This window comes from Mobula birostris, chromosome 7 (genome assembly GCF_030028105.1).
Source record: "Mobula birostris isolate sMobBir1 chromosome 7, sMobBir1.hap1, whole genome shotgun sequence".
Classification (NCBI taxonomy): Eukaryota; Metazoa; Chordata; class Chondrichthyes; order Myliobatiformes; family Myliobatidae; genus Mobula; species Mobula birostris.
Genome location: NC_092376.1, coordinates 51,104,956 through 51,208,213, shown reverse-complemented (window position 1 = coordinate 51,208,213; position 103,258 = coordinate 51,104,956). Strand labels below are relative to the sequence as shown.

General features: G+C 40.3%; 3 protein-coding genes across 7 annotated transcripts in view; 2 read left to right on the top strand and 1 right to left on the bottom strand.

The window, feature by feature from the left end:
• LOC140200739 (glutamate receptor 4) overlaps nucleotides 1–484 on the top strand; it is a 242,521-nt gene extending 242,037 nt beyond the window's left edge. For all 3 annotated transcript variants that reach the window (XM_072264330.1, XM_072264329.1, XM_072264328.1), the window contains exon 16: nucleotides 1–484. This exon is cut by the window's left edge and continues 205 nt beyond it. The gene's annotated coding sequence lies outside the window, so the exon portion shown is untranslated.
• A 7,779-nt stretch (nucleotides 485–8,263) lies between these two features.
• Nucleotides 8,264–17,266, bottom strand: msantd4 (Myb/SANT-like DNA-binding domain containing 4 with coiled-coils). Of its 2 annotated transcripts, none has more exons than XM_072264326.1 (3): nucleotides 17,205–17,266; nucleotides 14,714–15,179; nucleotides 8,264–12,858 (listed from the first exon to the last, which is right to left on the bottom strand). In XM_072264326.1, exons 2-3 carry the CDS (start codon nucleotides 15,176–15,178, stop codon nucleotides 12,250–12,252), a joined length of 1,074 nt encoding a protein of 357 aa, XP_072120427.1. In that variant the 5' UTR covers nucleotide 15,179; nucleotides 17,205–17,266; the 3' UTR covers nucleotides 8,264–12,249. The 2 variants fall into 2 exon arrangements, with proteins under 2 accessions (XP_072120427.1, XP_072120428.1); XM_072264327.1 differs by lacking the exon at nucleotides 17,205–17,266 and adding an exon at nucleotides 16,049–16,100.
• Nucleotides 17,267–17,408: 142 nt separating this feature from the next.
• Nucleotides 17,409–68,767, top strand: aasdhppt (aminoadipate-semialdehyde dehydrogenase-phosphopantetheinyl transferase). Of its 2 annotated transcripts, XM_072263124.1 has the most exons (6): nucleotides 17,409–17,700; nucleotides 26,799–27,024; nucleotides 47,322–47,443; nucleotides 52,700–52,861; nucleotides 67,109–67,186; nucleotides 68,429–68,767. In XM_072263124.1, exons 1-6 carry the CDS (start codon nucleotides 17,509–17,511, stop codon nucleotides 68,585–68,587), a joined length of 939 nt encoding a protein of 312 aa, XP_072119225.1. In that variant the 5' UTR covers nucleotides 17,409–17,508; the 3' UTR covers nucleotides 68,588–68,767. The 2 variants fall into 2 exon arrangements, with proteins under 2 accessions (XP_072119225.1, XP_072119226.1); XM_072263125.1 differs by lacking the exon at nucleotides 52,700–52,861.
• Nucleotides 68,768–103,258: the final 34,491 nt, after the last annotated feature.

The following is a 103,258-nucleotide window of genomic DNA, read 5'->3' as shown; positions in this document are numbered from 1 at the left end:
CAACAGTCTCTGTGACTAACGCGAAAGCAGCACAGATTGTGACAACATTGCAAGGATCCTCACATAGAGTGAAGGCTAAAAGCAGGATGGGAGAGAACTTGCTTGAAACAGATTACTAGGAAAAAGTGTGCATGAGCTATGGTTAAAACAGCCCAACACCGACCTGACATCAGGAAAATTCCATCAAGGTTGCAGAACAAGGAAACTAAAAATGTGAAGAAATATATGCCACTAAGGAAACAAAATCATTACCAGTAGAAATCCAGATGTGAAGGTCCCATTGCTAGAAGAAATCACACTTGGCTTTTGTCTTGAGACACATTATGAAAATAGCAATTAATGAACATATTAGCCTGTGTCTAAGTTTCAGATTATCCATAGAGTAAGGAGGAGTGAACCACTTATCCTGGAAAACAAACAATGGAAACGTGAAGGGAAATAATAAATATGTAAAATTTGTGAAAATTTTACTGCAAATGTTAATCTTTTTTCTTTAAAAAGGGAAGTTTTTTTTTGAAAGGAACAAAATGCTTGCTTTTTAATGAAAGTATGTTAATGAGAAAAAGAAATCAGTAGTGGAAATAAAAAATCTTTTTTTAACCATTTAGGGAAGATTCTGTTGCAATATAGAAAAATAATGCCACACCTTATTAACGTATAAAATAATTTTGTAATGAAGAAAACACATTGTCTTCTTGTTTGATGTTTCCATTTCATTCACTACAAATATTGCATAATTCAAACTGCCATATGTTTAACTTGAAAGGGAATGTTAGTTTACACCTCAGTCTACAATGTATAGTCAAAACAAAATATTGTACTGTGTAATAAATTGTGTTTTTGTACCCACTAAAATGAATAAAACTGAATAATTCTTATATTTCCCTGAATATCAGAATGTTGGTAAAATCCACACCTCATTGTGCTACATGGAGTATTTTATTTCATATTTACATACAAACTTAACGCATGAATGCATGATGGTTTGGAATCCACTGCCTGAAATGGGTTGTGGAATCAAATTCAACAGTGACTTTCCAAAGGGATTTGAATAAATTTATGATGGTGAGGGAAATGAGCGACAAGGGGAAATGAGGGAAGTGCACTTACCAAGAATTGACATAAACAAGCGGAGTGAATGGTCTTGTTCTGAGCTGCAGGGATCTATTATTCGTGATGAAGTTTTTGAGAACCAATAATTTATACACAACAGAATGACATCTGTTCCAGCGAATCCAGTAAATTTCAAGGGAATATTGGAAACCGAACCAGGTGGGTTTCAAGGGAGCATGAAAATCAAGGCAATTGGAAGACAAAAGACTTAACATGAACCCAGGTGAGTAAAAAGGAGTGCAGGAATCATCCTGGCTAGTGTGACAAACATCACCTGGTGAGCCAAATGCTGAACAATTCAGATTTTGAAACAGTGGATTATCAAAATTTACAGTGTCGAGGCTCCCTGGTTTACAATCCCAAGGGCAGTCTGTTAACTGAATTTTCCGTAAATCAGAAGGAAATAGTTCCCTCCACCCACCCCAGACCCGAATCATACAGTGAAATCCTTAGTGTCAACAGCACTCAGGATTGATTTGGAAGAGTAGACTGGGGAAGAACAACATTGGGGGTGGGAGTTGTCAACTGTGACAAACGTGTCTGAATGCAGCCCTGGTGAAGAGGTAGCAGGGGGAGGAGGTTGGGAGCTGATCCATCAGTCAAACTATCAGCAGTTTAATAAGCAGTTCTGCTAATGAGATGTGGCTTGGTGTTTGTAACATTTGGCCTTACCTGAAGGACAGAATGGAAATGGCATTGGGTTCTCCCAAGGGTGATTTCTGCTCTGTTTCCCAGAGGTTCAAGTGTTATTCCTGAGGGCAGAATCTGAGAGAATCTGCATAAGGTTGGATTTTCACAAGTAAGGCCTTCTGTGACCTAGGGACTCCATGAACTCTGAATTCTAATGACTTGTTTCTCAGTAGTTGTAAGGGTGAGTACAGAGTTCATAACCATTTTTTAAAAATTGAGTTGCATTTCTGTTTTCATGCAAACTGATCAGGAACCAACAGAATTAATAATAGTGTAATATTTTCACTTGTAACATACATAAAACACTCTAAAGCAAATTAAGCACTGTTGTTGAAAATGAGGGTGGCCGACACGGTCAGCAGGAGGAATACACTGTTGAAAGATGGAAGGGTTAAAGCTAACACGTTTTTCTTGGCCACTACCTTGAGAATCAGATGACCACCTTTCAGTTCTGTTGTGTGGGTTCTGAGCTGATTGGTGGGGTCAATGAGAGACCTACAGACCTTTCCAGAGGATGGATGGATAGTTTAGAGGTGGTATGCTCCTTCCTCCAGTTCTGCTGAGCAATGGTTTCACGGTTCCTGATGCCATCCCAAATGTTCTTTAGAAGCAACTGGTAACTACCTGGAGACAGAACCAAGAGTCTGTTTGAGGAGTCTAGTGATAAGCGTGTAAGTACCATAGCTTACTCACCAGAGCTCAGTGAGTAATAATGACCTCAGTGACATGGATGTTGGTTTCCTAATCTGCCAAGGGACTTGGAGGATATTGCGAGGACAGAATCACTTGTTATCTCGCCAGTACTTTGAGGTACCTTCTGCTGCCCAGTACAATGTAAGCTTTGTACGGAGTTTGATCTTCAAAGTCTTTTTCCTTATGGTGACATCTATGCTAGTACACTTAATATTATTGAATTTCATTTTCAATATCAACCTCTGTTGAGGGATGGTCCTCAGATGTGGAAGTGTTATATATTTTCCAAAACCATATGATTGATCTTTATTGTTAGAGGGCGTGACTGTACACCATGCATATGTTGGTTGAGAATCAGTGCCTTGTTGATACTTTGTGTAAGACCCAATCTCTCATATGGCTTCAGTGAATGTATCAACAATAACTTGGAAATTGGCCTTTTACTTTGAAGATATGCAAACATCATCTGAGTTGTATAGCTCAATGAATAATATTCGGGCGACCTTGGTTCTGGGCTGGAGGTTACATAGGTTGAATAGTTTCCCATTTCTGCAGGTTAGCTGCATTCCAGCAGGACACTTGTTGAAGGTCAGACACAGTGAGAAAGATTGAGAAAAGCCTTTTGAGGTGCCCGTCAACACTGGCACCGATTCTGTCGTGGGATGCAGTTCACTTTCATGGCAGAGATGTTCAGAAGCAAAGTACGGACATAGCCAAGTCACCAGAAGATGCATTGGGATGGTAGTTAAGATCATTCTTAACTAGAACTTAATAAACCTGTGTTTAGCAGAAGAATACAAAAGGTGTACGTCAATTGGAAATTCAATAACGTGCCCTGAACGTGAAGGTTACACATTATTCCTGGACTGGGCTGCTCATTTCCTTTCGCATCCCAAAGTCATCTCTATCACCCTTCCCTCCCCCAACTGACTCCACCTCCCGATCACCTACACACTCCTCCACGGAGTCCCCTATTCCCTTTTCTATATTTGGTTTTTCCACATCTTTCCTTTATCAAATTCCATTATATAAAGCCCTTTATTTCCTCCACCAATCACCGTCCAGCTTCCATCACTATCTCCACCCTCCCCCTTGACTTTGACTTTATTTGCCAATTAATCCTCTCTCACTCCCTTATACTGACTATCTCCTCTCCTTCAATTCAGATGAAGGGTCTTCATCCAAAACATCAACCATTCCTTTCCAAATGCATATGCTGCCTGGCCCGTTGAGTTCCTCCAATAATTTTTGTTTGGTCCAGATTGCAACACCTGTAGTCTATGTCTCCAAAGGCATACTGGATCAAATGGTTGCATTTATTATCAGAGAATGTAAACAGTACACAACCTGAAATTCTTCCTCTTCACAGACATCCACGAAAACAGAAGAACCCAGTAGAATGAACAATAGAAAAATGTTAGAACCCCAAAGCAAAGCAAGCAGCAGCAAAGCATCAACCCCACCACCCCCGCCCCAACCGTTTCAGCAGAAAGCATCAGCACCCACCACACAGCGCAAAGCCCCCAAAGAGAGACCACAATCAGCAGTCCACAGAAACTATAGTTTACCCGACAGTTCAACATGCGACAGGCTCTCTCTCTAACAAGGGGCAGAGAGATGGCCCCCATTTAGTGGGCAAATCGGCAACTGTAAATTACTGATTAGATAATGGACATGAAATTAAAGGGAAGTTTGTGGGCACATGAAACATAATAGGTTACACAATAAATGGGAGAAATGAGGCTGCTCTGAGTACCAGCATAGAATCAATAGGAATGACTAACCTACTTCTGTGATTTGAGAAATGGCCCAGTGACGTTCAGACAGCCATGCAAAATTGATGCTCATCATTATCCTGGCATAGTGTCATAGAGAAATACAGCACAGATATAGGCCCTTCGGCCCAATCAGTCCATGCTGACCACAGTGCATATTCATGTAGTCTAAACTTTCTATATTGAGCTCATATCCTTCAAAGCTCCACCTCTCCATGGACCTATTCCTAAATGGTACTGTGGTAAGTGCCACCACCTCTTCCTCTGGCAGCTCGTTCCATGTACTCACCACCCTCTGTGACAAAGTTGCCTTTCAGGTGCAGAATCAGGACGAACTGCATTGTCTATTGCCCTGGCACACATTCACAGACCAATATTTAGCTTAGAGTGAATTTCACAGGCCCACTGACACCACAGGTCACGAGCAACTCTGCCACAAACCTATTCATTAGCAGATCTCTTTTCCCTTCAAGCTGCTGGTCTAGGCACAAAGGCTGAAAGTAACAATAACCAAAGGTTTTAGTTAAACTTACCTATCAAGTTATTTTTATACTAGAAACTGAATTTATAAAATATCATAAACAAGAGAAGATCTGCAGATGTTGGCAATCCAAGCAACACACACAAACTGCTGGAGGAACTCAGCAGGCCAGGCAGCCTAGTCTGCTGAGTTCCTCCAGAATTGTGTGTGTTGCTTATAAAATATCAGTGGATTTTCATTGGATCCATCAAGTGGAGTTTCAGCTAATTTAAGCTGACAGCCACAATTCTTTAAATTCCTTTTTATTAGTATAAACTTTTCATTGATCAACTTTATTAAGTCAAATGATAACAAACACAATGTTTGTTTTTAACATTAGAGATTGGTAAAGTCCGGATGACAAGGCCAAAGGTCAACCCGGAGGTCCAAGACTGAAGTGGGCAAGTCTGGAGGTAGAGAACCACAGGTCGAAGTTCCTGGGCCAGCTTAACTGGAGGTCAAAGGCCCAATGTCTGCATCCAGGCCAGGGAATGGAGGGCGGAGGCCCAATGCCTGTGGATCTGAGGCCAAGGAGGCAGCCTGTCCTAGGGTTGGAGGCCTGTCTGTGTGAGTGGGTGGCTGGGAAAGGGTAGGGCTGCCAACTGTCCCGTATTAGCCGGGACATCCCGTATATTGAGCTAACTTGGTTTGTGCCATACGGGACCGCCTTGTCCCATATTTGACTGCTTCTACTCTCTAATCACCAGAGGGCACACTTACAGACAGATCCTAGATCTGATACAACAGCGGGCCTGCATGTTGCATGTGCTGTTGACGCCACGCACGAGTGATTCACCTGTCATCCAATCCCAGGCCCCCTTATGCGCATCAGTTGTGTGCTATATTTTGTCAACTCCTGCCAAAACAAAAAGTTTCAGTAACGTCTGGTGTTGTTTGGTCGGTTTGGCATGTGCAGATATGGATAAACCTGCAAAAAAGAAAAGACTGTGCAGCTTCAACAAGCAATGGGAAGCAAAAAAGACGTGGGTTAAGCCTGTCAGCCCGACAGGAGAAGGTGAACCCGCGGAGTCCACATATTTCTCAGTTGCCACTGATGCCTCAAACAAGGGAGATAGAAAGATGTTTCCAGTGTGCGTGAGATATTTCTCTGTGTCTGATGGAGTGCAGTGCAAGTTACTTGTCTTTTATGAAGACAGTGATGAAACTGCAAATGGCCTACATCAAGCTCTGATGAGCTGTCTGGAAAAGTATGAACTGGATATTAGACACGTCACAGCCTATGCAGCAGATAATGCCAATGTAAACTTTGGTAAACACCACTCAGTTTACCAGTTATTGAGCAGTGCCAACAATCACATTCTGAAAGCTAATTGCCCAGCTCACATAGCTCCCAACGCCTGCAAGCACGCCTGTGATCAGCTGTCAGTGGATATTGAGACAATTGTTCTAAAGGTCTACAGCCAATTCTCAATATCTGCTTCCCGAAGAGAGGAACTGCATTCATTTTTTGCCTTTGTTGACATTGAGTGGCGTGAAATTCTGCATCATATTTGCACACAATGGCTCTCTCTTCATCCAGCTGTCGAACGTCTCCTGCAAAGCTGGCCAGCTCTTACGTCATACTTCAGGTCACTTGAGACCTGTACTGTGGCACTGAAGAGGATTTTTGAGGATGAAGAAAAAACTGGAGCTACTGAAACTTATCTCTGCTTTTTCCACAACATGGGGTGTGTTTTTTACCAACTCGTAAAAAAGCTGGAGGGAACAAAGCTCTGGATCACAGATGTTTACGAGGAAGTCCGAAAGTTCAAAATGAAGATGCTTCAGCGGAAATAGGACAGCTTTTTTGGATACAAGACCAAGCGGCTGATGGAAAAACAAGTGCCAGCACAAAACTCCAAGCAGCAACAGGACTCTGTGAAGTTCTATGACTCTGTCATTACATACATTGACAAGTGGTTTGATTTCTCACCAGAAAATATGAAACTGAAACTAATCGGCCTCTATGAGGAGTCTCCTTCGCTGACCTGGAGCAGGTGGTGGCTGCCCTCAAAATGACAGAGACAGTCAATATGGACCAACTCTATGAAGAGTTTTGTGCCAGCCGGGAGGAAATACAGAAAGCCAGACAGGATACCACAAAATCCACCAGTGAGAAGTGGGTGGCAGTTTTCCAAAGCGTAGGGAAAGCCAACTTGATCCACATGTTCAGGATTGTCTCATTTGTCCTCAGTGTGCCAGGCTCAAATGCCTTTGTAGAGAGGATCTTCTCTCTGATGACCATGAGTCTGACTATTTAATAAGAAACAGATGCAGCACAGAGCTGATCAAAAATGAACTTCTCATATCTGTGAACTGTGACTTGTCATGTAAGGACTTCTCTCTGGCTGTGCAAAAGGACAAAGGACTGCTTGAACCAGTCAAGAGCAGCAAGAAATATCATCCATGGAAATAGTAGACTTGGTGAGTCCCCCCCCCCCCCCCCCCGCCACTTTTCTCTTTTGCAGTGATTATACTTCTGCTCTATGGGCACATACAGATAGGGTTATTTGGTGTTAGATTATGCTCTGTATTGTGCTTGAATTTGGTGTTACATTTCATATATAGCACTGAAGATATGTATACATGGTTCATATATTAGATTTGTTTACCTATTCAGGATCGTTGTTTTTTTTTCTCTCTCTCTTTTGAAAAAGGTCTCTGTTACCATCTGCCAGCTGCCAGCCCCCTCAGTCACTTCATCCCAGGCCTGCACCATACCCACACCGCCGCAGCACGCCACCTTTTGCCCCTTATTTGGGGGTGAGAAAGTTGGCAACCCTAGGAAAGGGGCTTGTTTTGCTGTTGTCATCTTATTTTATTTTGTTGTTGCTGCTGCTGCTGCTTGTTCTGCTGAACACTACAGGCTACATTGGCGCAGGAATGTGGAAACACTTGTAATCTCAGCAGATCCTTGGGTGTGTTGGTTGTTAACACAAATGACGTAGTTCACTGCATGCTTTGATGTACAGGTGAGAAATAAATCTGAACCCGAATCTTGATCCACTCTCTTCATTAGAGCACCAATTAATGAAAATACACAAAATATTGTGTTGACAAATGAAATAAAAATGTTCTTAATACCTAAATTCAGGCTTTGAGAATACACCAATTGCTTTAATTCCAACATTCAAACACTTAATCTTCATTTCTGACTGGGAAGTCTGGAGAGATGTTTCAATATTACAATTGAAATTTTAATGTAAAAAATTTACTTCAGAATGTCCTACAGGTTCATTTGTTTTCTTTTAAATTAATATGTTTTGAGTAAGTTTCCTTAAAACAGTAAAGTTCTTACATTTTCTGATAGGAATTCAATATAAAATAACTGATAACCATTTAAAAAGCAAAGTACAGCACCAACCAGATAATCTTAGCTTAACAACAATATCCATGCAAACAAAATCATGGCTCCAAGGACAAGTTGGTTGAAAATTCCTTTTATTTTGATTTAAATATTACAAATTTTACCACTAGTCGTAACTAAATTTCCAAATGTTGTGTTCTTACAGTTATAGAACCACTTTAATAAGAAACACATTCAGAAGATATTTTTTTCTCTCAGAAACTATTTTCTTACAAAATACCAGCTTTATTTTTGGTAAGCTAGCCAACAGAAACATTTTTCCTTACAATAATATTTATCTTATGGATAACAGTCATCATGAAAAATGTGACTCAAATGTATCTGTGTGATTTAGTAGCTAAGGTGATCATAAAAGATTATTTCCTGAATAAATTGTGATTGCAGGTTCCACTACTGTCAAAATTACCAACCAGTGCACTGTTGTTGGGCCAAACATTGAAGTTTACAGAAAAAAATATTTGATACAAGATTATTATAATTCGACATTGTTTGTAATTTGAGAATTTATTAGAATTAAAATGTACAAATTTCAGTGGTACATTTTTTAAAAATTTATTTGATTTTAGAATATATATAATGAGGCAAATTACTCTGGTCCAGTGCCCCAACCAGAAACAGTGCATGTACTTGGCTGGATGTGGAGAACTATGTCACTCTCTCTCAGCAGATTGGATCCCAGCGGCATGGTGATGGCGGGTGGGCTTAAGGAGGCCGGGTCTGCAAAATGCACGAGACAGACTGCAAAGCTGGTGCCATATCAGCAGTAAAACCTAAGTTAGTCTTAATTCCGTTTAGCTTTGCTACCTACATCTGGAGACTTCCACACTTGATTGCGCATGCACTGAAGTCTAGGCAATTCTAACAACTTAAAACTAGCAATTCTAATTGGAACTGTTGGTAAAAGACAACGCAATCCAGGCCAATATTTTTTTCTCTACTCCCCAGTCAGACTATAACTAGGATAATATTCTGCATATTTTGGAAGCAAATAGCACCTGATAATTGAAAGCTATTCTGACCATAGGGGAATAACCAAGAAGTCCATCAAAACTCCGCAAACATTTCATTGCAGGGGATTTTGACTGGTAACCAGGAAAAAAAAAGCAGGAACAGTTCTAGTTTTCAAGTGATGAAATCAAAATAATGACCCATCTGTTAATTCAGTTAATATCACAGAATGGGAATTTAACCTGAATGGTATTTTTTGGACTTAATGGCTTTGTGCAACACCAGACTAGCTTTTTGGCTGGAAATATTCAGAAACCGTTTTAGGATGATCTGGCACTGTATATAAAAGCCATTTTAAAAAAACTCTTATAATCAAGTTATGAACCCATTTTAAGATTTGTTCACCAATGGGATAACATTGTGCAACAATATCTCTTTCTAAATCTACGGATGTACAGAATTTGAACAATTAAAACGTGTAAATAACAACTATAACCACTAATAGAACTGCCTGAGTTTCGGCATTCATTGCTTACTGGATATCTTTTGAGACCATTGGTAGAAAATTATACTCAATATTTAGTATTTTAATTAGGTCATAAAACTTTTCAGTTCCAAGCATATAATTAAGGCTACAGTCACCACTACAATCACTTATTTGTACTTTAAAGTAACTTGTATTTAAAAAGCAAAGTAAGTATATTGGTCTGTCAGTATAATAAATTGAAATGTACTGATTATTTTTTCCCTAAATAGTTTCCCTTTTCTATTGGAAGTCTAAACATATCCTTAGGTCCTTAACGTTGTTTGATCTTTTGAACCAATGCCTCACTGCAGTGGCCATTTTTCACATAAGAAACTGAACTGTGAGATGAAACCAAATTCTGTACTCAATGAACAGCTCTATGAGATGCAAGTTTATGTGATTGAGTAACATGGCAATTGCATTTTCTTGATTAGCATCCAGGGCCAAGGATCCTAACGAATAAACTTTCCTGCTTAAGAAAACTGAAGAGTCTAGGATAAATTAACTTAACCATTTGATTTATGCAACCTATTTCCATGCATTACAAAAGACATGAAGGTTATTTGAAAAACCATTTTAAACTCTTTGACCTAGAAACTTGTCCTTGGTTGCTCACACTAAATATGAAATACAGCAATATTCAAACACACAGCCAACACTATTTGGCCCATTGAGTGCAAGTAACAAAAAAATGAAATTTTATCCATTTGTTGGTAAAGTAAAACATTAGTGCAGGTTCATTGATACATCATACAAGTGTTATCTTAGTTCTCCCTTTGGTACCCAACAAGTACTTCTGATATTTTCCTTATTTTTTTATTTGGATTAGAAGGTATGCCTGCAGAAAACTAGAAGTTTAATTTAATTCACAGTATTCTTAAAACTATGTACATTAGCCATATCTTATCATCTCATTTTCATTCAAATACTATTCAGATAGAACAAAAATATTTACTTCAGATTTGCAAAAACAGGATTATTGAATTTCTTGCATTGGCATATAAATTGGGAGGATACAGATATAATTATCATTAATCCTACTTGTAAACTTGCCTCCTTCCAGAAAATATATCTAAGGAGTTGGGTGAAAATGGTTAAAACTGAACAACAGTTTATTGAAGCCAGCACTTGAAATCTCAAATCAAGAAAATTTCCAGCACACTTTTTGTTATTCTGAACGCTGGATTATAATTTAAACAAATGAGATATAATAGAAGAGGTCAGTAGTCTATTTATCACAATGCCTCAACTTACTAAAGGCACAGTGCAAATTTTCTAATAATATGCAGCTTTGGTTTTCTATCTACTGTGCAAATATATTGTACTAAAACTTATAAACTACTAATAATGAGTTAATCAAATGAACTCATACTTAGAAACTGAAATGCTATGATACTTGAACCACAAAATAAAAGGATTTTTCTTTTACCAGTTTAACTTCCAAGTAAACAGAGGTAAATGTCAAAACCACAGCTAAAGGTAGCTTTTACTAACTGTAAAGTTGCAGTCACATGAAAAACATTTTTCAATGGAAATAACATAACATGAAATCTAGCCAATTCTTTCTCTCCCTAACTCTAAGTTACCATGACCCTATTATCTTTTTAAAAGAACATGATTACTTGTTTAACACAGTTTAAGAACAATAATACAATAAGGTCATGCACAGAAAGCCTCTTACTAGTGTTTTGAAAGATCAAACCTAAATTTTCCAACTTCCTTTGGCCGGACTGGTGACGAGGATAGATTGTTGCCATTGTCATATTAATGTAGTTTGAGGAATCACAGTGCAGCATTTCACATTTTTCATTTCTGTGTCCTGACATTGAATCCAAGCAGGGTAGATGAGAAAGGAATCCATCTAAAATCTGTTGAGCTGTATCAGTGAAATTGTATTTGAATATGGCAAGCACAGATAAAATCTCAGAACTTCCAATGAATTAATTTCACTGAAGTAATCAATATAATTGAATGTAATAAAAGCTCACTGTTACAATAAGGACAAAAAGGAGCAGCAACATCAAGGATACCATAAAAATATTTCACATCTATGGTACATCATCTCTTCCCCTCCTTGTAGACATGGCCAGCAGTTGTTACAGGCATAATTTCAGGCACTAGCTGAAAAGCTTACATCAATCAACAAAAATACATGTGAGCCAAAATATTTAGGTTTTAGAGGTAGTGTAAAATAAACCAGCAGTGTACAAGTAGCTTGATTGCAATTCCTTTGAAGAGTTATTAACGTCAAGACCAGTGTTTTATGGAGATCAATTATAAGAAAAAATTATTAGACTAAAAGGATCCTTCCATTAAACACTAATTCATACATCAATACAAATTAAGCAAATGCAATCAAAATTTAAGTCCAAATTTAACACTTTATATTGTGTGCCTTTGCTACATGTTAAGGTTTGGCCTGACTGGAAGAGGTCACAAAATTAGAGATAAAATTTTTAACCATATACATGTTATTTCTTCATAAATGTACAGATAAAAATAGACTGCGGGATGGCATTTGTATGGAACTTTCTATAACACAATGCAAAAAGTAACTTAAATAGGATGCAAAATTCAATTTAGATTAGATTTAGGTTGAAAAACAATATGCTAATAATTAAATGGAATTACTTTTTTGGCAATGTTTTTGCAACTGCAAGTGTTCTCTTTCAATTTGCAGACGCTCTTTCTCTAGCTGCAGCTTTTCAGTCTCAATATTCAATAACTGTAGTCTTTCTTTTTTCATCTGTAATCTTTCTCTTTCCAGTTTTAATTTTTCTGCATCCATATCCATGGGCTTTAAAGTTGTATTTTCAGTCAGTGAGTTACATTCATTCTCTTGTGATAACTTATTGGCCTGCATGGTTAATAGCTTCAATTTCTCTCTCTTGAGATGCAAACGCTCCTTCTCCAGCTGCAACCGAACTTTCTCCAACTGCAGCCTTTCATTTGCAATATCCAGGTATCGTAACTTTTCCTTTTCAATCTGCAAACGCTCTTTCTCCACCTGCAGTCTTTCGGATTCTAGTACCACACGTTGCTTCTCCAGTTCTAACCGCTGTTTCTCCATAAGGAAAAGTGATTCGGAGCTGCAATTCCATGCAGCAGGGTGATCAGAGTGTGAAGAATGTCCCTCCACTTCAGAAAGGTTCTCAATTTCTTCCAGTCCCCGAGTGGTAGGGATTGAACTTGCAATGACACCAGATTCTTCTTCCATGTTTCTAATCTGCAAAAGAAAAGAAATACTTTTAAAAATATACATGACAGGCAGATCCAAAAGATTAAGACACACGGGATCCACGGAGACGAAGGTGGATTGGGTTCAAAATTAGCTTGCCTATAGAAGAGGATTGTGGTGAAGGTACGTTATTCTGAATGGAGCTTTGAGATTAGTGGTTTTCCATATAGATCAGTGCTGGGACATCTGCTGTTTATGATAGGTATGATGAAAACATGGACAGGATGATTAGTTAAAACAAAAGTGGTGGAGTTGTGGCTAGTGAGGAAGGTTGTAAAAGGGTTCAGCAGGATATTGACCTGTTGGAAATGTGGGCAGAGAAACAGGACTCGGAGTTTGACCTGAACAAGTGTGAGGTGTTGCAGCTTGGAAGGGCAAATGTAAGAGTAAAGTATACAATTTACAGAGGATCCTTAGGAGCATTAATGTATAAAGGATCTTGGAATGCTCCCTGAAAGTGGTAACACAAGTAGGTGGGGGGGGGGGGAATGGATAAAGAAAGCACATAGCATACTTGTGTTCATTAGTCAAGGGTATTAAATATATAACTTTTCTTAGGTAACATTTGGAATATCGTGTGTAGTTCTGGTTGACATATTACAGGAAGGACATGGAGGGTTTGGAGAAAGTGCAGAACAGGTTCACCAGGATGTGGACTAGATTACACAGCATCAGCTATAAGAGGAAGTTGGACAAACTTGGATTATTTTCTTTGGGTGCTAGAGACTGTGGGGTGACCTAAAAGAAGTATTGTGAAATCATGGGAGGCATTGTCAGAGTAGACATTTTCTCCAGTGCAGAAATAACAAATTGCAACCTGCCCTTTAGTATGCATCCCAATGTGATAGTGTGAAGGTGAAATATTTCCTCATCATCAATGGATCTAAATCTGAAGCCTCCTACCCAGAAGAGCTGTGGGAGTACCTGTGCAGGCAGGCCTGCAATGTCCAAGGCAGCAGCTTACTAGCATCCTATCACAGATAATTAATGATGGACAATAAATGTTGTCTTTGCTAGATTCATCCAGACATCATTTTCCTTTAAAGAATTCATTTAGATCAGTGGTTTTCAGTTTTTCAGACAACTTACTTTAACCAAACGGTTTACCCAAACAAGCTAATAATAACTCCTTCTACAGTCCATGTACCAGACTGTACAAAAACGGATATAGTAACCTACCCCAGAGTCAGGTCTCCACTTTGAAAACCAATGATTTAAGTTATCCCAAACAAGTGAATCTACATAGCTTGTACATGTAAAATATAACATTTTAAACAATGATTAAGTTAAATACAGAACATTTGTCAATGGTACTGCTTTCTAAATATTTACAGCAGTTGTATTTGGTATTAAATGCTTAGAACTCAAAATGTAAACTTGTAGCAATTTATGGAAGCACAGCCTGCTATTCAAAGTTAAAAGAATCAGAGTTACAGCATGAAAACTGGCTCTTCAGCTCTACTAGCTGTGCCACCATGTTGTAGAGGATAATTCTAAACTTAAAGTTATTGCAAAGTACGTTATCCGGCTGGTTTTCCTCGTAAAAGCATTAGACTTGTCTAAGGTCATAAAAATGAAGGAATGCAAGTGATTGATAACTTATGGACCTCTGGTTAATACTTTCATGCTTCCTTCTTGTTGATGAGTACATGGGCAGTTCAGAAATAAATGGACGCTTCTAGGTTTCTAAATTAATGTTATTTCAATTGTGTTCAGATCTCTCAATTACAGAGATGCTCCTCAAATGGTTCTTAGCAATAAACTTCCCAAATGCACATATTTGTCAGAAACCAAGCCCTTCACACTCTCTCTTTGAACATGCCGTAATAAGTAATAGACAAACCTCTGTATTTTGTGGCTCCTGCTCTTCCTCCTCCTCTTCTACATCACCTGCATCTTCCACTTTTATTACACAAACAGATCTATTGGGTTCGTTGACCAATAGAGAATCTTCAAAATGACAAGATGTTCCGCCATTGAAAACATTGTCATTAAAGCCATGTAGTGAAGTAGGGCTACAGTCAGTCATTATTTCTTCCATCCTGTCTAAGCATTTCCCTCTTTTCTTTAAATAACACTTCAAATCAGTATATTTCTTCTTCACTTCATATGCAGTACGTTGTTCGCTGCAACTTGCAGCACTGACTTTTTCTGCTATTTCCTTCCAAGCCATCCACTTTAACTCATTGGTTACTGCATCATGTTGCTGTGTATATATTATATCTTTCTTATCCCTCACTTCCTTCAGTAAGATTTCAGTTTCTTTCAATGTAAAGTTGCTTTTCCTCTTCCTCTTGAACTGTTTCATTCTAAAATAATATTTTAAAGAAAGTGGTGATTTCTTTGGACAAATTGGTATTTTAAATTCATATATCACATTAGAAGATGTGCAATTGAAACAAGCTCATAAATGCAGAAACAGGTTTATATAAACATTCATCAAATTATGAAATTATGAACATCAATACATATTTCCAGTAAGCATGCCATTTCTCTGTCAGGAGCGCTGTATCAAGGCAGTCATTATCTCCACATCCTGGGCATCTAGATGAATACAAGCTCAGATTTAACATCAAAGGATACTTCTTGCACCTCGGTTTGGCATCTCTTGTGATATATTAACGGGTAATGAAAAACTGCTATGTTGTACTTCAGTTCCCATTCAAATCAATGCAGTAACTCACCCGTTCCTTGTCCAATAACTGCAGCCATCCCTATGTAAGCACTTGGAACCAACTCAGCTAGGTTATCACATCATTGAACAGAAAATTGAGATTGAACAGTATTTGTTTCAGACTGAGCAGATGAATAAGATTAATAAACACAAGAGATTCTGCAGGTGCTAGAAATTTTGAGCAACATACATGAAATGCTGGAAAATCTCAGCAAGTCAGGCAGCATCTATGGAGGGAATAAGCAGTTGACGTTTCACGTCAAGACCCTTCATCAGGAGGAAATCTTGATGAAGATTCTTGGCTTGCAATTTTGTTTGTTTATTCCCCTTCATAGATGTTGCCTGACTTGCTGAGTTCCTCCAGCATTAGCATTTTGTGTGTCTTGAATAAGAATGGTGAAGCACGGGTCAAAAACCAATGACAGTAAGACTGTCTTAAGCTTGGCCAGTGTGGAGTGGGTACTCCTTACACTTAAACAAATTATGATTCAACACAGCAATAACCTTGAGTTGATATGTGGAGGTACTTTACAGTTGCCTTCTTCAATGTTATCAAAGCAAGTTTAAAAAACACTGTAAATAAGTTAGCATCCCTCATAATCACAAAATCAGACGATGCCAAAAGCCACTGGTGCTCTGCTTATTGGGTTATGTAAGCAGGCTATAGAGACTAGAGTCTTATAATTAGGGTAAAATGGAGAACAAAGGGTAAAAGTACTTTTTTATCTGATGAATGCCTATGTGGTTTGTCTATATCAGGTTCTTAAACATCTTAGCATAGATTATGTGCTGCATTTCCTAGATTCCTAGACTTGAAGTTAGTGTTCTGAACTGGAAAAAATGAGTGGATTCACTAAGCCTAAAAATATGTGGGTTCAAACCCTACTGTGTGCATAATCCAGCATGGCTATATACATTAAGGTTGTACCGTACTGTCCTAAGAGAGATCTCTTCAAGCATCAACAGAAGTCTTCTCTCGGCTCCTAGTTTAATCACTTTACCCCGATTTACCTCTAAATTATGGATCAGCCTGAAGTTGTGAAAAATGGTACGTGTTCTATTTCCTCCTTTCACTCCCATAAAACGATAAAACATAACGTGTAGGCGAATCAGCTCCCGCCCCCCAAGCTTGCCTAACCCAAAGCCTCTTCACCTCTACTGCAACAGTTCCAGAAACCTTCAGTTTCCTTCCAGAACCCTAAACTTAATAAACTCACTCTGATTTAATAAAATGACATTAATCTGAAGTATTAACTTTTTCCTCCAGCAAGCATCTTGTTTACTATTTCACTCAATGAGTATAACAATTGAAAATCATCCAACCTAAATGATCCAACCTGCAACACATGGGAAAATGGCTTTAAAGTTATAACTTATCATTCTCTTTCAGATTATTTATGAACAACTCTTGTATTTCCACTTTATCTGCACTGGAACATTTGGAGTTTTACCAAAAATCAATTCTCACGCTTCAGAACAAGCAGAACAGGCCACTATGCCATTAAAACACAACAATAGGTGAAATCTCTAAACTATCTCGAGGCAAATCCTCAGAGAAAGTAATAGGAAACTGTTTAAACCTGCACACAATCAATCCAATATACACAAAATCACACATAAAAATAGCTGGTGGCTAAACTACAAGACGTTCAAAGTAAACCTGAGGGGATGACGGCGGCGTCCACGTTCCCAATACAAAGAACCTAACAACGGAGGTGAACCTGTCCACGCTCACTGCAGGCTAGCCACAGCCCCGCGCCCATTGGTTGTTATTCCCCGTCAATCAAACAGCATTGCCCCGCTTTAGAACCCGCTTCCACTTTCTTATTGGCCAGCTCTCCCTTGAACGCTCCTTCCGGAACAAAGGTCGGAGGGTGAGAATGGAGCGGTGCTGAAGGGGTTGTTTCGGAGCATTTGGGCAATGGCCGGCCTGCTTTCCTGGCGGGGTGGTGGCCCTAGAGGGCATGAGATTGTGTAAGGAGGCGGCAGCGGCGGCCTGGCTCAGCTCGAAGATGGAGCGGGTGCGCTGGGCTTTCAGCTTTGGCTCCTGGCAGCCGCGCTGCTCCGAGTGGTTGCTGGCAGCCCGCAGTGTACCAGAGGAGGAGAGAGAGCGCATCGACAAGTTTGTCTTCGCCAAAGACGCCAAGGCCGCCATGGTAACTGCAGCAGCCGCGAAGCCGGTGGTAGTGGGGGCTCTGTAAGGGGTTGCTGGCACAGGCAGAATCTGCATTGATGCGCCGGTAATCCAGGATGATGAGGGTGTTGTTTTAATCCGGCACATGCTGGGGTTGAGAGTTAAATCCACATTTTATTATCTGGGATGTTTGCACCGATGGGTATACCGTGAAAATAAACCATAGTCTACGTATATGGATCCTAACTGTGCCTGTCAGCACAAAGCAGTTCTGATTTTTAATCCAATTCCCAATAAACACTTTACCAAGCAACCTCACTTCTCGGGCAACCCTTATACGTTATAAAGCATCGGCTAGACTTTTGTTCTCAAACTTGAATCTCTCCATGCAGTTGTAGATGCTGGTAATCTAAAATAAATCGGAAGAGGCTGTAAATACTCAACAGGTTGTCTGGGAGGAGAAACAGTTAATGTTTAAAGTTGAAGATATGTCGTCAGAAATGATAGCACAGAAGTGACGAGAGTTTTGATTGTTATGGAAACAAGACAAGTGACTGAAAAGTGTCATCTCCCCATTAGAGTTCACTGAAGAGCTGCAGAGCATTCTCAAGGGGAAGAATGAAGAAACAAAAGTCGAGGGTGACATTGCTTACTATTAAAGGAAGGGTGGTGATGTCCTCCAGCGTGTAGATTTTAGGGAGCAAGGGAAAGGGTAAAAAGCACGGCCTTAAGGGCAACATTTACTAATAACTATGGAAGAGCAGAGCAGAACAAAGTGACAAGATGGTGGAAAAGGGATGACTTTAGATTTCTGGTCAAATGGGATCTATTATACATAACTAATACCGTCATGGCAGATTGTTAGCCTTTAACCTCTGATGTTGTCAATATGATAATATACATGTATGGGGATTGACAACTCTAGTTTCAGTTACTTACTGTAAGTCAGTACTGGCAGCACTTAATGTGCCAGTTTCAGAGGAATCAGCAATGTATATAAAAAAAATCTCATAATCTAATCAAGTTAATGTAGGATATAGGCAGCCAAGACCTGAAGGGAATAAAGTAAAGTTGTGGAGTGTAGAACTTGGCAGATATTTGAAATGACAAGGCTGGGATCAGGTGATCTGCCATCCTGGCAATATTTACCAGTCACTGAAAATTTCAGTTGTACAGAGGGTACAATGTTGGCTCATTGAAGTCCCCTGACCTTGGACAAAAGGTTGTAAGAGTATTTGTCAATAAGTTGCACTCATCCTGTTACTCAAATTACTTTGATTGATCTACTAGGTTCTCCACTCCAATAAGTTTTTAATTTCCTTCAGAACTTGACTGCATATTATGCTGTCTCGTAGTAACCTGCTCACGTATTACTTCTGGCCTAAAACTTTTGCACAGTACTATATATTGGTTAAAATAGGAAAGTGGTTTGGAACAGAAATAAGAGCTTTGTATTAGATCAGTAGTATTAAGTGTTACTTGGTAACTGGAAAGGCATAATACACAGTATATAACTTTAAAAGAAGGAGCTTTCTTGAAATAGAAAAAAAGATTGATGGGTTCTTAATTAGTAGGGTGGTAAAAAGTTGTGAGAAGAAGGTAGGATAATGGGATTGAGAGGGAAAATGAATTAGCCATGATCAAATGGCAGTGTAGGCTCAATAGGCCTATGTCTTATGGAAATGTGTACAGGATAAAATGTATAGAGGGCCCTACTTGGGAGGTGCAATACCGGACCTCGTCTGTAGGAATGAGGCAGAATAAGTATCTGAAGTAGCAGTCAGGGAGCCTTTATCACTACTGAACATAATTCTACTAGTTTTAAGATAGTAATGGAAAAAGATCATACAGGTCCACGGGTTAGGATCCTAAACTGATGCAAGTCTAGTTTGAGGAAATTAGGGAAGATCTATCAGGGGTCAATTCGGAGAACCTATTTGAAGGGGCAGGAACAAATATTAAGTGGGAGGCTTTCACTAGTGTGATATCAAGAGACCAGGGGCAACAATTCCTGTTGGGGTGAAGGCTAAACCTGGTGATTTTTGGGAACCCTGGCTAATGGGTTATTGAAGCTCTAATCAAAAAACACGAAAGCCTGCATTGAGTTTAGGATGTCAGGGATGAGTGAATCCCTTGGTGGCTATAAAATGATTAAGAATATAACTGAGAATGAAATCAGGTGGGCAGAAAGAAAATATGCAATGGATTTGGCAGGCAAGGTTAAGGCAAACCCCTCAAGAGTAAAGGGGTGGCTATGGAAAGACTAAGTCCCCTTAGAGATTATTAGGGCTGCCTACATCTCAAGCCATAGGAGATGGGTGGAAATATTAATGAATATTTTGTTTTGGAGTTTACTAGGGAGAAAATCTTGGTTGCTCAAGGAAACAAGTAGAGATGTTTTGGAGAACATTCATATTACCAGGGAGGATGTACTTGAGCTTGCAGCTCATTACGGTGGATAAATCCCCAGGGCCTGACTGACTGCATCCTTGGACTTTGTGAGAAGATAGAGAAGCAAGAACGGAAGCGCTTATGAAGATGTATGTTTCATTTTTAGCTTCTGGTGAAGTTCTTGAAGGCTGAAAGGTGACTAATGCATTCTGCTGTTTAAGAAGGGTAAGGTGGACAACCCAGAGAACTACAGGCTTGTCGTCCTGACATTAGTGATGGGAAAGTTACTTGAGAGAATCGTGAGGGGTAGGATCTGCCAAGATTTGGATAGTGAGAGTTTAATTAAGAGAAATCAGTGTTGCTTTGTGCATAGCAAATCATGTTTGACAAATTGTTTAGAATTTTTTTGAAGAGGTAACCAGAAAGGTAGATGAAGGTAAGTTAATGGATATTGGATTTAACAAGACCTTTGACAAGGTCCTGCATGGTAAATTGGTCTGAAAGGTTAGGTCCCATTATGTTCTATTCTAGTTGGGTAGATTGGAATTTGGAGGTAGGAAGCAGAGTGCTGGTTGAAGGTTGTTTCTCAGTATGAAGACTAATAACTAGTGGTGTGCTGCAGGGTCAGTGTTGGCACCCTTGCTATCGGCAATTTATAAAAGTGCATCATTGAAATAGCACTTGGATAGGTACATGAGGGTTGTAGCCCTAATACAGGAAATTGGGCTAGATTGTGAGGGTTGAACCCATGCTGTATTGCTCTCTGACTCTTTTGTTATCATCTGGTAAAGAATAGGGAAGAGTTATATTCAATGAATCATTTAGCTAAAGAGAAGGTCATTGCTAAGTAGCCAATTTTGTTAATGGTCAAGAATATAATTGGCAGTGGGAAGCTAGTAAGAGACCGTCTTTCAGTGTAGTTGCAGAAGCCCATCACCTCCTCTATGTAACATTGTCATTAACCAAGAAATTTGACTGCTCTCACAAGAGAGTCCAGTAATCATTACTCGCTTCTCTTGAGGGATTGTGAATCTTCAGGATTCACTACCCCCCAAAGAGCTTTAGAGACTGAATTATTGAATATATTTACAGCTGAAGTAAATTATTATTCTAAATGGGAGTCAAAAGTTATGGGGAATAAGCAAGAAAGTGGAGCTGAGATCGGATCCGCCATGGTCTTATTGCACAGTGGACTAATTAAACATTGAATATTTATTTTCTATTTCAAGAAAGAGCCTTCTTTTATGTTACAGTATTGTAATGTCTACCCAGTGACCAAATAACACTTAATCCTGCTGAGCTCTTATTTCTGTTTCCAAACCACCTTCCTATTTTAACCAATATATAGTACTGTGCAAAAGTCTTTGGCACCCTAGCTCTATATAATTACACTTTAAAATTACACTTTACACTGACAAATTTTGCACAAAAGTTGCTAGCTCAGTCATGTTAGATGACTGATAGATAAAAATCTGTGTTTCTATGGAGAGAAACAAATACATGTTGGTGATCTTTCATCCTGATTAGTCTAATGCCAGGTTATCACATTTCATTTCGTTTCTGCTCCTAGGAATGCTGCTTGACCTGTTGGGTATTTCACAGCATATTCTGTTTTTGAGATGTACAGTATCTTTGTTCTGTCTTCTTGACAGTATCTTTTTCTGATAACATGACAAAAACGGGAAAAAGATAGCACAGATATTTAAACCTATTTTCTTTATAATAAATGCTCTAGACATCAAAACTAAAATCTCAATTCTTATTGAGAATTCTGTGTGAAAATGGAATTGTCATGTTAAGTGATACAGTACAATTCTAATGGTTTTGAATTACTGTGTTTGGATAATTGCATTCTATTGTAAGAAACCACTTAGATATTGGCAGGTGAGATGCTTCTCCATAAAATTATATTTCTCTTTAAAATCAGTACCTTTTGTTGAATAAAATGAAGTATTTTGCTGCAGTAGTCTTATCCTTGGTAATTTGTGCTTTAGATCTGATAGACTGTCTTTGCTTGTCTCGTTAATAGGTGAAATGCAGTTGATAGCTGCCCATCTCTAGCAATTAGTTAACCAGAACTTCACACTGCTTGTAAGAAAAAGGAATCCATGGTTTCGTTTCTGAAATACAGTACAGATGTTGTATAAACCCAAAATTCTATCAGTGCTGAAAGTTTGAAAAAAGAATGAAAATAATATTATTCAGCTGATTGGAAACAGGATCAGACAAAGCACAAAGTTCATTAGGTCATGGTTTGAGTACTGCATGCAGTTCTGATAGTCATTCTACAGGAAGGATGTGTATGCATTAGAGAGGGTGCAGAGGGAACCATTTGGGATGTTGCCAAAACTGGGTAGTTTTCTTTGGAATGGCAGAGACTGAGGAGAAATCTAATTAAGGTATATAAAGTTCTAAGGGGTCTATGGAGAGTAAATGGGACGAACTGAATTTCAAATAGAAATGACCAATTTTCCTTTGCAGAGGGCTCAAAGGCCAGGAGGCATATATGTAAACTAATTGCTGAAAGGATTCCAGGGACATTTTTTTCTCATCCAGTAATGATTAGAAGACTGAAATTCACTGCCTGAAAGGATGGCAGAAACCCTTGTTACATTTAAAAGATACTCAATGTGCACTTGAAAACCCATGACCATTCCAAAACAGTTCTATGTTAGAAAATGGGATTAGGTTAGGTAGCTCTGGTTTAGCAAATTTCGGGCATTCAACCTTTTCTATCAATGTCTGTATATTTTTGTAGACTCTGTGATTCAACAGTGGAAAATTTGGAGGCAAATCCTGCTGGACCAATCAGTGTCAGAACCTCCCTGCTGTGCCTACTCACCTGGCCTGCATTTTTTTCAATATGAAGGATGGAATGAGGTAAAAAACCACCCCTGAGCTGTAAGTAGGTCTTGGGTAGCTCCAACCCCACAGCCATCCTACTAGTCGGAGATATTTTAAATAATCGATAAATTTAACTAATTCAAATAATATTTAGAAAATTAAATCAAACATATTAGAGTAATTTATGTTTTAAGCTAAAATAGCTTAAACACTCTGCAGTTTTCACAGGATCATTGACTTGGTTCTGCACATCATTACTGTGCTGTTGGACTTGGTAGTCCAGCAGTTGGGTGTGAGTGCAGATGCGTAGGATTCAAACTTAAAAGGATATTTTAGACTTCAATGTTTTAATGCACACCTGGAATTCCGAGATGTCCTGGACATGGAATGCCAGATAGCCAGCATTCTCCTGCAGAACCGCTGAATGCGGAGAGCATAATTCAACTCAGTGTTTCAAGTTGAATAACTTTCATTTGTTCTCATGGAAACTCTAAAACTCAACGTTAGCTGACACACCTGCATGATTTATTGACTATTTCCAGTTTTTTTTTCTGATTCTGTTGTAATAACTTGGCTTTTTGCCTTTAAGAACATAAAAAGCATAAGGCTTTACAGCTTTTCCAGTTTGCACTGCCATTCAGTAAGATTTTGGCTGACCTCATCTCTTTTCCTGCTTATTCTCCATAACCCCTGACTCCTCTAAAAGCCTAAGATCTATCTCCAACTTGAATATAATCCTATAATTCAATCTCCACAATTCTCTGCAACAGAGAATTCCTAGATTCATAACACTTGTAAAGAAGACATTTCCTGTGAGCTCCACCATGAAACAGCAACACATTATTGTCAAACTGTCCCGTAGGTGTAAGTTGAACCAAGATAGTGTAGAAAGATGGCGCTGATAAGTGGTGACTGAGTGCAACTCCTGTGGGATTGTCAAATATTCCCATTTATATCTACTGCAGCTGAAATCCACAATCACAACCGTGGGTACTTCAGAAAGCAATATTGTTTTAAGACCATTTAAAAAATCTATTGATTCTCAAAATTGGCACACTCAGGACGCAAGTATGGTTTCCATTTTACAAAAAGGAAGTGTGCAGGGCATGCTGGGTTTACAGGTACGATTGAAATGCAGAGGCCTTAGACCCACTCCTACTATCCTGATGGCGAATGTATGGTCTCTAAAAAATGAAATTGAAGACCTCAGAGCAAGATTGCAGTATCAGAGACCGCTGTCTGCTTTGCTTCATAAAAACCTAGTTCACCACCGCCATTTCGAATGGAGTGGTACTGCCCAAAGGTTTCCTCATTCACCACAAAGACAGAACAGCTGGATCTTTTAAAGGTAGAGGAGGTGCAGTATGCTTTACGATTAACACATGGTGCACAGACGTAGAGGTTCTTTCTCAATCCTGCTCCCTAACTTGGAACATCTAGCAGTCAAGTGCCACCCATTTTACCTGCCAAGGGAGTTTTCCACTGATATCCAGGTAGCAGTGTACATTCCACCTCAGGCCAACATCAGGTAGGCACTGGAGGAGTTGAGCACCAGGATCATTCGTTATGAAACGGCACACCCTGATGCCTTCCTATCATTGAGGAGGATTTCAAACAGGCCAGCTTGAAGAAACCTCTGAACAACTACCACCAACCCTTCACCCGTGGAACCAGAAGAGCCAACACCCTTGACCACTATTATACCACTATAAAGAATGCTTACCATACCATCCCACACCTACACTAAGGAAGGTCTGATCACCTGGCTGTACTTCTACCCCTGGCATACAGGCAGGCACTAAAGTCCACAGCACCAGTGGTGAGGATCATGAAGGTATAGTCAAGGGAGGAGAAGTAGTGGTTACAGGACTGCTTTGAGTCAGTGGACTGGACAATATTCAGGGATTCACCTTCAAATCTGAATGAACACTGACATCAAGACCTGTGGATGAATGTGTGCCTTCGAGACCATACTGGACATGCACACCAAAGGCCATGAATGAAGCAGGAGATATATAGCCAACTGAGGGCTAGATCTGTGGCATTCAAGACCAGTAATCCAGAACTATACAGGAAGTCCAGATATGAATTATAGAAGGCTATTTTAAGAGTGAAAAAACAATTCCATTTGAAGTTAGAGATGAAATTGGATGCACATCACCTCTGGCAGGGTTTGCAAGCTATTACTTCATATATATTTCTTATTGTAATTTATAGTTATGTATTGCAACATAGTACTGCTGCAAAACAACATATTTCACAACACAAACACGAGACAATCTAGATGCTGGAAATAAGAGGGAAAAGGGAATGGGGAATGATGGGGGGAGGGGTCCTGGGTAATTATTTCTGGTAGTTCTTCCCTCCCCCACCCCCTTCTCCTTCACCATTCCTCATTCCCATTTCCCTCTTTTAACTTGTCTTCTTGCCTGCCCATCACCACCCTCTGGTACTCCTCCCCCTTTCTTTTCTTCCAAGGCCTTCCGTCCTCTCCTATCAGAGTCTCCTTTCTTCACCAGTCTCTCTTTATCTCTTTCACCGATCGACTTCCCAGCTCTTTAATTCACCACTCTACCCCTCTTCCTCTCCTGGTTTCACCTGCTACCTTGTACTACTTCCTCCCCTCTCCCTACTATTTTACTGTGACTCTCATCCCTTTTTCCCCAGTCCTGATGTAGGGTCTCAGCCCAGAAGGTCAACTGTTTACTCTTTTCGATATTTCACGACATGCCAGTGATAGTAAACATGATTCTGATTCTGAAATATAGCCTTAGCATTCACCCTGACAAGTCCTTCAGATTCCTGTATACTGTATTTCAATTAATTCATCTTCCTTTGGCCCAATCTCCTCCATCATTTCATCCTAAGAATCACCTGGGAAATTTGAGCTACCTCTAATTTAAGTATATCCCACCTTCAATGATAAAACCAGGATTATTTTATGGAGTACCGCAGAGTGCTGTACTGGTGTATAATGGAGATAGTTAATAATATGCTGGCTATTTTCCCCTGCACAACGAAAGCTTCCTATGTCTTAATAAGTATACCTAAGCAATTAAAAGGTGCTTCTGATTCTCCAAGCAAGTTAGCAAATATGAATTTTAGCATTATTTTGTGTAGTTTTTTCTTAAAAGAAATGGGTTCAAACAAATGGGTAAAAGAATGTCTGTGAATATCTTACGCTATTTTCTTTGTTTTTATATGATGTAGATCGCCATATCATTAATTAACCTATGTAATCAGCACAACAGCAACGTCTGTATTTTAAATAAACAATAATTTTGATTGCCCTGGCGCTCATTTAGAACTGAAAATGGAATTCTGTAGTTGAACAATGGATTATAAATATGCTTTGTCTTAATAAAAGCTAGCCTTTTTTATATATTTTAAATCCCTTAAGCGTATCTTATGAATGCACTCATTGCTCATCATGCAGAAATATTTCAATCGCTGTGCTGAGAAGTACCTTTTCAGGGAATAAAATCATTGAAATATAACTGTACTGCTTTATTACAACATCCAGGAATATTCTCATTCCAGTGGAGCAATCATTACTGATAGAAGTATTGATGTAACATTTAGAACCAGTATCTGGAATGAAAAGGAAAGATGTGATCGTTCAGAATATTTTTCCAGGTATTATTCCATAGATGTTGATAGTTTTCTAGTAAATTGCTCATATTGTCACTTTCAGCTGAATATCAGAAGATAGTTGTAACTTCAAAGCTGGACCAGGTGCTGTCCCGACTAGATTTATTCAGTATAATGTGAAATAAGCACCGTTCTGCTAAAATCTGTACAGTTGAACAGTTCCTGCTCCTCCATCATCAGCATTGTCACCATTACCACATCACTTACACAGCTTCTCTTCACTTATTTTCTTAGAGTGGACATCTCCTGATCAGGAAATTAATTGCTGAAAAGCTGAAGATACCTTGGAATGAAATCCAATTAAAACGGACAGCCAAAGGAAAACCATTTCTAGCCCATCCTATCCTTGACGCAATCCCAAATTTTAACTTCAATATTTCACATCAAGGAGATTACTCTGTTCTGGCAGCGGAGTCTGCTTTTCAGGTCGGTGTAGATATCATGAAGACTGAATTTCCAGGTAAGAAACTTTGGGATATTTTCTCAAGGCAAGTTATTTGTCAGATAATGGTGCTTAAGAGTGGATAAGTGAAATTTACTTTACAGGAGGAATGTCACCAATTTAAAGTCATATTGGCTCAGGAAATTTTCCATGTTCTCTTCATTTCCTAGTAGGCAGTAAACATTTACTTCTGTTCTTCTGGCAGCCCTACTTGTCTTTTCCACTTTATATAGCATTTGCTCTACGATCTTACCATCCCAAAAAACCCTTCCCTTTTATATTTGTACTTTAATATTAATTGGAAATTTTCAGTTCTAGTTGGCCTATGCTGAATAATGACTGCTTTTTAAATCAAATTTGCTTTAAGTTGGGAAGTTCCTGGAAAAAGTTCAGGAATTTTGTTGTCAAAATTGTAATGTAACTAATTGTATTTGTTGTGATTTGTACAGAAAATGACGTGTGAGGAACAAAGAAGTAGTTATGTGACAGTATCCATGTTGATAAATGTGATGTGGTGCTCTAACTTTGCTTTTGCAAAAACATCATTTTCTTTGAGACCCTTAAATCCTCGTTCTGCCTGATCTGCATTTGAATTTGCAGCATTTTATTCACCATCCTTTTTTTTCCCCATTCTTCAGTTACTTCGTGTTTCATGTTCTGATATTTAGTGTTCATACCTTTTAAATAGTAAATAAATTAGCAAAGACTGAGGGCCTTGCATCCATTCACTAGGATGTGAACCATACTGATGTATTTATTTAGAATTAATATAAAGAGTTCATTGGGGAATAAGATCTCGAATTTAGTAATTCTATTTTATTTCAATAGTATAGCATTTCACAGCACTCCATAGGGCTCAGGCCCCCAACCTGTTTGACACAACACTATATAACATTTAACACTTATCTGAATGGAAAACTATTTACTATTCTTTGGCCCAATAACTTAGCTGATCAATATCCTCCTGTAATTTTTGAAAACCCATCTACAATACCATGCAAACAACAGGAATTCTGCAGATGCTGGAAATTCAAGCAACACACATCAAAGTTGCTGGTGAATGCAGCAGGTCAGGCAGCATCTCTAGGAAGATGTACAGTCGACGTTTCAGGCCGAGACCCTTCGTCAGGACTAACTGAAGGAAGAGTTAGTAAGAGATTTGAAAGTGGGAGGGGGACGGGGAGATCCAAAATGATAGGAGAAGACAGAAGGGAGAGGGACGGAGCCAAAAGCTGGACAGGTGATTGGCAAAGGGGATATGAGAGGATCACTGGCCCATGATCCTCTCATATCCCCTTTGCCAATCACCTGTCCAGCTCTTGGCTCCATCCCCCTCCCTCCTGTCTTCTCCTATCATTTTGGATCTCCCCCTCCCACTTTCAAATCTCTTACTAGCTCTTCCTTCAGTTAGTCCTGACGAAGGGTCTCGGCCTGAAACGTCGACTGTACCTCTTCCTAGAGATGCTGCCTGGCCTGCTGCGTTCACCAGCAACTTTGATGTGTGTTACAATACCATGCATTTTAGTATCATTCACAAACTTACTAGCCATGTTTTGTACACACCTCCACATGGTTTGTATAAATAATGAACAACTAAGGTCCCAGCACTGACCCTTGTGGTCAAGCCGCCCAGACCTTTGATAATCACTCTCTGCATTCTACCATCAAGCCATTATAAATCCAATTAGCTATCACTCTTTCGATTCCATGCAATGTAGACATCAGACTAGCCTGAAGGTGAATAATAATTGAGGGTAGCACAGTACACATGTACACAGCAATTTGCTTAAAGTTTTTAACAAGGTCTATCAGGGAAGGCTGATTCAAAAGATTAAGTCCATGGATTCAAAACTGTCTTGCCTATGGAAGACAGGCTAGTGGTGAAGAGGTGTTATTCTGACTGGGGGGCGGGGGGGGGCAGATCTGTAACCAGTTATTTTTCTGCAAAGATGAGTGCCGGACATCTTGATAAATGATTTGAGTGGAGTTCTTTTTGCTGCATTACGGGAATGTTGTGACAGCCATCGAAGTTCTGACAAAAGGTTCCCCAGGAGGTGGGCTGGATTAGAGGGCATTAGCTAGTGGGAGAAGTTAGACAAATTGTTTGTTTCTCTTGGAGCTTTGGAGGCTGAGGGGCAACCTATTGGGTAGATAGTCTTTTTTTTCCTAGGGTGGAAATCTCAAAAATACTGGAGAATGTAGCTTTAAGATGAGAGGGAGAAAGTTCAAAGAAGATTTGAGCAAGTCTTTTTTAACACAGTGGTAGATGCCTGAAATATACTGCAAAAGGAAGTAGTGCAGGCTGATTTGATAGCAACGTTTAAGTGGTATTTGGGTAAGAAGATGAACAAGCAAGGCATGGAGTGATTTTAGATCACCTGCAACCGAATGGGATTAGTTTGGATTGGCATCATTGTTGACACAAGCATCGAGCTGGAGGGTCTGTTCCTGTGTTGTACTGTTCTATAGTCTGTTTTATATTTTATGTATTATAAAACTTTTATATTTTGTGTAGTTTACTTGTAGCTTGGTGTAAAGAGTAATGCAAAAGGAAGAAGAAAATTGCTTGAAAGTAGCATCATGCATTCAATTAAATGAAATTTGAATCTTAAAAGATTGTTATCATTGCCATTAAAATTTTAAAATATTCCCTCAGTAATTATGAACAGATTCCACAAGGTGGTGCTTCTGAGCTATAATTACGTTTGCGCCCAAAAAGTGCAGAATACAGTAATAGGTAAAGTTTGCCAGTTTGCAGAACACGGTTCTTTTACTATGTAGTTTATACAGTGAAGTAAAACAAAATTGAAATGCATAAAAACAAACTGGTTTAATTTGAGAGATCTGACAATTGGCAATTCTAATTGGTGCACAGCAGCAACCAACAAAGTTGCTAGAATGTTAAATGATGTATCCAAAGCAATGGACAGAAGATCTGAGACAGGTGCAAATAAAATGTAGGGTGATCCGACCTTACTTTGGCAATGGTGTCTAATTCTGGTTGTTGAGGAAAAAACAACCAATGAGGCATTCAAGCACAGGACATAGTGATGAGTAGACCAAAGCTGATCTCTTGTACTAAAGGAATATAGTGGAGCTGTTGAGTGCTTTTAAATAATGAACATGGCAAGATTTTTTTAAGCTATTAAGCTTTAATTGCACTTTGCCAATAATAGAATACAGGTTTCCCCCGCCATCCGAAGGTAGAGCGTTCCTATGAGCTGGAATGTCGTAAAGCGAAGAAGCAATTACCATTTATTTATATGGGAAAATTTTATGAGCGTTCGCAGACCCAAAAATAACCTACCAAATCATGCCAAATAACACATAAAACCTAAAATAACAGTAACATATAGTAAAAGCAGGAATGATGTGATAAATACACAGTCTATATAAGGTAGAAATACTTTTCCACAATCACTGCCTGCACTGTTCTCCGTAGTGAAAATCTCACGCAAGCGCTCACAGCAGAAAATCTCACGCAAGCGTTGTTGGCGAAAACACTCTCTCCAGTAACCTTTAAACTATGAAGCTGCCAAATCATACCAAATAACACGTAAAAATACACAGCCTATATAAAGTAAAAATAATGTATGTACAGTGTAGTATCACTTACCGGAATTGGGACAGCCCCGAGCACACCGATGGTGTGTTAGGCTGAGTCGTCGCAGGTTGGGGTGGTACCGTGGCCCCCACCCTCCAGGCTGCTGACTGATAGATTGCCGCGAAGCATGCAGGGGTACAGCGGTAGCGGGGAGGCACACAGCACATCTTTAAGAAAAAAGCCGAAATAAACATGCTAATTAATTAGGTGCTGCCCGGCACGTAATTGGCAGCCCAGATCAGAGGCAATTGCCGATTGCGTCGCCTCTGATCTGGGCCGACAATTACATGTCGAGCGGCACCTAATTAATTAGCATCTTTATTTTGGCTTTCTTCTTAAAGATGTGCTGTGTGCCTCCCAGCTACTGCTGCATCGGTATCTGTCCGTGGCTTGGGTGTTGGGGTGATGGGACACTGGGGTCTCATCTCATCGTCGTCTGTTTCCATTAGGGCAGGCAGCTCATCTTCTCCTATGACTGCCGGCCTCGATGTCAAAGGTTGAGGTTCGTTGTCTGCTGTGGCTGATGTGGAAGGCTTGCTTGACTGCTGAGCCTCGCGCACTTTTCTATCATACAGTTCTTTGTAAGCACTCAAACCATCTTGCAAATATCCCCTAAACCGACGTATCCTTTCAAAATTAAAGTCGTACTTTATCATTGCAGCGAAAATCTCATGCAGTTGCTTCACATTCAGTTCGCTACTTCATTCGGTTTCGATTGTTATCCTTTCTTCTTCCAATTGCATCAGCTCTTCATCTATCAGTACTTGGTCATGGGATGCCAAAACTTCTTCAACATCATCTTCGTCAACTTCCACAAGCCAAACTCACTTTGTCCTTATATCGTTCACCACAATCGAAACGCTTAATTATGTCTAGTTTTACGCTAAGTGCAGCACCCTTACGAGCTCTTTCAGGCTTTTCCGATACCTTAGAACTCATCTTGCTGACGCCTGCTCTCAGGCACGTGTTTATGTGCTATGCCAGCTAGAATGCCGTTCCGAATCCGGGAGAGCGGCTGCTCGGGGCACGTGCTGATTTTTATCGCACGCTGCTTTTTTTTTTCGTAACAGTGAAAACATCTTCTGAAAGTGAAAACAGGGAACTAATGTAGGTCTTTGGTAATAGTGAGGTTTCGTAAAGTGAACGTTCGAAAAGCGGGGAACACCTGTACCGAGATTTTGAATGGTTTATTGGAATTTTTTTCAGTGTGGTTGAATCCCACTTGAGGCCTCCTCTCAATTTCTGTTGCATCTTGCAGTCGGTCCTGAAACATCAGCTCTCAAGTAATTCATTTTCAACCTCCTCTGCATCACAAATTTCCTTTGCTCATTCATTATGCCGATTATTAGCAACACACCCAAAACACTGGAAGAACTCGGCAGGCCAAGCAGCATGTATGGAGAAAAAGTAAACAGTTGACATTTCAGGCTGAGCCCTTTCATCAGGGCGGTTTGCTCTTTTCCATAGACGCTTCTTGGGCTGCTGAGTTCCTCCAGCACTTTTTGTGTGTATTGCTTTGCCTTTCTGGCCTCTGCAGATTTTCTTGTTTGTGATACCAGTTATTTAGATTGGTTATACTCAATTTACCAAGTGAAGAGGAATAACAATTCTGGTAAATGAGCAAGGTGAATCCGGTCCACGCCACATTTGACTTTGCTTTGTACTTCAATTGTGCTGACAGATGGAGAGCAAGGTTGACTGAACAATCAGATAAAATTTCAAGATAATTCAAAAAATCCAAGTCATAGGAGCTGGCTCTAGATCAAAGCAACAGCTGCAGAATCAAGTAGTGAGTTCACGTGCTCAAGGCTACTTTTTTTTGTTATATCTTTACAAGCAGGCTATCCTATTGTATCATTACCTTTCAGGACCTTGGTTTTACACCAGGTCTTTTCTTCATGTCCTTTGGTTGGAATTGAATATATTTCAGATACTTCATGCACATTGACATTCAACAATTTTGTCATTTATCGTATCATTACTTTGGAGCAAGTTAATTGCTCAATTTAAGATTATGGTACCAATCTGATACCCTTGAGGGAAGAACCTATCATAACAATATTCCCATCTCACAAGTGAAAAGGACATTGTGTAAAATTCAGTCAGGTCTAGTAGAGTCTCTTTTTCCATTGGTAAATTGAAGGCCACAGTGACTAAGCCCTATTTTGAATCTGATCCATGGTTATTCTTGGAAGACCTAAATCAGATGTTTTCACTCTGTTCACTTGACTATTGGTCTTCGGAGTTATTTATCAGAGATGGTAATGTAAAGTCAGGTACAAATAGTATTCAACATGTGATTGGTTGATGAGTTGGATTTGTAAAATCTGTGTTAAAATGTGTTAGTATGAGGATATGAGAGCCCACATGGCTGAAATTTCCAGGATAGTTCACAAGGTGCAGGATAAATATGTCCCACAGAGGAAGAAGTTCTCAAATGGCAGGGGTAGACAACTATGGCTGAAAAAGGAAGTTGAGGACTGCATAAAAGCCAAGGAAAGGGCATATAAGGTAGCAAAAGTGAGTGGGAAGTTGGATGATTGTTTTAAAGTACCAACAGAAGGCAGCTAAGAAGATATTAGAAGGGAAAAGATGAAATATGAAGGCAAACTAGCCAACAAAATAAAGCAGGATACGAAAAGTTTTTTTTAGTTATATAAAGAGTAAAACGGAGGTAAGAGTTGATATTGGACAACTGAAAAGTGATGCTGGTGAAGTAGTAATGGGGGATAAAGAAATTGCAGATGAATTTAATGGGTACTTTACATCAGTCTTCACTGTTGAAGAAACTAGCAGTGTGCTAGAGGTCATTGAGTGTATGGAAGCAGGGGTGAGTACCATTGCTATTGGAAAGGTAGGCAAGCTGAAAGGTCTTAAGGTGGATAAGTCACCTGGACCAGGTGGACTACATTCCAGAGTCCTGAGAGAGGTTGCTGAAGAGATAATGTATGCATTGGTCATGATCTTTCAAGAATCACTTGATTCTGGCATGGTCCCGGAAGACTGGAAGATTGCAAATGTCACTCACTCTTTAAGAAGAGAAGAAGGCAAAAGAAAGGAAAATTATAGGCAAGTTAACCTAATTTCAGTGGTTGGGAAAGTGTTGGAGTCTATTATTAAGGATGGGGTTTTGGGGTACTTGGAGACATGATAAAATAAGTCAAAGTCAGCATGATTTCTGTAAAGGGAGATCTTGCCTGACAAATCTATTAAAGTGCTTCAAGGACGTAACAAGCAGGGTGGACAAAGGAGAGGCAGTGGATGTCATTTACTTGGATTATCAGAAGACATTTGATAAGGTGCCACACATGAGGCTGCTTAACGACATAAAATGCTATGGTATTACAAGAAAGGTACTGGCATGGATAGAGGAATGGCTGACAGGCAGGAGACAATGAGTGGAAATAAAAGGGGCCTTTGCTTGTTGCTTGCCAGTGATTAGTGATCACTGGGTCAGTATTGGGACCGCTACTTTTCGCATTGTTTGTCAGTGATTTGGATAATGAAATTGATGGCTTTGTGACAGCATTTGTGGATGATACGAAGATAGGTGGAGGGGTAGGTAGTGCTGAGGAAGCAAGATGATTGCAGCAGGACCTGGACAAATTGGAAGAATGGGCAAAAAAAGTGGCGAATGGAATACAGTGTTGGGAAATGTATAATAATGTGTTTTGGTAGAAGGAGCAATAGTGCAGACTACTATCTAAGTGGGGAGAAGGTTCAAAGGTTAGAGGTGCAGAGGGACTTGGGAATCCTCGTGCAAGACTCTGGGAAGGTTAATTTACAGGTTGAGTCTGTGGTAGTCATAGTCATACTTTATTGATCCCGGGGGAAATTGGTTTTATATTGGTTTAATAAATAGTAATAGAACCATAAGTAGTTAAATAGTAATATGTAAATCATGCCAGTAAATTATGAAATAAGTCCAGGACCAGCCTGTTGGCTCAGGGTGTCTGACCCCCCCCCCCCAAGGGAGAAGTTGTAAAGTTTGATGGCCACAGGCAGGAATGACTTCCTATGACGCTCTGTGCTGCATCTCGGTGGAATGAGTCTCTGGCTGAATGTACTCCTGTGCCCACCCAGTACATTATGTAGTGGATGGGAGACATTGACCAAGATGGCATGCAACTTAGACAGCATCCTCTGTTCACACACCACCGTAAGAGAGTTCAGTTCCATCCCCACAACATCACTGGCCTTACGAATGAGTTTGTTGATTCTCTTGGTGTCTGCTACCCTCAGCCTGCTGCCCCAGCACACAACAGCAAACATGATAGCACTGGCCACCACAGACTCGTAGAACATCCTCAGCATTGTCCGGCAGATATTAAAGGACCTCAGTCTCCTCAGGAAATAGAGACACCTCTGACCCTTCTTGTAGATAGCCTCAGTGTTCTTTGACCAGTCCAGTTTATTGTCAATTCGTATCCCCAGGTATTTGTAATCCTCCACCATGTCCACACTGACCCCCTGGATGGAAACAGGGGTCATCGGTACCTTAGCTCTCCTCAGGTCTACCACCAGCTCCTTAGTCTTTTTCACATTAAGCTGCAGATAATTCTGCTCACACCATGTGACAAAGTTTCCTACCGTAGCCTTGTACTCAGCCTCATCTCCCTTGCTGATGCATCCAACTATGGCAGAGTCATCAGAAAACTTCTGAAGATGACAAGACTCCGTGCAGTAGTTGAAGTCGGATGTGTAAGTGGTGAAGAGAAAGGGAGACAAGACAGTCCCCTGTGGAGCCCCAGTGCTGCTGATCACTCTGTCGGACACACAGTGTTGCAAGCACACGTACTGTGGTCTGCCAGTCAGGTAATCAAGAATCCATGACACCAGGGAAGCATCTACCTGCATCGCTGTCAGCTTCTTCCCCAGCAGAGCAGGGCGGATGGTGTTGAACGCACTGGAGAAGTCAAAAAACATGACCCTCACAGAACAGAGATGATGAGGATTTGTTTTTAGCCAGAGAATAGTAAATCTGTGGAATGCTCTGCCACAGTCTGCAGTGGAGACCAAGTCCTTGGGTATATTTAAAGTGGAAGTTTATTATTTCCTGATCGGTCAGAGCAACAGAATATGGCAAGAAGGCAGGTGTTTGAGGTTGAGTGGGATCTGGGATCAGCCATGATGGAATGGTGGAACAGACTTGATGGGCTGAATGGCCTAATACTGCTCCTGTATCTTATGGATATTTTCTTAAGAAAGGATGAAAATGATCCTTTGATCCATCTCATCTGTGTCAGCTAACATGCCCATTTAAACAAATAACATTCGCCCAGTTTTGACCCATACCCCTCTCAACCTTTCATATCCATTTACCTGTCCAAATAGATGTTGTTATTATACCTGCCTTAACCACTTCCATTGGCAGCTTGTTCCATAAGCTATATGGACCACCTTCTGTGTGGAAAATGTTGTCTCTCAGGTTCTTATTAATGTTCCTCCCTCTTACTTTATTCAGATGTTTACCTTGTCTTAGAGGAATATGTGCATGTATTCCTCAAAAATACCCACAGGTTGTTCAGTAGCTTGGCGCACAGTTGTGGGCAAAACAGTGTTGGTGTCAAGCTATTCTTCCAAAGAATATTTTATGCTGGTCAGTAAGTACATTGTTAGCTACTTGGAGGGCAATAAATCTTGGCGAGGTTTAATTGCAGGATGTAGTAATTTATTCAGTTCTTTATTGCCTGACTGAGTTATAGACAGCAGAGCTACAGTCAAACTGTTTCTTATTAGAATATACTGAAGCTGATGCAATCATGGAAGGCAGCTTCAATTAGTCTGCAGAATAAATCAGGATCCTGATTAAACAGCGTGAACTGAAATTGGTCCAAAAGTGACACGTCTGTTTTAAAGTTGAATTGTGGATTGAATTCTACAATATTTCCTCTGAAGTGGCATTTCAAATATGTAGGTAATTGAAATAAAAATATAACTGATTTTTTTCTTCTTGCAGACTTTTCTTCATGTGATACTTTTTGAGGTACCATGGGGGCCTCACAACTGAAGTATCTTTGAAAAGTAATGACTGATAGAATGTGAGAAAGCAAAGCAGATAGCTCACAATTAGCATTGTTCCATGTGACATCAAGGGAGAGGAAAACCACTTTTGGTGCAGATAGTTGAGAAGTGACACACTGTATAAACCCTTCTGCTCCCCATTTTGAGCCTTTAAGAGTCCAATGTCAAATGGGTCTGATACTTATTATCTTAATTTCCAATTATCTCAATGCCACACAAAAATCTACTATTGTTCAACGCAAAACTGGTGCTTTCGTTCAGTCTGTAGAAATTTCTGGTATGATGAATAGTTCACTTAACAGTGAATATGTAATAGCGATTATGTGGCATCAAACATGCAGAAAGAGAAGTAAGAATCTGCTCCACCGTTCTTTATGATGATGGCTGGTCCATACTGTATATGGTCTCCAAACTACTTTTCTCTCGACTCCATTTTAATTCAAATTCCTGCCACCCACTAGGCATTCTATTCATCAAGAGCAAGGAGGAGGCAACATTTGTGTGGAGGCAGATGTTTTGAGGATGGTCCAAAATGAGTACATTTCTTTGTAGTTTACTAAGCAGAAGGATGTGGAAGATAGTGGGATCAGTGTGAAATGTGCTAATATGCTTGGGCATTTTGAGATAAAGGGGATAGTGTAGGATGTTAAAGTGGATTAGTCCTTCAAGCCTGAGGGTATATACCCCAGGTTATTGAGAGGTATGAGATTTACTGAGACTTTACTAAGATAATTTTGTCCCTCTAGCCACATATGAGGTCCCAGAGGACTGGTGAGTAGTCAATGTGGTTGCATTGTTCAAGAGGAGAAATTGGGATAACCCTGGAAATTATAGACCAATGAGTTTCATATCAATGGTAGGAAAGCTTTTGGAGAGGATTTGTGAAGATATGATTTAATTAGGGACAGTCAGCATGGCTTTGTGCAGAGGATATTTTACTAACAAGTTTTTTTAGGAGGTGATTAATGAAGGTAAGGTTGAGAATGTTGTCTGCATGGGCTTTGGTAAAGCATTTGACAGGGTCCCCCATGGAAGACTCATGTAGAAGATTAAGATGCAAGGGATGCAGAAACAGCTTTCTCATTGAAGACAAAGGGTAGCAGTTGATAGGATTTATTGTGGCTAGAGATAAGTGATTAGTAGTGTTCTGCAGGGATGCTATTCGGACCTTTGCCTTATATATATATATATATATATATAAAAATAAATATGTATGTGTATATATGTATGTATGTAGAGACAGACAGGCAGACCCCCCCCCCCCCCCGTAAGTATCTAATCACAAATCATGTGGCAGCAACTCAATGTATAAAAGCATGCAGGCATGGTCAAGAGCTTGAATGGTTCAGGACAGACATCAGAATGGGGAAGAAATGTGTGACAGGGTCAGCATCTTTAAGTTCCTCAGTATTATCGTTTCAGAGGATCTGTCCTGGGTCTATCACTTAGTGCCATTATGAAAAAACATGACATTGTCTCTACTTAAAAGTTTGTGCAGATTTGGCATGTTAGCTAAAATTTTGACAAACTTTTATAGATGTGAGGTGGAGAGTATATTGACTGGTTGCATCACAGCCTGGCATGTGCCAATGCCCTTGAACAGAAAAGCCTGCAAGAAGTTGTGGATACAACCGGGTCCATCACGAGCAAAGCTCTCCTCAGCACTGAGCACATGTGCAAGGAGTTCTGTCACAGGAAAGCAGCATTCGTCATCGAGGACCTCACCATCCAGGCCATGCCCTCTGCTCAGGATGAAGGTACAGGAGCCTCAGAACCCACATCACCAGGTTCAGAAATAGTCATTACCCCTCCGCTATCAGGCACTTGAACCAGAGGGGATAACTTCACTCAAATTTACTCACCCCATCATTGAACTGTTCCCACAATCTATGGACTCTCTATCCAATGGTCTCTATTTGTTATTTTTTTTATTATTATTTAACTTTTTTTCATTTTGTATTTGCAGAGTTTGTTGTCTTTACACATTGATTGTCTGCCCTGTGGGATGCTGTCTTTCATTCTATTGTGTTTCTTGTATTTACTGTGAATGCCCACAAGAAAATGAATCACAGAGTTATATATGGTGACGTATGTATTTTGATAATAAATTTACTTTGAACTTTGATCTAAGTGACTTTGACCATGGAATAATTGTTGGTGCCATACAGGGTTGTTTGAGTATCTCAGAAACTGCTGATCTCCTGGGATTTTCACGCAATAGTCTCTAGAGTTTACAGAGAATTGCGCAAAAAAAAACCGAAAACCAGTGAGTGAGAGTTCTGTGAGCAAAAACTCATTGTTGGTGAATGGTCAGAGGAGAGTAGCCAGATTAACTCAAGCTGACAGGAAGGCAACAGCAACTCAAATAACCATTGGTTACAGCAGTAGTGTGCAGAAGAGCTTCTCTGAATGCTGTGACGAGAATACACATAGATAAGATGTTAGCTGTCCTGGGTGATCAGCAGTTGGTCTGCCACCTGTCTTCAAGAGAGAGATAAGGAACACAATGAAACAGCATCTGGAGATGTGTAATGAAGGGACGGGAGAGAGAGAGCTGTCTGGAGCGGCTCCCCCTTTGAATCCTGAACTGTTTGAAGTGATGGACAGGCGATACCCCAGCAGGGGGATAAAAAGGGACAGGTTCGCTAAGGCAGGGGACACGACACCCAAGGTAACGAGACCCTGGAAGCGGTGCGCCTCTCACGAGTCAGTGGGAAGTACCGGACCTTAAACGCACAGGGTAGAAAGGTACGATCAGCGGGAACCCGGTGTGTGTCCACCCTCGCTTGGGTGCCGGGTTCACTGCAGAGTATCGACCGCATCTGGAGGAGGGGTCACAGTCGGTGACCTCAGGTGACATCACCAAGGACCTGCCCGAAAGCTGCTTGTGAGCAATATCGCCGGTCTGTGAGTGGAAGCCGTGTCTGAGTGATCAGTCGTTCCCGTTCTCTCTCTCCCTCCCCCCACGTTGTCCATCGCCATGGCAACGATTACTGCGAACTGAACTAAATTGGACTGAACTTTTGTGTCACTTTGAAATTTGGTCATTTACCCCAGACAACGATAGAGCTTGATTGATGCTTGGTGTAAAAGTGCGTATGACATGCTTGCCATTATCAGTAGAGGTTCTGAGGTTGAGCTGGGAAGTTTTGTTGCCCCTTTATCAGATTAATGTTAGGCTGTATCTAGAGTATTGAATTCAATTTGATTAAATTTCAGTCACCCTATTATAGGAAAAATGTCAAGGATTTGGAGAGGGTGCAGATGAGATTTGTGAGATGTTGCCTGGGTTAGAGGAGAGGCTGAGCAAACTCAGGTTGTTTTTTCTGCGCAGTGAAGGCGGAGGGCTGGTCTGATAGAAGTTATAAGATTGAGAGGTATCTGTACGTAATGAAGTGGCCCCTGAGTGTATGTTCATGGTCCTTTGCTGCAATCCATCTGCCTCGGGGTTCGGTGTGGTGTCCATTCAGATGCTGTCCTGTACACTGCTGTTATTTAAGTTACTGTCGCCCTCCTGTCAGCTTGAACCAGTCTGGCCATTCTCCTCTGACTGCTTTCATTAACAAGGCATTTTTGCCCAGGGAACTGTCTCTCACCAAATGTTTTTTTGTTGCTTGTTTTGTGCACCGTTCTCCGTTAACTCCTGAAGCTGTTGTGCTTGAAAATCCCGGATCAGTTTGAGATATTCAAACCTACCTGTCTGGCACCAACAATAATTCCACAGCAACGTCACTTATGTCACATTTCTTCCCCGTTCTGATATTTGATCTGAACGACAACTGAAACTCTTGAACACGTCTGCATCCTTTTATGCGTTGAGTTGCTGCCATGTGATTGGCTGATGAATATGCAGAGAATGAAGGGATATAATTAATTCAGCAGAGTATCGTGCACTGAAGGGCTGCACTGTCCTGTGTTCTGTCTCCTCCACATTTCCTTTAGTAAGGGCATTAAAGGTTATGGGGTGAAGGCAGCAGAATCAGGTCAAGTGGGAAAATAAATCAGTAGGACTGAATGGTGGAGCAGGGCAGTAGGCTGAATGGCCTAATTCTGCTTTTACGTCTAATGGTCCACCTAAAATAACTGAACATGTAGATCTATGGCCTAGACAGTTCTAGAGTTATGACCCTCAGAAGTCATAACTCAATGCAAGTTTAGAATTTAAGTAGCAAAAGGTGGCAGCATGCTGTTTTGCAGAGGTTTGGGAGTGCTGGTGTCTGAACTGTAAAATGTTAGTTTGCAACAGTCAAGAAAGCAAGTGGAATGTTGGTTGGCCTTCGTTGCCAGAGGGATTGCATTTTAGAGCAGGAAGGCTATGCTGCACCTGGAGTACTTTGTGCAGCTCTGATCTTGAGAAAAAATATGCAGTGAATGCTAGTTAATTGGGACACATTGGGATCAGTGGATTTTGGCTCAATTAAGTGGCTATCCCAATATGCCAAAGTTTCACAGAAATAGTTTAAAAGATGTACAAAAAAAATAACAAATTATATACTTGACATTCAGAACATATTGGAAACTACCAATACTACAATACTATAAAACTGTATTCATTTCAAGTACTATCAATGGAGGAATTCATCCATGTCTTGCTGTTTTGATTGTAAATGAACAAAATCAGCGTAGACACCTTGTGCAGATAATGGACTGCCTTCGTACAATGCTGTTGATAGTTGCATCCCCCAAATCTTTATTTTTGTTGTAACATTCAAGATGATTGTTGATACCTTCAACTTTTTCGTAGTCACTAACTTGTAGAAGTAGTGAAATCATTTCATTTTCGCTCCCGGCTGTTTCTGGCATCTCAAAACCGGAATGCTTGAAGCCAGAAGTGCACACATCTGGTGCTGGTTTGGCAAAAGTCTCTTGTCCCAATTAAGAGGCATAGTGTCCTAAATAAACAAAGGGAATCCCAACGATTTTCTCCATTAGTTTTTGTACATTAAGAGTTGGCCCAAGTAAACAGCTGTCCCAATTAACCAATGGCACAATTAACGGAATGTACTGTACTGGCTTTGGAGTCAGTACAGAGGAGGTTTACCAGGCTGATTCCATAGATGAGGGGTTTGCCCTTTGAGGGGAAGTTGAGTTTCCTGACATTGTATTCACTGGAATACAGAAGAATGAAAGGGGATTTTATAGAAGCATATAACATTATGAAAGGGATAGATAAGATAGAGGTCAGAAAATTGTTTCCACTGGTAGGTGAGACTAGAACTAGTAGACATAGCATCAAGATTTGGCGGTGCAGGTTTAGAATGGAGATGAGGCGAAACAGTTTTTCACAGAGTAGTGAATCTGTGGAATTCACTGCCCAAGGAGTCAGTAGAGGCTACTTCATCAAATATATTTAAGACACAGATTGCTTTTTGCATGTTAGGGCAATTAAGGGTTATGGGGAAAAGGCAGGTAGGTGGAGCTGAGTCTACAGCCAGATCTGCCGTGACCTTATTGAATGGCAGAGCATGCTCAATGGGCCAGATAGCTTCCTCCTATTTCTTACTTTCTTGTATATCCCACCTTAAATTTGGAGTCCAAGTACTCCAGGTAGGTCTCACCAACATATTGAAAAATTGCATCAAAGTTTCCCTGCTTTCATACTCTGCATTCCTTGCAATAATTGCCAATATTCCATTCGTTTTCCTAATTACCTGTTGCATCTATATGCTAATTTTTATTTTGTTTCATGTGCTAGTATCCCCAGATCCCTTCGTACTACAATGTTTTATCATGTTAATTTAAATAATTTGTTTTTCATTCTTCCACCTATGAATAACTTCACATTTTCTCACAGAATCACTCAATTTGCCAATTTCTCAACCACTCAACTTTTTTTTTCTATCACTTTTGGAGATGCCTTGCAATGTGCTAATGGATCTATCTGCAAATTTGGCTACAGTACAGGTAGTAAATAATTGAAGCCCCAGCATTGATGTCCATAGTACCCCTTCAGTTACAGAATACCAGCTTGAAAGGACCAGTTACTCTGACTGTTTTCTAATAGCCAATTCCTGACAATATACATACTCTCCCAATCCTCTAAATAATTATGATAGGATTCTGGGAACAAATTATTTCCTAAGGTCAAAAATTATTGTAAAAGTAGCAAAGTCACTTAAAGCATAATTATTTGCCAGCAAATGCAACTGCTCGGGCCATTAATTGCAAAGCTGTTGTCAAAGGTGAACTGCTGCACTATTAACTTCTTAAACACCCCCATCAGCTGCATCATGTGTCACAATACAAAATGAACTTGCCATTATTTAAAGTGTTTTAAGTTGACAGCTGTTAGCTGTTGTCAGCCAATCCTTTTGGCAGTGACAGATAACTCCTACGAATATAATATTTTATTCTTTTGGATTTGGTTGTTAGGGATTTAAAAAGTGCAGCCTTTTATCAATTCTGCTTTTTTTCCTTTTATCTCCCAATATCAAACTTGCTTTCCCTTCTGTATCAAATGATATTGAATTTAGAATTATAACTTGATTAGACTATTTCATTTTATTTGATGCTTTTCATTTCACACTTACTCAAGCTGCTTTGCTTACAGAAATGCAGAATGTCTATTTATTCAGCTTCCACTTGCCCTATAGGAAGGGGCAAATACAGTTTCCAACTATGAAGCTAACATTCAAGCTTAAACAGCTAACTGGAATTTTGGGGCTGCAATTCATTGAAGATGTGGTATTGTAATTTCTGAAAGTCAAAGTCACTTGAATGTTTCTCTGTTTGCCAATGTCACTTTAGGTAAATACAATTTCTAATAATCCTTAGACATAAAATAGTCACACATTCTTGCAAACCGCTAAATTTGGAATATTTGTTGTATGTTTAAGTCAGCAATCTAAAGAGTCATATGTAATATCAGCATGCTGAAATTTTCATTTAAGTGCTTCTACAAATGTGTTCAGATTTTGGTAAACAAACTTTGCAATCAAACAAGCTGCTATTTAATGGTGTAGGCAGTAGTTCTACCTCATGAGGTCAGGAACTTGGGTTCAGTCCTGACCTCTGGTGATGTCTGTGCGGAGTGTACATGTTTTAGAAACACAGAAAACCTACAGCACAATACAGGCCCTTCAGCCCACAAAGCTGTGCTGAACATGCCCCTACCTTAGAACTACCTAGGCTTTGCCCATAGCCCTCTATTTTTCAAAGCTCCATGTAGGTGTCCAGGAATCTCTTAAAAGACCCTATCGTATCCACCTCCACCCTGCTGCCGGCTGCCCATTCCACGCATTCACCACTCCCTGCGTTTTAAAAAAAGTAATAATTTACCCTTGACGTCTCCTCTGTACCTACTTCCAAGCACCTTAAAACTATGCCCTCTCGTGCTAGCCATTTCACCCCTGGGGAAAAGCCTCTGACTATCCACACGATCAATGCCTCTCAATATTTGTACACCTCTATCAGGTCACTTCTCATCCTCCGTTTTCCCTGTGACCATTTGGGTTTGCTCTGTGCGATCTGGTTTCCTCTGACATTCAAACGCCTGTAAGTTGCCCCTGAAGGCAAGTAGTAAAAAAAATCTAGTGGGAGTTGTTGGGAACATGAGTATACAATGGGATTAGAATAAGTGGAATCTTAAGGTGAGCATAATCTCAGTAGGGAAAAACACCTGTTTCTGTGCTTTCTAACTGACTAACTAAAGCTCCTCAGAAATCTGCAAGCAATTGGTGCTAAATAATTAGACCTAAGAGCTCGAAGTACATGATTGCAAGAATTGAAAATGTGATTGTCTGTTACTCATCTTCTGCATCTTTGAACAGGTTCATTTTCTGTTCTATTAAGGGATTATTGTGCTTTATTATGCTTTCAGGCTTTTATTTAATTGCTGTGATGTATTCAAATGGGCATTCTTTATACAGTTTTTGAAATTAATAATAAATATAAATGAAGCAAACAACAGGAATTCTGCAGATGCTGGAAATTCAAGCAACACACATCAAAGTTGCTGGTGAACGCAGCAGGCCAGGCAGCATCTCTAGGAAGAGGCGCAGTCGACGTTTCAGGCCGAGACCCTTCGTCAGGACTAACTGAAGGAAGAGTGAGTAAGGGATTTGAAAGTTGGAGGGGGAGGGGGAGATCCAAAATGATAGGAGAAGACAGGAGGGGGAGGGATGGAGCCAAGAGCTGGACAGGTGATAGGCAAAAGGGATACAAGAGGATCATGGGGCAGGAGGTCTGGGAAGAAAGACAAGGGGGGGGACCCAGAGGATGTGTAAGGGGCAAATTCAGAGGGACAGAGGGAGAAAAAGGGGAGTGAGAGAAAGAATGTGTGTATAAAAATAAGTAACAGATGGGGTACGGGGGGAGGTGGGGCATTAGCGGAAGTTAGAGAAGTCGAAGTTCATGCCATCAGATTGGAGGCTACCCAGACAGAATATAAGATGTTGTTCCTCCAACCTGAGTGTGGCTTCATCTTCCTCCCTTACCACCATTCAGGGCCCCAAACAGTCCTTCCAGGTGAGATGACACTTCACGTGTGAGTCGGCTGGGGTGATGTACTGCATCCAGTGCTCCCAATGTGGCCTTTTATATATTGGCGAGACCCGACACAGACTGGGAGACCGCTTTGCTGAACACCTTCGCTCTGTCCGCCAGAGAAAGCAGGATCTCCCAGTGGCCACACATTTTAATTCCACATCCCATTCCCATTCTGACATGTCTATCCATGGCCTCCTCTACTGTAAAGATGAAGCCACACTCAGGTTGGTGGAACAACACCTTATATTCCGTCTGGGTAGCCTCCAACCTGATGGCATGAACATCGACTTCTCTAACTTCCGCTAATGCCGCACCTCCCCCTCGTACCCCATCTGTTACTTACTCTTATACACACATTCTTTCTCTCACTCTCCTTTTTCTCCCTCTGTCCCTCTGAATTTGCCCCTTGCCCATTCTCTGGGTCCCCCACCCCCCTGTCTTTCTTCCCGGACCTCCTGTCCCATGATCCTCTCATATCCCTTTTGCCTATCACCTGTCCAGCTCTTGGCTCCATCCCTCCCCCTCCTGTCTTCTCCTATCATTTTGGAACTCCCCCTCCCCCCTCCCACTTTCAAATCTCTTACTAACTCTTCCTTCAGTTAGTCCTGACAAAGGGTCTCGGCCTGAAACGTCGACTGCACCTCTTTCTAGAGATGCTGCCTGGCCTGCTGCATTCACCAGCAAATTTAAATGAAGCAGATAGGATGTTCTAAATCTTGAGATTTTTTTTCACTCCTTTACTTTCACCTTGGTATGATTTGACTTTAGCATATTAACCTTTAGCCAGTAAGTTCTTTGTACATGATACCAAAAATCATATGTCAGGGTTTTGGGTAGTCAATTTGACAAACTATAAAGCAGTTTGGGATAGTACATGAAGGGTACTTGTAGAAAATGCTAAAATCACTAGCAAATCAATGTCCCTGTTTGGAAGATGAAGTACCTTCAGATTTTATGTTGTTTGTACTTTGATCTTCAGTATAAGATTTCTCTTTAATTTTGTCCTTTACATCAAGCCCAGTGAATTGAGTCATTTTCAATCTGCAGATCACTGCTAGTCCATTTAGTAATGTTATATGTTTCCCTCCTGTTCAGCCATCTTGGCTAACGGATATCTGAAAGCTGGTGTCATCAAAACAGGGTTATTTTCTCTTTCAAAACTCTTGTTTGCATCTTGGTATTTTGTGTACATATTGTAGGTGTATACTAAAACATGAAAAAATTGGTGTGGTTTAATATTTTAAAGTTTTCTTTACTCCAGCTTCAATACCACAAAATACTGATTTGTATGAACAAATAATTATATGGCTTAAAAAGAGAAAAGTGAAGACTTGAAATCCAACTTAAATGATAGAAATCAAAGTTCAAAGTAAATTTATTATCAAAGTACATATATGTTACCATATACAACCCTGAGATTAATTTTCTTGTGGGCATACTCAAAAGATTGATCTTAGAATAATAACCGTAATAGAATCATAGAATAGAACCGCACCAACTTGGACATTCAATTAGAGTGCAGGGGATGACAAACTGCAAATACAAAAAAAAATAATAATAAATAAAGCAATGAGTATATAGAGTATGAGGTGAGCCCTTAGATTGTGGGAATATTTCAGCGATGGGGCAAGTGAAGTGGAGTTATACACTAATCATAAGGAAAATTGATTATAATTTTAGAATGGAATTAACTTTTTTTTATGACTTAGCATTAAGTGTTGTTATGCTTGCCCGACGCCGGCCCCCTAGGCCTGAGTCGACGTAGTAGTAGTTGTTACAAGGAACAAAAACGTAACAGAAAAGTTTGCACAGTAGATGTGCTGCAGATACCAGTTACTTTTCACACTGAGGCAATAGAAGATCATTTACCTGGACCATCCTGCTTTGGCAAAACAGATATCCCATTGACATCCCCAATCTTTCAGACTAATATTTCAGCTCATAGATAAATTCAGTAATCTGTACTGTATAAATGAATTATTCTTTATATCTACCATATTGTGAACTACACAATATAGTAAGAATTTTATGTCATATTGGAATAACATCACACCTTTTAATTCAGCATTAAATGTGCTGCTATGAGGAATGAGAAAGGAAATCAAAAAAGTTCACGGGGAAAGCCATTAAAAGATTCTTTAGGTTGTTTTTGCCTCTGCTAAAAATATGGTGAAATAATTGAAGGATTCTCTTTTGTTAGGTAGCAGCTCTGTTGCAGAGTTTTTCCGAATTATGAATAGACAGTTCACAGTTCACGAATGGAATACCATCAATATGGCAGGTGATGAATGGTCACAACTGGACATGTTTCACAGATACTGGGTATGTTTCATTTAAGTAACAAAATAGCCAATTTCAACACAAATAGCTGAAAATATGTTTCCAAGTTTTGCAATCATGATACAATATACAGTACTGTGCAAAAGACTTGGGCACTCTAGATTTTTTATAATAATTTTGTTTTGGATGTTTATTTTCATCTTCTGCATTAGTGTGTCAATAGAAAAGTGCAAATTTTAAATTCTCAAACATTCATTTTTCGAATACTTAAATGATACAGGGAAATTTTTGTATTTTGTTAAAGTAGCACATTAAGTAATAGACCACTTTTCAAATTAAAAACTTGATAACCTTGTTATACAGCCCAGTGCACAACTAAACAAAGATGGCAAACAGGTGCTAATGATCAATGACAAAACAAATTGAATGAACTGAACTGATTAACTGAAACAAGTGTAGAAGGAATCAGCAGTGTGAAGGACAACCAAATTAAAATGTGAGGGTGTGGTAGATTTGACAGTTTAGCCTTCAAATCATCAGATCTTACACCTGCGCAAGAGTGAGCAAATGGAAATGAGAGGACGTACAGGAGCAAGATTACCAGCTAGTTGAGTGATGTCACAGCAACAACCTTGCGCTCAATGTCAGTAAGACAAAAGAGCTGATTGTGGACCAGGAAGGGTAAGACGAGGGAACACAAACCAATCCTCACAGAGGGATCAGAAGTGGAGAGAGCAAGCAGTTGCAAGTTCCTGGGTGTCAAAATCTCAGAGGATCTAACTTGGTCCCAACATATCGATACAGCTAAAAGGAAGGCAAGGTAGTGGCTATATTTCATTAGGGGTTTGAGGAAATTTAGTTTGTCACCTAAAAGAAACCTCAAACTATACCTGTACTGTGGAGAGTATTCTGACAGGCTGCATCACTGTCTGGTATGGGGGGGTGGGGGGGCTACTGCACAGGACCGAAAGAAGCTACAAAAATTATTAAATTAGTCAGCTCCATCTTCAGTACTAGCCTCTGTTGTACCCAAGACATCTTCAAGGAGCAGTGACTCAAAAAGGTGGCATCCATTATTAAAGACCTCCATCACCAAAACCATGCACTCTTCTCACTGTTACCATCAGGAAGGAGGTACAGAAGCCTGAAGGCACACGCTCAGCGATTCAGGAACAGCTTCTTCCTCTCAGCTATCCGATTCCTAAATGGACATTGAACCCATAAACACAACCTCACGTTTTTATATTATTTGTTTTGAACTTTTTTAATCTATTTAATATCCTGCCTGTACTTTAATTGATTAACTATTTTTTCTTTATATATTATCATGTATTGCACTGTACTGCTGCTGCTGCTAAGTTAACAAATTTCATGACACAGACAGGTGATAATAAACGAGAAAGTCTGCAGATGCTGGAAATCCAAGCAACACAACACACACAAAATGCTGGAGAAACTCAGCAGGCCAGACAGCATCTATGAAAAAATGTACAGTCAACGTTTTGGGCCGAGACTCTTCGAGTCCTGCCAAAGTTCCTCCGGCGTTCCGGTGATGATAAACCTGATTCTCAAATTTCATGGTAGACAGGAGTTTCAAGGTGTGCTGTCAAAGCTTGTACATCAGACTGACACCCCTTCTAAATCAGAATAAGTCTAGCACTGCTATCAGCTCTAAACTCATAGAAGCCACTCTGGAGTCTGGAGAAATCTTGTCAGAAGTGGTCTTCGTGGAAGAGTTGCTGTCAAAAAGCCATTCCTTCAAAATGGCAGCAAGTGCTCTAGACTGACGAGTCAAAATTTGAAATTTTTAGCTCAAACGAGAGACAGTTTGTCTGTAGAAAAGCTGGAGAATACTATATGGTTGAGTGTCTGCGGACAACAGTTAAGCGTAACAGATGTTCCCTGTAGGTTTTGGGCTGCATTTCTGCAAATGGAATTGGTGATCTGATCAGAGCTAATGATGCTGAGAAGTGTAAGCAGGTTCTCATCCATCATGCAATACCATCAGAGAGACATTTGATTGGTCCCAACTTCATTCTGCAGCAGGACATTGACCCCAAACACATGGCCAAGGTCATAAAAACGTATCTTCAGCATATAGAACAAGGAGTTCTGCAACGGATGGCATGGCCTCCACAGAGCCCTGATCTCATCATCATTGAGGCTGTGTGTGATTACCTGAAGCAAGTGAGACAGCCGAAGTCTGCAGAAGAACTGTGGCAAGTTTTCCAAGAAGCTCGGAACAACCTACCAGCTTATAAAACTGCGCAACAGTGTACCTAAAATAATTGATGCAGTTTTAAAGATCAAGAGTAGTCACACCAAATATTGATTTAGTTTGTTACTGTTTACTTTCAGCGTATTTTAATTTTCACATGTTGATTGGAAATCCCATACTGTAAATGGGATAGAGTTTGTCAAATGTGTTCAGGAAAGTTTCCTGAATCAGTATGTAGAAGCCCCAGTGAGACAGTGTGTGATACTTGATGTGCTGTTAGGGAATAAGACAGGACAGATGGCAGAAGTTTATGTAGGGGAAGACTTGCAACTGTCATCACAGTGCCATTAGTTTCAAAGTAAATATACAAACAGATACAGTAGGTGTGCTTTGCGGGTTGAGATTCTAAATTGGAGAAAGGCCATTTTTAATGGTATCAGAAAGGATCTGGCAAGTGTGGATGGTTTTCTGGCAAAGACGTAGTTGTTAAGTAGGAGGTCTTCAGAAGTGTAATTTTGAGAGTATAAATCCTGTATGTGCCTGTCAGAATAAAAGTTTTATAACAGGTTTAGGGAACCTTAGTTTCCAAGAGATATTGAGACCCTGGGTAAGAAAAAGAGGTGCATCATAGGTATAGGCAGGGAGGAACAAATGAAGTATGTGAGGAGAATAAGAAATGCAAGGGAACACTTGGAGAAATCAGGAAGACATGTAGTTGCCCTAGGAAACAAAGTGGAGGACAATCTTAACGGATTCTACCGGTATGTTAAGAGCAAAAGGATTGCAAGGGACAAAATTGGTCCTCTGCAAGATTAGAATGGTAGTCTACGTGTGGAGCCAAAAGAGAAGGGGGAGATCTTAAATGGATTTTTTGCATCTATATTTACTCAAGAGTCGGACACAGATTCTATAAAAGTGAGGCAAAGCTGCAGCGAGGTCATGGACTCTATACAGATTAAGGAAGAGGAGATGTTTGCGGTCTTAAGGCAAATTAGGGTGAACAAATCCCCAAGGCCTGACAGGGTATTCCCTCGGAGCCTGTGGGAGGCAAGTGTAGAAATTACCTGGGCCTGGCAGAGATATTTAAGACATCCTTAGCGACATGAGAGGTACGGGAGAATTGGAGGATGGCTAATGTCCCACTGATTTTTTAAAAGGAGACTAAACAGAAACCAGGAAATCATAGCCCAGTGAGTCTGACATCACTTGTGGGAAAGTTATTGGAATGTATTCTAAGGGACCAGATATATAATGATTTGAATAGACTAGACAAGGAATGATTAAGGATAGTCGACATAGCTTTGTGTATGGTAGGTCGTGTCGAGGAAGTTACCAGGAAAGTGGATGAAGGCAAGACTGTGGATGTCCACACGGACTTCAGAAAGGCATTTGACAAGGCCCCACGTCGGAGGCTGGTCAAGATGGTTCAGTCGCTCCACATTCAGGATAAAATAGTAAATTGGATTAGAGGTTGGCTTTACGGGAGAAGCTAGAGAGTGGTAGTAGAGGGTTGCCTCTCTGACTGGAAGCCTGTGACTAGTGGTGTACCACAGGGATTGATGCTGGGTCCTTTGTTGTTTGTCATCTATATCAATGATCTGGATGATGATGTGGTCAACTGGATCAACAAATTTGCGGGTGACACCAAGATTGGGGGTATAGTGGACAGTGAGGAAGGCTGTCACGGCTTGCAGAGGGATTGGCATCAGCTGGAAAAATAGTCTGAAAAATGGCAGATGGAATTCAATGCAGACAAGTGTGTTTGCCAACTTCTTGCAGCAAATTTTGATTTTTGCTTTGCTACATTCACAACCAAATCAAACTCCGAATAATTCAATTTGGAAATCAACACTAAGCTCTCTGCTTCTCCACTTGCCGTTCTTTTCCAAGTCGGACAACATACATCGCTCCCTTTCATTTCACACCCCTTAAGCAATTTTTGGCCTGTATTACTACATTTATTTTTATGTACTTGTCATGTGCCTTCTGAAATTATTCCATAGATCTGCAAAATCTATATCAAGTCATTAATTTCTTCAAAATGGCTGACAATCATAGTTACTCTGCTATCCTTGATCAAAGTATGATTTATAAAGTCTGTTAATTATCACCATTCAAACTTAAATTTGAGTTTCCTCAGTTGACATTTAACTATCTAATTAGTCACTGTTTTATTCATCTGCCCTTTTTTAATTAGGGTAATTTGTTACAACTCTTCAGTGACAGTGTAAGACAGTCACATTTAGAAGAAGAGCAATCCTGTTCTACACCAGACTTATAGTAAAATGTTTATTGATTCCCCTGTGCTATACGTACCCCCGCCAAGATCAATTATGTTCAAAGACTATGATCAGCCACATCATACAACATAGCAAATAATGATGATCAGTACCCCTAGCCTTGTGCTGCATCCTATGTTTTAAGAACGTTGAACTTGGATGCCACATCAGGAATGGTGTCCATATCTTTGTCCTCTATTATGAGAAGAATATTTTATTTTTAAACACCCTTTCCACTGGTTCTGCAAAGCATACTATCGGAACAGATGGTGTACATTTATCAAGAAACCCTGAACAAGCTCAATTTTTAGATAATTGAATGTTGTGGAGAGTCTTTAAAATTATGAAAGAATCGATGGGTATTCATTGGAGAAAGCAAAATAAAGGGTGTTAATGCCATAAAGAATTCGGGGGAAAGAACAGCAATCTGCCATAAGAAATGAGTAGTTCAGATGAAAAGCATTGATGCATTAAAAGGAAAAGCTAGATGAGTATGTGACAATAAAACACAGGAAGAACAGACTAATGGAGTTAGAAGGAGGCATGTACGCAGAACGACTTGGTATGGAGGTGAATTTCTGAGTGTAGGATGTTCTGTACTATAGATTCTCTGGTTCAGCTTTTTTTCTCATGCTGCATATGACATGTAATTGTCAAGGAATTTGGTTACTTTGTTTATAATGATTACTAAAAGAAGTTGTTTTGCACTTTTGCACCAAGTTTGGTGACTATTGAATTTATTTTCTAGAGTTGAAACAAATCAAATTAAAATGCAATCTGATAGTTCCAATTCATTTCCAGACTTTGAAAGAAAGCTTTATAAAGGCAATCGGAGTTGGAATTGCATTTGATCTACAGAGGATTGAGTTCCATGTCTCACCATTACGTTTGGAAGAAGGCCAGATTTATAAGGAAACAATAATGTTTTTGGATGGAGAGCAGGAAGAGGACTGGGTGTTTGAGGTAAAATAACATAACTTTAGTAGTAATCAGTATTAATTAAAATGCTCACTATTTGTGTCTACTAGCTCAACTTTCTTTTCCCTCATGCACTGTTTATTCAGTAGTTTATAAGTGATACTTCTAAACTACATTTCATCTTTCTTTACTATCTGCAGCCATGCAGCTACCACCAGCTGTAGAAACAAGTGTAACATAATTTCATCTAAACCTTGCTGCCTATATCCTATTCTACATCTTACACTCAATTCACTCTACTCACCAAGCCTATTGAATCCTGTTTTCCACGTAGTTTCTTCTTGCCCAATGCAAGTAATCTTTATCACCTCCCACAATTCACTACTTTGCTCTGCTCACTTCTGTTCTGTCATTTGTGAGGCAAAAGGAAATTGTATTTTTAATCATTCTGAACCTAAACTTACAAACTCCTCCTTTAAACCTACATGTTCAAAACTGCGTACAAATGTCCCACATTGTAAAAGATTTCAGTTACCCCTCTTATTACCTCATCAATGACAGCCATTCTTTCTCAGAAACTTTCAATAGAAAAAATTTCTAACTTTTTTATATCACATTTTATAAATGCAAGTTGTCGTTAAAGTAGTACAGCATACACTTAGATACCGTATAACGCAACCCCGCATAATGCTGATTTGCTACAGCAGTTATTTAATTTTTTATTAAAATCTTTTCAAATGTTAAACTCATTCTAAACAACACTTAAGGCCACCCTTACAGTAAACATTCATTCAGCCAATAAGAGCTCTGAGCCACTCACAACTAATCACGTATTGGTTCACGCTCTGCCTCCCCTGCGTGTGTAAATGTTCTTGCTCCCTCGCCAAATCATTCCGTTTCTTTCATCCATATTGTCTGGAAAATAGTCTACAACTTCCAGTGAGGCTAGTACATTACATCTGTGATGTCTAGGAAAAGCATTAGCATGTATGTGAAACTGCAAGTGATATGACGTTTGAAAGCTGGTGAGTGTCACGTTGATGTTGGCGCCTATTTGAAATCGGCTACATCGACAGTCAGAACAATTATGTAAAAAATGCAGACAAGATAAAAGCTTCTACAGCGGTGACCTCAAAGCTATCATAAACAAAGGTGACTCATTCAAGGAGCCATTTGCTTGAAAAAATGGAAAATAGACTAAGTATATGGATGGATGGTCAAACTCAATGAAACATGTTCCTGATGCTGATATTAATGGAAAAGGCAATAAGCATCTTCAATCATATTCAAGAAGAAAAGGAAGAAGATACGTCAGCAACAGTCACAGCAAGCAGAGGTTGGTTGATAGATTTAAACAGCGCAGTAACCTCCATAGCATATGTATCTTTGGTGAAGCAGCTAGTGCAGACAGCAAGACCCTTAATAACAAAGAGCTTCAAGAATTGGCAGAGCATTGTATCCTGGGTGAATCTGAGGACATGGATGGGGAAGAGGAAACACAAGAAAGAAACCTCGCCACAAAATTCCTCAGCACCAGCATCACCACGAACACACAAACCATCGATAATAACCCTGACTGGGAGCAAAGCAATAAGGCAAAGAGAGGTGTTCTCGACATGATTTCCTGTTCCCGAGAACTGCTTCATGAAGGGAAACATAAGAAAAGGCAGTCAATTCTCAATGCCTACTTGAAGAAGAACCCAGAGTTGGAGGAGGACCCACAGCCTGGTCCCTCCTCTAGGACGTAACCAACACCCACTTCCCTCCGCTGCTGCTGTGACGTGTTACTGCTCCATTGGCGTACAGGTTAGGCCTATTTGCGTGTTTGTCACTCCACGAATTACTGTGCGTACATAAAATAATATATCATATATCTCGTCTTTGATTTAAAAAAAAAATCAGGCACACACGTCCATTTACGTAATGTTATAATGGCCCCGTATAGCGCTCCACCTCTGAGGAACACATCCTCAGCATTAAATTGTGCACAAATTGGCAAATTCCTTTGTGTAACGCATAGAAGTAGATCTTAAAATCATCCTCATCTATAAGCAATCATGTCCAGTGATTAGCTACGTGAATACAAGTTACCAGTAATTTCTTTCTATCTTCCATATTTTTTAAAGGATTGAAATAATTTGAATTTTCTAAAACAGGCTGTTAGATGAAATTTGGAGACAAAAATAGTGCAGAGTAATCGAGCGGCGGTCTCATCAAGGCCTCTATAATTGCTGTAACCTCATTATCAAACCAAACAGACGATTCACTTTCCTGCATCTACATGTTGACTGTCAATTACTCAAGTACAAGGTCAATTTGGTTCCTTTAAACATAAACATTACAAAATCTTTACATAATTTACAAGAAATACTCTGCTTGTTTAGTGCAACACAATAGAAATGACATTTTCCATATTATATCGCATCTACCAATTCATTCAGCTTATCTTTAACCACTGAAATCCCTTCTATATCCTTCTCCAAACTCAAGCCCATAGTTTGATATCACCCACAAGCTTGGAAATGTGACATTTCGTTAAATTGTTGATAAAGGTTAATAGCTGAAAACCCATCTTGCTTTTGCAGATATTACAGTAGGTCCAGAACTTAATTTCAACTGTGTCGGGCACAAGGAAAATTTACAGCCAAACAAAAATGCCTTAAATGTACAAGGAAAATAAAGCAAAGTAAAAATTTCAATAGCAGCCATCCCAAAATGACTAATCCATTTGAACAGTAGTTCTTTTAAAGTAAATTCACTACACTGATGTAGAACACTTTAGGAGCCAAATTTAGTGATATTTCCATGAAGCAAATGTACAAGGCATCAAATACTCACCAAGAAGTTTTACTTTGCATCTGTGGAAATTTTCCTTTTTCTGGCTATGAAATTCATATTAGGTTGAGAAATTGTCATTAATTTATTTGATATAATTATAAGAAAATCAGATCATTTAAAATCACATTTAGAATGTTCACTACAAATAAAATAATTTCTTTGGATCTTTGTGTCCTATATGGTGTTTTCATTTTTTTGTAAGTGTAAGCTTTATTTATTAACTTGAGTATTTCAAAGACATGTCCATGACTTTTCAAGCTATTGAAAATGCTATTGCACTATTTTCAAAGACTAGTCATTACTATTGTTCACCATGAACACCACTGCAAATATGATGCTTTTTTAAAAAGAATTTCCAAAGAAGCATTGAATTAAATGTTAAATGTCAGTTAATATTAGCTGCTGTAGTTCCCTGAGAAGCAGTTTTAAAAAATACACAAGCTTTCAAATAGATCCATCAAATGTAAATGTGAAGCAGATTCTAAGCTTGTTGATCAGTAACAGAAATAAAAACAGCTTGTTATTTGTAGAAGCACTTTACTTTTGTGAAGTGCCTCAAGACAGTGCACAGAAATATTTATATAACATTCAAGTTCAACAGAAATAAATTATTGCAGATGAACCAAAAGGTAGCTTCAGAGGGAAGTTCTTGGGGAATACTTCAAAGGACAAAAGAAAACCAGCTGGGAGAGATTTGGGGAGGAAACTTCTTAACTCCCAATCTTGGCACTTGGAGGTATTGGTGGAGCAATTAAATTTGGGGGTGATCTGGAGTTGAAGGAATTTAGGTGTCATTCAGGATTATGAGGATAGAAGAGTTTAGAGAAAGGAACAAAGCCATGGAGGGATCTGAAAACATGTGAATTTTGAAACTGAGTTTGTGATTTACTGGGAGGCAACATTGTTCAACAATCACTAATGAGCATAAACTAATGCAAGAAAGCCTGAAATTTCCTTGTCATTCTGTGTTAATACTTTTGAAAGGCACTTGCCTGTTGTAACTAAATATAGCACTTCAATAGTATGGAATTAATTGATTTTATTGCTATATCTAAATATTGCTAGCTCTAATTTATGAAATTGAATCTGCTGAAGCTAGGAGTATATTTCCGGCAGCACTCATTTATGTCACTGTATTGATAACAATTTAGAAGATTTGTCATTCTTTTAGTAACAAAGTTAATAAGCAGAATCCTAAGATTTTTAGGATGGGGGTGGGGGGACAATTAAGTCTGTCATATACCAATATACTATAAGTGCCACCAGTTCAGCTGAAGATAACTAATTCAAAAACTTAATCCTTTACCTGCATGTCATTTGATTCTATTAATGTAATAAGTTAGATTTTATAAACTGTTATAAAATCTGTCTTAAAAGCAAATGGTCAGTGTATTCCACATTTTAAACACATGATTAAAAAAATTCTGATCTTAAAATGATTCTTCCAGTGTTAAGAAATTACCTGTTCACTATTATTGATTTGCCATAAAATTGAACAAATACAATTTACTCTGCCAATATTTTGAAATGATTCTCACAAAACCACAATTAAGTTAATTTTAAGTAGGTTTATATCTCTAGAAAAAGTGCGGGTTTCAGAATTATAATTCTCCTTTAGATGGTGTGTATAGTTTGCAGACTAATCAATAACTAGTAAAAATTCAGTAACTCCTCCATACTTAACTTTCATAATCCCAATATGTAATGCTACGAATCCTATTTGTGCTTCAACAGTGATCTCCATAATCCTTCCCTTAAGAATTTTTGTGTTTGGGGGCTCTCAATCAAGAGTCAATCCACTGGTGTCTGGTGCTTACGCTGTGAAAGTTTGGAACCACCTACACAAAAAGAGCAGTGTGTTTGCAGTTGTCCCAGTGTAGCTACAATTTTTCACATTTGCCCAGCAATATGGAAAATTGCCCAATATATTTCCTTCTAAATGCAAGACTAATCTGTCCATTTGTTTTTCCATCACTGCTCATTGTGGGTTCTGGCAGGACAAGAAACCACCTACCTTGATAAAGTCATGGTCCACATGGACAAAACAGCTGAATATCCAGATATCCACTAGTAGTCACTTGTTACGTGAAGGCATTGGGAAGTTTAATAAGAGCTCGGACCCTTTTGGAACTTTTTGGTGAACTGCAATCATTGCAAGCAGATAGATGGAAGCTACAGGCAGATTGTTAGCCCTAAGCTGCAGGAGACAGGTACCTGGGTGCTGTCAGGAGAGGGGAAAGGAATAGGCAGCCATTGTACCCCGTGGCCCTTCCCTTCAATAATAAGTTTACTGCTTTGGATACTGTTGAGGGGAAAGCCGCAGCGACCGGGTCTCTGGCATTGAATTTGGCTCTGTGGCTCAGAAGGGAAGGAGGGAGAAGAGGCAGTAGTGATAGGAGATTCCATAGTTGGACGAGCATCTACGGGCATGAAAGAGGTACCCTGAAATAATGTTGCCTCCCAGGTGCCAGGGTCAGGGATGTTCCAAATCAGGTCCACAGCATTCTAAAGGGGGAGGGTGAACAGCCGGTAGTTGTGGTACACATAGGTGCGACCAACATAGGCAAGAAAAAGGAAGGGATCCTGAAGAGATGTCTTTTGAGGAAAGTATGCCCTGTACGAAAAGGATGGGTTACACTTGAACCTAAAGGGGGCCAATATTCTTGAGACAAGTTTGCTAGAGCTGTTGGGCGGGGGGGGGGGGGTTAAACTAATTTGACAGAGCGATTGGGAACCAGAGTGATCGAGCTGAGGATGGGGTAATTGGTAGACAAGTTAATGTGTGTAGTGAGGCTATGAGGAAGGACAGGCAGATGAGAGGGCAAAATAACAGTGGGTTGAATTGAAGTGTAGCATGGGGACAAAATGTAGGGGTGATGAATACAGGACAGAAGGTGTTGTGTTGAATGCACTCAGTGCAGACTGCTGCAGGCATTTGAAGAGCATTTGATAGCTTTGAGCCTGTCGTCGCTGGAGTTTAGAAGAATGTGGGGACGTATCTCTTTGAAACCTATTGAATATTGAAAGGCCAAAGTAGAGTGGATGTGGAGAGGATGTTTCCTATAGTGGAGGAAACTAGAACCAGAGAGGACAAACTCAGAATAGAAGGACATCCATTTCGAAAAGAGATGAGGAGATGACCCAGAGGGTAGTGAATTTTTAGAATTCATTTCCAGAGATGTCTGTGAAGGGAAGTCATTGGGTATATTTAAAGTGGAGGTTGATAAGTTCTTGATTAGTCAGGGTATCAAAGGTTACAGGGAGAAGGCAGGAGAACAGGGTTGAGAGGGATAATAAATCAGCCATGATGGAATGCTGGAGCAGATTCGATGGGCCAAGTAGCCTAATTCTGGTCCTATGTCTTTTGTGTATGGGGCAAAGAGGTAACTTTCCGAAATCATTGCCCTGCACATCAACAATTGTTATGGTTGTTCGATCCAACCATATAATTTGAGTTGAATCTCAACACGAATAATTTGACTAAGTATACTCAATCCATGCAAGTGTCAGGGAATGGTTAGCTCAAAACAAGGAATAGAATTGTCATAGCAACAGTTTGTTGCATGGAAGCACATGGAACAGGCATTAGCTGAAGTCGGAAGTTGGTGGCTAGTTGATGATTAGTATTTTTTGATATGCAGTTTGTTATTTTAAATATTGAACCCTTCCCCTCCACTGAATGTAAGGATTTACTAAAATTCATAATTCCTAAGGAAACTAAATAAATCCCCTTGAAACCTATTTGTCTCAGCCCTCCAGTGCAAAATACATAACTGCTTGATTTTCTTTTGATATTTAAGTATTGGCTACGGCAAAACAGATTGCACATAATACTTTCAACACAAGAAACAGTCCAAGTACATGTCAAAGACATACATAAAGAAAAAAATACTAGCTAGATTAAGAAAGGAGTGGTTAGAGATGTGGGTCTAAAGAGGAGAGAAAAAGACAAGAGTATTTTGTCATGGTAGCTGAATGCATATGAACAGTATTGCTGAGCTGAACAGAGGGAGGAAAAGAAAAGAAGCCATGATTGGGAATGAAGAATTTTGAGGTATTTTCTGTGGCTGGAGGAGACCATAGAGATACGGTAGTGAAAAACAATGGAATGATAGTGTTTCTGAAGTTTGAGAAAATAAAGAGTTAAGGAAGCTGTCATGGGAGATGTGTTTAGGACTGAAATTGGGTATAACATGGATGAGTAATTTATCATTGTTTTCAAGTGCAAAAACTCTCAGAATCAGGTTTAATATCACTAGCATATGCTGTGAAATTTGTTTTGTGGCAGCAGTACATTGCAATTTAGTTTTTTTAATGTATTGCAACAAGAAATGTCCATACATTAATGCAATAAGAGCAAAAAAAATGAGGTCGTGCACATGGGTTTACTTTCCATTCAGAAATCTGATGGCGGAGGGGAAGGAGCTGTTCCTAAAATGTTGAGTGTGTGTCTTCAGGCTCCTATACCACCACCTTGATGATAGCAATTAGAAGAGGATATGTCTTGGGTGATGGGGTGGTAGAGGGTCCTTAATGATGAATGCCACCTTTATGAGGTATGACCTTCAGAAGATGTCCTCCATGCTGGGGAAGCAAGTGCCCATGATGGAACTAGCTAAGTTTGTGACTTTCTGCAGCTTTTTCTGATCCAATTAACTTGTAGAAGGAAATGTTTAACCACCATTTATTGCATTATTTTTCAGTAGCATGGTCATTGATTGCATAGCAACAATAGTTTTAAAAAAAATTAGATTTTAAAAAATTGTAAGACTGATAAGTCAGCTGTGAGTTATGTAAGCCAATGTTGACATACTAGTCAAGGGCACCTATTAAGGGAAAAAGCTGAAAATGTCATCAGTTTTTAAAGATTAGAGAAATATAGATTTTTGTTGCATTCTTTGATCCTTAATACTTCAACATGCAAAACTTAGGATATTTTTAATATTTAGTGTATTAACAACAATGCTTTTAAAACAGAAATTGATTCATCACAGAAGTCCAAAAAAGTGAGTAGAAGTATAAAGGAGCTGTTAGTTGTTTAGAAAGCTTTTGAGGATGACAGGAAGGGGAGGCTTAAATAACATGGATTTCTGAAATGCAGAGCTGTCAATAATGTAGTAAAGAGAGTGGAGGATAGAAAATAGACTAGTTTGGAAAGATCATTCGTGACTGAGCTGACTTTACCACTCTCAGCAGGTTCAATTGGTCAAGGGCAGCACATTGCCATACCAGGTTGAACTGGACTGAGAGATGATCAGTGTTTGAAATGAGAACTATGGCAATTGATATTGATGAAATATTCAGGAAGTGATAGTGCTGAATTCCAGAGATAGGACGAGAATGACTGTCTTTGCCAATGAGGCAGGCCTGAAGGTCTCCAGAAAAAACTGGAGTCAGTAGGCATCAAGGAGGAAAAGCTGTTGATTGATTTAAGACAGACCTCAAGCATATCACTATTTAAAAAAACACACACACAACCATCTTCAGCTGTTTCATCAATGACCTGTCCTTTTGTAAGATCAGTGCTGAAAATTGTTCCATTGATTTCTCCTTGGTAAATGAAGCAGTGCATGCCTACGTGCGGCAAGACCTTAAGTGTTTAATTATAGTCTGATACATAGCAAGTACCATTTGTGGTCATCTATATACTACTAAAACTCTCATGCTCTGTCTGTTTGTGACCTCCAATTAGCGCAAACGGTGCATTAGAGCAGCACTTTTTTCGGCTAAATCGAATTAAAATGTGCTAACTTACAGAATGCAGGCAAAGTTTAGGGTTATATATTTGTATACAATTGCTCATTCGCCAAAAATCAACAGGCTGCCTTTCACCCGAGACCCAATCGGCCATCATGGAAATCGGGACGCCACAGCCTGACGCATGCGCTCAGCCAGTGTCAGCGGCACCTCACGATGCTCACAGAGCCGCTTCAACCTTCCATGGAAACTGTGACACCACACCACGACGCATGCGCACGGCCAGACTCAGCGGCTTGGATGCTTTGATGTAACTACTTCCTACATTCTATCAAGCATTAGGGTAAAAATATATGGATAGCCTAATTATGCCGTGTGGAAAGAGAAGGGGGACATTATGGTCAAGAGATGACAGCAAACGTCGTCGGGAAGCGGCAAGGAGTGGGAGAGAACAACAATCGGATGAGGCCAGGGCCGCATGTCTCCAGGATCAAAGAGTCAAGACAAAAAAGATGAGAGAAGACGAGACAGAGGAGGACAGGCATGCACGTCTCCAAAATGACAACAATAGGCACAGATGGAGGAGAGAACAAGAATCCAATCAGGCCAGGGCTGCACAACTTCAGGATCAGAGAGAAAGAACAAATGGTAGAAGAGATGAAGAGACGAAGGATGAAAGGGCTGCACGTCTCCAGAATGACAAAAACAGGCAGAGAAGGAAGAGAGTGAAAAGAGACAGATCTGGATGATGTGGTGGTAAATTGGATGAGTAAGTATGCAGATGATACTAAGATAGGTGGAGTTGTGGATAATGAAGTAGGTTTTCAAAGCTTGCAGAGAGATTTAGGCCAGTTAGAAGAGTGGGCTGAAAGATGGCAGATGGAGTTCAATGCTGATAAATATGAGGTGCTATATTTTGGTAGGACTAGTCAAAATAGGACATGCATGGTAAATGCTAGGGCATTGAAGTATGCAGTAGAACAGAGGGCTCTAGGAATAATGGTGCATAGTTCCCTGAAGGTGGAATTTCATGTGGATAGAGTGATGAAGAAAGCTTTTGGTATGCTGGCCTTTATAAATCAGAGCATTGAGTATAGGAGTTGGGACGTAATGTTAAAATTGTACAAGGCATTGGTGAGGCCAAATTTGGAGTATTGTGTACAGTTTTGGTCACCGAGTTATAGGAAAGATGTCAACAAATTAGAGTACAGAGAAGATTTACTAGAATGTTACCTGGGTTTCATCACCTAAGTTACAGAGAAAGGTTGAACAAGTTGGGTCTTTATTCTTTGGAACATAGAAGGTTGAGGGGGGACTTGATAGAGGTATTTAAAACTATGAGGGGGATAGGTAGAGTTGACGTGGATAGGCTTTTTCCATTGAGAGTGAGGGAGCTTCAAACAAGAGGACGTGAGTTGAGAGTTAAAGGGCAAAAGTTTAGGGGTAACATGAGGGGGAACTTCTTTACTCAGAGAGTGGTAGCTGTGTGGAACAAGCTTCCAGCAGAAGTGGTTGAGGCAGGTTCGATGTTGTTGTTTAAAGTTAAATTGGACAGCTATATGGACAGGAATGGAATGGAGGGTTATGGGCTGAGTGCAGGTCGGTGGGACTAGATGAGAGTAAGAGTTCGGCACGGACTAGAAGGGCCAAGATGGCCTGTTTCCGTGCTGTAATGGTTATATGGTTAAGATCTTCTGTCATAAGTAATATAAAACATTAACAGCCTTGTAATGAAAGAGATCCCTCTTCATCTGCTTCAAGTCAGGGCGACATCTTCACCAGGTAAAGCATCCTCACAGAATCTAATCTGTAAAGTTTCCATATGTCCTGTGTACAGTGGATTCTGGTTAATTGGGAATCGTCAGGACTATACATTTTGGCCCAATTAAGCAGCAATTAACTGTAGTTTCATGAAAATAGTTAAAAAGGTATAATAAAGACAATATACCCTTTGAGTTACAAATTCTATATGTAAATGAAATACAGAATACTATAAACCTGCATTTGTTCTTAATAACTACTAACAGAAGAATCCATCCATTGTACACTGCTGTTCTTTTGACTGTAAATGAACAAAATAAACGCAGACACCTATCAGAATTGGGTTTATTATCACTGGCATGTAATGTGAAATTTGTTAACTTAGCAGTAGCAGTTCAATGCAATACATAATATAGAAGAGAAAAATAATAAATAAAAGTATAAATAAATCAATTACAGTATATGTGTATTGAATAGATTATATTAAAAAAAAAGTGAGGTAGTGTCCAAGGGTTCAATGTCCATTTAGGAACTGAATGGCAGAAGGGAAGAAGCTGTTCCTGAATCGCTGAGTGTGTGCCTTCAGGCTTCAGTACCTCCTACCTGATGGTAACAGTGAGAAAAGGGAATGCCCTGGTTGCTGGAGGTCCTTAATAATGGACGTTACCTCTCTGGGACACTACTCCCTGAAGATATCCTGGTACTTTGTAGTCTAGTACCGAAGCTGGAGCTGACTAGATTTACAACCCTCTGCAGCTTCTTTCGGTCCTGCGCAGTAGCCCCTCTATACCAGACAGTGATGCAGCCTGTCAGAAGGCTGTCCACAGTCCATCTATAGAAGTTTTTGAATGTATTTGTTGTCATGCCAAATCTCTTCAAACTCCTAAAGAAGTATACCCGCTGTCTTGCCTTCTTTATGACTATGTCGATATGTTGGGACCTGGTTAGATCCTCTGAGATTTTGACACCCAGGAACTTGAAACTGCTCAATCTCTCCGCTTCTGATCCCTGTATGAGCATTGGTATGTGTTCCTTTGTCTTGCCCTTCAAGTCCACAATCGGCTCTTTCATCCTACTGACGTTGAGTGCCAGGTTGTTGCTGCGACACCACTCCACTAGCTGGCATATCTCACTGCTGTACGCCCTCTCGTCACCACCTGAGATTCTACCAACAATGGTTGTATCGTCAGCAAATTTATAGATGGTATTTGAGCTATGCCGAGCCACAGAGTCATGTGTATATAGAGAGTAGAGCAGTGGGCTAAACACACACCCCTGAGGTGCGCCAGTGTTGATTGTCAGTGAGGAGGAGATGTTATCACCAATCCACACGGATTATGGTCTTCCGGTTAGGAAGCCGAGGATCCAATTACAGATGGAGGTACAGAGGCCCAGGTTCTGCAACATCCCAATCAGGATTGTGGGAATGATGGTATTAAATGCTGAGCTATAGTCAATGAACAGCATCCTGACATAGATGTTTGTGTTGTCCAGGTGGTTTAAAGCCATGTGGAGAGCCATTGAGATTGCACCTGCCGTTGACCTATTGTGGCGATAGGCAAATTTCAGTGGGTCCAGGCCCTTGCTGAGGCAGGAGTTCAGTCTAGTTATGACCAACCTCTCAAAGCATTTCATCACTGTAGATGTGAGTGTTACCAGGAGATAGTCATTAAGGCAGCTCACATTATTCCTCGTAGACACTGGTATAATTGTGGCCTTTCTGAAGCAAGTGGGAACTTCTGCCTGTAGCAGTGAGAGGTTGAAAATCTCCTTGAATATTCCCGCTAGTTGACTGGCACAGGTTTTCAGAGCCTTACCAGGTACTCCATCGGGACCTTCCACCTTGCGAGGGTTCACTCTCTTTAAAGACAGCCTAACATTGGCCTCTGAGACAGAGATCACAGGGTTATCAGGTGCAGCAGGGATCTTCACAGCTGTAGTTGTGTTCTCCCTTTCAAAGTGTGAATAGAAGGCGTTGAGTTCACCTGGCAGCGAAGCATCGCTGCCATTCATGCTATTGGGTTTTGCTTTGTCGGAGGTAACGTCTTGCAAACCCTGCCAGAGTTGCTGTGTATCTGATGTCATCTCCAACCTTGTTCGAAATTGTCTCTTTGCCTTAGTGCAGATAATAGACTGTCTTCATATAATCCTTTTGATTGTATCCTCCAAATCTTCATTTTCATTGTAACATTAAAGATGATTGTTGATACTTTCAAATTCTTTGCCATTCCTAATTTGTTGAAGTAGTGAAATCGTTTCACTTTTGCTCCTAGCTGTTTCTGGCATCTCCAAGCCTGAATGCTTGAAACTGCAGTGAGAAAAACAGTTCTGAATTGTCCTGCTGTTTGTTTCTCACCAACTATCTCACTGATGCTATTTTAAAAACTGTTCACTCTAAGCAGAGTGTAGGGTCTAACGGCCATACAAGCACAAGTCTCCTGTCCGAATTAAAGGGCATAGTATCCTAAATAAACAAAGGGAGTCCCGGCTATTTTCTCGCTTAGTTTTTGGTCTTTACGGTTTGTCCCAAATAAGTGGCTGCCTTGATTAATCAATTGCCCAATTAACCAGAATCCACTGTATTTCATTGAGGTCACCTCATTTTTCTTCAGTATTTCTTCATAGATATTCCCTTCGTCTAAGGATTCATCTAAGTGACCTCTACTGCACCACTTCTAGGGATGGATATGTTCAAATCGCAAGCAATTGAATTAAATGCCAGCATTCCATTTCAGCCAATTACATCTGCATACCACCTTTGTGCTTCACGTATGAGGATTCTCTGTAAACACCAGAATAACCAAAGTGGGGGTTACCCTTGTGTTTCTTACATTAGTCTCCATCTATCATCATTTCCCCCTCCCTTACAACCTGTCTGAATTCCAACCCCACTTGCCCCCAGACTGTGTCCTCAATTTATCTTTGTACTTCAGGCAAGCTTGAGTATGTTGCACACAGTTCTTTCATCTCTTGTTACTATAGATTTTAAACAACTAAAGCACTGAGCACAGAATGCCAAAATAAAAGTAGCCTATACATCACAATTTTCTGTTCCGTCTATTCTGTTGCTTACTACACCCTCATCCCCATTACAGTAACATTCTGTGGCACCTCAAAGCTCTTTCTGCAATTGGTTTGAGTTGGGTGCTGTTCGAGGGGAAGCTGGTGGAGACGATGTGGGTTTGAAGGGCATTGAGTGGAACCGATTCGGCATGAGTGCCCAATCAGGATCCCTCCAAAAGGTTTTTTAAAATGAAAAATTTAGGAAAAGTTTTAAAAATATATTGGGGTAATTTTCACCTTGGTCATTGTATTAAAATGTGAACTGGCTCAGATCACCTCAGCATCATCTTTGCCATTCCAAATCATGAAAAGCAATTGTCAGCCTGAAGGAATTGTCAGTGGTCAAAGAACAGCAGTGTAAAAAGCACTGCTTTACCCACATCTCTGAAATCATTGACACACGGAGCCCTGTGCTAATGACAATGTGGAGACTACTAGGCATAGTCACAGTAAGTTCTTTAAGACCCAATAATGTTGTGTTATAAAATAAATAAGTTCGCAGAACATTACAATTGAAGACAGCAGGGTGTAGACAGCTGTGTTTCAGTATCCTGTTTGGGTCTCTTTAATTCCTCTCTCAATGCTGATGCTGCACAGTCCATTCTTTGCTACAGTTAACTTAAAACTAAAGACCAAATGTTGCACATTTTCGTTTTGTTTTCTTCTGGTTAGGCAGAGATCAGTGTCACATACATTGATAGTCACCATGTGAAAACTTGCAATCTGCATATAAAAGCAGGCACAGATAGTCCAATTTGTAGGCTTGAGTAGTTACATGAAAAATTGTAATGTGATCTTATAATGGCTACCTTGTATGTTCTTACAAGGAGATAGATGCCTTTTGTCCAGAAAAATAGCAACATTAATCTTTTAACTTTAATGTCTTTTTTTCACTTACGTAAAACAGCGTGATCTGTATTTTTTTTTAACTAGGAAACTTTGCTGGATGATCGTCATCATGTTGCTGTTGCACTTGGCAAAGAAGACACCTCTGGCAAATGCCCTGCACAGGTAATAATAATGCAGCAGGCTGTTTGGCCATTGTGTCTGTTGCCTAATATTAACACATTTACAAGTAGTAAGTAATTTAACAAATGTATGTAATTTTATGTACCAGAAGCATCAGAGGTAACAAACAATGAGCACTACACCTCGGTTTCTCTATAGGATTTTCTGTACAGTGAATTAGTCTTGTTGGCAATTGAAAAGGCAACAATATATATTCTGCTGCTGATTCTGTTTAACTTTTATAAATGCTACATTACCAAATGGGGGTGGAATGGGATATAAGCACATCTCACAAAACTTAGCTGTCTGAAATCAGTAGTTGCGAATTCTAAATTTTCATTATATTTTGAGAGTCCTACATGACCTTTGCTTTTCTAGAGTCATTGTGAGAAAGTACTGGTAAGAGCTGTTGTTATAAGTGGAAACCAAATGCCAAAAAAAAAGAAAAAAAATCTAAAAATAGTTTACATTTTTGTAAATTTTAATGGTCTCTCTCGGAAGTGATCCTGATGAGAATTGTGAGGAATATCTCCACTGATAATTTTGCAGTCAAGTGAAGCAGTGTGCTATGAGGCAATGAGTTGGCAGATAATTAGAAAATGAGACAAAGCAGAAATTAATGAATAAGACCTTTTTATCCTCAAATTCCCTCATACCTGCTGTGTGATTATAAAACTTTGAATTTCCTGGTTAGTTATAGCTCTTTTAATTTTTTCTAGTTATCATCACTGTGAAAGTGAGGAAAGGATTGTCTCTACCAAAAGTGGCATCCCATAGCAGTCCTGACGAAGGGTCTCGACCCGAAACGTCGACTGTACTTCTTCCTATAGATGCTGACTGGCCTGCTGTGTTCACCAGCGTTTTGTGTGTGTTGCTCCAATAGTTAATTGATGGGTGTGGATCATCTAATAAATGGGAGTTCCTTCACCAGGAGCTTAAAATACGAATCCATGTGCAATACATATTGTGGGGCTCTGTTAAATGTAACTTGTATTTTGTAAGGAAGATGATGGCTGGTAATACAACTCACCTCCTCTGCATTTTTTTGCTCATTGATTCTGTGTCATCCCAGCTGGTGCATTCCATACGGGGTCTCTTAATGCGTGTGCAGCTGAACAATTCAGAACAAATGATTCCCTTTGTAAACAAGTGGGGAAATCTTATACTATACAACTTATCAACTAATATTAGAAGTTTATCATATTTCTATGCATACCTTTAATGTTAATACTCTTGCTTCTTTAGGTACAAGAGGATAATCAGGAACTATCCAAATTCATACTTCTGACTTATGAGGATCTAATCTCATCAGCTATTACTATGGCACCAGAAGATCCTGCCTACTGGAACAACTTTAAAGCCAAAAAAGAAAGACCAGGTCGCCAGCGTCAGATGCCAGTATAGCTAATTACTATAAGTAGTAGTGTGAAACCTACTGGTTTTGTCAAAGATGTTGGGTTTGAAATTCTGATTCCTGACTAAATGTATGATAATGATATGTTAATGGCGTTTTGTAAAGCACATATTACGGTTTTACAGTCAATATTAAGTATACAACAGAATAAATACATACAACTAAAATTTCTTACGATTCATGAAGGAACCCACATTATTTCAGAATACTAATAATGCCTCTAAGATTTTGGGGTGTATTCTGAAGTGTACGTACTTCAATGTTTCCTTAGAACAAGGGTTCCCAACCTGGGGTCCACAGACCCCTTGCTTAATGGTTGGGAACCCCTTCCTTAGAAACTTCTCTGAATTGCACATCAAAAGCAGAGATGACTGATAAGAAGGTGCCACATAAAAGATGGTATTAGAGATGATATACTGCCAGAAAAACTGATTCACAAATGGTAAACAATAGTTATTTTAAAGTTGGAAGGCTGTGACCATCAGGGTCCCACAGAGATCGGTGCCCAAGTTGTGCCAATCTTGATAAATGAAACAGGTATCCATGTAGATTGATACAAAGCCAGGTGGCAGTGTGGTGATAATGCAGAGAGACTTCAGGGAGAGTGGTTAAGTTAATAGACAAGGACATGTGAAACACAGGGTAAAACATGAGGCAGAAAAATAGGTAAGACTTTAGAGGTTGAAAGATGTTGGTTTGGAAGAATGAGGTCCTTGTTCACAAATCACTGGCATCAAGTGGTAGGAAAACAAATGGTACACTGGTTCTGATTGCAAGAGGATTGGAGTAGTGTCTTTTTCCAATTACACAGAGCCTTTGTCAGACTGTGTCTATGGTGTATAGATCTGGGCTCTCTTCCCAAGGAAGTATATCTGCAGTTGAGAGAGTACAGCAAAATTTTGTTAGATTATTAGAATAGCAGGTTTTTTTCACATGAGGAGACATTACATAAACAACATTTAAGAGGGAGTTAGATATGGCCCTTGTGGCTAAAGGGATCGGGGGTATGGAGAGAAGGCAGGTACAGGGTTCTGAGTTGGATGATCAGCCATGATCGTACTGAATGGCGGTGAAGGCTCGAAGGGCCGAGGCCTACTCCTGCACCTATTTTTTATGTTTCTATGTTTCTAAGGCCTTTACTAACTTTAGAAGAATAAAAGGTGGTCACAGAATTCCTAGGGTGGCTGACACATTATTTCTTTTGGCTAGGTATTTTGAACCAGGGCTCATAGTCTGTAAAGTGTTGACCACTCAGGAATGAAGAAGAAATTTCTTCATAAGGTGGTGAATCTTTGGAATTAATTGTACAAGAGGGTTGTGAAGATACTTCACTGAGAATGTATCAGATAGATCAATAGATTTTTAAAACTATTATTAAGGGAATCTACAGAAACAACATTAATGCAGCAAAATGATATTGAGATTTTTAAAGTATCAGCTGTCTACTCCTAACACAGAAAATGCTGGAGAAACTCAGTAAGCCAGGCAGTATCTTTGGAAAAGAGTACATTCGACATTTCGGGCCAAGACCCTTTATCAGGACTGGAGAGGAAAAAAAGATGATGTGTCCGAGTTAGAAGGTGGGGGTCTGCTCTGTTTTTTATTTTCTAGTATTTACTCCCGCATACTTAATCACCATGATTACATTTTCCTCTCCCCAGCAAAGAAAATGGCTTGGATGCTCCTGGGGTTGGGGAGGGGGTAGTTCTGGTAGATCCCATACGACAATTTAAAGACTGCCACATGAATTTTGAATTTACTGTCTAGTCTCCAACCAGCAATTCCCCATTTCTGGAGTTCTTATAGTTTTTGTGTCTTACTTTCCTTTTTAAATTTTATTTCATTTCAAGTCAAGTCACTTTTTATTGTCATTTCAACCATAACTGCTGGTACAGTACACAGTAAAAACGAGACAACGTTTTTCAGGACCATGGTGCTACATGAATAATACAAAAACTACACTGAACTACGTAAAAAAAACCCACAAAACTACAGTTTTTTTTTACATAGTTCAGTGTAGTTTTTGTATTGTTCATGGAGCACCATGGTCCTGAAAAACAGTTGTCTTGTTTTTACTGTGTACTTACTGTACCAGCAGTTTGGTCGAAATGACAATAAAAATTGACTTGACTTGAAATGAAATAAAATTTAAAAAGAAAAGTAAGACACAAAAAGTATAAGGACTCCAGAAATGGGAAACTGCTAGTTGGAGACTAGACAGTGAATTCAAAATTCATGTGGCAGTCTTTAAACTGTCTTATGGGATCTACCAGAACTACCCCCTCCCCAACCCCAGGAACATCCAAGCCATTTTCTTTGCTGGGGAGAGGAAAATGTAATCATGTAAAGATGTAATATGTGGGAGTAGATACTAGATCATAGAACATTTCAATGGTTTATAAATGCCTTTGAATGTCGGGGGCTTTCAGAATCATTGTGGAATCTACCTGAGTTTACATTCTGTCAAGGGCTTCTGGAAGACACAGCTTCTCATCTAAGCAGCAAATGCAGCCAACAGGCCCTACTCGCAAGTATAGCCCAATAGCCTTTTAAAGACTTGGACTACACTGATGGGAAAGAAGACTGTTTTTAATCATTCTGACTATACATCTGCAACTTTTGTACAAGACAGTAGCAACATTCTGCATTGTTTACCCTTGATGTCCTCATTGTAATGCTTATTCCCAGAGAAGCTAAGTACTATACCAACATCCCAATCCAGGAATCTATGGACGGTGAGTAAGAAGATACCCAGAATGTTTTATTCCAGCCAACTTTTCAATTGATAGGTAATTTTCATGTTTACTTTTTTTCTTACTATCCCTTTAATACTGACTGCTTCAAACTTGACCGTTTCCCTGCCATTTTCGCACTGCCCACTTAATTTCCTTTGAATACCCTCTAAATGTTTCATAAATATCACATGGGGCAAAATCCTGCCCTACCTACACTGACAGTAACTAGTTTTGCTTCTGCTATTCATTCAGCCATTTACTAGAGTAATTGAAATTTCCACTAACATTTTAATTTTCTTCTCCTACATATGCATTAGGCAAAACATTGGCAAACTCAACAACATGGTCTTTTTTCCAAGGGAGGGTTTACTAAAAAGAGAGGACATGGGTTTAAGATCAGAGGTGGACTTATTTCCTGGCATAATTTACATAATACTATATAATTATTTATGGTGCAACTGTAGCGAAAATCAATTTCCCTCAGGATCAATAAAGTATGACTATGAAAAGGGAGGGGCAGCTTTTTCATGTGAAGGAATGAGCAGCCAAAATTAGTGATTGAGGTGGGTCTGTCAGAAACACTTTTTTAAAAAACCATATAGATGAGTAAATGGATAGGATCGGCTTAGAGGGCTATGGGCCAAATGGGGAGCTCTGAGCAACACAGTCAGCATGGATGAGTTGGGCTGAAGGGCCTGTTTCTATGCTATACGGCAATGTGCTGCCAGATTCAGTTCTCTCTTCTGAAGTGAACTTGCTAGCCATGAAGAAAGTGGACTGTTTACAGAGCGCATGCTTACTGCAATTGCCTTCTATAAAAGCTGACAAATCTGATAGCTGTGTGTGTGCGCCACATGAATTCTGATATAGGAATAGTGAATATATTCATTTCACTGAAGAAGAATGGCTCTGAGGGACAAGGGATAATTTACAATTTTTAGTTTATATTTACTTAAAGCAATTAAAGTTTTAAGCAATAAATAATCTTCTGGAGGAATTCAGTGGGTCAAACTACATCTGTGGGAGGAAAGGAATTGTCGATGTTTTGGGTGGAAATCCAGCATCATTCCTTTCACCCTACAGTTGCTGCTCAATCCATTCAGTTCCTCTAGCAGATTGCTGTTGCTCTCGAGTCCAGCATCTGCAGTCGAGTCACTCAAGGAAATTGAGCTACATTTATGTATTCAGAAGCATTCAAAAGTTCTTGATATGTTCAACTATCTAGTTGCAAAGCTGATCAGTTTTTTTTCTCTTTATACCCAGTTAATTTGCTTTTTAATAATGGTCTATATCCCCAGTACAATTCCAGTTTACTTACAGAGAAAAAAATGATTCACAAACAACAGAAATTAATACATGTTTTGAAAGTAGTATTTTACAGATATCTGTTACTTTTCCATTTTATAACTTAAGTTATGGAAAACCCAGAGCCAAATAAATTAAACAAAATCGACAAGGTGGAAGAAAGTCTGTACAGCATAAGTTTATTTTAATTCAATTATTTATCTCTGCTTTAATTGGTAAGCTCTAACACCCCTACCATCAGGAATTTCAAAGTAACCAATGAAACTCACTCAAATAATGTTTTCGTGGCCCTAAATTTCTCAGCTAATTTTAAATGACCACTAATATGCATAAACATTCTGCTTTAATAAAGTTAGTAGTTCCACATTCCTCTTAAGGCATGATTATCAGGATCAATATATTGAATTGGTAGATTATTGCTGAGATTTACTGTATTTTTATCCAAATCTGCACTTTGTATACATTATCCCATTGCATAATCAGTATATCTAAGTTAAATAGAGATTTAGTAAAACACCAATAACATGTTACTTTACTAACATATTTTATTTCTCTATATCACAGTAACAAATGATTAATGTTGTGACCATCCACGATGCAACTTCTTTGTAGCTTGTACCTGTCAAATGAATATCACTCCAGATAGACACAACGTGACCTTTCATTATGCCCCAAATTACCAAATCCAGCTTTCTGACTCAGATTGTTATGGCATCTGACAAAGTCTGCTGTCACTCTTCGGGAAGGCCACATGTGAAGACCTGAAGCATTAGAGTGTTTCTCGGCTGTAATCTTGAAGTAATGTCATGCATTGATGTCAGCTTCTTGTTCATTCCTGCTGGTAACAATCACAAAGCAATTATTTGTGAACAGTAACTGGAGAAAAATATATTCATATGAATTGTAAACCACAATGTCTGAAAGCCTCCATTTTATACTACTGCAGATTGATATCAGGTGATAACATCTAAATTTTGGATTTAGACTTGTGTTTTATAACTTAGTTACAAGAAAAAGTTTGTGAATGCTTTGCAATTACCTGGTTTTCTGCATTAATTACTCATAACGTGGTCTGATCTTCATCTAAGTCACATTAGTAGACAAACACAGTCTGCCTGAACTAATAATGTACTATTTCTCGTCAAAACTGAATACACCATTTAACCAAACAGTCTAAGTTCAAAAAAAAAGTGTGTGCACATTTGGAATAATGCTTTCTACAAAATCTATTTGGAGTCAGGTGTTCCGATGAGATGAGATTAGAGCTGTGGGTTGTAGAGGTGCCTTGCCCTATAAAAAAGACACAAAGTCAGGTGACTGACAGACTGCTCTTCTCAAGAAAGTTCTGTTTATGTGAACCATGCCTTGATCAAAACTTTCAGAGTACCTTAGAAGAATTGTAGAGATGCTTGAAGCTGGAAAAGGCTACAAAAGTATTTCTAAAGACATGAGTTCATCAATCCACAATAAGAGAAATTGTCTGTAAATGGAGGACATTCAGTACTGTTACTACTGTCTCTAGGAGTGGGCATCCTGCAAAGATCACACCAAGAACACAATGTGCAATGTTGAAAGAGGTGAACAAGAACCCAAGGGCAACAGCAAAATACCTACAGAAAACTCCAGAACATGCTAAGGTTTCTGTTCATGTGTCCACTATAAGAAAAGCACTGAACAAGAATGGTGTTCATGGAAGGACATCAGGAAGGAAACAATTATCCAAAAACTAAATATTGCTGCATGTCTCAAGTTTGCAAAAGACCACCTGGATATTCCACAGTGCTTCTAGGACAATATTCTGTGGACAGATGAGATAAGAGTTGAACTTTTTGGCAGAAATGCACACCAAAATCAAAACTTCATCCCAACTGTGAAGCATGGTGGAAGGTGCATCATGGTTTGGGGCTGCTTTGCTGGTCAGTTTGCAGTCATTGCGGGAACAATGAATTCAAAATTGTATAAAAACATTTTACAGTAAGAGGTCAGGGTAGCTGTCTATCACCTGAGGCTTAATAAAAGTTGGATGATGCAACAAGACAATGATCCAAAATTCAGGAGTAAATCAATAACAGAATGGTTTAAAAAGAAGAAAATTTGTGTTTTGGAATGGACAAGTCAGAGTCCAGACCTTAACCCAATTAAGATGCTGTGGCATGACCTGAAGAGGGCTGTTCATGCAAAGTATCCCAGAAATATTGATCAACTGAAACAGTTTTGTATGGAGGAATGGTTTAAAATTTCTCCTCACTATTGTGCAAATCTGATCAGCAGTTACAGGAAATGTCTGATGGAAGTTATTGTTGCTAAAGATGGTTCTCCTAGTTATTAAATACAATTGTTCACATACTTTTTCCAGCCTGGTCTGTGAATGATGAAACAATCTGTTCAATAAAGATATGAAAAATACAATTGTTTGTGTGTTATTAGCTTAGGCAGATTGTGTTTGTCGATTATTGTGCCTTAGATGAAAATCAGACCACATGTTAGTAATTAATGCTGAAAACCAGGTGATTCCTAAGGGTTCACAGACTTTTTCTTGCAACTGTATATTTTTAAATAATTTAGCTATTGTGCATTTTAATAACAAACATAAGATTTATCTACAATATTAAAGCAAATCTGATGCTCATGTCCTCATCAGTTGTAGATTTAGAAGGAGGAATTATTCTGGGCAAGAATTCCAGAGGTAACACCCTAATTGGGTGAAATTCCAATGAGTAGTAAGAAAAAAATTAAAACACAGCAAGTCAATATTGCTAACAGCCAACAGAACATTAACGGTCTAGATTTTAACACTCCTCTCTCCTATTCCAACCTCACTCTTTCTGAACACTCAGCTCTGCACTCCCTCTGCACCAATCCTAACTTTACCATCAAACACGCTGGTAAGTGGAGAGGGTACTGTAGTAGTCTGGCAGACCGACCTCTACCTTGCTAAGGCCCAGCACCAACTCTCAGACACCCCCACTTACCCCTCGAACAGGCCCCCACCAAGGAACACCAGGCCATTGTCTCCCACACCATCACCAACCACCAGCCTCAGCGTTCCCGCACCTCCCATTTCTACCTCCTACCAAGATCCACAAGCCCACTTGTCCAGGTAGACCCATTGTTTCAGCTTGTTCCTGCCCCCACTGAACTCATATCGGCATACCTTGACTCTGTTTCATACCCCCTAGATCAGTCCCTGACACCTCACACGCTCTTGATCTTTTCAAGGATTTCAAGATCCCTGTCCCACATCATCTTATTTTTACTATGGATGTCCAGTCTCTGTACACCTCCATCCCCCACCAGGAAGACCTAACCAGTCTCCCCTCCTGCTCCCCCTCCCACCACCACCACACTCCTCTGCCTAGCAGAACTTGTCCTCACTCTAATAATTTCTCCTTTGGCTCCTCTCACCTCCTTCAAACAAAAAGGGTAGCATGGGTCGCAGCTATGCCTGCCAGTTTGTTGGCTACGTGAAACATTCCATGTTCCAAGCCTACACTGATGACCATCCCACACTTTTCTTATGCTACATCGACAACTGCATTGGTGCTGCTTCCTGCACCCATGCTGAACTCATCGACTTCATGCACTTTACTCCAACTTCCACCCCGCCCACAAATTCACCTGGTCCATTTCCGCCACCTCCCTTCCCTTTCTCAATCTCACTGTCTCTATCTCCAGAGACAGCTTTTCCACTCTCACAGCTACCTGGACTACAACTCATCCCACCCCGCTACTTGTAAAAATACCATCCCCTTCTTTCAATTCCTCTGTCTCCACTGCATCTGCTCTCAGGATGAGGCTTTTCATTCTAAAACAAGGAGATGTCCTTTTTCTAAGAAAGGGGCTTCCCTTCCTCCACCATCAATGCTGCCCTCAACTGCATCTTTTCCACTTCACACATGCTTGCTCTTATTCCATCCTCCTGCTACCCTACCAGCCACAGGGTTCCTCTTGTCCTCACCTACCACCCGCCAGCCTCTGTGTCCAGCACATAATCCTCCAAAACTTCTGCCACCTCCAACGGGATCCCACCACCAAGCACATCTTTCCTTCTTCCTCCCCCATTTCCTGCTTTCCATAGGGATAGCTCCCTATGTGACTCCCTTGTCCATTCGTCCCTCCCCACCGATCTCCCTCCTAGCACTTAACCTTGCAAGCAGAACAAGTGCTTCACCTGCCCCTACACCTCCTCCCTCTCTACCATTCAAGGCCCTAAACAGTCTTTCCAGGTGAGGAAACACTTCACCTGTGAGTTTGTTGGGGTCATTTACTGTGTTCGGTGCTCCCGGTGTGGCCTCCTGTACATCGGTGAGACCCTGCATGGATTGGGAGACCGCTCCATCTGCCAGAACAAGTGGGATCTCCCAGCGGCCACCCATTTTTATTCTACTTCCCATTCCCATTACGATATGTCCATCCACAGCCTCCTCCACTATTGTGATGAGGCCACACTCAGGTTGGAGGAACAACACCTTGTATTCCATTTGGGTAGCCTCCAACCTGATGGCATGAACATCAATTTCTCAAATTTCTGGTAATGGCCCCCACCTCCCCACTTTCACAATTCCCCATCCCCTTTTCCCTCTCTCACCTTATCTCCTTGCCCACCCATTGTCCCATCGCCTCCCTCTGGTACTCTCCCCCGCCCCATTCCTCATTTTTCTTTTTTCCATGGCTTTCTGTCTCTTTCACCGATCAACTTCCCAGCTCTTTACTTCATCCCTTCCCCTCCACATTTCACCTATCACTTAGTGTATCCCTACTTTTTAAATCTACTCCTCAGTTTTTTTTCTCCAGTCCTGCCAAAGGGTTTCAGCCCAAAATATTGACTGTACTTTTTTCCATCGATGCTGCCTGGCCTGTTAAGTTCCTCCAACATTTTGTGTTTGTTGCTTGGATTTCCAGCATCTGCAGATTTTCTCTTGGGGGGAAAAAAAAATCAGTGAGTGGAACTTCTGTGGGCAAATAATGATAAAGGCCAGAGGAGAATAGCCAGACTGGTTTACACTGACAGGAAGGTGAAAATAACTCTAATAACCACAAATTATATAACAGTGGTGTGCAGAAGAACATCTGAATGCGCGACAAGTGCAACACGAACCTTTAAGTGGATGAGCTACAGTAACAGAAGACTACACCGGATTCCACTCCCGTACCTAATAAAGTGGCCACTGAATGTATATGAATTTAGATTTGTTTTCTAAACTCAAGAGTTCAGCCTTTTGCCTATTAAGTTTGATTAAATGATACCTGAAACTGAGAAAGAGCCAATGTTGTTGTTCAATAACAGTTGTAACACCAAAATGATATATATTCCTCCACCCTAAAATAATCATATGTGTATGCTGGACAGAAACAGTACACAAGTCTTCGAGAAGACAAATTGAAAACTTGTAATAAAAGATTGGGACTGGAACTCACAAAACTACCTTGGTTCCTATGGATATAGTATTACAGAAGAGAAATGTTAAAAAATGTAAGAATTTACTCTGATTATCAAGGAATTCTCTTTAGAATGATTTCATGGAATTTCATGAGAGATTGAAAGCAACAACAGATTAAAGAGAATTATTTATTATTCTTCTAAGCCTTGTGGTCTGTACCTCCACACTACAAGATTTGTACTGATGGATAGTGAAGAATTTTCCCAAATTCAATGGAAGTTTAAAAAAGACTTGTAGATGCTAGAAATCTGAAATAACAAATTCTGGAATCACTCAACAGGTCAGGGCAGCATCTTTGGAAGGGAAACATACAATGTTTATAATGAAGAGTCTCTGACTTGAAACATAAACTGTTTCTCTTTCTAGAGGTGCTATCTGATCTGCCAAACACTTACAGCATTTTCTATTTCCCAAATGCAAACTTTAAAAGTAAAATATTAGCACCCAAAGAGTCATAAAAGATGCACAGCTATCAATTATTTGGTCTGAACAGGTAACATCGTACTTACTCTAGATTAAGCATCATGTTGACTGAGAATTAATTCCCTTTCCTTTTTTCATTGGTTTGTGCTACTCTCATTCTAAAGGCCAACAATAGTCTTAATGACGTCGATCATATTATTAAATTACACAGTATATGCAATAGTTTAAGCAGGAAACTTAAATTGACGTACCTTTGATTATTTTATCTTATACAGATATTTATTCAGTTATAGAGTTGCACTGACTTAGGGGAGCACTGGGAAGATGCAAACAGCATTTTAATGTGATTCTTGGATTAGTGGCAGAAAGCTGGAGTTGTGTAAAACAGAAGCATCCAAGTAATTGGATTTTGTTCTGATGTTCTTGCAAGAAAACCAGAATTACTCAAGACTAAAGATAATGCTAAAGACATTTTGGTAACAACATAGATTAGGATTATTGCAACTAAGATTCTCTTCATATTTCAAGTGCTAGAACACAAAATGTTGAAGGATAAAAGAGGGTTTAGTTGAAGGAAGTACTAATGGGTACTAGGATACAATAATGAAGAATACAAGAACAAGCATTTGTAAAAAAGTATTTAAAAAGTGGACAGCAAAAGTTTTGGAACTTGCACAAATATAAATTACTATAATGCCTTTTCTGGCTCCCAGCATAGAGTCTATATGGTGGAAAAAATCTCAGAATGACAAAAAGGCAATGTCATGAATTGGCCTGTCACAGAAAGGGCCACAGATATCCTATTAGGGTCATTATTCAACAATCAAAATCATGAGTGGATGAATTAGAATTAGTAGTAATGGTCCTCATGCTCATAAAGTGAAGAAAATTGTTGCATCTCCTTAGGAATATCACTCTACCCAAAAGCTACTGTTCAGTAAAGGATTTTATACTCACATGTTAAAATTCAATTGATTTGTCACTATGCATCATTGTGTGTTCATTTCTAATATATTTTACTGAAGTAATGAAGCTTAATGACCAAAATTGAAAATAAGTAATAAGAAAAAAATACAAGACTGAATAGATTTAGGTAGTTAAAAAGGTCATTAGCCTGAAACCCAAATCCTCTACTCCACCCCCACGCCCCCCTCCCACAGATGCTGCTTGACCTTCTGAGTATTTCAAGAGTATTGATTTTATTTGAGCCACATCAGCTCATGATCCATGAAACAAATCAACACAATGATGGACAAACATACATCTTGAAAGGCAGAAGTAAATTATTTAGCAATTTCAAAGCTCCCTCATTTATTTATTGCATACTTTTTGCTTTTTTATAAGTTTGGGTATGTGCCAATCCCCAGTGAAAACTAGCAGTGAAAATTAAAGTGACAGTTAGGATACTATGTTCAGCCAAGCAAACTAATCAAATTTGATCGTTTGATGGAATTAATGCAAAATATCAAATTAAATTTATGTCTGGAATGTTAAATGAATCTTCCTACATATATATCATTAATGATTATCGTTCATGGAACTTCATCAATCTATTTAAAATGAATTTCTGCAGCCATTCCAGCAGGTATTGGTGCCAGTTTAGAAATTGAGGTCAATGTTAAAACATCTTTCAAGTGGGTGAACCCTTGCAAAGGCATCGGGGCCTGATGGTATACCTGGTAAGGCTCTGAAAACGTGCAAGCCGACTGGCAGGGGTGTTGAAGGGCATCTTCAATCTTTCACTGCTACAGTTGGAGGTTCCTACTTGATTCAAATGGGCAACATTCATATGACGCCCAGTGCGCGAGAAGAGCAGGGTAAGCTGCCTCAATGACTGTTACCTCTATTCAGGGCCTCAATGATAAAGTGCTTGAGAGGTTGGTCATGGCTAGAATCAGCTGCCTAAGCAAGGACCTGGACCCACGGCAATTTGCCTATTGTTACATTAGGTCTACAGTGGATGCAATCTCACTGGCTCTCCACTCGGCTTTGGATCACCTGGACAATTGTAATACCTATATCAAGCTGCGATTAATTGATTACAGCTCAGCATTCAACACAATCGTACCCTCAGTCCTAATCAACAAACTCCAAAATATGGGCCTCTGTACCTCCCTCCGGTGAGGATCATTGACTTCCTCAGCGGGAGACCACAGTCTGTGCGGATCAGAAATAACATCTCCTTCTTGCTGACCATCAATACTGGCGCACCTCAAGGATGTGTGCTTAGCCCACTGCTCTACTCTCTCTACATCCACAACTGTGTGGCTAGCCACAGTTCAAATACCATCTATAAATTTGCCAGTGATGTAACTATCGTTGGTAGAATTTCAGATGGTGACGAGGAAGCGTACAAGTGCAAGATTCGTCAGTGCATTAGAGCCGAGTTGCAGCAGTAACCTAGGAATTGATGGTGGACTTCAAGAAGAAGAAGTCAAGGGAACACACACCAGTCCTCATCGAGGGATCAGCAGTAGAAAGGATGAGCAGTTTAAAATTCCTGGATATCAACATCTCTGAGGATCTTTTGGCACAGACTGGAAGGGCCAAAGGGCCTGTTTTCCGTGCTGTAGTTTTCTATAGTTCTGTGGTTCTACCCTGGGCCCAACATATTGATACAATTACAAAGTCTCAAAGAGCTTGAGGAGAATTGGGATGTCACCAAAGACTCTCGCCAGTTTCTACAGTGTACCATGAAGACCATTCAGCATCTGGTATGGAAGCCACTGCACAGAATTGGAAAAAGCTGCAGAAGTGTTTAAACTCAGCCAGCTCCATCATGGGCACTCGCTTCTCCAGCATCCAAGACATTTTCAAGAGGCAATGCCTCCGAAAGCAGCATCCATCATTAAAGACCCCCACCACCCAGGACATGCCGTCTTCTCACTGCTTCCATCAAAGAGGAGATACCAGAGCCTGAAGGCACATACTCAATGTTTCAGGAACATCTTCCCCTCTACCATTAGATTTCTGAACGAACACCACCTCAGTATTTTTCCCTCTCTTTTTGCTTTACTTATTTATTTTTTTTATATTATACGTACTTCCTGTAATTTATGTTTTTTATGATGTATTGCAATGTACTGCTGCTGCAAAACTAAAATTTCATGACATATGCCAGTGATATTAAACCTGATTCGGAAGTTTACTAGGCCACAAGCTGCCAGTGCAGGTGGTGCATGCAAGCTCAATTTTAACATTTAAAAGAAGTTTGAATAGGTACAGTACACGGATATTAGAGATATGGATAGCTATGACCCGGGTGCAGCTTGATGGGACTAGGCAGTTCCAATGGTTTGGTATGGACTAGATGGGCCAAAGGGCCTGTTTCTGTACTTTCCTTGGACTATGACTTGGAAATTACACACAATATGCCCTAGGATGCATTACTTGCAGGTGCTGTCTAACCAAATATGCTTAAGATCTAGGAACATGTAGAGCATCTCCTTTTTCAGAGAAGTGCCCTAGTCTTTTGTGGGTGTGGAGGTACACTCTCCTAGACCAGTGGTGGCTATTATATATGCAACAAGAATGCAATAAAAATTTTGGGGTCAAAGGTAGGTCTGTCATGACACTTGCGGTATGATGCGTTGCCTCTGAATATTCAAGATATATTTAGTCTTTAGAGGGTTACTTCTCATAGTACCTATGGAAAGAAATTGCAACTCACAGCTTTTGAGCTTGTAGCTAGATTTTTGCAGTAGAACAAAAACATTAGTGATAAAGTGATTTGCACAATGTTTTGGTGTTTTTTGACCAAACACATTAAATAAAATCTACATTGTGCTGTTTTGGATAAGGATTTTTCTGTCCTGCTGTGGGCAACTGGACTATGATCTTTATGTGCTTGGACATAATACCTGGAGGTAGTCAGTCAGGCCAGGAGCATACTAAATGACTGCCATTCCCCATGCTGGTCATTAGAGACTCAGTGATGAGAGAAATACTTTGACTGCAGACCCAGCACAATGGGAGTATCAGCAAGACCAATGGGGGTTGGAATTCGTTTCTGATTAAAAGCACTAAATATATGCAAGAAGATCATCTTCTGGTTGTACTCACCCTTGGACATCTGTTCCACTGAAATCAGTTTGGGTTTCACAGGCAAATCACTCTCTTTAATCTGCTCTGTAAAGCAGAAGAAAATAAAACTACCCCAAAAACAAAATGTTCACCTTTCTTGGGCCTTGAGCTCTTTTAGCATAAATACAGAGCCCCCTGTCTAAAGCTTCATCGAACTTGGTTTTATGTACCATAGTGGATGACTTCATAGTATATTCACATTGAGAGACAGTCACAAGTTCTGAACCTTTCTGCCAACAGAAATCACTATATAGTAATATTATAAACACAAGAGATTGCCCAGATGCTGGAAAATGCAGCATCTATGGAAATGAATAAACAGTTGACATTTCAGACTGAAACCCTTCATCGAGATTGGAAAGGAAGGTGGATAAGGAAGTGAGGGGAAGAGAAGGAGGACAAACTCAGTGATAGGTGAAATCAAGTGGGTGAGGAAGGGGTGATGAAGTAAGAAGCTGGGAGGTGATAGGTGGGAAAGGTAATGGGCTGGAGAAGAAGTAATCTGATAGGAGAGGAGTGTGGACCGTGGGAGAAAGGGAAGGAGGAGCAGCACTAGTGGGAGGTGATGAGCAGATGAGAAGAGGCAAAAGGGGGGCCTGAGTGGGGAAGGGGGAGAGAAATAGGAGATTATTCTGGTCTTCAGGCATGCTAGGAGCCACACTCATGTCCCCATCTACATCAATGGAGCTGTAGTGGAGCGTGTATCAAGCTTCAAGTTCCTTGGTGTCCACATTTCCAAGGATCTCACCTGGTCCCTGAACTCCTCCATCCTGATCAAAAAGGCACAACAGCGCCTTTATTTCCTGCGGAGCATCAAGAAAGCTCATTTCTGTCCCAGGATACTGACAGACTTTTACCGCTGTACCATTGGGAGCATACTCACCATCTGCATCTCAGTGTGGTATGGCAATTGCCCCTTATGGGGCCACAAAGCACTCCAGCGTATGGTGAAAACTGCCCAGCGGAATATCGGCACCCAATTGCCCACCATTGAGAACATCTACCATAAACGCTGCCTGGGCAGGGCGAAAAGCATTATCAAGGATGCATCTCACCCTAACCTTGGACTTTTTACTTTCCTCCCACCCGGTAGGCGCTACTGGAGCCTCTGCTCCCATACCAGCAGGCACAGGAAGAGCTTCTTCCCTGAGGCTGTGACCCTGTTGAACCTCACGTCACAGCGCTAAGCAATATTGCACCCATATTGTACTGTCTCAGTACTTTTGTATTTGTGTGCTGTAGTACTTACTTTTTATTCGCAGTTATTTTGTAAATAACACTATTCTTTGCATTTCTGGTTAGATGCTAACTGCATTTCATTGACTTTGTAACTGTACTCAGCACAATGACAATAAAGTTGAATCTAATCTAAATAAGGAAATTGGAGAAATCAATGTTCATACCATCAGGTTGGAGGCTACCCGAACAGAATATGAGGTGTTGTAGACATGAGTTCAGTAGGGCAGGAGCAGGCAGAAATAATGGCCTACATGGATAGTCAGGTTTGTGGATCCTGGATAGGAGGTAGAAATGAGTAATGTGGGGTAAGGTTGGTGGCAGTGGATGGGTGATCTCCAGAACTGATGAGTTTGGTGCATGAGACAATGACCTGATGGTCCTGAGTGAGATCCTTTACAAGGGGCAAGTGAGAGGAGGTGTCTGAGAGTTGCTGCATGGCCTCAACAAGGTAGAGGCCAGTCTGCCACACTACAACAGCACCTCCTTTGTCTATGGGCTTGATGGTGTTGAGATTGATGCAGAGAGAGTTGGAGAGCTGTGCGTCCAGAGGGAGTAAGGTTCGAAGAGGAGAGAGGTCATGGCAGGTGCAGAACTCACTGAGGTGCGGGCAAAGGGGGACAAAGGTAAGGCCCTTTATGAGGATAGAGAGGAAGGTCAGAGGGAATGGTGAAGACACAGCAGGGATTAGAGCTGAATACAGAGGGAGGAAGTGAGTTGACGGTGTCAGAGGAGAGGAAGGGTTGGGGTGTTCAGGAAAGATAGAGTGGGAGGAAGATAGAGGTTCAATGGACCCATGAGGTAATGGTGGGAGACTGAGAGACCTGGGGTTGGGGAGTAGTGGTGGGGAAGGGGAGCCCAGCGGCCCAGCATCAGTGGGAAAGATAGTAAGATTAGTTGCCTCACGAAATAGATCAATGTACTGAGAAATTATCCAGTGATTCTGCAGCGTAAAAACCTGCTGGAAGGCTGGTTTAAATCCCAATTACCAGAAATAATGTTGCTCTTTAAATAAATCATATCATATCATCATCTGACGCCACACTCAGTGCTATGTGGTGTCCTTTGAATGTGGGATTATCACTGGCTACCACATGGGTTGATAGAGAGGATTCTTGATCCACTGTTAAGAGTACAAATAGGGTACATGTTCCACTCCACAAACATTAAAACACGCATACACACACACAACGTGCTGAGCACTAATCAGTCATTCACTTCCCTCCTTCAGTGAGACATTTCTGGCTTAGACTCTACTCTCTTTCTTTCGCACTTGCATCCCTGGCCTCCCCTCCCACCCATTCCATCTGCCTGCTCTCACCCAGCCATCAACTGGTACTGACTGTGTTGGCAGATCACAGTATTCCATTTCTCAGACCACCAGCTCACTGGTTGCAAGTTCAGTTTGAGTATGGCTGCACTTAAACCCACAGAGTCCAAATCTCCTTTTGCCCCCAAATGCATGGTACCTGTCACTCCTGATGTTACATAACTCAGAAGGCTCCCCCTCCAACTGCCCCAAAATCCACCAAGTCTGTTTTCCACTGCACCTATATCCATGGGATGCACATCTCACATTTCCCTTCAACCAACCTTACAGCTGCCTTTAAATCCAATAAACCTCCTAATCTACTGCTGAACTTGTGTTCATTTCTAATTTCCAACTTAACCGTATCTTTTAGTATTGTTGTTCTCATTTGGTTGTGCAGATGCCATCCAAACCTAGTGCCACACAATCCGAACAGAGTTCAACCTTATGCGGACCTTGTCTCTGTTTTCAACCAAACTTCCTGTTCGTGACAAGATCACTGCTTTATATAGCTCCTTTGTTGTATAGTTTTATGTCCTTTCTGCTGACAAAAGTCACATCGCTGGTTTGTAGACCTCCATTTTAAGTTTAAGCTGCTTACACCCAAGTAATGTGGACATTATCTCAGGAATGGAGCTTTTTGCCATTACCTGTTGACTAAAGAAAAGTCCTATCTATCGCTGCCGATGGTTGAAATTCTGTGGTACATTTCAGCCATTTTACTAAGCATACAATTTTGTAAATTAAGTGCAATATTCTGTATGCTTACCAATTTGGGCTGATCTATGTTCAGCACAAACCTATACAACAACACAGAGTTTAAGGATTCAGCAATGTCTGGGTCAATATTAAAAGCAGTGTCATGTTTGCTGCTTGCATCTCCTACACTTCAATTCTTTGCAACTGACTTGTAATGCTGCACAATTTCAAATAGCTTTAGATTGTAATAATCCCCCAAAACCTTCAGTTTCTGCTTTCCATGGGGCTACCGGATTAGAAAGTATGTGGTGGGGCCAATCTCCATCATTGGAAAAGAAAGCACAATACAGATGAGGCCACAGTGGGAGCACCAGATACTGTAGACAACCCCAACAAATTTGCAGGTGAAGTGTTGCCTCATCAGTAAGTAATGTTTGAGACCCTGAATAGAGGTGAGTGAGGTTCTGTATCTGCTCCATTTCCCAGTGATTCACCCTCACGCCATCTTCCTACTGCCTTAACATGGAAAGAGTTTCTCTTTTCCTCACCTTCCACCCATGAGCCTTCACATCCAGAACATCATTTTCTGCAACTTCCACTACATTCAACAGGACCCTACCATTAAACACATCTTTACTCCCTTCCCCTCTTCATTCTCCACTTTCCACAGGGATTTTTCCGTTCATTATTTCGTTGTCCATTCGACTCTCCCCACTAATCTCTCTCCTGGCACTTATCCCTGCAAGTGGCAGAAATGCTACAACCTGCCCATTCACCACCTCCATTCAGGGCCCCAAATGGTCCTTCCAAGTGATGTAACACTTCACCTGCAAATCTGTTGGGGTCACCTACTGTATCCAATGCTCTTGATGCGGTCTCCTCTATATTGGTGAGACTCAGTGAAGGTTGGCAGGCAATTTGTTGAGCACTTTCACTTTATCCTTTAAAAAGCAGGATATCCAGTGGGCAACCATTTTAATTCTCAGGTTGGAGGAGCAACACTTTATATCCCATCGGGTAGCCATCAGCCCGATATCATGAATGTCAATTTCTCCAATGTCTGGTAATTTTCCCCTCTCTCTTCTCTCTCCTTCAATTCCCCACTCTGGTCCCCTCTTGCCTCTTCTCTACACCTCACCTCTCCCTTCTCCTTCTTCCCTTTCTCCTAATGAACCACCCTCCTGTCTATCAGATTCCTCCTTCTGCAGCCCTTTACCTTTCCCACCTCCTGATGAAGGGTCTCGGCCTGAAACATCAATTGTTTACTCATGCCCATAGATGTTTCCTGATCTGCTGTGTTCTTCCAGCATTTTGTATGTGTTGCTCTGGATTTCCAGTGTCTGCAGAATCTCCTGTGTTAGCAATATTACTGCGTCAAGTTGGTGTGCAGCTAGGAGGGGAATATCCAGGAGGCATCATTCCTATTGGTGACCTTCTATTCAATGGTAGAAGTTTGGGCGGAAGCTGTCAGAGTAGCCCAGGCCAATCAGTTGCAGTGTATTTTATACATAAATTGTGTATCATCAGTTATGTAGAGAGGCTGGACTAGTTGCCCTCCAATAATTAAAACCATTTTTTTGTGCAATGTACGACTCCAACCCCTTGTTGCTCACTGACTACAGTTTTACACGAGCCCCTTGTTGCCAACCTCAGTCAAATGTGGTCTTCAAGGGCAGTCACTCTTGACTCACTTCTAGAATTCAGCACTTTGGTCCATGTTTGGAAAAGGCTGTGAGATAAACCAATCCGTATGCAGTCCGTGGGAGTGGGAGGGGTTGGGTGGTGGGGAGTATACCCCTCAACAATGGTGTGGAAAAGTGAAACAACAGAGTGGGTGGCGAAAAATGTGGAAATGTATAGACCGTAATGGAAACATCTGTAAAGGATTGACAGTCATTTAATGGTTTATTCTACATACTTTTATTTTTGAATAAAGTATATTTTGTTTAAAAAAGTCTGTATAGGGCAGTAACATTTATAAATCAGACATTTTATCTGGTTGAATAGCAGCATCATAATGGAGGTTTACACAATGAGAATAAATTATTAAAGTCATTGATAAGGTACAAGGGAAGGAACTCATTAAAATTCACTTGGTCATCCACAAAGATTTCAGTTTATTATGTAGTTCAGACAAATGAGAATTGTTATGGAAAGACCTTTGATTTTTAATATTGCTGTGACAAAGCTCAATGAAAGTCTGAGGAACACTGCCTCATTTTTCTAACTAGGCATACTGTGGCCTTATCACTACATTTTCAGACCTTAGCCCTTACTCTATTTTTTAATATATTCAGACTGCAGCTATTGATAATGGTTCTGCTATAGGTTATTTCTAGCTCCACAAAGTTTTTTGTTTTCTTGTTTGATTGAGAGTGCCTTTTACCTTGCATAATTATCCCTTCTATCATTTAATCTTTCCCAGTTACTCTTTAATCACTGACTTCCTTTTGTTCTTCCTTCTGTTTTACTGCTAATGTTGTAGGGCATATCATTTAATAGTTTTCTGTAGAAGCAGTGTGTTCTGCTGATTGATTGGGTTTCAGTTAGAAATAAGGGGCTGTGATGTTCAACTTAGCAACGTTGGGTCAGCCAATCAGGATATGAAATTGGAAGAGGTCCTAGAGAAAGCTGGGCAGAGGGGATTTTGTGACAGATACGGGTGTGGGTCGAGGTCTTTTCTGGCGGGAGCTGGGAGAAGACAGGAGGGAAGATGACTGAGGATGCCATCCTGGTTGTACAATGGCTTCGAGGAGGAAGGGCCAATACCCCCATGGGGGAGCCTGTTTGTTCGAGATGGATTTCGAGCAACGTTCAGAAGGTGGTGTGTGCTTTCACGCAGCACATAAGTTAAAGACAACTTCAATATGAGCTCCAACTTAAGTGCAGATTGGAACTGGGTTAACTGTAATGGGCCCTTCCCCCCCCCCCACTAACTGTTCGATAGAGCTGAAATTTGTAAATATACTTTCTTTATAATTGTATGCAGTGCACGATCTGTTATTTCTTGCCAACGGTTAATTGCATGTGGGTAGTATTCGCATAGATTGGGGTTCAAGTGGTTGCGACATCCCAGCCTCCCAGTTTTGGTGGGACCCAAGCCATACCGACCCTAGACGCAGAGTTAGAGAAAGTTGGTTTTCTCTCTGCTGAGCCCAGTGGCTGTTAGCAAGGGGCTAATGAGCCGTGTTTTTAGAGATGCTGGTAAAAGGTGTTTCACTTCTTTCCCAGCTTTTATTTTGTTTAAAACAGCCACATTTTTAACATTTTCCATTAGTAGTTAGCATGACGCTATTACAGCTCAGGGCATTGGAGTTTGGTGTTCAAACCCAGCGTCCTCTGTAAGGAGTTTGTACACCCACCCTGTAGAATGTGCGTGTTTTCTCCGGATGCTCCAGTTTCCTCCCACAGTCCAAAGGCTTACCAGTTAGTAAGTTAATTGGTCACTGTAAATTGTCCCATTATTAGGTTAGGGTTAAATCAGGGGTGGGGGGTGGGTGGGGGTTGCTGGGCAATGCAGCTCAAAGGGCCAGAAGGGCCTATTTCCACACAGCATCTCCAAATACATAAATTTACGCTGATAGATCATCCACCTGAACCAATGGCATAGAAGTTGAAGTTATAATGGAGAGTGAAACATTCACTGTCACTAATGAACCTGGTAAATTCTGGTATCTGCACATTAACAGTTAAATGCAGTAACATACTGCTAGTTAGAGGTAGGGAAACCATTCTCATCCATGGGGTGTAATTTTGCAGTGATAGGTAGTGCAAATAGCATAAATGTAATGTAAACGTACACTCCTTGTGCACCATTCTCACTATAAACAAAAAAAGAGGTCTAGTTAGTTTTTTCTTCTAAATTCAGTGCACCATCATCATTACTGCTGAACAATTAACTGCTGTACAGCACTGAAAAGTTAACTTTATACATGTATATAGAAATCCTCTGAGAAAAATTTGAGTCAACATCATAGTGTCATACAAAAGGAAACATGCCTTTCGGCCCAACTTGTCCATGCTGACCAAGCTGGCTAATTGAGCTGGTCATATTTGCCTGTGTCTGGTCCATATCCCTCTTTCCTATCCATATACCTACCTAAGAGTCATAGTCGAACTCTCCTTTACCACTTCCTCTGGCACCTTGGCACCTTGTTCCATATCTTCACCACACTCTGTGTCAAAAAGTTGCCCCTCAGGTTCCTTATAATGCGGTACCCTCTCACTCTAAACCAATGTCCTCTAGCATGGGACTTTCCTGCACGGGGGTGGGGGGGGGGGCAAAGAATTTTGGCTATTTTCTCCTCATCTATGCCCCTCATGATTTTTTACTCCACTTACAACATCCCTCCTACACAGGGGGAAAAGATCCTGGCCCATCTAGACTCTCCGTCTAACCCAAGCACTCCAATCCCAGTAACATCCTTGTCTTTTCTACACTTAGTTCAATGATATCCTGGGCACCCAGGACTGTACACAATACTCGAAGTTCAGCCTTACCAACATCTTCTATAGGTGTAACATATCCCAACATCTATACTCAATATTCTGACCGATCAAGGCAAATGTACCAAACTCCTCTTTCAGCACCCTGTCCACCTCTGTTGCCACTTTCAAGGAGTTTAAAAATAATTAAACTTTCAATTTCTGAAGTCTATGAAGGGTCAGTTCAAGCAAAATCAAATTCCACTCTAAAATGATGAATACATTTTTCTTGTTATATGGATGTCAGAAGTCTTCATTTAAAAGCTCAGCCTGCTGGATGACATTTATGTTGCTATGGTTCAATGCCTTTACAGAAGATGCCAGGTAATGATTTGGTGGGAAACAGGGAAATCAGCACTATAAAGCCCACTGAATCACTTGATGGACATGTTCCTTTAGGGTCAGCAAGACTGAGATTGACTGCCCTTTTGCTGCCGAGATGAAAGTCCACGTTGATGACTCCTTGCAGCACATATGGTACCTGTTATAGATATAAACCTGCTGAGCACTTACTGTTGGAACTATTTTCAGAGCAAGTATCGAAACAAAGTTTAGGATTTGAAGTACTACTGTTGGGATATTAAGCACTGCATTTAAGATTAGTTTCTATAATATACAATGCTGCAATCTGGATTGACACGGGTAGGAAATTAATGATAATGAGAGCTCTTCATTAATTTAACTTCTTGGTTTTGCCCAGACGGTTGGGGCAATATTGTCTACATTGTGCTGATTCCAGGCCTGAAAATTGATCCTGATGTTTTTCGACTCCATGCAATTCATCCACTTGAAAAGATAAAGTATGACTTTCTACCACCCCGCCCCCCCCCCCCCGCTCCAAGGAGAGCGCAAACAAGATCCCCCCACTACCACAAATTTTGCAGGAGAGCATTGCACATTTGAAGACATCGCAGGTGTCAGCACACCTGAAGTGCAATGGGATAGCCTCGTCCTGAGAGAATCACTATTGAGCAAAAAACAAATCTTCATTGACTGTTCTTTTCAGGAGAGTCTGATGCCAGTAATCCTCAGACATCATCATGCATTCAATTTGCTTAACATACTGAAATTCAAGTCGGAAGGGAACAAAGGGTAGCTCCTTTGAGTTTATCACCTGTATTATATCTCCAACATCAATATTACAAGGTTATCAAAAGTTCAACCATTGTTAATTAATTCTTCTGTCTTTGCACTAATCAACTAAATGGAATTGCAATAATTCAGAGTTCCATAATAGTGCATTGAAATCTAAATTTACAACTGGAGCTATACATTTCCATTTTTCTAAGGTCAGAATGAAGTGACATTTCTTTATTAGCATTAATGATTTTTACATATTGAGCAACCAAAGCAAATAATGCTTCAATATCTTGGAATGCCACCGGATTTTGATTTCTCTTTAAGCTGTTAGTAACTCATTTACAGGATCTTTTTCCTAAGAAACCTGTTCACACGATGTGTGGTAATAAAATGCAAATCAAAGTACTTTTCATTTCTTTCCTTTTCCTTTGTTTGACAATAGACAGGCCAAATGACAATTCTGGAAAGCCAAAGCCATGTTGATTCAATATTGATCAGACTAATATGCTTTCTTTCTTATTAGATTCTTAAACATGGCCTAGAGAACAATCGTGCAATTTAAACTGATATTTAAATGGCATTTGAGGAAAAAGAATATAATACTGTAAACACCAAGGTCGGAAGGAGAGACAAAAGTTCATCAGAAGACATCATAGGAACCATCTTCGACAAGCCGTGTTAACTTTCTCCAGTCTAAAATTATGTTAAGGTTTCATTGAGTCACAAAATTCAAGTATTTTTAATAAATGTTAAAATGTTAATAAACATCAATAAGTAATTTCCTCTCACAGCTATTCTTCAACCCGCTGAATTCCTTCAGCAGATTGCGTTGCTCCCAATTCCAGTCTCTGCAGTCCCTTAAAAATTAGCTTTATTTGCACATCGAAACCTACAGTAAGATGTGTCGTTTTGCATCAAATCAAATCAGAGAGTATCGTGCTGGGACCAGCCCCCTTGTGTCACCGTGCTTCTAGTCTCAGCATAGCAAACTCAGAGCTTACTAACCCCTAACTGTACATCCTTAGAACATGAGAGGAAATCAAAAAATTGTTTCGAAATACCTGGAGGAAACCCACATGGTCGTAGGGAAAACATTCAAACTCCTTATAGACAACACCGGGAACCGAAGCCCATCGCTGATTCCTGTTACTAGTGATCATGCTAACCACTATGATATTCCAAACAAATGTGTGTTGCACATTAAGGAAATCATCTATGCTATTGTCATAGTACTGTGCCAGCTGATGAACGCAGGCACTGACAGCAACCCTTGCAGGGTTGGGAGAACTGTAACTGACCTTTTTACATTGTGGATATATGTTAACCTTTAGACTCTGCAACTTTCCACTGAGGTGCTACAAATATCTTTAATAACATTTCACCAGCTGTAAATAAACAGTAGCATCAGGACAACAAAAAAATAAAAAACAATCAAGACCTTCAAAATGGGAGGACACCTGCAGGTTTAAAAAAAAGCAGATTGTATTTGATATTAGGTTATTTTTTGGATTGGGTTTTGATATCTACAATATACTCAAAGGGTTAAAGTCCATTATTGTTCTGCTCAGATCAGACATTTGCATGGTCTGGAAGTAATTGCATTTTTGAATGTGGATGGAGGGCTGCTTAAATGAGAGTGAACTTATGGATGTTTATCAGCGATTGTTAAAACAAAATATTAATTGTAGACACCAGGAAATCTGCAGATGCTGGAATTTCAAGCAACACACATAAAAATGCTGGTGAACGTAGCAGGCCAGGCAGCATCTATATCAAATCTCTTTCAAATCTCTTAATATCTCTTCTTTCAGTTAGTCCTGATGAAGGGTCTCGGCCCGAAACATCGACTGTACCTCTTCCTATGGATGCTGCCTGGCCTGCTGCGTTCACCAGCATTTTTTATTAATTGTAGAGGCAGTGAATTCAGAATAGCCAGGATCTTCTTCAAAATGAGTAATGACTCTGATTCCTGTTTGAAAACTAAATGCTTTTTGCTCACGGTTCACAGGGGAATATACAGTGATGCTAGAAGGTTTGTGAATCCTGTAGAATTTTCTCTATTTCTGCATAAATATGACCAGATCGTCATGCGAGTCCTAAAACCAGATAAAGAGAACCCAATGACATAAATAACACAAAAAAACATACCTGTTCATTTATTTATTGAGAAAAATTATCAATATTACATGTATTATTTGGAAAAGTCTGTGAACCTTTGCTTTTAAGTAACTGCTGTGTGACCCTCATGTACAACAATAATACAGCAATAACTTCAACCAGACGTGTCCGGTAACTGTTGATCAGTCCTGCACATCAACTTGGAGGAATTTCAGGCCATTCCTCCTAACAAAACAGCTTCAACTCTGGGATGTTGGTGGGCTTCCTTGCATGAATTGATTGCTTCAGGTCCTTATACAACATTTCTATAGCATTAAGGTAAGGACCTTGACTCGACGATTCCAAGAGATGAAATTTCTTCTTTTTAAACCATTCTGTTGTTGATTTACTCTTGTCTTTCAGGTCATTGTCTTGTTGCATTATCCAAATTCTATTAAGCTTTAGGTGACAGACTGCTACCCTGACATTCTCCTGTAAAATGTCTTGATCCATTGTTCCCTCAATGATCACAAGCTGTCCAGGCCCTGAGGCAGGAAAGCAGCCCCAAACCATGATGCTCCTTCCACCATGCTTCATAGTTGACGTGAGGTTTTGGTGTTGGGGTGCACTACCCTTTTTCCTCCAAACATAGCAATGTGCATTTCTGCCAAAAAGTTCAACTTTTGTCCCATGTGTTCATAGAACATTGTCCCAGAAGTATTGTAGAACATTCAGGTGGTATTTTGCAAACTTGAGACATACAGCAATGTTTTTTTTTGGGGAGTAGTGGTTTCCTCTGCAGTGTACTTCCATGAACACCATTCTTGTTCAGTGTTTTTCTTATAGTGGACACATGAACAAAGACTTTAGCAAGTTCTCAACATTTCTGCAGCTCTTTTGCTGTTACCCTTGGGTTCTTTTTCACCTCGTTCAGCATTGCACATTCTGCTCTCGGTGTGATATTTGCAGGATGTCCACTCCTAGGGGGAGTTGCCACAGTACTAAGTTTCCTCTATTTGTAGCATATTTCTCTTACTGTGGATTGATGAACACTCAGGTCTTTAGAAATGCTTTTGCAGTCTTTTCCAGCTTCATGCTTCTCTACAACTCTTCTTCTAAGGTCCTCTGCAAGTTGCTTTGATTGAGGCATGGTACACAAAGGCAGAACTTTCTTGAGAAGAGCAGGCTCTGTCAGTAAACTGATTTTGTGTGTCTTTTTTATAGGGCAAGGCATCTTTACAACCAACTCCTCCAATCTCATCTCATTGATTGAAACACCTGACTCCAAGTAACTTTTGTAGAAGGCATTACCCCAGAGCTTTACATACTTTTTCCAACAAATACATGTAATATTGGATCATTTTTCTCAAATAAATGAACAAGCTTTTTTTGTTACTTAATTGGGCTCTATCTAGTTTTAGGATTTATGTGAAGATCTGGATCATATTTTACTCATAATTATGCAGAAATAGAGAAAATGTACAGGGTTCACAGACTTTCTAACACAACTCTACATATAGATCTTCTGGACAGTTCATTTTCATTAGCAATCATTGGCATAAACCTGATATGGAATGAGTGCACGTAACTAAATGTCTGGAAACTTTGTGCAGCCTTTAAAAGAATGCACATTACCCTATGCTCCTCTAAAACACGGTTGCTGACAAAGTGGATGGAACGCTCCCACAGCACGACCAGCAGGAACTTCCTCACAAGATGTGGAAAATGTGCAGTGGTGCTCCTAGGTTCAAGTCTCACCCAGTCCTCACAACACTGATGTCACTGTTGTTCACGCTGTCTTCAGCTGTGTGGAGGTCCAGGGCAGAACATGTACCAGGCCTCAGGTAGAGTGCAGAAGCGATTGTTAAAGACTATACGAATACTGATGATTACCTTTGTGTATGGCTGCTTCAGGAGAGATGTGGGGCCCCAGTAAACATGAACATTTTCTTCATCTAATGTACTAATTTTATAATAAAATCCTTGAGGTCAAAGTAAAAAGAAGAAGAATTGTCACATTTTGTATTACGTGTATCCAAAACCTCAATGACATAAAGTCCTGAAGCTCTTCCATAGAACACAGAAGAGTACTGCTCAGGAATAGCCCTTTGGTCCATAATGTTGAGTTGAACTAATCCTTTCTGCCCATACAATGTACATCTCCCTCCAATCTTCATACATTCTTGTGCCTATCTAAAACCCTCTTAAACACCACTTCAGTGTTTGCCTCTACCACCCCCCCAGGAGCGCATACTTAGCACCCACCACTCTGTATTAACAAGAAAAAACATCTGCTGAACCCCCAAAATCATATCCTGTAGTATTAGGTATTCCAATCCTGGGAAAGGGATACTAGATGTCCACCCTATCCATGCTTGCTAGGAGGAGAAGATGGTGGCGCGACAGCAGCACGCACGGCCTCTCCGGTGAATGATATCCGTAATCTGTCAAGTAGGGGACCGTGCATAATTCTAATTTGATGGAGACAGACATGAGAGTACGGAGGAACATCTGGAGAAACATCTGAAATGCCCACCTCGCTGCCGCTGCTACTGTGTGGTAACCGGAATCTCCGGAGCAGAAGGCCCAAATCCTCGGCTTTGTTTGTTTCAGCGGCCGGGGCAAGGTCGAAGGCGCTCGGCAGAAGATGGCACTCGGGAGGCTGTATCGAAGGGGCTGGTCGGAGGCTCAAAGTTTTCGGATGGACGGACTCAGTGTCGGCTGTGGTCGGCTGCTTCCAAGGCATCGGCAAGTTGATGGTGCCTGGAGGTTTATGTCAGGGAGTTTCTCCCTTTTGCCGCCTGCTATCGGGGACTCGGGGACTTTGAGACTTTTCTTTACCGTGTCCATGGTTTGTTCTTCATCAAATTATGGTATTGCTTTGCACTGCTGTAACTATATGTTATAATTATGTGGTTCTGTCAGTGTTAGTCTTTGGTTTGTCCTGTTTTCTGTGATGTCACTCTGGAGAAACATTGTATTATTTCTTAATGTATGTATGCATTTCTAAATGACAATAAAAGAGGACTAAGTGTTCTCATAATCTGATTTTATTAATGTCTCCAATCAGCCTGTCATTCCGAAGAAAGCAGCCCAAGTTTCTCCAGCCTCTCCTTTATGGTTATACCTTCTAATCCAGGTAGCATTCTGCTAAACCTCTTCTGCATCCTTTCCAAAGCCACCAATCCTCCCTATGACAGGGTATGAGAACTGAATGCAATGCTCCCTATTTTGCCTAACTAGAGTTCTATAATTCAGCAACATAACTTCCAAACTCTTAAACTTGATGCCTTGACTAATAAAAGCAAGCATGGCATATGCCTTTATTTGACATCCTATCAACCTGTGCAGCCAGTTTCAGAGATTTGTGATTGGCCATCAAAATTCCTAAGGGCCCTACCATTAACAGCTTACAAATTTCCCAAAGTGCATTGACTCACAGTTGGCCAGATTAAACTCCATATACCATTTCTCTGTCCAAATCTCCAACTGATCAATATCCTGCTGTATCCTTTGCAAAATCTTCTATATTACCACAATATTGAGCTTTCTATCATCTGCAAAATTACAACGCCACCCATCTACATTTTCATCCAGATTATTTTTACGTATCACAAAATGCAGAGGTATTAGTACAGACCCCTGCAGAACACCACTGGTTTTGGACCTTCAGCCACAATAAGATCCATCAACTACTACAATTTGTCTTCTATGCACAAGCCAATTCTGATTCCAAAGAGCCAAGTTATCATGGATCCCATGCATCTTCATTTCTGGATAGGCCTACCATATTGATAGTGAAGCAGTTTACAATGAATTACAAAGAGATATTGATCAGTTAAAAGAGATATACTGAGGAATGGCAAAGAGCATGAATCAATACTCTTTGGGCAGTCAGACCCAGTTGAGACCTATGCTATAAATGGTTGGGCACAGTTGAATGTTGTGAAACAGAGGGAGCTGGAAGTACAAGTAGAAAGCTTCACTATAAAGGCCGCATTTGTTGACAAGGTGGTGGAAGTATTAACGTGGTGGCATTCATCAGTCAGAGCATTGAGTTTAGGATAAGAATATTATGTTACACCTATACAAGTTGTTGATGAGGCCAGACAGAGTATTGCAGACAGTTTTGTTCAATTATAGAAAAGTCACTTTCAAGCTAGAGAGAATGCAAAAGAAATTTATGAGAAAGCTGCATAGATTAGAGGATCTGAGTTATGGAGAAAGGGTGGCCACGCTGGTTCTTTATTCCCTGGAGCACAGGAGAATAAGGGGTGACCTCACAGAAGTTTATAAAATCATGAGGTGTATGGATAAGCTGGACAGTCATGTCTTTTCCCTATATTTGGAGAGTCCACAGATACAAGAGTGGAGAGATAAAAAGAGTTCTGAGAAGTAACATCTTTACACAACAGGTAATAAGCTGGAATGAGCTGCCAGAGCACATGGTCACGGTGGGTACAATGGCAACATGCAAGAGGTATTTGAATAGGTACCTGGAGGGGAGGGGGGACTTGAAGGGTTATGGGCTGAACGTGGGCTATTAGACCTAGCATGGAGAATACCGTGGTTGACGTGGAATAATGGAGCCAAAGGGCCTGACTCTGTACTGTATTATTCTATGACTCTTTGGCCTTGTTCGCCCATGCCAAACGGCAAGGCACCTGAATGAATGAATGGCCTTGTTAAACCTCTTACTAAAATCCACAGCTCTACCTTCAATCACCTTCATCATCTAGACAATCTCGATCAAGTTATTATAACAATGACTTGACCCACCCAAGGCTATGCTAATTGTCCCTACTTAGGACATGGATTTCAAAATGCAAATAAATCTTATCACAAAGGAACCTCTCTAAAAGCTGGCACAAGAGGACCTCATTGGACCTCACCTAAAGAGGCTAATAAGATCTTGGTCAAAATTCCAGTAATCTCATGCCTCTTTCAATAACCTGGGACATATCCTGTCAGGCCCCTGGGATTTTTCCACCTTAATGTTCATAAAGGAGGCAGGGGCTCTTAATCCCAAATTAAGAAGCTTTATACTACAAGGCTCCACACTGATGTCATTATCCACCATGTCCTTCTCCTTGATAAGCACTGACTCAAAGTACTCATTTAGGATCTTGCCCAGATCCTCTGCCTTCAAGTACACATTCCTTCCTTTATTCTCAAGTATTCCCATCCTCTTCCTAGTTATCCTTTTGCTATTTCTACAGGGGCACAATTGAGAGCATCCTGCCTGGCTGCATCACTGCCTGGTATGGGAACTGTACTTCCCTCAATCACAGGACTCTGCAGAGAGTGGTGCGGACAGCCCAGCGCAGCTGTAGATGTGAACTTCCCACTATTCAGGACATTTACAAAGACAGGTGTGTAAAAAGGGCCCAAAGGATCATTCGAAACCCGAGTCACCCCAACCACAAACTGTTCCAGCTGCTACCATCCGGAAAATGGTATTGTAGCATAAAAGCCAGGACCAACAGACTCCGGGACAGCTTCTTCCACCAGGTGATCAGACTGCTTAATTCATGCTGACACCACTGTATTTCTATGTTATATTGACTGCCCTGTTGTACATACTAATTATTACAAATTACTATAAATTGCACAATGCACATTTAGACAGAGATATAATGTAAAGATTTTTACTTCTCGTGTATATGAAGGATGTAAGTAATAAAGTTAATTCAATTTAATGGATGAATGCAATGTATAGGCATATAGATTTGTACCTGGACAAGAGGTCGAGGTATAACCTCTGGAAAGCCATTCATATGTAAAGTGGCAATACCAGATCAAATGATGCTCAACAGCTGTGACAGGGCTTGAATGCTATCACCTCCTACAAAGTGAAACCCAGCAACATGGGTGACAGCAAGACTTTGCTCTCTGGTGAGCTCAATGCCTTTTATGCTCGCTTTGACCATCAAAACATGGAGGAGCCTTCACAAACTCCTACAGCCTGCCAATGATCCCGTGACTTCAGTCTCTGAGGCTGACATGAGAGCATCTTTCAGAAGAGAAGCATCCAGCCCTGATGGGGTACCTAGCTGAGTACGTAAAACCTGTGCTGATCAACTGGCAGGAGGGTTCACTGACATCTTTAACCTCTCGACTGGGCAGTATGAGGTACCCACCTGCTTCAAGTGTTTGCCTCTACCACCAGTGCCAGTGCCTAGAAGAATGTGCAAAGAACCCAAAAAAGTTGTAAAGCGAGAAAGGTTCATGAATTCAAGAACAAATTTGATGAAGTTCTTCCTAAGAACTAAAAGTAAAGCCTGTGGAACTGAATGCAAATTATTGCAATTAGTTGGACATTAGAAGGCAGGGAGCATTTTGAAATGAATAATTAGCACAGGCAGAGGGCTGTTGATCTGGTGAGCAGCTATCAAGGGCAGCGATGTAACATTAAAAATCAAATGTTTCCAAAGTTTGGAAACATTTCTTCACACACAAAAAAAAATTTAGCCACATACAAAGGCAATGGTGCTAATTAATCATTATAAATTTGAATCAGATTTTTGCTAGCCAAGGTTATTAAGAGATTTGAAGGTAATGCAGATGGCTGGGGACATGCTTAGGGCAACAGAGTGGCACAGTTAGTAGAGCTGCTGCCTCATAGCTCCAGCAACTGGGTTGAGTCCTGATCTCTGGAATTACAGTACCCGTTTGAAATTTACATGTTCCCTTGTTGACTAATTTCTGCTACATACTCCAACTTCCTCACATATCCCAAAGATCTACAATTTGGCATGCTAAATGTACTCACCGTAGCTATGCGAGAAACAATGGTATATTCGAGTCCATATGTTCCTTTGTTCTGTGCTTCAAGAAAGTTGTCAGACAGATTGCATCAAACGATTGATTTTTAGTCTCCAATGGGTACAATTAAAAAAAAACTATTTCTTCAACATCTAATACCTTGTGTTATTAATATACATCAGTTACATACACATTTGTAGAATCCGGAACTAATACAAAGTACCGTGAGGCATTACAAAGGTGTGTAAAATTAATTAAAATATGTTCCAATCGCTCTAGAGCTGTGGAACAAAATAAGGTGAGAGAAATTTCAGTACAATGCAGCATCAAGAAATCAAGAGCTGAAATTATGATTATGTGTAGATATACAAGTACATACAAACTCATGGAACATTAGCTTAGGGTGTGTGCATCTTTGATTTTGTGTTCTTAATTTCGTAATTATACTTTCTTTATAATACTAGAATTCTAGTAAAAGCCAGGGAACTTTTTGCTCTAATCATTTAATTACTTATGACATGTACTTAATTAAATCATTATACATTTAACACAAAATCATTACTTCTGGAGTAGTTATTAACTGTACTGCTGAAGAACTGGATCAGTTTACCATCAAGACTTGCATTTACATTTCCTGTAGTGTTTATATAACATACCACATTGCGACTGACACTTCTGTACTATGTGTACATTGTGCTCTCGCTTCGTAGACCCTTTGATCAGGCAAAACAAAAATTACCACATGCCTTCCTGCACTTTCCTCATGACAATGTGCATTTCAACCAGAGCTTTCTGCTTTAACCCAGATTCTGAAGGTACCCGAGAGGGAGAGTTCTGTAGATATTTATTCCATTGTCAGTGTGCTTTGAAAGATGATTTCCTCACCAAAACCAGGTTCTATCAACTTACTGTTTTTCAGAGACACATTGATATAAAGAATAAAAATAGCAATGACAAAGCTATATGGCAAGGTACAAAATTGTATTTAGAGATCTTGACAACAAAAGCACAGAGGTGACTTCCTAAAAGGGAACTACAAGACCAGTGGCTCACAAAAAGATGATTATTTACTTCACACTTTTATTAATTTCTTAGAGTGTGGAAGGCCATTTGGTCCATCCAATCCATGCCAGCTGCCAGAGAAATACCAAAGGAATCTTGACAGTTTACAGCATGTTGCGAATACAAAATTCATGCTATATGTTTACAGGGAAAATGCAGTTCAGTCAGGAGGTTTCAAATTTCTGAATTTTCCCCAAGAGCACTGTCAGTTAAAGCTTGTGCACATACTGTAGATTACTCCTTTCATTCTACTTATGGAGCCTGGTGACATGAATGAAACCCTAAACTGATACTTCACATCAGTATTCACCAGGAGGAATGACGTGGAGACTGCTGAGCTAAGGGAGAGGTATAATGTCATTTTGAAGCTGGTCTGTATCAGGAAGGAGAAAGTACTAGAAATATTGGAGCATATTAGGGTGGATCAATTCCTGAGGCCTGACAAGATCTATCCCAGGCTGCTAATGGAAGCATCTGAGGATTTAGATAGGGCTCTGATGTTAGCCATATGTGAGTTGTCAGAATACTGGAAAATTGCAGATGTCCCCTTGTTACAAAAAAGGTAGTAGGGATTAGCATGGAAACTACAGGCTGGTGAGTATAGCGTCAGTAGTAGAGAATACTAGACTTCGGGCAAGATGGCAGTGAACTCAGACACGGCAGCTTCTATTGGGCAAACCAAAGGTTATTTTTAAACTTTGTTTTGTGATCACAAGACCTAGCTGGACATTAAAACCTGAAAGTACTGCAAGGCTAAACCATCAGCAAGTTGCTCATTGGCAGAGAAACTGAAGGTTTTGGACTTCAGAGCACAAAGAAGATGTGCAGTCTAACAGTGAATGATCATCTTAGTTACTTTTCTTGTGATCGCAAGACCCTGTTAGATGTCGTTAGTATGGAATGCTGCAAGACCAATTCACTGGTTTATTGGTGGATGGTGGGGGGCCTGCGTGGCCTCTGTCGTAGTGACAACTAGGCCTTAAATCACAGCGTATCATCTGTTTACAGCGGCCCAAGAGAGAGGAGAGAGGGGTCAGGGTCAATGTGCTCCACCGGAGCAGGTGTGGTGTGGTGTCCAAGCTGGAGTCAGTGCTGCCCCCAGTGTTCGCTAGGCAGAAGACAAGCTGTATTGTGTTCGACTGCAAACTGCTTCACCATTCATGAACTCGGGGATTTGGACTATATTTCTTGTGTGGCTGCATTTTACTGCTAACTTATATGTGCTATATATGCCTCATGCTGTGCAAGGTACTGTGTTTTGCACTTTAGACCCGGAATAATGCTGTTTCATTTGGCTGTACTCATGGTGGGGTGTATGGGGTGTCAGGGAGGGGTAGTACCTCTGGTGGGGGAACATGTCGTGTCCTTTTCAGGGCGGCTTGTCCACCTTTGATCCTCACCTGGCACTCAGCTCTCACCTGTGGCTCCCCGTAGCTGTTTGCATGCGACAGCGGCCACACCCCGGGCAACGGCTTCGACAAGCCGGCTAAACCAGGTGAGGGTAGCCGATGGGTCTCAAACCCTCGGTGAGATAGGGAGTTGTCTATCCCAGCATGCGAAGACAGACTCCAGTGGACTGAGCGGACGAGACCAACGGAAGGTCCAACGGTCAAGAAGGCGGTCTCTGCAAGTGTCGTGGAATGTGTAGAACCGGACAAGACACAGAAGACGTCCTGGTCATCCACTGTGCCTAGTCCCATCTCCAGCCGTCTCGACTCTTGTCTTGCCACTGGATCCAGATGGGAATTGGAAAGAGAGAGTGAGGCTGACACTGCGCAACTCTCCCTCACTTAAATCCAAATCAAGCGCTGGTCTCAGCACCATCATAATGGTGTCGAGGTCTTCATTGACGACAACGATGGACGAACAACACTCATGGGTACTCCTGTATAGTTGAATGACAATTCTACTTGAATTTGCACTTGAGAGGTTGTTGCAGAG

Excerpts from the sequence above, each read along its gene's own strand:
- msantd4 (XM_072264326.1), bottom strand. The coding sequence starts at position 15,178 with ATGAAACAGTTCAAGAGGAAGAGGAAAAGCAACTTTACATTGAAAGAA. Across the intron at positions 12,859-14,713 it reads AGGAGCCACAAAATACAGAG|ATTAGAAACATGGAAGAAGA; the intron begins GTTTGTCTATTA and ends TTTCTTTTGCAG.
- aasdhppt (XM_072263124.1), top strand. The coding sequence starts at position 17,509 with ATGAGATTGTGTAAGGAGGCGGCAGCGGCGGCCTGGCTCAGCTCGAAG. Across the intron at positions 17,701-26,798 it reads AAGACGCCAAGGCCGCCATG|AGTGGACATCTCCTGATCAG; the intron begins GTAACTGCAGCA and ends TTATTTTCTTAG. Across the intron at positions 52,862-67,108 it reads AAGAGGACTGGGTGTTTGAG|GAAACTTTGCTGGATGATCG; the intron begins GTAAAATAACAT and ends TTTTTTAACTAG.